General features: G+C 30.7%; 20 protein-coding genes across 27 annotated transcripts; 7 read left to right on the forward strand and 13 right to left on the reverse strand.

Annotated features, from left to right (window-relative positions):
• Positions 1-4,685: 4,685 nt before the first annotated feature.
• On the reverse strand, positions 4,686-6,902 carry LOC114169613 (exocyst complex component EXO70H1-like). The gene has a single exon (XM_028054851.1). It carries the CDS (start codon positions 6,727-6,729, stop codon positions 4,876-4,878), a length of 1,854 nt encoding a protein of 617 aa, XP_027910652.1. The 5' UTR covers positions 6,730-6,902; the 3' UTR covers positions 4,686-4,875.
• Positions 6,903-22,115: 15,213 nt separating this feature from the next.
• Positions 22,116-23,507, forward strand: LOC114169629 (protein SODIUM POTASSIUM ROOT DEFECTIVE 3-like). Its single transcript, XM_028054868.1, has 3 exons — positions 22,116-22,673; positions 22,795-22,870; positions 23,034-23,507. The coding sequence occupies exons 1-3, from the start codon at positions 22,251-22,253 to the stop codon at positions 23,156-23,158; spliced, it is 624 nt and encodes a 207-aa protein (XP_027910669.1). The 5' UTR covers positions 22,116-22,250; the 3' UTR covers positions 23,159-23,507.
• Positions 23,508-27,802: 4,295 nt separating this feature from the next.
• Positions 27,803-31,458, forward strand: LOC114169630 (dirigent protein 24-like). The gene is made up of 2 exons (XM_028054869.1): positions 27,803-28,201; positions 28,994-31,458. Exon 2 carries the CDS (start codon positions 30,310-30,312, stop codon positions 31,060-31,062), a length of 753 nt encoding a protein of 250 aa, XP_027910670.1. The 5' UTR covers positions 27,803-28,201; positions 28,994-30,309; the 3' UTR covers positions 31,063-31,458.
• A 370-nt stretch (positions 31,459-31,828) lies between these two features.
• On the reverse strand, positions 31,829-33,038 carry LOC114169633 (dirigent protein 25-like). The gene has a single exon (XM_028054873.1). It carries the CDS (start codon positions 32,998-33,000, stop codon positions 31,996-31,998), a length of 1,005 nt encoding a protein of 334 aa, XP_027910674.1. The 5' UTR covers positions 33,001-33,038; the 3' UTR covers positions 31,829-31,995.
• A 546-nt stretch (positions 33,039-33,584) lies between these two features.
• Positions 33,585-35,103, reverse strand: LOC114169632 (pentatricopeptide repeat-containing protein At1g07740, mitochondrial). Its single transcript, XM_028054872.1, has one exon. The coding sequence runs from the start codon at positions 35,018-35,020 to the stop codon at positions 33,674-33,676; it is 1,347 nt and encodes a 448-aa protein (XP_027910673.1). The 5' UTR covers positions 35,021-35,103; the 3' UTR covers positions 33,585-33,673.
• Positions 35,104-42,676: 7,573 nt separating this feature from the next.
• On the reverse strand, positions 42,677-45,948 carry LOC114169631 (licodione synthase-like). The gene is made up of 2 exons (XM_028054870.1): positions 45,013-45,948; positions 42,677-43,539 (listed from the first exon to the last, which is right to left on the reverse strand). Exons 1-2 carry the CDS (start codon positions 45,934-45,936, stop codon positions 42,883-42,885), a joined length of 1,581 nt encoding a protein of 526 aa, XP_027910671.1. The 5' UTR covers positions 45,937-45,948; the 3' UTR covers positions 42,677-42,882.
• Positions 45,949-49,975: 4,027 nt separating this feature from the next.
• LOC114169634 (dirigent protein 25-like) lies at positions 49,976-51,104 on the forward strand. Its single transcript, XM_028054874.1, has one exon. The coding sequence runs from the start codon at positions 50,056-50,058 to the stop codon at positions 51,001-51,003; it is 948 nt and encodes a 315-aa protein (XP_027910675.1). The 5' UTR covers positions 49,976-50,055; the 3' UTR covers positions 51,004-51,104.
• Positions 51,105-56,440: 5,336 nt separating this feature from the next.
• LOC114169636 (protein SODIUM POTASSIUM ROOT DEFECTIVE 3-like) lies at positions 56,441-57,658 on the forward strand. Its single transcript, XM_028054877.1, has 4 exons — positions 56,441-56,889; positions 57,011-57,086; positions 57,180-57,332; positions 57,423-57,658. Exons 1-3 carry the CDS (start codon positions 56,458-56,460, stop codon positions 57,302-57,304), a joined length of 633 nt encoding a protein of 210 aa, XP_027910678.1. The 5' UTR covers positions 56,441-56,457; the 3' UTR covers positions 57,305-57,332; positions 57,423-57,658.
• Positions 57,659-58,553: 895 nt separating this feature from the next.
• LOC114169635 (DNA repair protein RAD51 homolog 4) lies at positions 58,554-62,748 on the reverse strand. 2 transcript variants are annotated; one of them, XM_028054876.1, is made up of 10 exons: positions 62,591-62,748; positions 62,437-62,516; positions 62,220-62,335; positions 61,895-61,976; positions 60,935-61,069; positions 60,748-60,858; positions 60,565-60,655; positions 59,736-59,806; positions 59,047-59,196; positions 58,554-58,886 (listed from the first exon to the last, which is right to left on the reverse strand). In XM_028054876.1, exons 1-10 carry the CDS (start codon positions 62,676-62,678, stop codon positions 58,848-58,850), a joined length of 963 nt encoding a protein of 320 aa, XP_027910677.1. In that variant the 5' UTR covers positions 62,679-62,748; the 3' UTR covers positions 58,554-58,847. The 2 variants fall into 2 exon arrangements, with proteins under 2 accessions (XP_027910677.1, XP_027910676.1); XM_028054875.1 differs by lacking the exon at positions 58,554-58,886 and having other exon boundaries at positions 58,908-59,196.
• Positions 62,749-68,006: 5,258 nt separating this feature from the next.
• On the reverse strand, positions 68,007-70,321 carry LOC114168423 (glutelin type-D 1-like). Its single transcript, XM_028053219.1, has 3 exons — positions 69,982-70,321; positions 68,581-69,301; positions 68,007-68,389 (listed from the first exon to the last, which is right to left on the reverse strand). Exons 1-3 carry the CDS (start codon positions 70,175-70,177, stop codon positions 68,236-68,238), a joined length of 1,071 nt encoding a protein of 356 aa, XP_027909020.1. The 5' UTR covers positions 70,178-70,321; the 3' UTR covers positions 68,007-68,235.
• A 2,703-nt stretch (positions 70,322-73,024) lies between these two features.
• On the reverse strand, positions 73,025-78,256 carry LOC114170651 (UDP-galactose/UDP-glucose transporter 5B-like). Its single transcript, XM_028056175.1, has 11 exons — positions 77,954-78,256; positions 77,481-77,594; positions 77,054-77,146; positions 76,877-76,942; positions 75,692-75,790; positions 75,052-75,131; positions 74,453-74,565; positions 74,240-74,328; positions 73,971-74,057; positions 73,814-73,882; positions 73,025-73,646 (listed from the first exon to the last, which is right to left on the reverse strand). Exons 1-11 carry the CDS (start codon positions 78,083-78,085, stop codon positions 73,524-73,526), a joined length of 1,065 nt encoding a protein of 354 aa, XP_027911976.1. The 5' UTR covers positions 78,086-78,256; the 3' UTR covers positions 73,025-73,523.
• A 151-nt stretch (positions 78,257-78,407) lies between these two features.
• Positions 78,408-80,030, forward strand: LOC114170460 (60S ribosomal protein L23a). The gene is made up of 4 exons (XM_028055940.1): positions 78,408-78,480; positions 78,560-78,609; positions 78,829-79,192; positions 79,751-80,030. The coding sequence occupies exons 2-4, from the start codon at positions 78,594-78,596 to the stop codon at positions 79,833-79,835; spliced, it is 465 nt and encodes a 154-aa protein (XP_027911741.1). The 5' UTR covers positions 78,408-78,480; positions 78,560-78,593; the 3' UTR covers positions 79,836-80,030.
• On the reverse strand, positions 79,925-81,959 carry LOC114170459 (RING-H2 finger protein ATL66-like). The gene has a single exon (XM_028055938.1). It carries the CDS (start codon positions 81,656-81,658, stop codon positions 81,092-81,094), a length of 567 nt encoding a protein of 188 aa, XP_027911739.1. The 5' UTR covers positions 81,659-81,959; the 3' UTR covers positions 79,925-81,091.
• Positions 81,956-84,958, reverse strand: LOC114170458. Of its 4 annotated transcripts, none has more exons than XM_028055937.1 (3): positions 84,653-84,958; positions 82,664-83,141; positions 81,956-82,588 (listed from the first exon to the last, which is right to left on the reverse strand). In XM_028055937.1, exons 1-3 carry the CDS (start codon positions 84,686-84,688, stop codon positions 82,305-82,307), a joined length of 798 nt encoding a protein of 265 aa, XP_027911738.1. In that variant the 5' UTR covers positions 84,689-84,958; the 3' UTR covers positions 81,956-82,304. The 4 variants fall into 4 exon arrangements, with proteins under 4 accessions (XP_027911738.1, XP_027911736.1, XP_027911735.1 ...); XM_028055935.1 differs by adding an exon at positions 83,359-84,072 and having other exon boundaries at positions 81,956-83,141; XM_028055934.1 differs by having other exon boundaries at positions 81,956-83,141; positions 84,653-84,957.
• A 5,693-nt stretch (positions 84,959-90,651) lies between these two features.
• Positions 90,652-97,494, reverse strand: LOC114168497 (probable leucine-rich repeat receptor-like serine/threonine-protein kinase At3g14840). The gene is made up of 24 exons (XM_028053337.1): positions 97,276-97,494; positions 96,990-97,164; positions 96,836-96,907; positions 96,676-96,744; positions 96,426-96,497; positions 96,265-96,336; positions 96,027-96,098; positions 95,814-95,885; positions 95,635-95,706; positions 95,472-95,546; positions 95,302-95,373; positions 95,026-95,100; positions 94,771-94,833; positions 94,299-94,364; positions 94,182-94,217; positions 94,041-94,081; positions 93,558-93,934; positions 93,051-93,246; positions 92,800-92,946; positions 92,518-92,636; positions 92,184-92,394; positions 91,862-92,099; positions 91,480-91,630; positions 90,652-91,158 (listed from the first exon to the last, which is right to left on the reverse strand). Exons 1-24 carry the CDS (start codon positions 97,370-97,372, stop codon positions 90,763-90,765), a joined length of 3,036 nt encoding a protein of 1,011 aa, XP_027909138.1. The 5' UTR covers positions 97,373-97,494; the 3' UTR covers positions 90,652-90,762.
• Positions 97,495-98,565: 1,071 nt separating this feature from the next.
• Positions 98,566-100,406, forward strand: LOC114168613. Of its 2 annotated transcripts, XR_003600711.1 has the most exons (3): positions 98,578-98,820; positions 98,930-98,972; positions 100,167-100,406. XR_003600711.1 is itself a non-coding variant. In XM_028053498.1 (2 exons), exons 1-2 carry the CDS (start codon positions 98,700-98,702, stop codon positions 98,974-98,976), a joined length of 168 nt encoding a protein of 55 aa, XP_027909299.1. In that variant the 5' UTR covers positions 98,566-98,699. The 2 variants fall into 2 exon arrangements, 1 of the variants encoding a protein (XP_027909299.1); XM_028053498.1 differs by lacking the exon at positions 100,167-100,406 and having other exon boundaries at positions 98,566-98,820; positions 98,930-98,976.
• Positions 100,407-102,938: 2,532 nt separating this feature from the next.
• LOC114168881 (very-long-chain (3R)-3-hydroxyacyl-CoA dehydratase 2) lies at positions 102,939-106,725 on the reverse strand. 3 transcript variants are annotated; one of them, XM_028053850.1, is made up of 10 exons: positions 106,549-106,725; positions 106,391-106,476; positions 105,595-105,642; positions 105,410-105,498; positions 104,897-104,950; positions 104,332-104,399; positions 104,168-104,217; positions 103,908-104,005; positions 103,227-103,368; positions 102,939-103,059 (listed from the first exon to the last, which is right to left on the reverse strand). In XM_028053850.1, exons 1-9 carry the CDS (start codon positions 106,605-106,607, stop codon positions 103,264-103,266), a joined length of 657 nt encoding a protein of 218 aa, XP_027909651.1. In that variant the 5' UTR covers positions 106,608-106,725; the 3' UTR covers positions 102,939-103,059; positions 103,227-103,263. The 3 variants fall into 3 exon arrangements, with proteins under 3 accessions (XP_027909651.1, XP_027909650.1, XP_027909649.1); XM_028053849.1 differs by having other exon boundaries at positions 102,939-103,102; XM_028053848.1 differs by having other exon boundaries at positions 102,939-103,368.
• Positions 106,726-108,084: 1,359 nt separating this feature from the next.
• LOC114170581 (transcription factor MYB48-like) lies at positions 108,085-109,461 on the reverse strand. Its single transcript, XM_028056090.1, has 3 exons — positions 109,296-109,461; positions 109,084-109,213; positions 108,085-108,896 (listed from the first exon to the last, which is right to left on the reverse strand). Exons 1-3 carry the CDS (start codon positions 109,408-109,410, stop codon positions 108,359-108,361), a joined length of 783 nt encoding a protein of 260 aa, XP_027911891.1. The 5' UTR covers positions 109,411-109,461; the 3' UTR covers positions 108,085-108,358.
• A 10,379-nt stretch (positions 109,462-119,840) lies between these two features.
• On the forward strand, positions 119,841-123,743 carry LOC114170548 (protein UPSTREAM OF FLC). The gene is made up of 3 exons (XM_028056052.1): positions 119,841-120,413; positions 120,514-121,383; positions 123,247-123,743. The coding sequence occupies exons 1-3, from the start codon at positions 120,115-120,117 to the stop codon at positions 123,410-123,412; spliced, it is 1,335 nt and encodes a 444-aa protein (XP_027911853.1). The 5' UTR covers positions 119,841-120,114; the 3' UTR covers positions 123,413-123,743.
• A 6,340-nt stretch (positions 123,744-130,083) lies between these two features.
• LOC114168376 (ras-related protein RABE1c-like) lies at positions 130,084-134,099 on the reverse strand. Its single transcript, XM_028053161.1, has 8 exons — positions 133,787-134,099; positions 132,872-132,944; positions 132,678-132,778; positions 131,351-131,416; positions 131,142-131,239; positions 130,687-130,749; positions 130,514-130,606; positions 130,084-130,434 (listed from the first exon to the last, which is right to left on the reverse strand). Exons 1-8 carry the CDS (start codon positions 133,857-133,859, stop codon positions 130,357-130,359), a joined length of 645 nt encoding a protein of 214 aa, XP_027908962.1. The 5' UTR covers positions 133,860-134,099; the 3' UTR covers positions 130,084-130,356.
• Between the last annotated feature and the right edge of the window lie 7,477 nt (positions 134,100-141,576).

The following is a 141,576-nucleotide window of genomic DNA, read 5'->3' on the forward strand; positions in this document are numbered from 1 at the left end:
GGCACCTTTTCCTTTAATGCTAACTACTACAAAGAAAAATTAAAATTTACAAACTACATTTTCACTGATTATTTTTTAAAGCTCATGAAATCAATTATTTTTTGCCTTTCTTAGAAAATATTACACTGATATCTCTCCCTCGTATTAATAATGATTTGAAAAATATTGCATTGTATATAGTTATGAGAAAGATTAATGTAAGAATTATGCTACTGAGATTACTATTCCGGAAACTCCTTATTATTAGTTGAAACTTATTAGAATCACTTAGTGATTCTTATATTATAGTAGATTAGAGCCAAGAAAAGCACTTTTTTGGTAAGTTCATTATTAGATTCTGGCTTGAATGGTAGAGCCGAATTATTGGATGAAAGTTTGTAGATACTTTCAACTAATTCTCAAATTGGTTTCACGTTCTTTCAGTGATTCAAATTTATGATTATGAATTGGCAAGAAATAAAAATAAAAAATCTATTTCCACCCTCTATAAGATCATAAAGTCATGAAAATAATGCAATTAATAGAAACAATGAAGAATGAACAAGTTAATTTCAAAGTTTTGAAAAGTACGTCGGAAGTCCCACATCGACTAGAAATAAGATCAATTCACAAAATATAAATAGATACAATCCTTATTTTATAAGTCGGAGTAAGTGTGTTGGAAATTCTACATCAACTAAAAGATAAGACCAATTCACAATATATAAGTGGATGAAATTCTCAGAATAAACTATGAGAAAAATTGTTTAAAAATATTAAAAGATTTTTCCGACATATTAATATAAAGAATTTGAGTGAATATAAGAAGTGGTGACAGCTGTGGGATGAAGAAGAAAGAAAAATAGAGCTTTTGAGTTTTAATAAGAAAGGAACGTGACGACTATTAAAGAAGAGGTGTCCGTGAATTGCATTAAATACCTTTTGCAGAAAAAGATCCACCAAATCACAAAAAATGTCCAATATTACTTTAAACATTATTAATTTGGATTTATTTTTTAAATAATGTAAATAATTAACTATAGTGTTTTGCAAGAAAGACTTGTAAAGTAGAATTGTGTAGTATGATTTTTTCTTCTTTAAAAAGGGAAATTATGTTTATATTTATAAGTAAAAGTTTAAGATTTTTTAATTTACATTAATCTCATTTTTTATAAGCACTATTTTTTCTATTAATTTTCACTAAAATTATGTTCGCAAACAAGAGATCACATTTTTTTAATTCATAATTATTCCAGTAAATACGACTTCTAAATAAATTCAAATAAAAATATTAAAATTGTAATTTAATATGAAACTAAAATAATCACATTTGAAAATATAACTTCTTTATACAGTCGTAACCAATTATTTTAGTCAATTTTCAAGAAAATAATTATTTTTAGGTATGAAAATAAAATAAAAAAAATTAAAATTGAAAAAGTGAGACCGACAAGTTGTTGATCCAAGTTTTTTATTATTTTCTTTTTCTTAAATAATGTCTTAATTTCAGTATTATAGATAAAAATGGGAGTATGAATATTTTGCTATGCTCAACTTGTCAAAATTGTTTACGAAAATTGAAGAATAACTCCATAGCGCTCGTCTTATTATTTCTAATTGGTTAAAATTAATGAAACTACAGAATATAATTATGTATTGGGTTGTTTATTATATTATTTTATATTGACCACATAAATTTCATACCAAAAAATTCATCGGATAAAATAGGTTGTAACTCATTAGTGAATCCATTCTTCGTAAGTTTGATTTGGATAAAGAAAAAATCAATTTTTTAAAATGTAGGTCAAACAAAATTTAGTCTATTTAATTAGCAAGTTAAGTGAATTTGAGTCTCATTACCAGTGAATGGATCATAATTCACCATCAATAACACTTTATTAGTTTTTAATTATTTTTTTATAAAATTTGTATTATAATTATTTATTAAGCCTAATTATTAGATAAATAATATAATTTTTTTAAATAATAAAATATTATTTAATGATGTTCGAATTGATTAGAAGTTTAATTTATTTGTTTGGTGTAAATTGAAATTTGGATTTTTAATTAATATATTTATAATAAAATTTAAATAAATAAGTGAACACTTTAATTATATTGTTATAAAAATGTAAATTAAGTTAATTAAATTAACTGGATTATATTACAATAAATATATAAAATAAATTAAAAGAATAAAATATTTTTAAACTACCGATTCATGATAATCGAGTCCAAATAAAATTTTTAACTTGTAAAACAATAAACCAAATTAAAGTAATTCACTTTTAACTCAACAGGCCAACCTATTGACACCATATATAAAAGATAAACCCATTAATTTAGTTTAGCCGTTGATTTTTTTTTTTTTGTTTTACTTTGAATATAAATCAAAATAATTTTAACTAATTGCCAGAATTAATTTTTTTGACCCAAATAATCTTATGACCAGTCAATTGTTTTAAAAATTTTTGAATCAATAAATTTGAAGTTAGAGCTTCGACTTTTATATTTTCTTTCGTGTACATTCATTTTATTCTTTCATTATCTCATTTAATGTTACCAGATATTTTTTTATCAGGTATTATTTATTGTATTTCAAATAAAGAAATTCAATTAAAATTAAGGTGATAATTACAAAAAGAATATTTTAAATATGTTCTGTCACAATTTTATCTTTAAAAAGTATCTCAAAAAGTGGAAGGAGATAAAAATATTTAAACTGCATTTGACTTCGACTCCTAACCTGATATAAGACTTATCAGGTGTACCGAAACAAAATAAAATAATTAAACTAGATATTTAAAAATGAACCCATTATCTCTTAAAAATAAGAAATATTTTAATCCTGCAATATAAAATTAAATATCGTATATATATTTTCTAAATATCTTAACCAGTACAATCGAACATAATTTATTTATTTGAATTTTATTTTCTCCTGACTTCAAACTAATATACTTTCTAAACACTTCTACAAAATATATTTATGAAATAAGATAGAACACGCAAAATGATTTTTTGCGATCAATTGTGAGTACAGAATATATTCAAAAGAAAAGAGTGTGTTTAATTTTTTCTCTTAATACATACCACACTACGCCTAGATTATTTGCAACATTTTCTTTTTCTTTTCAAAATTTTACACAACTAATATATTTAGTTAGTCTCTTTTAGAATAATATCTTGATAAAAAATAAAACATTAGTATAGGGAACCAAGATTTACGTACTAATAAGACATACTATAGTCTATCATATAATTCGATTGATATAAAAATGAATATATGTATTATCAATACGTGAAATGTTTGCATAATGAATTATTTCATCACTGTCGAAATTCGATCTTGATATTTTATTATTATTATTATTATTATTATTATTATTATTATTATTATTATTATTATACAAAAGTTATACAAAGGAAGGGATCAATCTAATTGTTGACATTTTTACGTTTTTAGTAAATAACTATTTTTTTTTTTTGCACTGTTAGCTTATGATGTAATTTTAACAAAGGTATTCGTATTCCGATATATTAAATAGGTTATATGTGAAGTATTTAAACCATGGCCATTAATTTGTGGGGTAATATTTTATAGAACGAAACAATTTTGATTAACTATAATCGTTTTTGCATAACCATTATATTGTACGTTCCTTCATTGTTCAATAAAAATATTATCATAATAACAAATTAAAATTTTAAAAGAATGAAAATATGAAACTATCAATGAAATAAAGTTAAATCCATTCCAACATTCAAAATGTAGGAGGAAGCTAAAAACGAGTCCTGGTCCAATTTTATGGTTGTCATGGGCCGAATACTTGAGAAAACAGTATGAAAGCGCAAATCTGCATTTTAAATGGGCACGAAAAATCTACTCCGGCCAGGGTCCATCATACTGAATAAATATGGGCCAGCCCGTTTAGTAACGTTTTCTGCTTAAAGTCCAATTTTCGTTCAATACGGTATTTTTTTTTGTCTTGACATACTATTTTATGCATTTTTATAAAGCTAAAAGAAAATTTGGAACTTATTTAGTTTAATGAAATGTTTTAAATTGCTCCATTGGGACTAGAAATGATTGTGATTCAGCCCAATGCTTCATGTATATTCATCGTCCAACCACAAAGCCCACTGGTTAATCTGAATCTAGTAGCCTTGAAGAGATTGGAACCTTGAGCAACGTAAAATAAACCAGATACGAATTTTATATGGCCCTTTACGTAATAGTATGAAATTGTTCTAGCCAAAACTATTTCCTTATAATTTGCAGTTTTTTAATTAGTTGTTTTGTTATCTTAACATATTAATTAATAAGTAACTAACAAAACAAGTCATGTAATCGACCTTTTAAATAAGTTTATTCCTTTTTAAAAAATTGATACCTCATCCTATGACTGATACATACTACCAACGACGAAGTACATATATTTTATTGCGAGTTGTGTAATTAGGGTTCATTTTCTTTTTTTATATTATAAGATCGAGATGTTTTAACATCTATTTAACCACCTTAAAATAATATCTTAATATATTTTTTAATTAATCAATAGTGTTGGTTGCTTTTAACATCTATTATTCCTTTCAGACTAACAATGGATTACAGAAAATTCCTTGGACGTTACGCCTCTAAGGTATTCCTTGAATCTTTATAAAGTTTAATTAAAATAAATTAAAAATAATATACAGTAAAGCAATTGAAGACAAAAAGGTGTAGTATTAATGTACCATCATCAAAAGAAAAAGAAGAAAAAAAAGTGTAACGTCCATAGACACTATCTTGTCCTCATTCTATTTTCTCTCTCAGGACAGTTTTCATGACGTTTAATTTAAATTACAAATTAGAAAAATAAAAAATGTTGGAATATGACGTCGTCAATTTCAAGTTCACCGCCGATTAGAGCGATGGGAAGACGACGACGTCGTTGAGGAAGAATGTGAGGAGACACTACCCGAATCTCCATTCCCGCACAAAATGTTGGACAAGTTTTTCCCAATATCTTCAGGCGAAATAAACCGAACGGACTTTGACCCGACCCGATTCTTCTCGTAAAATTCGCTGTACATTTGCATCAGCTTCGAACCTATCGACCCTTTGATTTCGTCTCTCAATTTCGGGTCGGATACCACCCACGACGACTGTTTTTTACACGTTTCATGAAACGCAGCGTCGAACTTCACGAAGTGGTTCCTTGCCTTCTCCGCCGTCACCTCCGTCGCTGGATTTTCCGGTAACGACGCGAACACCTTGCTCCACCCGACGCGCTCGTACTTAGACGCGTACTCAGTAACCTTCGATTCGTGCGTCGCCAACCACTCCTCTCCGAGAAGGAACCCTAGGTTCGATCTGCGCACCTTACTCACGACGTATTGCATGTTGTTAGCCAGAAACAGGTATGAAAGCTCTACGTTCTTGTAGAATTCCGCTTTGCCGTCGAGCTTGCACAGCACGACGAGAATGAGCCAAGCGATTTTCTCGGATAACTCCGACGCCGGCGGGTTTTCGTCGCGCATCGGGCTACGGTAGTAAGACTCCGGCAACGGCGATTGCGGCAAGTCAGGGATTATATCAATCAACACGCCGCTGTAATCGGCGAGGAAAGTGAGGTAGTTCATCACGTAGCGCGTGAGAGGGTGGACCCCACCGCCAGGGACCGTTGTCTTGGAGGAGTCCTTCTGAATCGCGGTTTCGAAGTCCGTTAGCATGGTTCTAACGGCTTCCCCGAGTTTCACCATGGACGTAATGGCCTGTAAGCGGATGGCAGACGTGGATTCGAAAGAGAATATGGATTCGATCCGACTCCACCGGTCGGAGATCGCTTCGTACAAATCCAACGTCCTGAACATTTTCTCCGGCGATTTCTTGCACTTCGCCACCATTTCGGGGAAACCGAAGAGCGAAACGGCGCCGTCTTTGGTGACTTCAGCGAAACACGATTCCGCGATCCTCTTTTCGGGATTCGAGGAGAAGACGTGGTCCGCGAGAATTCTCTCGCCGTGGAAGAGAGTTCCAACCGCGACTTTAACAGCGTTCAACCATTTCTTGATCTTCAACTCGAGAACCTCCCAGTCCAGTTTCTGAACGCGAGCGAGGGTCAGTTTTTCCACTCCGAGATGGTACAGTGCTTCGTCGACGATCGATTTTCTCATAACGATGTAAACGTTAACGCACTCTTTCCCGTAGCCCGAGGAAATCATGCAATCCGCGATGGCTTTCAAATCCTCCATGGCGAGCATTGACACGCGCTCGGTCTCGGAGATGCGGAAGTCATCCTCGGAGGCAGTGATTTCGTCGTCGTAATCGGAAACGTACTCGGAGACGCTGCTGCGGAGATCAATGGAGGAGCGCGCGGAGACGGTTTCAGGATCCAGGTGTTCTCTGTTGGAGGAAAGAATCTGGTAGAACTCTCTCTGGAGCGTCTTCATAGCGAGTTGCATGAGGAACTGAGCGCGCACAAGAGTGGCGGAGGTGGAATCCTGTGCGACGAAGTACTGCATAGCGGATTGTAGTCCCCTCACCGCGTCAAGGTACTTTCTGGCTTCCTGGCGCGTGCCGCTGAAAAGCGGCGTTCCGAGTTTGGAATCGTCCCATTTGTTTATGAGCGCCTCTGCGATGTGTATGTTCTGTTCCATTATGGAGTCCGAAAATGTCCGGAGAGGGGAGGGAGGTGGTTGCGATGACGTGGAAGGTGAAGATGATGATGGCTTGAAGAAAATGCTTCTCATTCCTTTTCTCGGCATTTTGTTGTGTGTGAGCAAAGGAAACTGATGAATTGATGACGATTAATGGCTTTAAGTTCAGTTAACGTGTGTGGGTTTCTTCACAGGGTCAGTGTTGAGCTGAGTTGTTGCAGAGGAGAATAAGAGAGAGAGAGATTGTTGGAGGAGTTTAGTTTGTGGGTGTGAGAAGCGTGAGGGGTTTAAATAGACGGGCGTTTGACTAAGCGGGGTTGACTTTTCTGTGGATGGGACTGAAAGCGTAATAGCTTGCGTTGGGTGGATTTTTCATACGCGGTAAGGTAAAATGTTGCGATGGGTTTTTGTGATGTGCTGCACCTGTGTTCCACGAAGATGCCAACAAAATTCATCAATTAGCCACCAGAGGATTACCTCACTTCATTCATTAATTACTATTTTCAACCACAAATCAAATGGTCCTTTCTTGCTGCTCACAGAATCACAAGAAAAAATGAGCACTTATTTCCAAAACTAAATTCAAACCAAAATTATTTGCGCGTTCACCAACACGTAAAAACTTTCAGTTTTGCACTCAAATATTCTATTTTCGTTTTTCAAATTCGTTAAACTTTAAAAAACGGGTGACAGTTTTTTATAGAAAATAAATTATTCCTTTCATATAATTGTTTTTACACGCCAAACTTCATCACTCTTTGGAAAAGTTTCTAAAATATGTCACGTTGCTAAATAAAAGTTCACTTTACATAATAAGAACTTAAATAATAATAATAATTTTACTTACTGGTTTTGATTGAGGTGCCTGCAAGCTAAATTATAAAACTTTCAAAGTCAAGATGTTGTCTTTTGATGAAAATTGAGTATTGTAAGAAGATTTAGTATGAAAATTGAATGATTACTCCTCTAATAGAATATTACATTTATAGACTCATAGATGAAAAGATATAAATATGTTAAATAAACTTTGTTACTTGAATGATTAAATCATAAAATATTATTTTGTATTTTGGATATATTAGATAATCAATTGTATACTATGATATGTTATTTATATTTTGAATATATTAAATAATCAATTATTATATAATAAATTTTATCTCTAAATATTTTTTGAAATATAATAAAATTTGGTAATTAACTATTTATCTATAAATATTTTAAAATTTATTAATAGAATATAATGAGAATAACAGGCTGCCAAAAGTATTATAATTTTAAGTGATGATATATGGCTTCCTATCCTCTTTAAAAGAATTAAGATGAAAGAAAATCATTCAAATTATATTTCGTTATAAATATATTATTATGTTCCATTATATTTATAACATAATCATGAATTATTGATAATATGTATAGCATTTTTTTTTATAAGTGATTTATTTATTGGAATCTAAGTACATGTTTAATTTCACATTGGAAATACCTAAAATCAGTTTATAAAATTAATTTATGCTAATAAATTATTTGGAACCATTTAAAATCAAATTCTAAAATTAATTGTAAATGGAACATTCACATCAAAGAAAAGCAACTCTTTCTAATTTTTTCATCAACCAAAATTGATTATTTCACATTAAATAAAATCAATTTTCTCAAAGTGTTTTCAAAATCACCCTAAGTATATATAAAATATTTAAATACAATGTATCATTACTCGGAAGTAATTATTTTTCTTAATGTGCGTCAGAAAAACTACAAATTAAATTAATTTTAATACATTCAAAGTGATGTTTTAACGAAGTTTTTTGAGATATTGTTATTTAATAATATTGTTTTAAGAGTTTTTCTTCTAAAAAGGGTAGTGATATCTTTTGAAAAATTTTAAATATTTTATCTTTTTATCACTTATAACTATATATCTATAGTTGTATATAAAAGGATATATTGTATTTGGTGTCCTCTTTTATTTTTATTTTTTATTTTTTATTTTTTAATTATTATTTTTAAAATTTAAATAATTATTCATAATAAAAAATACATATTTTAATTTTACCACTATTTTTTTAATTTTAAATAATTACTCATAATATTGTTTACACAACATTACTTATAATATTTTTTTATTTTAATAACTAAAATTTATTTTATTTATAACTATATTATAATTATATGCACCATTTATGTTTTTCAATTTTACTTTTTTACTTACTACTTTTAAAGTTTAAATAATTTATAAACATTTAAAAAATTGTATACACACGTACGTGATACATGATACACTAACATAAATTACTTTTTTTCTAATTTAAAATATAGTTAACTGATATAAATTTCTGTATAATTTCACATTCGAAACAATTTATAAATACCAGTCATATAAAATAAACGTTTAAAATGTGAATAAACGTGTTTAAAATGTGAGCTTAGAAAAGTACAACAATGATGCACGTATCTTCAACTAGAAGAAATATCTCTTATTTTGCTTTGATTTATCTTTCTCGTCTTTTTTGTTATCCCTTTTCTCCCATTATTTTTCTATGTTCATTTTTATGATGAAAAACTAATTATCCTATTCAAACAAAACAAAAAACATAATGATTTTAAATCGTCTATGTAATAAATTATCTGGAAAGAACAACTAATGGAAAGTAATTCAAATACAAAATCTTCAAAATTTTCATACAGCCATGTTTTTATATTTTTCCAACAAATTAGAAAAATATAAAAACTAAACAATATTTTGACCGTTTCAAAACTGCCATATTTTAGTGTTTTTTTTTTATTTTAAAAGTAATAGTAATATTCAAAAAAAATCAAGTTTTACTAATTAATATTTCCACAATTTCTCCTTATTAAAATATCCATATTTAATCTTTACATATCTTACCTTAAAAGAAAGGCTATTAGGCTAAATATATAATTTCATCCATTCCAAAATATTAAATTTTTAAGTAATAAGCCTTTCAACTTGTATAAACAATTTTCTCAATAAAAACTCTATTTATACATAAGAGTAATCAATACAGAGAAAAAATTATTATAAAATTAGGAAAATTGTAATTAAATCTCAATAGATTTTTTTAATCGGTGTTTCATAAGTTTAAAAAACTTATCATTTTAAAATAATGAATGTAAAATTAAATATTTACTAAATGGTTCTCAATGACGCGTAACATTCTTAAACCTCAACGGCTAGAATGGAGTAGGTGACATTTATTAAAAGTTAATTTTACTAAGTGTAATTAAATATTGTAATATAATAGTATTTATAAGGACAGAGTTAAGAGAGAAATTCAAATATTTCACAAATCTCAAATAGGCTAATCAATGTAGGCTTTTAATAGAAAAATGTCGATTAATTAAAAATTTAAGATTATGTTAGGCTAAAATAGGATTTTTTTTTTTACTGTAAAATTCTATTAAATTTGTTTTCATCTTTAATAAAACATGAATTTGTTTTTTATAAAGGCTATTTAGTTACTTTCTTTCACAGTTTAAATTATTTTGGAAAAATAAAATAAAATTTTTGTTAAAGACGAAAAAAACGTTAAATGAATTTTGTCAGAGACAGAAACAAAAAATCAAGAAAAAAGGAATATGCTTAACTATTGATTTTATACTTGCGAATCAAGCTTGGAGTCTATAGGAGTTTAATTTTTTATATTATTTTACTATAAACTGGTAAATTATCGTTGATATGTATTTTAAATAATAAAATATCAAAGCAAAACAACACTCTCTCCTTGAAAGAATCATGTTCAAATAATACCATGTGTGGTTATGTGTATAATTAAGGGATCGGTATTTATGTAATTGTGAGGAATGAGACGAATTACATTTATAATGTATTTAAATTTAACTTAATTTTATAAAATTGATTCGTAAGATAAAATTTGATAAAATTTGTATTTTATTTATGTTATCAATTTTATTTTTAATGGATGTGAATTTTTTAACAAAAAAAATTATATGTTTATTTTTATTTAATTTATTATTTTTAGACAAATTTTTGTAGCTTATTTTTTTTTATAAAATGTCACTGTAACCATACTTCTTCAATATTTAATAAATAAATGACAAAATATTAATCGTTCCCACCAATTTTTTTTAACGCGAGTATGACTAATCAATGAAAAAGGCTGGCATGAGATTGATGCCCAACTGAACACCCAAAAAGGTGCCATGTCTGAGAAAAGGTCGCAATTTAATTTCTACGTAAATTAATAAGAATAATGAATATACACTATTTTTATACGTTGTAAATATTAATATTGATTCATTTGTTAAAAATAAAAATAAAAATTAAAAAATATCAGTTTTTTTTTTTTTTCACAACGCTTTATAATTCACACAAGATTAAAATACAGTGAGCAATATTTTTGTCTAGAATGCATCTTAGAAAAAATTACCCCTAACTGCCAAAAGAGAAGTCCAAATTTGATTCAAATTATAGTTTTAATATAAGAGTTTGTTCTAAAATAGACAAAAATGTTATCATATCAAATATATGATTTCACTCTAAGAATCTTCTTTTAATATAACAAAGCATTTGTTAAGGAAAAAAAAAATGCAAAATTTGACTGACATCACCTCTGATTTGAACCATTTGACTGTATCAATGCTTGGAGAAATAGAATGATTCCTTTTTCTTAGATACTTAAACTTGATATTATCTTAATCAAAATTAATCTTAGATTAAAGGAATTAAGAGAGTAAAATAAAAATAAAAATTTCTCGTGTGTTTGTGAGTGAGTCAATGGGCGTAGAGGTCAGAGAGAACAGTTGCACTAAATAAATACACAGCGGTCAGAAATAAAGTTGTTTTATGACTCCGTCTTCTCTACACTCAACAATAATTATAGTACTTCTCTGCTGTGATTAAATTACTGCTACGTTTTTAATATACAATAATTATTGTCAGTTAAGATGTGATAGAGACTATACTATATAGTTTGAGAAAACTTCTCCTCTCACCAACCTAGATAGCATTAAAAAACTCCATTCGTGATTCTTGCTGCAAACGGAATAGTTTGAATGAATCAGGGTATCTTTCATTTTTGTTTTTAGGTTTAAATATGATTTTGGTGTATTTAATTTTAGAATTAATTTATTTTAAAATTTTAGATTAAGTTAGTTTTTTATTTTTTGAAATACGTGAATTTAGTCTATTTAATCAAAATTTGTTAAATTTATTTGATATTTCAAGCACGTTTCATAATAATAGTTGATTTATCATTAAAGTAAAAATGTGTCAAACAATATAAAAAATTTAAATACAATCCTAAAATGCGTACGAAATATCAAATAAACTTAACAAAATTTGATTAAAATAATTAAATACACGTATTTTAAAAAATAAAAAATTAAATTGGTTCAAAATTTTAAAATAGACTAATTCCAAATTCCACTAGGGACGAAAATATGTTAAACCTTTGTTTTTAAATACAGTTTTTAGCTCTAAAACGCGATTAAAATAAGTTACTTTGAAACCGTGAGTTATCGGTGGAGCATATGATAGGTTAATTTGATGGATCGAAGAAAAAGGGTGAAAATAATAATGGGTCACCTCGCATAAAAATTAGTGTATTGAAGTTTTCTGGTATATTGATACTCCTTTAGCACTAAAATTACTTAATCAAACTGCTAATAGTTTATTAATTATTATTATTATTACTTAACTAAGATATAAGTTCTTAATAAATTTAGCTATTTTTAATGAGTATTACAAATTTGTATATTTGTTCATTAAGTCACTGTCGTTAAATTTTTTATTAATTTAGTATTTTAATTTTAATTTTAATTTTATTTTATCATCTTAAAAATTTACATGTAATGTAAAATTTTATGATTAATATAAAAAATATCGAATTTAATATAAAATATCAAACAATTTTTATTATTTTAATTAAAAATATGTTGAATAATAAAAAAAATAATTATATGAAAGAATGAAAAACATACGAAGACTCCATTACCTAACATATTTTCAATTAAAGCAATAAATTATTCATCATTTTATATTAATTATGATATCATTTCATATTTATAATTTTTAATATGTACAAACAAATAAATAAGACAAATAAAATAATTAAACAAAATAATAACTATGTCATTCCTCCAACTGAAAAAAAAAGTAAATAATTATAAGTCAATTCAAAATTATTAAATATTAAATATATTTTTAGTCTCATAATTTTTAATATGAAAATTGAAATTATTCATTTTTTAAATCTTGATACAATTTAGTTTCTCATATTTAAAATTGTGTGAATTTAGTTTTTTTAATCAAATATTAATAAATTTATTTGATGCTTTTAAAATGATAGCATTTGAATTGTTGACAAAGTTTGGTACATTTAACACGTTAAATAAACTTAATAAAATTTAATTAAAAAAAACTAAATCCATGTAGTTATAAAATTGATGGATTAAATTGGATCAAAGTTTCAAAAGATGATTAATTTAAATTTTCACAAAAAATAAAGACCAAAAACATATTTAATGTAATTTTAAATGTGAAATAATATATATATAAACAACTCAATAAGAAACACTTAAATTTATCAAGTTCTTGAAATTTAATTAGATTTATTATTGTCAATTAAGACTTTGATAATCAAATTAAAGTTAATGAAGATCAAATCTTAACTCAAAATATGAACATTTTGTAACCCATTATAATGATGGAAGGTACTAATAACGCGTGCAGGTGCATCATGGCTGAGTCAACAACTGAACTTTGTTGTGTTTTTTTCTTCTTTCTGGACGGCAACTAAACACATTCTCAGTTCCCAACTTTTTTCACCCAAATACACCAATTTAATTCTTAGCTTCTTTTTGGTCTTTGCCTTTCGACTTTCGACCTTCTTTGCCAAACAGAGAAAAAAAAAAAACACTTTTTATTCTTTCCTTTATTGAATACATATAACACCTTTAGAAACCAAACAGAGAAAAAGAAAACCACTTTTAATTCTTTCATTCATTGAATACATATAATAATTTTAGAAATAAGTATTAGCTTTTCAATTTATTTGTCAACTTTGGTTAAATTGGTACAGCTGAATAAATAGCCAACATTAATTAATAATGTTTTAATTTTAAAAATGATAATTTGATAGAAAATAATATAAGAAAGAAATAGAGAAAATAATTTCTAACGTGCCCATTAAATCTTCCAACTATCGCAATTTTCAATCATTCAATTCTAATTTATATCACATTTTATACTTATTACAATTGCATTTAGTTATGCAACTCTAATTATTATTTTTCTCTTTAATTCTCATGTTACAAATTCAATTTAGCTATATATGTAAAACTTGCAAATACTTTTACACCTTTTATATCTATTTATATAACTCACTTTTATCATATTTGTTGTAATAATATTTTCTACTAAATTTCAAAATCTTGAAGTCAGTATATTTAATATTTTAATTGTTTTAATGAAATTGTATCATGCCATTCACATGTAATATATTAGAAATATTATAAATCGTAGGCCATGTGATTAACATATATCCTTTATTAGTTTATTCACACTAGATAATTGAAAAAAAAAAATACAAGTAGAGTTTTCCTAAAAAAGGTTATTAATATTTAATCACATTGATATTTTCAATGTATCTTTAATGTTATTTTTATTAGTAAAAATGTTTAATTTATTAATTAGTTGAATTTTGCTATAGTTATTTATAGAGTGTTGACTTAACAATGCACAAGATAAGTTTGAATCTCATGATCAAAGAAATACGTGTAAGCTAATCAATACGCGATTAGATCGTATAAGAAAAAGAGTGATAATGGGATCAATTTCAAGACTTATCTATAAGAATACTTAACTTTGATAGGTCAACTACTTCCAAGGTGAATGTGTAAATTAGGGAAATAATATAGTATTAGCAATTTATACACACAATTGGTGAATGTGTAAAGTAGCGAAATGATATAGTATTAGCAATTTATACACCCAATTAATAAAAATAAATAAATAAATTTTAGTTCTTAAATTTAGATGCAAAATTAAAATTTATTTTAAGTTTTAAAAATGAATTAATATAAATTTTGCATTTATTATTTTAAGTGTTAAACAATATTTTTCAGATTGACTTTGAGTTAAATATGTGAAATGACATAAATAACTTAATTGGAATAGAAGAATTATACATTTATTTATTTACAAAGTTTAAAAATTAAATTGTATCAAAATTTGTAACATAGACAAATTTTAATTTAGCGTTTAAGTTTAACAATTAAAAATATATTTAACAGAAAAAAACTATACTTAGGTTACACTGTAAATCCTAAATATTGTTATGTTCTCTAAGCATTATTTGTAATTCAAATAAGAGTGACAAAATATTTGTTAAAGTCTATTTTTATTGAAGATAGATGCAAGTATCCTTTAAATTTATCCTAGTATTAAAAAAAAATATAGATTAACTAGGTAATATATTATTTAATTTTAAATTGATATAAAAATGAAGATAAATATAAAAATATTTGTCTTGTTTTCGTAATACCTTTTAAATTACTAAAATATTTATAATTTCTTTGACATATTATTTTAAACTTTATTTTATTATCATCGATAAAAACATAAAATTCATAAAATATGTATTTTCTTATTACTAGATTTTTTATAATATTATTTTTTTTATTTAAAATCTGATTTTGTTAAAATTATTTAATAAGTATTTAAGTGAATGTCAAGATAAAAAAGAGATGATATTTTATACATGTCATGTATCAAATTCATACTATATATCTTGGTTCAGAACTTTACTCTGAAATCATCTTAATCAATCCTACACAAAATTTTGGTATTTTCACTCAGTATTTACACCTACACCTAACTAAGGAAAGTGTGTATTAAGATCAATGTATTTGCAAATTAATTCTTGCAATTTTTTTTAACAAAACATGTACGTATTTAACTCTATTTAAATATTAACAGGAATAATATTTTAACTTCATAATGAATATCCGATTAAGAATTAAAATATAAGTTTAAATTATATATGAAAAAAAAGTTAAAGACTATATAAAAAATTTCATAAACTTATAAAATTTTAAGTGTTAAAATATGAAATTTCATAAACTTTCTGGAGTAAAGATTTAAGGATTAAAAAATAAATTTTAAGTTTAATTCAATCGTATAAAACTAATTTATCAAATATGGTTTCCATCAAATTATATATTTTCTTAATGAAAATTCATCGATCCTCAATAAATTTGTAATGAAATTAGTTCCCAACCGATTTTTGTTGAATAATGGGGACAGAATAAAACGTTCCTAACATCCCTATTGACTAAACCAAGTTGCCTGAAACAAAAGTACTCCATATTGGATTCATAATTAGTGATGTGTTTGACTTTCTTTAAGTAATTTATTTATTCTTTTTTCTAAAAATTTGATTAGAATCTCTAAACATATTATATAATTATTTGCATAAACGCACGTTTATTCAAAGATTTCCGAGCTTACACCAAATAACCCGGGGTAAAACATATTACCAACTTCATCGGAAAGTGAAAGAAAGAACCATACGTGGGCAATTAACATTAAAAAATTCATATGAAATTGACTGCAAAACTATATCATAATTCATATATAAAACGATGATATCATCTCTCGTTGTCTTTAGTGTTTTTCGACATGTCTTTGCTTAAAGTGTGGAAGAAAAAACAGAACGAAAGAGAAACACATCCAAATTAACAATAACATATACTCATGATTATGGTTCCTATGACTCGATCAAAGAAACAAGAAAACCAACCCATGTGCACTCAACATAGATTAATATTGTAATATAAATTAAAAAAATGAAGATGATAAAGACGTAAATGAAAAAAGACGAAACAGAATATAGCCATAAGAACACAGTGAAATGTGTAGAATAGAGTGCAGAAGCGAAATTGGTGACTTCAACCAAAAGGAGAGTTTACTAAATACAAATTTCAGTTGTGGAGGACCAAAATTTTCGTTCAATATTAAGGAATAGGTAAACATGGTTTACCGTAAACATTAAATAATTATGAATCAATTGAAGAGGAACAACAAATTCTAAACAAAAAACAAACAGAAGTAACGAAAAAGATGTTCGGTAAATTCAACCAAACTTTTTTAGCCGGATTTCATGTGGTTGTTCAATTCAAAATGTTTCAAAAAATACAATATTTTGCAGTTCAATCTGTGTGAATTCCAACTGTTATAATGTTTTCAGCTTATAATTGTTTTTTTATTCGTCCTAGTGAAAGCTTGTGTCTCTAGAAGGGAAATATTTCTTGTTAAGTTTTAAATTTATAATTTTATGAGGTTTAATTTTTAATTAATAAAAGTATGAATAAAGGAAGGCTTATGCTATGCTGCTAATTTCGTCAAAATTATCGATGGACTGGCTGTAGAGCCAACTTTGAAATTCACAAAATATAAAATAAATTAAAATTTTGCAGATTTATGTGATTTTATTTAAAAAATAAATTCTTTTCAGTCTGACACTTATAGAAATTACTACTAAAAAAACTTATATTTTTTACCAATTTTGTTTTGATTTTTTTTTGTAAAAAGTATTTAAAAATTCTGTTGTGAAAAAGAATTTGCTGGAAGTTGTTACCAATTTTCTTGCAAAATATTTTGTATAAACATTTTTCGCAATAAATTTTGTAAAAAATACTTACAAATCTTATAATTTTGTAAGAAATGATTATCTACGATGAAATTACATGTCAATTAAAATTCTTAAAAAAATGGTAGAAAAAAGTTTTTTTTTTTTGTAAATCTTTTTAATAAATTTACAAGAAAAATTTCAATATGAAAATTTTTAATGGTAAATTTTTATGGCACATTTCTTTATAAACAAGTATATTCATATTTATAAAATTTGAATTTCTTAAATTTGTTTGAAAAGACTAATCTAAATTCGTGGTCAAAGCTTAAAACTTTAAAGTGAAATTTGTACAAATATACATAAACCGATATAAAAAGATTACTGAAATTCGAAATTGTTCTGGACCACCCCATAACCAAATTCAATTAAATGAATTAGGTTTAGGAGGTGAGTGCATGAAATTAAGCTACACCTTTTAGTTCAACAAGAATCATAATGATTATGGTTAAACCTGATTTATATCATTACTAAAACAAAGTTTGACTATAGTGTTGGATGCTTGTGAAAGTATTTATAATCGCACTGTATTGGGTCTATTCCTTGGAATGACCGAAGATCAAAACCACAACTGTTTGCAATAATTCCAACTATAACTTTTGAGGATCCAGAACAAGCACACAGCAATGATGTTCATAACATAAGTGTTTTCAAAGGAAAATTATTAGAGACAGAAAACCTTGGAACCAAGAGAAAACCTTGGAACAAAGAAAACCAGGTACTCCGAATTGGAAACCTAAAACGTGTTGAATGATAAATACGATGAAAAAAAAAAATGGAAACAGAAGAGAACAAAATGTTGCACGCCTTCTAGTGCTAAAGAATTTTGAGCATAGGGATATTGATTTTCCCATTCTAGAATGCTATTTCTCACTACACATTTCACCTAACTTGGTTAAACCCTAAACCTCCAATGGAATATCAGCCACTCAAAAATCTCTTCTAGAGTACAACTTAGTTACTTTAATAATTGTCACGAAAGCTTCTATTATTTCATGCATTAACTACCACAATAACATGAAAACAAATAATCATTTAGAGGGTGAACTTATTTAAAATTAAATCAAACCTTAATATAAATTATTTATAGGTTTAATTATATATTTATATCTTTAATTTGCTTTGTAAAAGACTCAATGTAATTCTTTTCATTAAATATACATTAACATCGGTTGAGAGTATGGTGTGTTAAAATATAGTTTTGGTATACTTGTCAAAATCTGAATCATCTTTCATATTCGAATCTCTTTTATTTTGACACGTGACATTTTATAAATAAAAGATGATTCAAATTTTGACAGGTGACAAGTTTATATTTTGACATGTGACACTTTTAGATTGTGTTAACTCCAGTTTAATGAAAGAGACTACATTAATAATTTTTTTTACAAAAATAAAAACTTATTTTTTTTTAAAATAGAGACTCAATTAAAAATATATATATATATATATATATATATATATATATATATATATATATATATATATATATAAACCAAAACTAATAAAAAACTTTAATTGCGGAGTCAATCTGCTTATTAAATATTATTTTGTATTATGATGTCCACCAAAATCATCTATCCCATAACAAACAAATAGTTTCTCTTTTATTTTTAATGCACTTAAAAGTTTACAATGAGTATAAGCACAAATGAACATTACATATACCACAAATATGTTTTATCATATTAACCTCGAACCGATATAAGTTTATGAAAAGCATACCTTATACTAATTCAACAAAATACATCATTTAAATGTATTTATGTATGTTAATTATCATTACTCAACAACATATTTACATATATGTGTGTGAATATACATATATTACAAAGAAAAAAAATACATAAATTTAATATGCATAAAAATTCATCATAAAGTTGTTACAATTTGTTTTAACGAAAATCGTACAAATAACAATGGTTTATTCTATCTCTTTCTTACTTAAGCAAGAAAGTTTAAATATATAGACTTCTTATACTTCAATACTTATTAGATTCTTATATCCTAAAAAAAGTTTAAACAATTAGAACTTTAACAATAAAAACACATGCAAAGTATTTGTTATTTTGTGAGAAGAAAGAGAGAAGAGAAAGGGAAAGAAATGGGCCTGGGCCCAAGGTTTCACATAAGTTAGTTGAATCTTGTTTAGTTTTTAAGAGTTTGAAAAGTATGTTCTTAATTGTTTTGGGTCTTGTTTTTGTCAATACAGGCCTTGCTCCAGTGGCAACCTTCATCATTGAATGGGACAAATTTAAGGATTGGAAAAATCTCAAACCCTTAATTAATCATTTCAACGGAACAGAGACCCACAACTTTATACGCGTATTATATACAGGATATATATTTTAAATTAACATTATATAGAATAAATTTTTTCATTAAATGTCTTATTTTTTAATTTAAACTTAAACTGAGATCGATATATTATTGAAATGATTATTTTTTTATTGATATTAATATTTTTTTTTCTTTAAATTTTTAAGGTTATTATTTTTGTTGTAAATTAATATTATTTCTCAAAGTTCTTTTTATCAATGTTGACTAGTATTTTTGTGTAATTGTGGACAATTTTTTTTACTGTTTGTTGTAATTATTTTGTGTTGTTAATATTTGTAGCGAGTTTTGTATCATTAAAATTAATGTTATTTTTTGTTAATAGTTTGTTTTTTTTTTTCAAAATTATCTGGGAAATTTTTAGTTAACATTAGTTATGACATGGTTCTTTTTGTTGATGTTAATTGGGGGAGTTTTTTAATTGACATCAGTTGAAAAGTTGGTGGAAAAAATTCAAAATGATAATATTATAAAAATAAACCTGATCAATATCATTTTAAATAATTGTGCTCCATATCTACTAAAAATAATCTCAATTAATGTTTATTGAGAAAATGTTTTGTCAATAACAATTGAAAAAATATTAATAAACCTTAAGTGAAAAATAATTTAAATAGTTTGAAAATATATTAATTATTATTTAATATATAAATGTAAGCATAACAATAATTTACATTTAAAATTTAATAAATTTAAATTACCTTATTCAAAACCTTTAACTTCTAGTCGAGTATGTTATACGTACACAATGTATTTTTTTCTTAACACAATATTTTGTTTCTAAACATTATCGTATTTACTTTACAAAAGTGACCTACTTGCGTAGTATAAATGAAAAAAAAAAAACAATTTCTTACTCTTCTTCACTACCAACAAAATTTGCAAACCTTTCTGATTCACAGAAAGCATCATAACAATAGTCATAAAGCGTTTTGTTTTTCATAAACTAAGACTTTTATTTTATTTCATGAAATTTGGAACAAATACGCTTTTATTTTTTAAAAAATCATTTCAATCTGTCAAATTTAAAAAGTATAGAATTTTAGCCACACTTACTGTTGAATGATTAAACACAGTTTTAAAAATTATTCTAGTATAGATTTATACACACTTTTTTTTTTTCTAAAATTTGTGGTATTAGATTGGATTGATGTTAACTTTTAGAATCTGCAAAGATAAACTTTTAGAGGTGGACTTACATCATCGAAGTAGAAAATTTACATTATGGACGATTAAAAATTTCGTCATAAATTATTTTTTAATTAATGATAAAAAACGTGAACAATCTTATTTACAAGATAGTGTATTATGAGATGGATAAATTATTAAGACGCCTTTAAAGTGTGGTTTATTTGAATTAAATTGATGTATTGATGTAATATTCAGAGTAGTTTTTGGATAGTCATATGAATTTGGATTCTCTGTAAATTTATTTTATGTTATTCCTCTACTGTATCTTTATAATATATTAATTATTACTAATTTTAATATTTTAAAATATATTTAAAATATCAATACAGTGTATTTTTAATATTTGGAGGGTACCAAAAAATTTAGTAAAAAATCTTGACTCGTAGTAAACATGTATGGCAAATAGATAATTTAATGATTAATTACTTTATACTAGTAATAATTTTGCATTTACTAATTAAAGTAGTCTAATTCACAATTTTCCATATACCTTTTTTTTTTCTTTTTGTTTCTTTCCATTTGTTTGAAACTTTCTAGTGCACCATAGCCGACCTTTGACCTATTATTTGTCCTTTCTTCACAAGTAATCCCCAAAATCTTGCACAAGATTTGTGTAGTGGCCAAGTTCAATCGGATAATATTTTTATTTCAAACCCTAACAAAGGGTTTAACTTAGATTAAATGTTATGTTTCTGTCAAGTGAGCTTTGTTTCTTTCAGACATAAACACAAACACTTTGGTGGCAGTTTTTCAAGTTGTGTGATTCATAGCATAGTTGGATTTAAGGCCACAACATATGCATTATTCGTCACAGCTATGTGATTATCACAATTATGATATTCCCAAAGTTGAAGAAAAGAACACGTAACCATTTGAATGAGATTAAGTGCTAGATGACAAGAAGTAACAACATGACAGACATTAATAATTGGGGCGAAAATGCAGCAACCAATGTGATTGATTTGCAGCCATTCATCCACTACCAGTGTTTGAAAAGCACCAGAAAAGGGCTAATAAAAAGAAAACGAAAGAAGGAGCCCACTGTGGAACAATGATGCGTCAATAATACAACGTCCTCGTCACCCTCTAAACTTTCTTAGTTCCACAACCACTGGTAGTAATCATATCGCACCACTTTTCTTATTATCTTATTATAATTTGTAATGATGGTTAACAAAAAGAAATGGTAGTAATAATCTAGATTAATCTTGTGTCTAATCTAAGGCATCATTACCCGAGTGGGACCAAGTGCATTATTTTCCTTTTCCCCTACCTAGTTAAGATTTTTATGTTGCTCTCTTTGCTTCTGTTCTGACTTCAGCTACTACCTACTACACCAAAGTTCATTGCTTCCATCTTATTCTCTCTTCTCTATAATAACCTTATAACTGTTTGCAAGAAAAGAAATTAACAACTGGGACAAAAACCATGAAAGGAATTGATTTGTTATGTTCTTCCTCAGCTTCCACAGCTGTAACTTCTAGCATGCACCATCGTTCTACGGCGCGTGGAAGAACCAAAACCTACGACCATGACGGAAGGAAAACCCAAATCTGTGTACCTTGTTCATCCCAATTGCCCATAACTCCTAAGCCTTACTTGGAGAAGCCCAGAAAGAGCTCAGCTGATAAGGGTAGAAAAAGTTCTGTTGATGTCAGCGAACTATATACTCATCATCATGCTACTGCTGAGGGTTCATCCAGAAGATATCTCCTTGCTGACGCGCCATTCATTGGGTGGGTATCAGAGTCTAACAAATTCACACAAATGGTTCCTTCTCAACATGATGTCCAAGACAAGGCTGTGGTTATCAAAACAAACCACGCTCCTACTGTTCGCTCAAAGGACCAGGTTTTTCTTTTCTTTTCTTTTCAACCTTTGTGTCTTACTAGTTAGTTACCACTTTTTGTGAATGAAAATTTGGGGTTTGTTTTACGATGACATTAGGGTTGTCTTCTGAAACCTTGATCAGGTTGTGGTTTTGAGGGTGTCATTGCACTGCAGGGCCTGCGAAGGAAAACTTAGAAAACATATTTCAAAAATGGAAGGTGAGTCTGCTTAATCCATACTTAGTTTTCGAGTTTACATGGCACTATTATTACTACTCCAGTATAGTTGAGTTTTATGTTCTTTCTAAACATAAAAGTTTGATGTTTATGTTAATGCAACTAAATGTGTGTGTTTTGGAATATTATATATATGGGTTTGTAGGAGTGACATCATTCAGCATAGAAATGGAGACGAAGAAAGTGACGATAATCGGAGACGTGACACCACTGGGGGTACTGGAGAGTGTATCCAAGGTCAAGAATGCACAGTTGTGGCCATCTCTCTGAACTTCCATATCTGATACACCTTTCGGGTGTGCGTGTTTGTATCATTAGAATTTGGATAACTTGTGAAGCACTCTTAATGTGTGTCGTGTAAATGAACATTTCTCCTTAGTTGTTTGGTTACTTAATTGTTCATTTGGTGTGTTTCACGACCAAATGTTCACTCTTCCTCACTGCAGCCTAAATCAAAACACACACCTGCTTAGGAGACAACGTGTGGCAAACTTTTGAAACAAGAAAAGGGTACCGTGTATTATTAGCTTTAAAATGTAACCGTGCACCTAAGACCTACATTATTTTGTTCCTGCTCGTGAGGTTTATTTACTAATATATGAAAATGAAGTAACTAGTATATGCGTTGGTAGAAAGTAATGAAATTGAAAATAATGGATACCGTTTATAAATTGTCCAAGCACTTTGAATGCACTTTGTTGGGGTGAGAAGTGAGAAGGTAATGCATGGCAGACAGTGGTAGCAGAGAGCACCGAAGAGTCGCTTTTGGAAGCAATCTCTTAAAAAAACTAATGCTTATAATGTTTTGTTTTTGAGGTTCTGAAAGCAGTGAGAGTTGGTTATAATGTGACATGATGCAGGTCCCATTGTTGGAGGGTTGGGTTTGGTTTTGTTGTTGTTGTGAACATTGTACATTCTATATATTCCCTACAAGTAACCTAATCATGACAGCATAGTCCACTTTTATGGTTGCCTAGTCCTGCTCAAATTTGACGTGGTCGGGTGTTTTTATCTTCCTTTTGCTTTATCCACTTTCTCTAACCAATTCCTGAGACAAAAGGGACCTTGTAGAAGCCACTAGATTTCTATTTATCGCTACTTTTACTTTCCTCTTCGTGTTCTTTCTTTGCTTCAATTTTCATCGCTGTAAATAGATTGTGTATCTAACTAACCATGTGGTTTTCGCAGAATACGTAATAGTAATTTGTTTGAATTTCAAGGCTGACAAAAACATTTATGTATATATACAGCAGAACGGTTTCAACGAAAGAAAAAGTTTACAGCGAAACGATTTGGTGATAAGTTTTTTATCCGATATGATTGAAATGAATAATCTTAGAAAGTTTATGATAATAAGTTAGTTGTTTAATTTGTTACGGAAAAAGTTGTGTTGTATATTCAAAAGCTTAAGTTGGTCGTGTTTGACGACAATTACTTCCGTATTCATGGAAAAATCGTGTGATGTAATTCTAAGATAATATTTTTAATTGATTTTTTTTTTCTTTAGGGCATGACAGTAACAACTTTAGCTTAGTGTCTGAGTTGGATTGGTCCCGTCCATTATATCTTTTACCAGCAACACATGGCCACTCTCCACCATCGCAATAAACTTCCTTGTTCCTGTGGAGCATTTTGCTGCACTTCCTAGTGGATTTTTCAAAGAGAGAATTCATTGGATATACTAATGAGACTACTTTTATTCAAATGTGTGTTAGTTTGAGGCAATGAGACTATTTTTAAATTTTCAAAAGGGCAAAGTCACCATTATAATGATGATTTTAATGTAATGACTTTTAATTAAAATAACTGAAGTCGATAAGAATGAGAACGATTTTAGTTAAAAGTCATCATTATACATTACGATTTTATCATTTTGAAGATTTGTAAACAAACCGTTCACATATTTTTGACAAATTCACTATAGAAGTCGTCATGAGTCAACACAAATTCATCCATTTCATTACCATCAACCAACGATTTTGTGTAATTTAAACCTTAAACTACCCAACATTTGAAAAAAAGTTCTAATGAGACATATAAGGGATTTTCACAATTAAGTTTTAATCCAAAATCATAAAGAATGAATTTATAAATCTTTGAAGTTTTAAGAAGTTCAATTTTACCCAATTGTGAGTACTTGAATGGTGATTTTATCATACTACAACGGGACACGACTAAAACAAACTTTAGATAAAGAATTTTCATATCTAGAATTCATCACTAATATGTGTCTTTTAGAAAGGTGAATTCATAGGAAAGACAAATCGCTGATAAAACACAGACAAGAAACATGGAACTGTAATAGATGCAAGATTTCACCTTCAAATGTGACTTTTTTCATGGATATATCTATTTTGGTTAGGTAAACTATTGCACCAAATTTATAATGTTTTTCCATTTTTTGGTCAGGTAATCTAGGGAATTGATTTCCTTTTTGGTTTGAGATGAGTATTAATTTTTAAAAGAAAAAAAAAAGTAAAAACATCGGTACTTTGATACTATTCTATTTTTTATTATTATTTGACACTATTCATCATTATTATTTAATTTCCCTTTTTTTAATTATAAAAGTTAAATTTTATAAAGATTATTTTATTCTTAGAAAAGTTGTGAAATGGTGTTTAAAAAAGAACTTTTTCCAAAAATTAAATAGGAAGAAATATGCGTGCGCCAAGCAGAAAGTACAAAAAAAGGCGTGCAGCAGGATTCCAATGAAAAGGGTTGTAATTGGGTTATATATGCAGTGAAATGAGAAAGAACGAAAGTGGAAAGGAATGGATCCAAGAAAAGAATAAGACTCACTAAAATGGATATTTTTGTTCTCGCCGAATAAAGAATAAGACGTTTAAGAAAGTGGGGGTGAACTTAGCCAAACAAGGATTCAGATTAATCTCCAAGACCTCAAAATAGAAAAGGCCCAATTACCCATACTTGCATTTTTTTTATATAATTTTATTAATATACATAATATTTGAGAAAGGGATGATGATGGTACAAAACACGTGTGGGGCATGCTTAAAACATTTCTTAAAAAAAAAAAAATGGGATTATCTAAACATATTGTATAAAAACAGACAAGTTTTATAACATTAAATTGATGATATAGAATTATTTACACTCTAAAAAATCAAATATAAAAAAATATGTTATCATGGGTAGCATTTTGTGAGGAGCTGGGGAGAGACAACGTTTAATCATTCAATTATTGAAGAATGCTAATTCTACAATAACAAATTCTTTTATCTTTATTTTCTTTTTCTTTTTCTTTTTTTGAAGAGAACTCTATGTTCAGAGAGTTATCTCGTTATACCATATACGTATGTTTTCCTAAAAAATAAATACTAGACCTATTTACCTTAAAAACAAAATAAATTAACTGAGTTATTTTAATTTATATTACTAATATAATATTTTTAATTTTAGTAAATTATAAAAAAGTCTAGAAGAAACATTTACAGAAATATACAGTAAACTTCAATTAACAGAATTCAAAGACAAACATTTTTATTTTTAAACTAAAAAAGAAAATACACAAATTTTAAAATGGTCTAATTTTATGCAATCCAACTAATTTCATAAAATTCTTGAATTTCAATCTCTTTAAATTTCTTATCAAGACATCATAACATATTATAAAATATTTCAAATTCTCTATGCTGATAAATTACTCTCTTAAAAGTTTTCGTCAAAAATAGGATTAAAGAAAATTAGAAAAGATAAAATATTTTAAATGTAAGGAAAATTTTCGAAAGAAACTGAATGCATGAAACACAAATAACTAAAAAGGTTAAGATAATTCTACATATGGAAAGAACAAGTATCAATAACTAACTAATTATCAATTATGTTTGAAGAAATTGTATAAATTACGATCACTCTTTTTTTTACAGTGTACAATGTTTAAGTGTTCATCCCTACAAATAAAAATAGACATATGATATCAGAATATACATCAATGAATGAATGAGAATACAAATGTCTGCCGGTAATTATAATTTTTCATATATAACTATTTTTGAATATGAAAATGATGAAAGGGCATTGATGATGGATCATTGATTATGAATTAATTAGTAGAGTATTGTCGTCCACATGCACTGCACCCTACCATTTTGCCCTAAACGTGAATGCAGACACACAAGTACTCTTTCTGAGAAGAAGAAGGTTGAAGAATATAACACTACCAGATCTGGAAAGTGCTTCTTTGTGAACGGTCAGATTTAATTTGCTGAGGGAAATTAATACATCAACACGTATTCCTGTGCCGTACAGTAGGGTATCTGCTCCGACACGCCTCATAAATGGTTTTCTGTGTCCGACACGTATCAGACATCGACACTCGTACGATACTTGTAAGACACACTATGTCCAGTCTGAAAGATATTTTTTTATCTTTGACATGGTTTTGATGACTAAAATAAGGAACAAATCTTATTCTATTACTACTTTTCGCATATTAAATATTAGATAAATAGATTGAATTCATTTTTGTATTAGTTGATAATATGTTAGGTGAAAGTTTCAAACTTAACATGTATATACACAACGTGTCCCGTGTCCTATGTTTTTTCAATTTAGCCACATCTCCTTATCCGTATCGTTTCCGTACCTGTATCTGTATCTGGACAACATAGACTACATCAAGTTTGGACCACGTAACACCATCATCATATCACATACCCATTGTCCCATACCAAAAACACATCTCCTAATGGTTACATCAATAGAGTTCATCCAACCACGCTCAAATAGTCACACATTGCTTAAAAGTCGAGATATAAGAGAGAGATATAAGACGATTTAAATACTAATTTCTCTTTCACCATAAAACTTAATGAGATGATGATGCAACTTTCAACACTCTTTTCTTCCATGCAAAAACAAAGAAAAAATCACATCAATACAGCTAGCTAGCACTTCTCACAACATCGTTTGAAGTTTCATTCTTTATGTGGTTCAATTTGTACACACACTCACCATAAATACAGCTACCTACTGTGATTATCTTTATCATCACACCATTACTTATATACCCTTATCGTTTTTGCAGAAACCTTCTGAAATCACAGAGGCATGTGTCTGATATGAACTAGCCTTGGGAGAGCGTGAAAATGAAGAAAGAGCGTAGAAAAGGTGAAGCTTTAAGAATGTTCAGTTATCGGAGATCCAGGAGCATGTCCGGGTCAAGATCCGGCAATGAGAAGGCCTTCGTTGATTCCGAAATCTATTACGTACGTGGACTCTCCCGGCGGTGGCAAAAGCTTCTGAAATTGTCTGGTTGGCGGTGAAGTGCGCCGATTTTATCAAAATACGGTTTGCAACACATTCATCCAAAATCTGTAACTTAATTATTTGCATTTCTTTCTATTCTCTAACTTCTTTACGTGTCACCAAATTTAGCAGAGCATAGGGTATGTTGATGAATCCATATGCATAGATATTAGATTTGATTGTTAGTATTTTGTATTTTTGTATATGTAAACCGATTAATATAGTTATTTCTTTTATGCTGATAAAAGGAAAAGAAAGTGTAGACAGCAGAGTCTCACAAGATATTAATCTCTCCTATGTTTTTGGTATTTTTTTTTTCTTCCAAACCTTTAAAATGATTAACTTTATAATATTATTTCAACGGATTTTAATGATTTCAAAAGTTGGAATTGTCTTCTTCGTATGGCATTTGAATAACTAAATTATTCTTCATTGCATCTAACTTTATAATACCAAGTGTTCAAACTCTCATTTCGAGCACAAAAATGTGGAAAAAAATATTAATCTATTCAGCTATGAACTCATCTTATTTTCACAAAAAAAAGGGTAGTTTATTGTATAAATAAAAATAAAAAAAATATATGATAATATAAGTAATTACAATACTTATCCATGATTACTGTAAATAAAATGTCAAATTCTAAAAATGAAATTTGCATTTTAAAAATAGTCTTCATTGAAATAAAAAAAAAATTTAAAGAAGGAGGTTAAAGAAAAGGAACAATTACATTACCCATAAATTAGACTGTGAATAAAGTGAATTGAACCAATTAAAAGTAGATTGATAAGCCTGCGCATGGCTTTTCAACTTCTTATGGTATTTTCTTTTTCCAGAGGTCCGAGGTTCATCAAAGAAATTAAAGCAAAGAAACAACTCGAAGAGGAAAGTAAAACTAGTGATAAATAGAATTCTGATGCCATCTTTTTGTCTCATGAATTGGTTAGACAAAGCAAAAAGAAGATAAAAACACCCCACCACGTCAAATTTGAGCAGCATTAGGCAACATAGAAGTGGACTTCGTTCACTTGATTTGGTTAGGTTTAGGGAATATAGAATGTTCACAAAAAACAACAAAAGCAAACCGAACCCACCAACAATGGGACCTCCACCATGTCACGTTAAGGCTCCCATGATAAAAAGAGTGTTGGTTCAAGAGATGGCTCACCAAGCTTATTGGCCCGGAGGTGCAGCAGCCTGTGATCCCTCCACTGTCAAGAGCCGGAGGTTGTCGCTGCTCTGTGAAACCAGCCTCACGCGGTGCCCTCCCGTCTAGGAACCAGGAGACTCTTGCCTTCGCAAGGGACCCATGGCTCAACACTCAACTTGGAGTGGGCAAGCCAGCAAGATGCAACCATCAGGCCAGCTAGGTGAAGACCAAACCTTGTTCCAACACCCTGGTGCCCCCACTTGGGTCACAAGCTGACGTAACACAGCTCGGCGAACAACCATGTCTGTCAGAGGGTTTATAAAGAGTAGTTTGTCTGGTACTCTAGACGATGTGGGACTTGAAGACGGAAATATTAAGTGTTGAGTTGGAAAGAGAGGCTTCTTCCTCATCGTCTATTCTCTCCATGTCTATGATGCCTCTTAATACATTATAACCTTATAAATATCTGAGTTGTTGGATTTTGAATCTTTTATATCAGTCAGAGTGGTACATATTGACGGATTTCCAAAAGAACCAATATATACATTCCTCTTAAATCATAAGTTATATTGATCATTTGGTGTGTATTTTGTTTTAAACATTTTTGTCTTTAACTACTACAAATTACTTTACCATTTTAATAAATTGTAGTCAAAGAAGGCTTCACGCTGTCTCACGCCACAACCAAGTTGTTTATTCTAAAAATGGTTTCATCAACTATTGGGAATCACTACCACTTGGTCAAAAGATGAAACTGTAGTAGGATAGAGCTACTGAGCTACTCCACTTCCCACATCTCATTCAGTAAGACCAACAACTCCAATACTTCAATTGTTTAAGCTCACTCTGCATGCAATCTTTTTATCTCCCCTTTATGCAATCCAAATCTTCCTATAAAACTACTACCATAATCTTATTACGACTTCATCCATCTTCAAAGCAACCACACCATTATTCAACTTCAAGATATATATATGAATCGCAGTATCCAGAAAAGGGAAAATGGCCAAAAATATCACCTTCATATATCTTTCCCCGAGAACCATAGTAGTACTTCATCTCTTCGTCTTTGCCATCACCCTCAGGCATGCCAAAACAGATGTGGTCACTGAGGTGCATGCTCCAGCCCCTACAATAACTTTCTTTATGCATGACATCATTGGTGGATCAGCCCCTTCAGAAAGAATCGTTGCTGGCACCATTGTAGACACTCAAACAGCTAAACTTCCTTTCTCAAAACCCAACAACAGGATCTTCCCCTTTAAAGGTGCCATACCATTAGTTGATACAAACACTGTCACTAATCCTACACACTCAAGCACCACCATGGTCATAAAAAACATTGACAAAAACAAGGTTGTTATCGATAGTAATCCACTGGGAGCATTACTAGACAAGTTTTTGTTCGGAAGAATAACGGTTATTGACGATGAAATTACGCAGGGGCATGAGTTTGGGTCAGAGGTTATTGGTAAAGCACAGGGATTTCATTTGACTAGCTCATTGGATGGAAGTAGCCGAACCATGGCATTTACGGTTGTGTTTGGTGGTGAAGGTGATGAGGAGGAGGATGGTGTTAGTTTCTTCGGTGTGCACAGGACAGCTACAAAGGAGTCTCATATTGCTGTTGTTGGAGGAACTGGGAAATATGATAATGCAAAAGGGTATGCCAAAATTCAAACAGTGCCTTCACCTGAACAGCATATCACAAATGGCTTCGAAACACTTCTTCAAATTACTGTATACATAGCTTAGATAATAGTTATAGCAATTAGCAAGGCAGATTACATATTCTTTGTAGTTAAAGAAGCAAAATTTTTTTCTATGCATGAATGGAAATATATTATCAAACAGTTGGATATCCAGATTTTCAAGTGTTCTCAAATAGTTGCATACTTAAAATTCTACCTTTTAAAATCATTCACAACAAATATTCTAAGCTCTACCCTGCATGTTCGATGCAGGTAATTTTGATGCTTTGTGTGATGACTAAATGCGATTCCAAATGTGTAGAATTTGTGGAACACTTTTAGCTTTTAATCTCTTAACCATCAGATGAACTTAAGGAAATTTATTGATTTATTCTCTTTTGACTGTTGTGTTAAAGACGTGTGTTTTTTGGACTGTTGTAATTGCAAGGTTACAGTCGATAGGAATATTTATTGCTTGGGAACTGGAGAGAGAAGAAATGGTGCCAGAGAACTGCATTTTCAATCGAACACTTTAGGCTAATTCTTCTTTTCCAACTTCTTACATGAACATTTATTGAGTGTTAAATTTTACTCATAATTTTTACAACACCTTTTGTAAGCTTTTTCTTCTTTCTGTATTGGACCACTCAGTTTATGTCACACACCTGTTCTGTTCCTTTCGTTATCCATTAAATAATAAAATATAACATATTAAACAAATTGAACTGTTGCATAGTGATTGTAGTGTTCTGCATATACTTGTGAAATGCAAGAAGAAATCATGATCCTGAGAGGAGTTATCTCATTGAAAAAAGAAGAAGAAAGTATTATGATAGAGAACAATAGAAATTGTGAAGGGAAAATAACATTTAACACTGTAATTCGTCAACATTGGTTTTTGAAAAGCACAATATGTTCTCACACAGCGAATTGATTACAGGAAATAAGACATGGTTGCAATGATTGTAAGTGAAAAAGAAGAATGAGTGAGAGGAGGCTAATAAGCAAGATATGCAGTGAGCTGCAACAGAGTCTCAACTCCATCGGTATTGTGTTGCTGAGCGCTAACCGGAAAAGTCTTAATGATGGCATAGCCCTCTGCGTTGAGATACTTTCCGGTTCCTCCAATGATGGCGATGTGGGACTCAGAGACTTGGGTTCGATGGACACCAAAGAAGCTGAGACTGTCGACGTAACCACTCTCTTCAAACTTAGCAGTGAAAGCCATTGTCTGGCTGGTTCCATCGACAGAGCTGGCTATATAAAAGCCTTGTGCCTTCCCAACCAAACCTGAACCCAACTCATGTCCCTCCGTGAGTTCATCGTCAAACACAATCATTGTTCCAAACATTATCTTTTGCAGAGTCATTCCTTCTGGGAGCTGATTGGTGTTGGTCACCGGGAAACCAATCCCTCCGTTGCCAAAGTTGTTGCCATTGTTGTTGAAGACGTTCGCTGTGGTACCGCCCAGTCCGGTGAGGAAGGGGAGGTTGTTGTTGTTAAGAATCCCGCCATTGTTGTTGTTCTGGGGAAGCCCACCGTTGAGAGGAAGGTTTGCACCGTTTGGCTTGGCGAATGCCACTTGAGCGTTCAGAGCAGGATTCGTGACAACGCCCGTTACGGCTCGAGCTGAGGGGTTGGAACCTCCCAGAATGTCGTGCATGAAAAATGAGAGTGTGTGGTGTTGGTCAACGCCGTTTATTGGTGCCGCAACAGAGGTTGCAGGTAGAAGTGGAGGGAGAGTGGATGAAACGGGGGATTGAGCAGTGTTTGGTTGTTGTGGTGCTTCTTCTACTTCATCCAGGATTCGAGTTGAAGTACTGGAACTGATTGCAAGGAATGTAAGTGCTACTACCAAAAGCATTGCTTTGAGGGGCATTGTCATGTTTATGCTTGTGGAAAGAGATTTTAGAAAAATGGTTAATTTGATGATGTGATGATTAGAGCTACGACGAGAGACAGGTATAAATAGGCAATTTAGAGAAGCAAGTTCAAACACCATAATTATATGTATGTGGTGGAGTTGATGTGTGCGGAGTAGTTGATGAGAGCAGCTAGCTAAGCTCATTGATCCCGTTGAAATTCTCAATGTAGTAGTTAAAACAAGACAGTGTGCATTATAAATAAACCATTAAAGAATCTTCCTCGTAGGAAATTTGAAGCAAAGAATTTCTGAAGCATTACGAAAAATTGAAGTCTTCATTTAATAATAAAGGAGTAAAACTCTAGCTTCTATTACATATTAGAATTGAAAGCCTCCATAAAACTGCATTTGAGTTTTATGCTTGTTAGGATTATAAATAAATATAATAATTTATCACTAATTAATTACAAACGGAAGCAAATGCATTAAAGACAGAACATGTCCATCTTTGAGATAGAGACATCAAGCAGTTTTTTTATCCTTAAATGTTATAAACAGATAATTTGTCTGTAATGAGAGAGATTATAAATTTCATATTTAAATATTTAGAAGCACAATTTTTGTAGACGAAATTGCTTCTCTAAATCAATTATAAAGAGAAGACTTGCTAAAGATGGAAATAAACCTGGGACATCATTGACTATGAGACAGAGAAGATAAATGAGACAGAAGCAGTAGAATTCAAATGATATAATGTAAAAAATTGCAAAGATACAGACAATTCGCCCATACAAAATGCATTATATTAGATTTACGAAGATGTAAGTACAGTCATAAGCTCATCGACACCCTTATCCTCAATGCAGGCAAACTTTATTATGGTTTCCCAGCTCCCCAAATCAAATTCTACCTTTCTCTTCTCCATCTGTTCCAAGACAAAGCATGCACCATCAATATTCCCAGATTTCAAAAGGCCAACAACCAGACAGTTAAATGTTTCCGATCGTGGACAGTGTCTACTTGTTAGCATTGCATTCAAAACATTCAGACCTATCTCAAAATCCCCTATCCGGCACAAACCATCAACCACCATCCTGTATGTAGCTGCATTAGGCTCACATCCACCAATCTGCATCTCAAATAAAACTTTGTATGCTTCCACTGCCTTGCCTTCCTTGCAAAGATAATTTATCAATATGTTGAAAGTTACAACATCTGGCTTAAGCCGCCTTTTCTTCATCTCATGGAGCAAAGACTTGACCTCTTCAACCTTTCCTCTCTTCCCAAGATCATTCATCAGCACACCAAAATTCACCGGCTGGGGTTTACACCCGTGATACGCCATATCAAACATTAGCTTCTTAGCTTCATCATACTTCTCCACGGAACACAACCCCTCCATCAACAGAGCATAAGTTACTTCATTTGCGCGTCTACCTTTCTGACCCATGTCCTCAAGCAAGGCCATTGCTTTATCCAAATCACCTTTCCTACACAAAAACCCAATGAGACTATTGTAAGTGACGACGCTCGGTTGCACTCTCTTCTGAAGCATTTCATCAAACACCTCACATGCTTTCCCCCACTCGCCCTTTCTCAACCATCCTTTGGTCATTATATTGAAAGTGACAGTGTTTGGACGAAAACCCATTTCATAAGATCGACCAAAAACATCATTGGCCTCATCGAACCTATCATTGTCTACAAGAACATTGAGAAGAGCGTTGAAGGACTGTATGGTGCGGACACAGTTGAACTGCGGCATTCTGTTAAAGAGTTCAACGGCCTTTTGGGGGCCGTAATATTGAAAGAGAGCTATGAAGACGCTTTCTCTGCATTGCATATCGGTGTCTTTCATGTGAGCGAGAATGGTTTCCACGGCTTCGAACATTCTAGAACGAGCTAATTTGTAGAGCAATGCAGCATAGGAAGGGTAATAGTGGCGAAAACCCTGTTCCTTGTAACGGTGAAAGAGAGACAAGGCTTCTTCTGGGTCTTCCACTGTTTTGACTTCGGTGACGAACGGAATGCGCCTGCGAAGTTTTGGCGGAGTTGGTCTTTCGTTGGGTCGAGGTTTATGCGTGTGGAATTGGGATCCATTGTTAGCATAATGAAGCAATGGATTTGGATTAATCGTTTTTCTTCTCCCACAGATCATTCAAGCAGAAAGAAAAGAGTCACAGTGAAGAAATGGAGAATGGAAAGAAGAAGAATAACATTGTTCTAATAATTTCTTCCCAAATTTACTTTATAACAAGAATGTATGTGAAGAAGCATTATGATTGTATAGTCTTATATAATCATATATTTTTAAATAAAATAGATTTTTACACATTTTCATATTATACACTTCTATAGTCTAATTGAACCAATTTATGTTTTCATGAACATGATTTAGTCAGGAAAGTCAAACTTATAAAATTGATTGGTTAAAAATTCAATTTCCTCTTAGTACATGTTTGGTTTATGTCAGAAACACCTTGAATCAATTTTTAACATTAATTTGTGTTAATAAATGGTTTGGAGACACATAAAATAATTTTTAAAATCAATTGAAAAGATGACAAATTTATATTAAATAAAATTAACTATTTAAATTTTTTTATCGACTAAAATTAATTTTCTCAAAAACATAACACTTCTGGTTTAAGGTTTTATCATTAATATATATATATATATATATATATATTATTTTTTATATTTCTATTCATTTATTTATTTATGTATTTATTATTCATTTTGGGAGGTGTAAAAAAAGAGTTGAGTCATGGGACTACAAGTTCTTCACAAATGCATAGATCAAGTTAATGAACTTGTTTAAATTTAATTAATACTTCTTCGGTTAACAATGGCTACAGTTTCGATTGTTTAAGAACAAAATTTCTTTTCAATTTGTCTTAAAAGTAATTACTCTATCAAATAATTAATTTCTTGGAACATTGAAGTAATTTCAACAAAAACTATTTTAAGAATCGATATAAATAATCTTACTAAGACTATTTTATTCCTATAAAAATTATCAAATAGTAATTAATCGGTATCAAACAATATTTTTCCTAACACTAAATATATAAGATTGGATAAGATCTTGCAATTCCTATCTACATCCTAAGAGAAATTATACTTACCTCTATATAAAAAGCACCTAAATTGTAATAGTTTGGTGATACCAATATATATATATATATATATATATATATATATATATATATATATTATAAGATTTATGTTTTTTAGTCTTCTCTTATTTTCATGTTACAAATAGTTTTAAACTCATGTCTTCGCATGAATTGGTGTTTATTTATGTGTTTATTAAAAGAGATTTAGAGGTTGAAAAAACATTATAATTAAGTTTTGAATATAATTAATGTGAAAATTAATATATAGGTTTAGAAAATCAATATGTATGAAAAAAATATAAATAATAGACTTAGTAAAAGTACAAAGGATAAAACATGTGCAAAAATATAGAATAGACTTTCTAAAAATATAAAGGACATGCAAAAATATGTAGAGTAGACTCGCTAAAAATACAAACCAGTGTATGAATATATTGGACTAATGTGTATTGTTAGATTTGTTTAGTCCATGCATTGACAAACTCGTCTAACATCCGTTATTAGATTTCTCTAATTAGTATATGGACACACTTGTCTAATGTGTATTATTAAATTTGTTTAATCAGTATATAGACATTCTCATCTAATGTATATTGCAAAACTCCTCTAATAAGAGAATGAATAGAGTCGTTTAATGTGTATTGATAACTCATCTAATATATGTATGAATAGACTTGTCTAATGTATATTGCTAGACTCATGTAATTAATGTATGGAAAAAAAGTTATCTAAAGTAGGTTGAAGACTCGTCTGATTGGTGTATGAATATACTCGTCTTATGTGTATTAATATACTCATGAAATTTATCTATGAAAAGACTTATATAATGATATTGCTAAAGTCATCTAATCAATATATGAACGACTCCTAATGTGTATTGCTAAATGCATCTAATCAATACATCGATAGATTCAACTAATATGTATTGGTAAACTATGAATATACTTGTATAACATTTGTCATACTTATTTAATTAGTTTATTGTCAAACACGTATAATGTGTATTGCAAGATTTATCTAATCAATGAGTGGATAGACTCGTCTAATGTATAGTAATAATAGTTTTATCTGATTTGTGTAATGAGTGACTTGTGTAATGTATATTATTAGACTTGTCTAACCAATGTATTAACATACCCGTATAGTGTTTGTTGCTAGATTTGTTTAACTAGTGTATGGACATAGTCGTCTAATCAATGTATGTGCATACGCGTTAGATGTGTATTACAAAACTAATTTAATTAGTGAATGGATAGACTCATCTTATTTTCTTATACCATAATATATATATATATATATATATATATATATATATATATATATATATATATATATAATATTTTCTAAAATAATATTATTTAAAGAAATAAAAAATAAAAGATATTTTTCTAAACTTAATTTTATGAATGATCAAGTAATTGTAAATCATAGAAAGATAAATAATTTTTATATAATATATATTAGATTTCGTAAATTATCATATTTATTTAACAATTTTATATATAATAACAAAATATTGAATTGAATTATTTAATTCAAATATAAATTAAGTTATTAAATAAAAGAATAAATAAAATGATTATCCGATGTATGTGAATGTGTCAACATTACTAGAAAAATACAATTTATCTACCAATATTAGCTACCGAAATAATTTAGTCGCAAATTGTGACTGAAATAGTCACTGCTTCATAGTAGTCGCAAATAGCCACCGATTTAAAGACCGAATAAATGTATAGTAATATTCATTACTATAGTGACTAAAATAGATACAAAAATTTTTTAGTCTCTAAATATTATGTTTTAGCCACCGATTTAGTGACCAAAATAAATCTTATTTTGTAAAATGTATTTAATATGCTAATTAGCCACCAAATATTTTCAGTCGCTAAACATTATTTAGGGTTAAATATATATTTGGTCCCTATTTTCGTTGTTTTTATTCAATTTGGTCATCATTTTCGTTTTGTATTCGATTAGATCCTCATTTTCGTTAAATTTTAGTCAATTTGGTCCTTTTTGCTAACGGTGTTTAAATAATTAACGTTTTTTAACCATACAAGCCATGTGTCAACTCTTGGATTTTTTGATTTTTTTTTTAAATTTTTTAAATTTTAAAAAAATTGTCCACTTGTCAAGTCATAATTGTGCCACGTGTCAATGTTAGTGTCACATGTCAGTTTGTGGTTGTGTTATTTTTTTTTGTTCAATTTAGTTCCTAAATTCGTTATTTTTTTTTTCATTTTCATTCCAATTTTGGTTAAATTTGTTTTTTTTCCTAATATTTATATTCTAAAATAATGATACTTCTAAAATTGATATTTAAAAATATTTTAAATATTAGAATTCTTTTAGAAAAGTAAACTAATATTTATAAATTTAAATATAAAAAAAATTAGATTTTAATTTAATATCTAAAATGAAATACAAAATTTAAATGTTAATTTTACAAATGTTAATATATATTTGTAAAACATTAAATAATTATATTTTAATAATATTTTAAATAATTATATTCTATTTAATAATTGAATATAAGAATTACATTCAATTTATAATTAAATATAATAATTTATAATTAATTTTCAAAAATAATTTATAATAATGTCAATTATATATATATATATATATATATATATATATATGATATTTATAAAAAATTAAATTTGGTCTCAACTTTAAAGAGAAAAAATTGTTTCATTGTAACAAAAATTGAGATTAAATTAAAGAAAAATAATAAATATCAAAACTAAAGTGAACAAAAATAACTGAGTATTAGAACTAAATTGAACAAAAATAAATAATACAACCACAAGCTAACACGTGGCACAATTGTAAATTAACACGTGGACAATTATTTTGAAATTAAAAAAAATAAAAAATACCATAAATTTACACGTGGCATGTACTATTCAAAAACGTTAACTATTTAAACATCGTTAGTAAAAAGGACTAAATTGACTAAAATTTGACGAAAATGAAGACCTAATTGAACATAAAACGAACATGAGAATCAAATTAAATAAAAATAACGAAAATAGGGACCAAATGTATATTTAAGCCCATTATTTAATATGTAATGTTTTAGTCACCGATCTAGCGACCAAAATAAATTTTATTTTGTAAAATATATTTAATATGGTAATTAGCCACCGAATATTTTCAGTCGTTAAAATATTATTTAATATGTAATAATTTAGCCACTGATTTAGAGACCAAAATAAAATTTATTTTGTAAAATATATTTAATATGCTAATTAGCCATTAAATATTTTTTGACGCTAAAACAATATTTAATATGTAATGTTAGTCCCTGATTTAGCAACCGAAAAAAATATTATTTTATAAAATATGTTAAATATGTTAGTTAGCCACTAAATATTTTTCGGTCACTAAAACATTATTTAGTATCTAATACTTTAGCCACCGATTTAACGATAAAAGAAGGTATTATATTATAAAATATATTTAATATAATAAATAATCATTTCATATTTTTTATAGTTAAAATACTATTTATTTATTTAATGTAAATTATAATTAATTAAATTATGTTTTTTTACTTTGTGGACGCTTAAAGAAAAATACTCCAAATTTTGTGGACTTCATTAGTTTCTATTTTCTAATTTTTTGGTTGAAAAATTCATAAAGCCCCAAATTTAAAAATTCAAGGTTCCTTTGTCTCCAAATTTAAATATAGTTCTAAAAATTTAAAATTATATTTGTAGTAATTAATATCATACAAAATATATTTATTTGTAAATAATTTTGGTACTATTTAATTCTTAACTACTATTAATTTATTCTCATAACTAAATTTTGGTCGGTAAAAAGAATAAAATTAGAAACTATTTATTTGATTTCTAATTAGAAATAAATATTATATCAGTTATCTAAAATTTGATAATATCTATATTTTTAGTAATTAATGATCATAAAAAAAATGTGTTTATTTAGATGTATATTCCAAATCAAAATTATTCATATTTATGTTTGTATGTCAAATAAAATGTTATCAAATTATTCATGTACAATTTAACATCTAATATTATTATATATTTTAATATATTTCAAATGTTTAAAAATAATTATATTATTTCAAATTATTAATAGATAATTATTTATTTTTACTAAATTTATAATGTTCTAATATAATTGCTTCCAAAATTCTTTACTTTCTTTAAAATTAAAAATATTGTTTAAGTAAAGTTGAAAAAATCAATTCCTCGCAAATTTTCTAATTCCCTCCTTGAGACTAAAATAAATTTGAATCAAAAATACTTTCCTCCTTCTTCACATCGTGTAGAATGAAAAAAAAAAAAGAAGAAATAACTCAGTTGAAAGTCTTAACCTCTCATCTTCTCTCTAACGACCAGTTTCTTTCTCACTACACCACACCGTCATCTTCTTCATCACACCACATCATCGTCTTTGTCTTCTTTCTCACTCTCGGATTCCTCCTCACTTCAATCGTTGGCACACTTTGTCTTTCCCTTTTTCACTGGTTCCACCCTTTGACCGTCGTTGAGCTTATGTTTCGTAATTTTATTGCTCATATCCTCTCGCTCTATCACTATCGGTTGTTTATTGTTCTTCATTTACATCTACTTGGTTATGGTTTGCCTTAACACGTATTTAAATTTAAACGTCGAACATGGATTGTCGTGTTGAACAAATTTAAATTGGATCTGCTTTGTTTTGTGGTTTTGAACGAAATTGAAACCCTAATTTTCGTGTTTGGTTTAGAGGAGGAAGTGGATTTATTGTGACACTAGGGAGGAGAAATAGGTTTAGTGGTGCTATGAATGGGATTTGAAAACCCAAGTTCAAGCTCCAATTGTTCCTCAAAGAGGTAAGAGTTTTTAATGGGAATTCCCACATGTCTTGATGAAACTCTTTGGAGTAGAAATGGAAGGAGATCCATAGCAATACAACGGAAATGGAGGAGGAGGTGTGCTGAACTCCCGGCCATGGAAGATTGGTGAAGATGAAGAGTAGAAATGGAACTATGGAATGGAAGGTGGGTAGAGGAAATGTTGGAGAAGGTTGGTCATGTGTGCTCTCAAATTAATAGAAGGGTGAAGTGATCTCAACACTAGTATCTATTAGCAATTCAAGAATCACCTTTACATGTGCATAGGAAACTCTCATTTATAGTAGATTAGCTTCCTTAATACAATTCAAATTAAGCACAAATGAAACATAGATGTAGCTTGAAAAGCAAGCTCTCGGCCATATGATGTAGGAGATGATATGACGCCTAGTGTCCTTGTCACACACTCCTTTGCCACCTTCACACTCTCCTGGCCTTGGTCATGCTTAGCTTGCTTGTCTCCATGTGTAGCACATGCCAAAGCATTCTTGGCCAACAAGGAAATTGGGCTTGGTCCAATTTTATATATGCATCATGTAATCACACATGTTCTAGCTTATTTATTGAAAGCAAAGCCTAAACAATGACCCAATTTAAATCTAAATTATAGCTTTCCATGCATCAACTCATATTTTGTAGATTTTTTTAGCCTATGTGAAGTTAAAAGTCCATGATTGACTTGATTATCTTATGAGAGGTTCAAGTGAATCTTCTTCATCATACTTCTAGTAACTGGACCTCGAGATGGGTTCGGACTTATTGATAAATTTCGACTTAGGCTCGTCGAAGTCATGTCTGCTGCAATCTATCATCATAAAGAAGTTGCGATTATTTGTGAACTTCCTTTGTTCCGGTAACTATTTCTTGGATCTACTTTAGCCCCATATCGTCATTGTATATTCATCTTTCCTTGTTCTGACCTTGCACCCATCCCATATCAGTGGAATACTCTGAAACTTGTATTGTTTATATTTCTTTTATCTCTTTAATGGATTTTAGAAATAAATGTGTTTGCATCCCCCACTCGGTCATTAAAATGCAAGATTTGATAGCTGCGTGCATGCACATTTTTCATTTGACAAGTTTTTCAGTTTGTTATATGTCCCATCGTAATTAAAAACTTCCACGAACACACCAACTAAAACTTACTTTTTTTTTCTTCAAATTTCAGGTGTTAGAAGTCCAAATTTAATACCTACACGGAAACAAGCATTGTTCGTTGGCATGCTGTAAATGTCACAATTAAAGCCAAATCATGCTATAGGAATTTAAAGCCAAAACATAGGTCACGAATTTAAAGTCAAAATATAGGATGAAAATTTAAGATATTAAAAGTTAATATGAAGAATATATAAATAAAATTTTCTATATATTTAAAGTTTTAAATTGAAAAAAATATCTCAATATTATATAAATATTTTCTTTTTCTAAAAAAAAATGTTTGTAATTCTAATACGAAATTTAAATTTGTTCTTATATTTTAATTTTACAATTTTAAAAATAAATTGATATAATCATCTTAATTGTGTTAAATTTTTTAAATGTTAAACAATGTTTAATAATAGAATTTGACCTGGAACATGTCAAATTATAATTCAAACCCATCCATCATGTTACAAAAATTTAACACAATTAAACTATAAAAATTATTTTTTATGTATTTTTAAAATTTAAAAACCAAACTATATAAAAATCAAAAACAAAACGAATTATAATTTCACATACGCACAACAAACATATTTAAACTTGAATATATATATATATATATATATATATATATAAGAAAATAAACATATGGTTCTATAAATTCTTTTTCGTCTGTATTATATATGAAAATATTACATATTCCATGCTCATGCCTTCATCATAATAATCTCACGTAAATTACAGTCCAAACTACAGTTTCAAAGAGCATTTTCCAACTCATACACACCATAATCTCAGACGCAGAAAGAAGAAATACAAACTGTGATGCATGTATATATATATATATATAACTTGGGTGTCACAATTTGCATGGATAATTAACTAGAGTTGATGAAAAAGTGTAGGATCTAATCGTGCAACAGGGATGCATATAAGATCATTGGCCCTTGGAGCAGTCAACCCTGGACGTTCATCCATATTGATTCTGCTTCTTCCATGCTCCAGGATTTCACCTTCAGGACCAAACATCTTCCACTCAAAACACTGCACCAGTGTTCCAATGATCGTAGGCAATTCACGCATGGCCAAAGGCATACCAGGGCACCCTCTTCTTCCACTCCCAAATGGCAACAACTCAAAATGGTGACCTTTCAGATCCAAATCCTTTCCTTCACCTTCTACAAACCTTTCTGGTCTAAACTCCAAAGGCTTCTCCCAGACACTGTGATCCCTCCCCATAGCCCAAATGTTTAGGCACACTGTTGAACCCTTTGGAATCATGTTTCCATCAACCACACAGTCTTTGGTTCCCTTTCTCATAATCATTGGTATTGGTGGATGAAGCCTCAGTGTTTCTTTTATGATGCCATGGATATAAGGAAGCTTTGCACTGTCTGCTTCACACAGTAATCTCTTGTTTGCAGTGACTTTGTCCACCTCCTCTTGTGCTTTCTGCAACACTTTTGGATTGTTCAACAGTTCTGCTATTGCCCACTCTACTGATATAGCAGTTGTGTCTGTAGCTGCTGTGAAATAATCCTGAAAATAATAGTCATAATTAATAAATTAAAACTTCCATTTTATTTGTTCATGTGGCATATGATTTTCTTAACAATTTATTTATGTACTCGTGTCTTAAAACATGTATATACACGGGCTTTTAATTCTTTTTAATATTTTTATCCGACTTTTATCAATCACATTTTATAATCTTTAAGAATAATTAATATAAAACCATTAACTATATATATATATATATATATATATATATATATATTTGAAAAATTAGAAATACTTTTACTGAACTAAATGCCTTTGCCTTTGTGGTTATGATAATAAATAGGTTTGATTTTTTTTTTTGACATTTTAAATGTTGCTTACCTATTCATGGTCTTTATTTAAAGTATGACGACTTTGAAGGATAGATGATAATTTACACTCCTTAAAAAATACAATCATTTTAAAATTCAATATATTAATATTTTAAATTTTAATATTAATTTATATATATATATATATATATAAATATATAAATATATATATATATATATATAAAGTTTGTTAATATATTTAAAATAAATATATTAATATGTTAATATATTTATATGTTTATTTTTAATATTTTAAACCTCATATATATTAAATTTTTTAATATATTTAAAAATTGATATTTTAATATATTGAAGATAAATGTAATACAATTGAAAAACTAAAAATATTTTAAATAAACTAAATATCTATTAATGAGTGTGGTTATGATAATAATTAATAGGTTTGATTTTCTAACATTTGGTTACCTATTACCTCTTCTTTCATACGAGCACTCCTTAAAGTATGAAGACTTTGAATTGGAGATACTATGTTATCACTTCACAACTCAATATATTAACATTTTAATCATATTTTTTTATATTTTAATATATAATAATTATTTAGTTTCAGATTATATAAAACAAAATAAAAAATTTGACACTTCTACATTCATTTGATATATTATTTTTCACTTTTTCATTAAAAAAACATGTTAAAGTAGTGTAAATATGTCAACCTATTATTACGAGTTTAGATTTTTTATTAAATTTTTTGTTTAATATTAACAATACATTGATATTCATACTTTAAAAATCATTTTAATTTATTTTAAAATATTAAAATCAGTGTTTATCAAGATATTTTGAAGGCACACTATAAAAAGTTGAGTAGAGAATCTAAATTCATACCATAAAATAAAATAGATTTACATTTTTGGATAATATTATTTTGTTATTAAAAAGTTTTTTATAATCATTTGACACTACTACTCACTTTTTTTTTCTTCACAAATACAAAATTTATTTTTTATTATTATTTTACTTTTATATGAATGTCAAATAATAGTGTGAAATAACTTTTTTTCTTAGTTTTTAATATTTTAAACTTTAAACTCATAAGAAGAAGATGTTAGGGTTAATTGACACAGAACTTCATGCATCCTGACAAACAACAATCTATGTATGAAGAACCCACACGTACCAAGATCAAGGATTTGACATGGTTCCGAGTTAACTCAACCTCCAAGTCTTTCTGTTCAACAATATCCAGCAAAATATCGAGAAAGTCCTTCACTTTCTCTTCTCCATCTTCACAACGCTCAACCTTCGATTCCCTTCGCAGTTCTTCACGATCAGAGATGATCTTCTCCAGCAGAGAATCGTACCTCTTGTGTATATCCAATGCCCTCTTCTTGAAACCTTGCAAGTCCAAGTTCCTGCAGAAACCTATGAAATCCGAAACGTTAAACTCTCCGAAAATCTGCGTCACCTCACGAACCAACGCACGTGCCTGCTCTGCCTGGCTGTCTGTTCCGGAGCTCGTGATGCTGAGCATCATCTGCGATATCACGTTGTTGGAAAGCCTCATGAGTGACTCCGTGAGGTTCACGCTTTCTTTGGCCTGCGATTTTCGGAACAGAGTTTGAACGAATTCGCGAACGAGCCTTGTCCGAAGCGGTAGGAACTGATGAAGGCTTCGGTTTCCCAAGAGCTCGGTGGTGCTGAGCTTTTTCATGAACTTCCAGTAAGTGTCGTAAGGCGCAAACGCGAACGTGGCGTTGTGGTAGGTAACCATGTCGATGGCCATGTTCATTTTGCGAGAAGAGTATGTGAGCTCATTGGTTTTGAGAAATTCTTTGGCGAGTGAAGGGGTGTTTGCAACAATGAACTTCTCAGAACCTATTCGAAGGTAGATAAGAGGCCCATATCGGAGAGAAAGTTCTTGGAAGGCGTGGTGGATTAGGGGTTTAAGCAGATGGAGGTGACCGATGATGGGTAATGCCGGTGGGCTTGGAGGGGGCTTCAAGTGGGCCTTGGGCTTTTTTCTTCTCTCAAACAAGACTTTGAAAAGGCAAGCACAGAGGAAGAAACTCAGAACTGACAAGAGGGACTCAGAAATCATCATGGTTGTTGTTTAACTAAGATTTATGAATTGAAGATGCTTTTCAAGTTACTAGCAATGGCTTTTATACACATGCACTCTGAAAATCATTAAAGTCAATTGTTATGAAAATTGTTGTCAACTTAAGCTATCTGATATACCTGCAATGAATCCCTGAATTAATTGTAATGTTGAAGTTAACACCAAAAAGTACATTTATTTTTTGATTTTTACATAATGGAGATAAAGACATATAGCAAACTTTTTCTATATTGATCATATTTATAGAAAATCATGTTAATATAAAATTATTTGATAAATATAATTATTGTCTATATTTTGTACTTTAAAGTTTGAAATTTTAAAAACATATTTAAATTGTTATTGAGTCTTATATAATGTAACTATATTAGATGTATCTGAAAATTTGTTAAATTTTAATAAATAATCCTTTTACGAAGATGTTATTATATAAGCATTACAAACTCTCGTTTTTAATATATAAAAAATGCAGAATTATAACTTAAGTATTTTTTTCGAATAGGTTGTTGTACAATTGAATTCGATCATAGTGGCGTAAGTCCTAACGCATATTGTGAAGTTTTTTTTTTTTTTTTTTGTGTTAAAAAAACAGCATTAAAATTATTGGAGAATATTTCTTCTACTATAATGAATGTTGACAAACCTTAGCTTTGAACTTTATACTCACTTTCAAGCCATACCAAACTCGTTCCGGAAAGTACCTTTACCTAATAATTTGGGAGACTTTGTAGTTAACCATATTATATTCTTTTTATTAAAATGAAATTAAGATTTTCAGTTCATTTATAAAACATTATGTCCTTTGAAAATATAACCAAACCACTAATTTCAGAAAATAGGGTAAAAGAACGTTTAAACAAATAAAAAACATTATTTAAATAATGATTTTATGGTTAAAAACGTAATTTATGCTCGTCAAGAAGACATAATAAAAGGTGTATATTTGCATAATTAATTAATTATGTTACCCATCTGACATAATGAATTACATAGTTGAATGTGTAAACAATGGTTCTATTTTAAAAAAATTAAAATAATATCTCAAAATTAAGTTTTTTTTTTTATATCTAAAAAGAGATCATGGATCGCTTGTATATTTGAAAATGAATAGAGTGCACATTAAAGATTTAGTTGGTGTGAATGAGACTATGATAACTTCATGGAAGTTTAAATGTTGAAAATTTGGATTCTTGTAGCCGTGAGCCTCTGAATTAATGAAAAATGTTTTCTCGTGAGAAGAATAAAATGTAGTCGTTGCAAATTTTGCAATCATACCAATATAATTTTTCTTTCTTCCGTCGCCATTAAAGCAAAGTGAGAAGAAAAAAAAACTTAACTTACTTTTTTTGGGTTAGAGTTAATATTTTTGTATTTAAATTTAGACATTAAATTAAAAATCATTTTTATTTAAAATTTTGATATATTTTAATTTTTAAACTTTAAAAATAAATTAATATCATCTTTTTATTCAATAATATTAAGTTTTTCTTGTTAAATAATGTTTTAGACTTAAATTCTGTAACCAATTTAAACGTTATCTGACAAATCTAACAATATTAATTATGTTAGATTATAAAGATTATATCTGTTTATTTTTAAATTTGAGACATAAATAAATTAATCAAATAAAAGCTAAAGACATTTTTTCTAATGCTGATGAAACAAATATGTTTGACATCTTTTTCTAAGATGTCTTTGTGAAATGCTTATCAATAATGGTTGTACCTACCCCAATTCAATGTAAAGGAGATAATTTAACATTATAATATTTCTATAACATTCTAATAATTTGGATTGAAAAGCATATTCAAGTACTAAATAACTAATTTGATCTTTTCACTTATCAAGGCCTTATTAGTAGACGTTTAAAAATTTATAATTTATAAATATGAATTGATTCATATTACTTAATTCTTTGTGTAATTATAATGCATTTGTGATGGATAATAATTTTTCATTTCTATTTTATATTTGAATAATTAATTTATATATTATTTTTATTTTTTCTGAAAGTCAAATCACAATGAAATAAAGGAGAATTACATAAATCATAAGGATACCGGTATTTTTGACACCACTTTTTTTTACTATCATTTGACATTACCCCTTATTATTATCTATTTTTTTTTAGAAATATAAAAGTTAACTTTTGTTAAAACTATTTTATTCTCATATAAATTATCAAATGGTCGTCAAATGGTGTCAAACAACATTTTTTAAAATCATAATAACCGTATCAAAATTGTCCACGTTGTATCATTGTTATGAATCTTTACTCGTTGTTTGTTTGCACCATTATTTCAATATCTCTTATCAACACCCTTTATCTCAATATTCCTTTCATCATCCTCTTTACATTTTTCTTTCACCTCGATGTTCTTTTTCAATATCTCGATCTTGGTACCTTCAACAAAATACTAAAATGGTATGTCTAGAGTCTTATAAGTGACACCAGTGCAATAAGGACTTTTGACAGCGATTGTTTTTTATGTTTTGCACCGGTTCTCGAACTGAAGCATATTGGGGCAAAGCCAAAAGGTGAAGGCTTTTGGCCTCGGGTGTGACCCGAACCCATAGATCCACGTTTATGCTTCGATTATCCTGGAAACTGAGGCCATATAGTCTCTAAATTTTTAAAGATTCACTGCAGCGAACCTCATCACCGTTCGTTGCAGCGAACCTCACCACCATTGATTCATCGCGAACTCCACCGCAACGAACCTCACCATCGTTCGAAACCCTAATCGCGAGAGATCATTGCGTTGCCTCCATCTTCAATGCAAGAGCGATCCAAATCGCGCCTGAACCACCTCTGCACCACAAACAAAAGAACGCGAGTCATCTGCCGCCAACATGAAACCCCAAAGCACGAGTGAGGTGCTGGAACGAACCAGAGTTCCTCCACAACATCACCTTCGAATTGCGACAGCAACCCCTAAATTGCGTAGGACCTCATTCTTCTCCGCCACGAACACGAACTCGCTTAAACGAATCCACCTTCCTGCACCGTTGACGTATAGCAACAACGCCGCAGCAAAGTGGCACAGAGCAGTGACAACCTTCGTCAGAGCATAGTGTTGGTTGTGGTGGACGGTGGCGTAATGGTGCGATGGAGTGTGGTGGAGTTTGCGTAGAGAGGAACAACAACTTCGAGTTTGGGACGAAGATGAACAGTGTTGGGTTTACGAATTTGGAACCCTAAATAAGGGATATGGCCTCAGTTCAATTAATAACCGAGGCATAAAGTAGAATAGGCCTCGGTCCTATTCCACCCAAGGCCAAAGCCTCTGCTGTCAGTGGCATTTTTAAAAATTTAAGGAGATATAATGTGTTATAGACCTCGGTTGAGTGATAACCGAAGCATAAATGAAAACAAGAAAAGAAAACTAATCTTAACAACTAATAAAGTTACGATATAAAAGAAGTTGTATAATGATATAAAAGAATAGAAAATAAGTTAAAAAACATAAAAAGTTACGAGAATTTATTAAATACTTTTTTATTTTATTTTTATTTTATGTTCATATAAGCAATAAAATATTGGTTATATTGGTTATAAAATATACATTTACATATATATATATATATATATATATATATATATATAAATGTATATTAATTAGTCAAATCAAAATCATTTAATATTAATTAGATTTTTTTTAATTTTATAAAATTAAATATATTTTTAGTTCTGTGAAATTAGATTTTACCTTTGTACTAATTATTAAATTATTTTCGTTCTCAAATTTTATTACACACATGATAATATTGTTCGATACATCATGAGGTCTTTTCATAATGAAAATAATTCAAACCATGAAACAAAATCTAATTTTGCATAAAAAAATTAAAAATATATTTAACTTATTTTTATGAAAAACCATATTTACCTTATTTTTCCCATAGTAATTCAGCAATTCGTTGCATCAAATTCCTTATGAAAAAGATTCTTTAACGTCTTATTTATTTATAGATCGTACTATTTAGTTTTAACTACTACACGAAGAACTAGAAGGATTTCTAATGAGCTAGCTGCTCTCATCAACTACTCCGCACAAATTCCATCATAGACACACGCATATGTGTGTATAATATACACATATGGTGAACCTGAACTTGCTTTTCTTCGTTACATATTTATGCATTTCTATGAGCATGAGAATGGCAATGCCTTTCAATGCAGTGCTTTTGGTAGTAGCACTTACATTCCTTGCAATCAGTTCCAGTACTTCGACTCGAATCCTGGATGAAGTAGAAGAAACACCACAACAACCAAACACTGCGGAATCCCCCGTTTCATCCATTCTCACTCCACTTGTAGCTGCAATCCCTGTTGCGGCACCAATAAACGGCGTTGACCAACACCACACACTCTCATTTTTCATGCACGACATTCTGGGAGGTTCCAACCCCTCAGCTCGAGCCGTAACGGGCGTTGTCACGAATCCTGCTCTGAACGCTCAAGTGGCATTCGCCAAGCCAAACGGTGCGAACCTTCCTCTCAACGGTGGGCTTCCCCAGAACAACAACAATGGCGGGATTCTTAACAACAACAACCTTCCCTTCCTCACCGGACTGGGCGGTACCACAGCGAACGTCTTCAACAACAATGGCAACAACTTTGGCAACGGAGGTATTGGTTTCCCGGTGACCAACACCAATCAGCTCCCAGAAGGAATGACTCTGCAAAAGATAATGTTTGGAACAATGATTGTGTTTGACGATGAACTCACGGAGGGACATGAGTTGGGTTCAGGTTTGGTGGGGAAGGCGCAAGGCTTTTATATAGCCAGCTCTGTCGATGGAACCAGCCAGACAATGGCTTTCACTGCTAAGTTTGAAGAGAGTGGTTACGTCGACAGTCTCAGCTTCTTTGGTGTCCATCGAACCCAAGTCTCTGAGTCCCACATCGCCATCATTGGAGGAACCGGAAAGTATCTCAACGCGGAGGGCTATGCCATCATTAAGACTTTTCCGGTTAGCGCTCAGCAACACAATACCGACGGAGTTGAGACTCTGTTGCAGCTCACTGCATATCTTGCTTATTAGCCTCCTCTCACTCATTCTTCTTTTTCACTTACAATCATTGCAACCATGTCTTATTTCCTGTCATGAATTCGCTGTGTGAGAACATATTGTGCTTTTCAAAAACCAATGTTGACGAATTACAGTGTTAAATGTTATTTTCCCTTCACAATTTCTATTATTCTCTATCATAAGAACCGTTATTCTTCCGAACAAAAACTTGTCTAGTGATGCTTCCGGTGGATTTCTATCGATAACAACCTTGTTTTTGTCAATGTTTTTTATGACCATGGTGGTGCTTGATGTTAGGTAAACTTAAATGTGTGTAGTTGGTAGTTGTGTAGTTGGTAGTTGGAAGGTGGGTAGTTAGAAGTTGTTGTATTAATTGTGAGTTAGGTAGTAGTTATATTTAATGAATGTAGTTGAAGGGTCATGTCCAAAGGCCTATAAAAGGACCATGTAGTGCTTCATTTCAATACACAACAAATCTGAATACAAAGAGTGTTTATCTAGAGAGACTTGTTTGTCAACAAATTGGTATCAGAGCTAAGTCCGAGCTGTTCTGACAACTCAGTTTGGTACCTTGATACAGGAGCAAGCAACCACATGTGTGGGGATGAGAATCTTTTTAAGGAGCTCACCAAAGTTGACGCTGGACACGTATCATTTGGAGATGCATCAAAGGTGGCAGTAAAAGGCCGGGGTACAATCTGGTACCTGCAGAAGAACAACCGAGTTGGAGAAATCAGAGATGTGTACTATGTACCCGATCTCAAGAGCAACATATTGAGCATGGGCCAGCTGATGGAGAAAGGCTACTCGGTTCTGATGAAAGACCGAGTACTATACTTGAAAGATAAGTCAGATCGATTGATTGCTCGAGTAGAGATGAAGAAGAACAGGATGTACAAGCTGGACCTAAAAATAGTCCAAGAAAGGTGCTTGAAACTTGACGTGAAGGATGAAGCTATGATGTGGCACTTCCGGTTTGGCCACTTGCATTTTGGTGGACTAGCCGAGTTGGTGAAAAAGGAGATGGTGCGAGGACTCCCGACGGTGGAGTTTGAAAAGAAATTTTGTGAAGAGTGCGTACTCGGGAAGCATCCAAGGACCTCATTTCCGAGGACTGCCGAGTACCGAGCAAAGGAACAACTCGGATTAATTCACACAGACATTTGTGGACCAATTACCCCTGAATCTTTCAGTGGGAAAAGGTATTTCATTTCTTTCATAGATGATTTTTCAAGAAAAACATGGGTGTATTTTTGAAGGAGAAATCCGAGGTGTTCCAAGTGTTTAAAATGTTCAAAGCAATGGTTGAAAAGGAGACCGGCATGCCTATCAAATCTGTTAGGTCTGACCGAGGAGGCGAGTTCATCTCATCCGAGCTCATGAAGTATTGTGAGGAGCAAGGAATAAGGAGATTTCTGACAGCACCATATTCACCCCAACAGAATGGAGTAGCTGAGAGGAAAAATCGAACCATACTTGACATGGTTCGTACAATGTTGAAAAGCAAGAACGTGCCTAAGGAGTTCTGGGCAGAAGCAGTGCAATGTGCCATCTATGTGCAAAATAGATGTCCACATGCTAAGCTGAACGAGAAAACACCGCAAGAAGTCTGGAGCGGAAGAAAGCCGAGTGTGTCTCACCTCAAAGTGTTTGGTAGCATTGCTTATGGTCATGTTTCTGCTCAACAAAGGACCAAACTTGAAGATCGGAGCAAGAAGTACGTGTTTATTGGGTACGATGAAAAAACCAAGGCGTATAGGTTGTTCAACCCAATAACAAAGAAGGTGATTATGAGCCGAGATGTTCAAGTTGATGAAGAGAGCGAGTGGAAGTGGAACAACTCAGAGAAGGAGTCTAGAAGCTTGGAAGTAGATACACCACCAGCTGTGAGAGATCATGAGACTTCTGATGAAGAAGATGAACCTCTACAGCCTAGAGCACGAAGCTTGCAAGACATATACAACTCGACTGACGAGGTACATGTTGTATGTTTCTTGGCAGATTCGGAAGACTTGAACTTTGAAGAGGCCGTGCAGGAGGAGAAGTGGCAAATTGCAATGAATGAAGAGATCGGAGCAATCGAACGCAACAACACGTGGGAGCTAACCGATTTGCCCAAAGGAGCTCGGCCTATTGGCGTAAAGTGGGTGTACAAGAAGAAAACAAACGCTGAAGGAGAAGTTGAGCGATACAAAGCTCGACTCGTAGTGAAGGGGTACAAGCAGAAGGAAGGAATAGACTATGATGAAGTATTCGCTCCAGTGACGAGGATGGAAACAATCAGATTGTTGATTTCCTTAGCAGCTCAACAAAGATGGACAATCTTGCAGATGGATGTGAAGTCAGCATTTCTGAATGGAGTCTTGGAGGAGGAAGTATATGTTGAACAGCCACTTGGATACATGCGAAGAGGCGAAGAGAAGAAAGTCCTGAGATTGAAGAAGGCACTTTATGGCCTGAAGCAAGCTCCACGAGCATGGAATGAAAGAATCGACACTTACTTCAAGAAGAATGGGTATGAGCAGTGCCCTTATGAACATGCTCTCTACATAAAGAAGAAAGGAGAAGATGTGATGTTCATTGCCCTCTATGTTGATGATCTTATCTTCACAGGGAATAATGCTGAGCTAATTGAAGCATTTAAGGAAGTGATGAAGAAGGAGTTCGAGATGACCGACTTAGGTCTTATGAAGTATTTCCTTGGTTTGGAAGTCATTCAAAGGAAGGACGGTATCTTTGTGTCGCAGGAAAGGTATGCTGAGGAGGTCTTAAAGAAGTTCAAGATGACGAGTTGCAACCCGGTTTCCACCCCTATGGAACCAGGCACAAAACTTTCTAAGTATGCAGATGGAGATAGAGTTGATGCAAGCAAATACCGAAGTCTGATTGGAAGTCTCAGGTATCTTACAAATACCAGACCAGATTTAATGCTGAGTGTTGGAATAGCAAGTCGGTATATGGAGGAACCAAGGTATACTCATTGGAAGGCCCTAAAGAGAATTTTAAGGTATGTGAGAGGAACTGTGTCACTTGGTCTGATGTATACTAGGACGGATGATTACCGACTAGTTGGCTACTCAGACAGTGATTGGTGTGGAGATGTTGATGATCGGAAAAGCACGTCTGGATATGTATTCTTCATGGGGAGCACAGCGTTCACCTGGCTTTCAAAGAAACAGCCCATTGTAACATTGTCAACATGTGAAGCAGAGTACGTTGCAGCATCCTGGAGTGTCTGCCATGCAGTTTGGCTTAGAAACCTTCTAAGTAAACTGGAATTGAAGCAAGAAAAGGGGACTGTGATCCGAGTTGATAACAAGTCGGCCATTGAATTGGCAAAGAACCCAGTCAATCATGAGAGAAGCAAGCACATTGATGTTCGATTTCACTTCATCCGAGAACAAGTGAAAGAAGGAAATGTAGAGTTGGAGCACGTTGAAAGTCGTGCACAAGCTGCAGATATGTTTACAAAGCCGCTGCCATCCTCTCTGTTTGAGAACAACAAGATGATACTTGGAATGAAGGACAAGAAGAGCATTTAAGTTTATGGGGGGATTTTGTTAGGTAAACTTAAATGTGTGTAGTTGGTAGTTGTGTAGTTGGTAGTTGGAAGGTGGGTAGTTAGAAGTTGTTGTATTAATTGTGAGTTAGGTAGTAGTTATATTTAATGAATGTAGTTGAAGGGTCATGTCCAAAGGCCTATAAAAGGACCATGTAGTGCTTCATTTCAATACACAACAAATCTGAATACAAAGAGTGTTTATCTAGAGAGACTTGTTTGTCAACACTTGAGTGTGCAGGATTAGTGGCAGTGTTTGTAGCAACTAATGGTATGGCACCTTTAAAGGGGAAGATCCTGTTTGTTGGGTTTTGAGAAAGGAAATTTAGCTGTTTGAGTGTCTACAATGGTGCCAGCAACGATTCTTTCTGAAGGGGCTGATCCACCAATGATGTCATGCATGAAGAAAGTAATTGTAGGAGCTGGAGCATCCCCCTCAGTGACCACATCTGTTTTGGCAAAGACGAAGAGATGAAGTACTATTATGGTTTTCAGGGAAAGATATATGAAGGTGATCCTTTTTGCCATTTTCCCTTTTCTGGAAAATGTGATTCATATATATCTTGGTGATGAATAATGGCGCGGTTGGTTGCTTTGAAGAAGGATGAAGTTGTAATATTATTGGTAATAGTTGATAAAACCATTTTTAGACCAGTAGCTCAGTTTCATCTTTTGACCAAGTGGTAGTGATTCCCAACTAAGAGTTGATAAAACCATTTTTAGAATAAACAACTTGGTTATGGCGTGAGACAGTATGAAGCCTTCTTTAACTATAATTTAAGAGGAATGTATTTATTGGTTCTTTTGGAAATCCGTTAATATGTACCACTCTGACTGATATAAAAGATTCAAAATCCAACAACTCACATATTTATAAGGTTATCATAGACATGGAGAGAATAGACGATGAGGAAGAAGCCTCACTTTCCAACTCAAGACTTAATATTTCCGTCTGTAAGTCCCACATCGTCTAGAGTATTAGACAAACTACTCTTTATAAACTCTCTGACAGATGCGTTCGTTCGCCGAGCTGGGTTGCGTCAGCTTGTGACCCGAGAGGGGGCACCAGGGTGTTGGAACAAGGTTTGGTCTTCATCGAGCTGGCCTGATGGTTGCATCTTGCTGGCTTGCCCACTCCAAGTTGAGAGTTGAGCCATGGGTCCTCTGCGCAAGGGTCTCCTGGTTCCTAAACTGGAGGGCACCCTGATGGTTGCATCTTGCTGGCTTGCCCACTTGCTGGCTTGCCCACTCCAAGTTGAGAGTTGAGCCATGGGTCCTCTGCGAAGGCAAGGGTCTCCTAGTTCCTCTCCTGGAGGGCACCCTGATGGTTGCATTTGCTGGCTTGCCCACTCCAAGTTGAGAGTTGAGCCATGGGTCCTGGTTCCTCTCCTGGTTCCTATACTGGAGGGCACCGCGTGAGGCTGTTTCACGGAGCAGCGACAACCTCTGGCTCTCGACAGTGGAGGGATCACAGGCTGCAGGCTGCTGCACCTTCGGGCCATTGAGTTTGGTGAGCCATCTCTTGAACCAACACTTTTTTATCATGGGAGCCTGTAGATCCACACTCAAAAAGGCACCAGGCCATGCTTGTCTTCTTCTCCCCAAACTTTATAATTTGACAGCCATTCATATCCCACCAAAGATCACCACACACTTCTTATACCAAAGTAATTAATAGGAGAAAGTAAAATAGAGTTTTGAAAATGTAGATTAATCTCATAATGTCTTGGTGGGACCAAATGCATCATCTATATTTTCCTTTCCTTACAGTCTTCGCCTTTTCTAAGCTTCAGCTACTAGTACTACCTACTGCTTATCCTTTGTTTCCAACTTGTTCTCTCTAGTTCTTATTCTTTGACCTCGCCACTGGCTAAGAAATTAAGCACCATACTCGATCCTCAAAAACCATGAAAATGATGAAGGGAACTGATGTGTTCTGTTCTTCCTCTGCTTCCACAGCAATAACTTGTGGCATGCACCATCGTTCTACAGCGCGTGGAAGGATCAAAAGCTACAACCATGACGGAAGGAAAAGCCAACTCTGTGTACCTTGTTCATCCCAATTGCCCATAACTCCTAAGCCTTACTTGGAGAAGCCCAGAAAGAGGTCAGCTGATAAGGGTAGAAAAAGTTCTGTTGATGTCAGCGAACTATATACTCATCATCATGCTACTGCTGAGGGTTCATCCAGAAGATATCTCCTTGCTGACGCGCCATTCATTGGGTGGGTATCAGAGTCTAACAAATTCACACAAATGGTTCCTTCTAAACATGATGTCCAAGACAAGGCTGTGGTTATCAAAACAAACCACGCTCCTACTGTTCGCTCAAAGGACCAGGTTTTTCTTTTCTTTTCTTTTCAACCTTTGTGTCTTACTAGTTAGTTACCACTTTTTGTGAATGAAAATCTGGGGTTTGTTTTACGATGACATTAGGGTTGTCTTCTGAAACCTTGATCAGGTTGTGGTTTTGAGGGTGTCATTGCACTGCAGGGCCTGCGAAGGAAAACTTAGAAAACATATTTCAAAAATGGAAGGTGCGTCTGCTTAATCCATACTTAGTTTTCGAGTTTACATGGAACAGTGATTAAATGTGTGTGTTTTGGAATATTATATATATGGGTTTGTAGGAGTGACATCATTCAGCATAGAAATGGAGAGAAAGAAAGTGACGATAATCGGAGACGTGACACCACTGGGGGTACTGGAGAGTGTATCCAAGGTCAAGAATGCACAGTTGTGGCCATCTCTCTGAACTTCAATATCTGATACACCTTTCGGGTGTGCGTGTTTGTATTATTAGAATTTGGATAACTTGTGAAGCACTCTTAAATGAACATTTTCCCTTAGTTGTTTGTATACTTATTGTGTAGTGGCGAGTGAAGTGGTACAACTGACAACTCTGTAATTGCACGTGTATGTTGAATGCACTTTGTTGGTGTGAGAAGCGAGAAGGTAATGCATGCCAGACAGTGGTAGCAGAGAGCACTCAAGAGTCTCTTTGGAAGCATTCTCTTCACAAAACTATTGCTTCTAACATTTTTCTTTTTCATCTTCTGAAAGCAGTGAGAGATAGTTAATGTGACATGATGCAGGTCCCATTGTTGAAGTGTTCGGTTTGCTTTTGTTGTTTTTGTGAACATTCTACATTCTACATTCCCTACAAGTAACCTAATCTTGACAGCATAGTCCACTTTTATTTACTGTTGCTTTATCTACTTTTTCTAACCAATTCATGAGACAAAAGGTGGCACCACAATTCTATTTATCGCTAGTTTTACTTTCCTCTTCGAGTTGTTTCTTTGCTTTAATTTCTTTGACTGAACCTCGGACTTCTGGAAAAAGAAAATACCATAAGAAGTTGAAAAGCCACGTGCAGGCACACATGTAGTTATTGATTTACTCTTTTTACAACATTTTTGAAAAAACAAAAACGTTTAGGGACTAATACACACAGTTTCTTCAATCTTACTTCTTCTGAACATTTTATTTCGCTATAAACCAGAAAATGGATATACAGTTATGATGCTTTGTGGCTATTGAATTGTCGAGAACTCTTTTTTTCAATACTATTTTGAGTTAGATTTAGAAAAAAAATGGATTGACTAGCCGGTGTAATTGGCAGTTTGTGAAAAATTAGGTTGAACTCGATCTATTTTTAATGGGTTGAATTCACTTTGTTGGATGCTAAGCAAGTGTACCAAGTAGACTTCTAACTTCAAATTTTTCATTTTTTTTCTCACTTTTTGAATCAAATGTCTTAACTAATTTCTCATTTACTTAGGTTAGATGTGATTGTGATTATGTATAGCTTTTTTTTTTGGGTATTTGAACATATTCGCATGCTCTTACGTTTCAATAAACTGAAATATTTTGAAAGCTAAACATAATACTGATGGAGTAGAGACTGTGCTGCAGCTTACTGCATATCTTGCTTACTAGCTTACTAGCTTCCTTTCAGTCTCTCCTATATGCACACTGGATTTCTTGTTTTAAACTTGCAATCATTGCAAACTTTCTTGAATTTCATGTAATGAATTAACTTTGGAGCATATTGTGCTTTCAAACCAACGTTTACAAACTACAGTGTTGAATGTTAAAACCAATGGCTACGTGTACGACAACTAAAATGTCAAGGACTACAGACATCAATCCTTCAAGACATAAAATGTTTGATGTATTTCTATTTATCAGAATTGATTCTAATCTAAATGGTTGCAGTAGTTTATCTTCGAATATCACGAGGGAATCAGAGTTATAATGAAGCATATCTAATTTTGAATCGACCGTACTAACAGTCATAAAAACATAGTAGAACTTGCAGCTCTACCAGAAGCCTGAAACAGAACAACAAATTCAGACTGGTTAATTTTCCAGTGATTCAGCTCCAAATAATGATAATAATAACAGATCATCCCATAAATAACACAGCACACTAACATGACATTAACTAACACATACGACACTATAAAGACATTTTCTGATTGAATGGCATACCATGGATGGATGTTTTAGCATTGAAATATTGCACACATTGCTTCCACAATCTTGGGAAAACAAAAGCCGTACATGTGGGACACTCTTCCAACTCTCTCCAAGAGCTGGTTTGGAAATACCATCTTCCCCACGCACCACATGATTCGTTACCTTCAAAATTTGTTCCACTAGAAGTGTTACTTGAAGATATATAGGCTCCCTGCCTCGTTAATGAAAATCACAGAAACTATGTTTGAAATATTCTAAATATAAAATCAGCAAGCATGACTCAACCGTTATCTGGTCTTTTCAGAGGCTCTGTGTCTCTCGCTGCATTATTTTGAGCCTATATTTCTTTACCACAGTCTTGTTCGTTCTTTTAATCAGCAACAGATCTTTTTAAGGGTCAAAGAGGGTCAGGGCTCCCAAAACTTTTCTCTAAGCATTTTTAAATATATAGTTTTTCAAAGCTATATTAGTACCTTATAAGTAGTGATGGAGCTTAATTGAAAATTTTGGGGAACCAAAAGCCTGAAATTTTGGGGGAGCTAACAACTTAACTTCAAATAGAATTTTGAAGAGCGAAAATATAATTTAATGAGTGTGTATATTAGAAAAAAAATAAATATATATATATATATATATTTAAAAATCCCTTTCAATTAGTAGGCTTTACTTAGAATTATAAGAAAAAAGAAACCAAAACATACCAAAACAGCAATATTATGCTCATGAGCTAACTTCTTCAGTAAATACCCAGCAGATATCATTAAAGCATGCCCTGAAATCACCCATTGCATGAAACAGTTAGTATCTATATTCTGTCCAACATCTTATAGTGGAAAATAAGACTCTGATAACCTAGAAAGGAAAAGGAATTGTAAAGTTTGATTAATATTTAATCATGTTGTAAAAGTAGCAATAACAACATAAAAGAAGAACATAACTACATTGTAGAAAGACATGAAAAATGACTTGACCTCTAATCAATTTGCAGAATGGCTTAAGATTCATATAACTGGACTCCTCATTTCAAGAGTCCAATCAATTTATATACCTCTATGAAAAAATATATACTCTTTCCTGGGAGATATCTAATCTTTTGCCTTTTTGTCTCTGAGAAGAACAAAATAGTGACTTAGTGGTTAAACTTTGAAATCAGAGACTTGAGACATAGTTCTCAGATAATTAGAGAAATATGGTTGGAAAAGTATTAATAAAACAAGAAGCCAGCTCTTTAAAATTAATTGATGGAAATTAATGTTTACACAAGATGCATACCATATTCCTCTACATCCTTCTTTAGAAGTAGAGTAGCAAGCACTCTCATTCTCTTAACTCAGGTAGTTAAAAGCTTGTGTTTCAAAGAAAGTATAAATAAAGCAGGTAAATTGGGTAAAAGGGATAGAATTAGAATAGGAAGTTCCTGAAGCATGAAATAGACAGCAACTTCCATAACTCATTAAACTGAAATGGTACGCAATGACATCATCTAAGGTAAACATAGCAAACAGTTTTGTGTGAAAAAGTGAACTATACCCTGAGGACCACGGCCCCCAAGGATGGGGGTAATCAGTGAAGAGATTGAATCAACAATAAGCAATCGAACGTGCTGATTTGATTTCACAGTCTGGGCCAGTATAAAGTAGTCGTTTATTTTTTAGAAATAAATAAAAAATCGAGTTAGTTGCATCAGCTACAAACATTCCAGTCAATGAGAACCTCAGATCTTAAATTAATCTTCAGTTGACGTAGCACATCAAGCATCTGATAGATGTCAAACACTGAGTGACAAATTATCCTGTCCAATACCTTTTTGAGTATATGCTCAGCCTAAAAGAGAAATCATTTAAAAACAGTTAAGGCCAGTAAATTCATGAATGAGTTAAAAGTCTCAAATCAAAATAACCTGATTGTCCGAATCATAACCAGAAGACTGGCCAACAAAACGTGCAATACGCTGAGGTGAAAAGGAGTTTCCTGTATCTAAGTATATAACGGAACCCTTATGTTTTGCAACAGTTGAAGCAGACAGTAGGCATGCCTAAAATAAAAATAATTGAATAAAAGAAAAAGGTAAGTTATATTTTAATTGAACATAATAAACAAAGGAACAGGAGATAAAAATTTATATTATATCAACCAAATAAGAGATGACACATTAGCAATTGCATCATGTGTATATCAATGTATGTATATATCTGTGTGGTGTGTGTTTCTGAGAACCTAAGGCAGCAGAAAGATCGTCTACAGGACCAAATTAGACCATTTTACTTCTATAATTTTAGTTTTAATAATACAACAAGGATGAAGCATGGCTGAAATTCACATTTCTAAAGAACTCCACAGGGATGTCCTGCAATGGGGATGACAGGTACCCCCGTTTGATAAACAGCGCAGGAGTAGAGATCAAAATACTTAAAAACAAAGAACTCAATATATTTTTAATTTAACATCTATACATTATATTTTTTTCTCTTAGATGAGAAAATAATGTAATTTCTTTTATCCTTTGCAATGACTTTTCCGACAAATGAATTTACAATGATAATAAATGTCAAAAGAAATTATTCCCTTCAAATTGCAGGACAAAATTGAACAAAGCTTGCTATGTGTAATATTCTTTGAAAATTTAATTATAAGGCCACATTGTAACATGGAAAAATTTTAGACATTTATATTCTTTTGTGACTTCTTAAGAATCATTTTAAGTACTCATATACCAGTAAATCCATGGGTAAACATCTCAAGGTGGAGATTAGATATGAGAATTCCCATCAGAGATGCGCAGAGGAATAGTGTCAATCCCTGCCCCACCCTGTTAACACTCCTACTCAAGCTATGATTTTGTTATGGAGTGAGTTATTACCTGTGTCTTTCCTGATGCGGATGGCCCAACAAGTTCAGTTAATTGTCCTTCTCGTAATCCACCTCCGAGCAATGCATCAATCCTGAGTTATATAGACTCGCTCAAAAACCAATTAATAAGTAGTGCTACTTACTTTTAACAGACAATCACGCCTTACTAAACCAAATCTAACATGTATCAAGGACTCAACGTTATAATCCATAAAAGTTGAGGACAAAATGTGAGCATGAAAATGGAGTGCAAACACAGTTATTAAATTAACAAAGTAAAAATGCTGCCCTAGACATTAACATAACATTCACACGATACGTCAAACTGAAAGTACCCTTCACATCCAGTAGACAAAACATGTTTATTCCGCTGAGCCTCTTCCAAGAGCTGCAAACCATTTAGCAACGGTGGATGACGAGCATCTATTATTGAGAGAAGCTGGTCGATTCCCTGAATAACACATGCTCAAAATTATTATTGATTAACCTAATAACAGAATTAGCAGAGTATAAAATTAAAATAATTAAAAAAAATAATTAGGTAACCCTGACTTGCTTGAGTGTCTGTGAAGCACAGTGATTATCCGCCAAGGCAATTAATGCGTCGATATCATGAAGAAGGAAATCTTGAACTGAGAAAGATAGTGGAATCATAAGCAAGTTTTAAAAGAAAAAAAATGAAATCTATAGGGGAAGAGCATAGAACCAGAGAAAATGGCGTGTGAGGCACAGAAGCTTTGAAAATTGGAATCAATGAGAGGGTACTCTTTCTCCAGCGATTTCAAGGGTGCCATTTTCTCTGCACCATGCTACTATTCTCTTCTGTATTAGCAAAAACTCTCGCACTGTGTCTCATGTGCAATGTCCCAGAAGTTCAGTTATAATTACTATCTTACGTCCTATGTATAATAATTATTTTTACATAATTAAATTAAAAAATTATAATAAATAAATATTTTGAAATTTATTTCATAATGTACTTAAAAATCATTATAAGTAAATGTTTTTTTAATACTTAAATTTTATTTAAGATTTATATATAGAGAGAGGGGGGAAGAGAGGGAGAGAGAGAAAATTAAAAATATAACTCAACGAAAATCATTGAGAGAGATATTTTTATTAGTGTCTTTTAAAAGAAATAAATAAAAGAAATAAACTATAAGTAATATGATTAAGTTATTTACTTAAATGCTATCTTCATTTATGGGGATAATTTTATTGTCAATGTCCAGATTAATATATTATAAATAATTATACTCTTTTTTATTGAGCTGAACTGTTAAAGACGGAAGATAAATTAATTTTGAGAAAAATATATATTAGAGAGAAGAAATATCATTATCAATGTGTTTGGTAATTGTTTTAACAATTATAAGTTATTTCTTATTTTTCTATTTTATAGACTTATTTTATCAATATAAAAATATTTAATAAATAATTTTATCATTTTAACATATTCTCTAGTTTTAAAATATATATTCATTATCTTTTATTTTTGATGAATAATATTCATTTTTCTGATGTTTTCAATAAAACAATACTTCCTTCAATCATTTTAGTTAAAAAATATTGCATTAATTAAAATTTAAATGAAAGTTGAAAATTAAGTTTAAAGAAAAAAAATAAGTAGATTTAATTACTAAAATACCACACAAGTAATGTGCATTTAAGAACTTTAGATAAAGTAATTATTATTTTATTGTAAACATAAGAATGATAAATGTCTATTTCAAAGCTAAAAAAATAATGTGATTTAAAACAATATCACGGAAGATATGTGGAATTTTTTCTTTTATTAAAGTGATGTTTTTTTTTTAATTTATCCCTAATATTTTATAAAAGAAATTATTTATTGAGCTTTGTAATGTTAAATTAATATTTTTAATTATTTTTCCGTGTAGGACAATTATTCTTTTCCAAAATAAATAATTAAAATTAATTAAAATTTCATAGTTATTTAAAATGTGTTTTAGTCTATAAACAAAAACTGTATATTTTTTAAACTAAAATGACATTCAAATACTAACATATTTAGTAATAATGTCTAAACAATATTATTACTGCATATCAAACAACCTCATTAAATAACATACTAACAAACAATATTTAGTAACTATTATGAATTAATGATTGTTCATTGATGTGATACATTTACTCATATGATTCATTACTCTTTGTGGTAAATATTTGTATTAACTAAGATGATTTGTTTCCTTTATGGATTACACATTGTATCTATAAATAGGACTCTTCCTATCAATAATAACACATAGATGAGTTGTTCCCTATTCTCTATTCTCTATTCTCTCTCTCTTATCTATTCTCTCTGTTATTCGCTTTATTTCATAACACGTTATCAGCACGATGCTCCAACCAATTGAGGACTAGTGGAAGCTTTCTCTCTATAACGACAGTGTTATGCGTGTCTCAATCCAGGCTCTTTCTAATCCTTTCTCAAATTATAATTTTACCTTATATTCTTCCTCTTGTGATAAGAATTATTTAACTTTATCAATTTTCATCTTCGTCTTATTATTTTTATTTTTATTTTGACGGTGATTATTATTATTAATATAATTATTTTATGTGTTAGTTCTAAACACACGAAATGTTACAAAATTTGGATTTGTGACCCTTGATATTACAAGGAAGAATTCCTTATATTGGATTTTAAATGTTGAAATATATTTAGATGCAATGGATATTGGGATACCATTAAATATAGAAATAAACCATCTAAGCAACATGACAAAAATATTGTGAAAAGAGATTTCACAAATATTGTGAATTTATTTCATGCCTATGTATGGCTGGCTGGACAAAGCAATAAAGCTTTTGATGAAAAATCACGAGATCCGCCTAATATGCTCCATTCCCAGAAGTGAATGCAGCAATCAATATTATGAATTTATTTCATGCCTTTGTATGGCTGAACAAAGCAATGAGCTTTTGACCTCAAGAAAATCATGAAACCTGTCCAAATTGATTCTGCTTCATTCCCAGAAGTGAATGCAGTAACATTTTATTTATATTTTCATGATCGTGATCATGATCTTGATTTTGGACATGGTTATAAAGAAAATTTCAAAGACACATTTTGTCACCAGAAGTGGCATAATAATGTGAAAAAAAAGGAAAAGGAAAATGTGAAAATATTGACAAAAAGATGAAAGTATATATTATCATTACGGTGGTAAAGGCCATTTGAGTTGTACTTATTGTACACGAAAGCATCTTACAAATAATGAGAAGAACATAGAAACACAATTTGCTTATGAAGATGGTGATTCTGATTATGGCCATATGGATGCTACTCATCTTGATATTGTTATTTTCTTTGCTAAAGCAAATGGAAGCATTGATCACCTCATTGATTATGAGAGTGTTAAAAAAAAAATCTCATATTGATATTTACGTTTATATGAAAAACGAATGTTTGCACTAGTACCAAAAGAATATGCCTTATTGATAGTGCAACAACTTATACAATTCTCAAGAGTAATAAAATTTTCTCTTGTTTGATAATGTGAGACATCGATGTTAGTATTATTTATAGTACCACAAATATATTTGAAGACTCTAAAAGAGCTACTATACTTCTACCAAGAAGTTGAATAGAAACTTATTAAGTTTCAATGATATTTGTCTAAATGGATATTATATTGAGACAAACAATGAAAAAGTTATGAAATATCTTTATATCTCTATGATTAAGTTGAAAAAGAAAGTGTATTGGAGAAATTATCAACATTCTCTTATAGTTTGTACTACAAGTTTATTAGTACAATTTAAATGCATGTCATGGTAAACCAGAAGTTTACAAATCAAAATGATTGCCTTGTTTGACATGATCAGTTATTATGATGCGAAAAAAAAGGGTTGAAAAACTCATGTGAACACGTTTGAAGTGTGGTAGACCTATTGGTACCAAAGATAAAAACTCTTGAATGAGAAAGGGGGCTAATATGCAAAATAACCTAATCGAAAAGGTTGAAATCCCAAAAGATTCATTTGACATAATTAATGGTTCGGTTCCAGAAGAACCTCAGGTACCTGAAATGGTTGAAAATGATGATATCTCAATAAATTATGTCATGAATCATATAATATGAAACCAAAATGAAGTTAACATTGACGAAACTTTTACTTATAACATAGCGATGAATGCTATGAATGACAATGAGGATCAATAAGCAATGATTATTGAAGATTGTCGACAAAGAAAAGATTGGCCAAAATGAAAATATGCAAAGAAGCATAATTATATTTGTTTGCTAAACGAAAGGTTTTTGGATGTATAGTTCGCACTCCTGAAGTTGTGAAACCCATTAGGTACATATGGATTTTTGCGCAAAAATCAAATTAAAAATGATGAAATTGTTAGATACAAAGCATAATTGATTGCTCAAGGTTGTTCACAAAACCTTGTATTGATTAGTGAAAAAAAAACATGTTCACTAGTATTGGATGCAACAACATTGCAATATTCGATTATTCTAGTTGCACAACAAGGTTTGCATTTACATCTAATGAATGATGTTACAACCTATTCGTACGGTTCTTTTGAGAATCATATTTATATGAAAATCCCTGAAGGATTTTATTTGCCCAACGAGACAAATTCTAAAGAGGGTTATTCAATAAAATTGAACATGCTCTTTTATTGATTAAAGAGATCAAGACGTGTGTGGCATAACCGTCTTTTTGAATACTTATTAAAAGAAGAATATAAAAATGATCCTATTTGTTCTTGTATTTATATGAAAAGATCCAAATAATGAATTTGCCATAATTATTGTTTGAATTTGCCATAATTATTGTTTATGTAGATGACATAAACATCGTTGGAATTCCTAATGAGCTCACAAAGGCAATTGATTACTCAAAGAAATCATTTGAGATGAATGATCTTTGAAGGGAAAAGTCTTGTTTGAAATTAGAAATTGAGTATTTAAATAAAAGTATTTTTATACATCAAGAGGCTTATATGATTAAGGTGCTTAAAATGTTCTAAATGGACAAGTCATGTCCATTATGCACTCCAATAGTTGTGAGGTCGTTAGATGTTGATAAATTAGACCTCAAGAAAATGATGAAGATCTTCTTGGTCTAGAAGCACCATATCTTAGTGTCATAAAAACACTAATGTATCTTGCGAATTATACTCGATCTAATATTGCATTTGCTATAAATTTGTTAAGCAAGATATAGTTCTTCAACTACAAGAAGAAAATGGTTTGGAGTAAAACATATACTTCGTTACTTTAAGGGTACTACGAATATGAGCTTATTCCATCCAAATGATTCAGATTCAGACCAATGGGTTATGGATATGCATGTTATTTTACATATTCTTACAATGTCACAATAGTTGATCACAAACAAGATGTTTGTTCACGTGGTAGCACAATGGTTTCATGAAGGTATATGAAACAAACCATAGTAGCAACATCGTCTAATCATACAAAATTACGAGGAAAGTTGTGAATATGTTTGGTTAAGGTTTATAATTCAACATCTGCAAGAAACTTGTGACTATCCCCGAGAAAGATGGAATCAACAACCATATATGAAGACAATAATGTATTATTCAATTGAAAAGATGATATAGATATCCAAAAATTCATTCATCTGAAAATATGACAAGTCTATTTGTAAAGTTTTTGGCAAGAAAAACTTTTGAGCAAATGACTCACAAATTCGGACTCTGTCACCTTAATGATGTAAGTTTACATGAGGGGGAGAAATAGAATATGTGATGAACAATATTGTATTAAAGAATACAGAATGTATGTTGTACTCTTTTTTCTTCACTAGGTTTTTTATCCCAAAGGGTTTTTCCTAGTAAGGTTTTAACGAGGCACATTCTTTATCAATGGACACTCAAGGGGGAGTATTATGAATTAATGATTGTCCATTGATTTGATACATCATTTACTCATATGATTCATTACTCTTTATGGTAAATATTTGTATTAACTAAGTTGATTTGTTTCCTTTATGGATTACATATTGTATCTATAGATAGGACTCTTCCTATCAATAATAACACATAGATGAGTTGCTCCCTATTCTCTATTCTCTATTCTCTCTCTTATCTATTCTCTCTGTTATTCGCTTTATTTCATAAGCGTAACATATTTTTCTTCGCATCACTTCATATTAAACAACCTCAGTTATTAACAAGATTCACCAAACATGTATCTTATACTACACACACCCAACACCAAAGGTAAACCGAAAAACAGATGTATATAGTAAAAAACAAAAAGTAGGCAATTAAAATGCTAAAACTAAATCAAACAGTTTCAACGATACAAATATATAATATAATGCTAGTTTTATGCTACTTCAATTTGGAGGAGGGAAGAAAATGGCATCTGCATTCCTCTTTGAACGAAAGACTTTCTCAACTTCTGCATCCACATTGAAAGCAGCCTGCAGAACCGTTGGTGAAAGAGCTTTCCATGCCCCAATACTTCCAGCCAGATGAGTAAATACAGGACTGTCATAACAACAATCACAGCCATTTTTTCAGTTAATATGCATCATAGATAGCTTCAAAACTAGTCACAACCAGAGAGATATGATCAAATAAGTAACACTTCAAACATAAACACTGACATAAGAAGTGTCAAACAACTATGTGTTAAGAAGTGAATTTTGACAATTGTTTGTTAAAAAAGAAAAACTCACTTGGGGGTAGTGATGATAGAGAACCACTCGAGGCCATCATTGTCAGCAATCTTGGACACAACAAAAAACCTTGGCACAATGAACAAATTTCCAGCTTTCACAGTTGTCTCCAAAACCCTACGACCATCAACACCAACAACCTGAGCACGACCACTTCCCCTCACAATGTAGGTAACCTGATATGCAGAATCACAAGAGAATCCTGGAGAACACATGGCTTTTCCATCCAACCTCACAAGGTCTGCTCCTAGACCAACCTCACCCACCAAGGGAAGGTTCTTGGTGTTCAACACCACAACCCTTCCACCATTCTTTATGTCAACATCCAATGGAGCCTCTTCACAGTTCAATGCCATGCCCTTCCTATGTTCCTCTTTAGGCTCTGGAAGCTTGATGTTTCCTTCAAGCTTCACAATACCCTTACCTGATTGATTCCCAACAAGGGCTTTCACAACCTTTTCTTCCAAGTCCCAGGCCCTCCCCACAAACTCAGTTGAAAATCCAGTGAAGATTCCATTAGCACCAGTCAGAAAAAAATCAGTGAATTCACCAGTCTTGTGGGCTTTTGAAGTTTCACCCAGGAACAGAATTACCAACTCAGTATCCTCCTTGTTGTACCACCATGTCACCACACCAAAAGGGAGTGCCAAAGCATCACCCTTCTTAATTGCAACAACCTTCTCTTGTGATTCGGGGAGAACAATTCCTGCAACTCCACTTCCTGTTTCCCACAAGTTCACATTTAAAATCAACCAATAATCACAATACTGAATCACTACAATAACAAAATGAGTCCTTTCACTCAATCATTTTTACGAACACCCTTACTGTATAATAGTATTATTATTCATTTGCAATTTTTGAAACGATGTAAAAATTTGTGAAAAGACTGCATCTCAGTTTTAAAACCTTGATCTTGATAATGTTCTTTAACTGTAGCATGAAACAGAAAGAAAGATGGCTATAATTTCAGAACTTTTTCTTAAATGTCACAAATCTTGTCTTCTCAAAAGTGTGAATGTCCGTTTTGCAGCATTTTCAATAGTTTACCAAACATGCTCTTGAGAATCTCAATAATTACAGTCTTACAATATTGTCAATACGGCGTAGCAGAGACACCACAATTCTTAATCAGTTTCTGATCATTAAAAAGTATTGCAGGGAAAATGAGAAAATGATTGATGGATCTTCCAACAAAAAGTAATGAATTTTTTAGCAAGGTGGTATTGGTATATGCAGAAAGTGGTGAGATATCATTATTGAAAAAGAAAGGATCTTTAAAAAGAACTTTTTGTTATTTCAAAAGATCATTGGGTGAATTAAGCAAATCATAATCAGAGAAGTGAAATACTGAAAAACTGATATGAAAAAAAAAAGAGAGACAAGGTAGTGTGAGTTTACCTTGTAGAACGTATGCAACCTTGGAAGAGTCAGAGTACTGAGGAAGGGCAAAACCATTCTTCAGAAGAGCTAGCTTGGCAGCAGCAATGTTTCCTTCACGCAACATGGGAAGCTCAGAAGGGGACCATGCATAGTATGATCCACCATTGCTCTCGTACACCTTCTTGGCCAATTGAGGAGAAAGGTTAACCTCCATCTCAACAGAACACGACACAACTAAGGGAGGAAGAGAAAACAGAAAGATATATGACAGCAGAGGAACAAGAGAAAATTAAGCAGTGATCACTGATTTTTTTAGTCCCACCATGTGGTGTTGTGTATTTATAGCAATCTAAACATTTGACTGAATCCCCTTATGTTTTGTTCTGTTTTATCAATTATCGATTTCTGTTTCTTTCACCAGAAATTAAGTGGTACCTGCGCAAACAATTATACAGTTGTTCGGTAAAATTGTCGTAAAGATACGTGTGAAATGGACATAGAATTACTTTTAAATCAAATAATAACCCATTTTAATACCCATTTACCAAAAAGTTGGGTACAATATCATATTATCCCATAAATTCATTTTTAGTAAAAAATTAAAATTTAATTTATATTTTATTAAGGTAAATTTAATTAAAATTAAATTTTAATTAATATGTTATTATTTTAAATTTATTTAAAGTTAAAAATTAATTTATATTTTATTAAGATAAATTTAATTAAAATTAAATTTTAATTAATATGTTATTAAATTAAATTTAATTAAAGTTAAAAATTAATTTATTTGTTTTTTTTGTAAATTTATTTAAATTTTATTTCAAATTTTTTTTAAAATTTGCAAATAACAAAACAAATAATAAGTAAATTTTTGTTGTCGCAGATCAGTGGATAGACATTATCTATGTGCCACCTGACACATTATCATCTATAATAAGATATATCAGGTCAATATAGATTGAGATTTAAAAAATAAAAATAAACCAATATATATATATATATATATATATATATATATATATATATATATATATTTATAAAATGCACGTGTTTAATAATAATATCACTTAAAGTCATTTAAAAATATTTTTAATTAATTGATAGACAAAATATTTTACACTAATAAGACATATTTATTAAATTATCATAAAAACCATTATTTAAAAAATTGTTTGGCTGTGAAATATAGCAAATAAAGTGAGCAAGTTTTGCTAGAAAAAATATTAATCAGAACCAACATGTGAATTAATTAACATAATGCTGTTCCAGTTAACAAAATGTCTCGAATTTAAACTCTAATTATAAAGCTCATTAAATGTTTAGAAGGAAAATACCATTATACCTAGTAGTTCTTCAAGGAATTTTTTTTGTTCACTATTTGCAAACAGATCTATGAGCACTGTTTTTCTTCGTTAATCATTAACACTTCTGTTGAAGACATCATTGCGAATTGAAAAAAAGTACAATTTGGATTTTTTTTTTTTAAAGAAATCTCATATTATAATTAGTGGGAAGAACGCAAAATTACCGAAGCTAAAAATGTTACACATGGCAAACCACTTAGATTGTGGTGACAAATGGTTTTAGCTTTATGTGTGTTCTAGATAAACCAAATATCAAGTTAGTAATTATAGTTGCACAAATCATTATTATGATTGAACCAAATTTAATTCTTTTTTATATCTGATTATGTTGTTCCACGATCCTCTCCAGCTGGAAAAATAATTAAAGTAAAATTTTATTGGTTTAGAAAAGATGATTTTAAAAAATATTAAAGTAAAATTTTAAGTTAGGTTTTAGATATGAATTTTTGAAGTTCTATTTTTAATTTTTTTATTAAATCTTGTTTATAGGAGTGAATGCATACATCAAAATTAAATTTAAAGTAAATGTGTTTTCTAGTCAGGAGTATTTCACATGTTTAATCAATTAAGATTGTTATTTTTTTTTTTATAGTTTTTAATTTGTGTTCTGATTAGTTAAGCCGTGTAAACTATAATTTTTCAATGTTTTGAGTCACTTTTAGTTATTCCTTCCAATTTGGGGTTATTATTGCTTAGCTTAGTAATGAAAATTTTGTACTACTTTTTTTTTACAGGATTTAACATTCAAATACTAGTTTAGATAAGAGAAAGCATATCAATTTTATATTTCCTTTGAAGATAAAGTTTAGAGACCGAAATTCAGTAATTTTGAGGAAAGAAAAAAAAGGTGAAACTCATGTTATTTGGTTTAAGTGAAAAATAGTGAAAAAATGAAGAAAAAAGAAATAAAAATATGCAAAAGTTTATAAATGATGTAATTAGTATGATATTTTTTTTAAAAATTAACTAATAAAATTGTAAGATCGTAAATTTACCTTTTTTGTTTAAAAAATAATTCAAAATAAGTTGTTAGTATAAATAATGATAAAATCAAATTATTATTTAAAATAAAAAATTATAATTGATGAAACTATATTAAAATTAATGAGATTATTATTATTATTAAATCCAAGACAAAGAAAAAGAGGAAGACCTCAAACTTTTTTACAAGTACAGTCTATTTTGTCAATGAGTTAATTTGGATCGTGGTCAAGTTTAAAGTAGTCGTGCTCACAAGTGTGACCCTTCTCAAATCATACAAGATTTAAATATTTGCATTAAACTATTTGATTTATATTATATTTTATATTTATAAATAAGATTTTGAATAAAACACACGAGTAATAAAACATATTGAAAAATTATTTTCAAATTTTTTCTTATATTCTCTCCTCTCTGATATATTTATTATTAGCTTTATTTTATAATAATATATTTATTTATTTATCTGCAGATAATTATAAAGATTGTCTTCAATTGTGTATAATAGGACTAATCTCTTTCAGAAGATCCAAAAGTATTTAAAAATATGTTGCCTCCACTCGACAATATTTTGTTCATTCACAAAAGTCAAGACTCTGGCAAATTGCTTCAGAAACTTGAGTAATATCATTTAATTATACTAATCACATTTTAATACAAGTGTTCTTTCTTAGAATTTGCTATCAGAGTTAAGAGACTTGCAAATGTGCTTAGGGTTTACATTGGCAATAATGTGTCAATTATAATAATGCTCACAGTAAGGATATATCTGAATTAGCTAATTATTTGTATCAACCAAAATCGTCCCACCCTGGTTAAAATCAAAAGGACAAATCTCCTTACATATGGAGACGGTCCTGACAATAAATTAGCATAAATCTTCTGTCTTAACAAAACAAACACCTCAAACTAACCAATAAACAACCTTGCTTAATCGAACATATTGGAAATGTTTCAATTGATAAACATTCTTTTGGCTTTGATCAGTAATATTGATCTCCCCTATCAAAAAGTGAGGGGCTAAGCTCCTGTCAACTCTTCCATTGTTATGATTGGGACACCAAATTATCTGTTGTCTGCATGTCAAACCACCATCATATATGCATTAGCCACGACCTGAAATATTGAATCTGCAGCTGTGAATTCAAAACTGAAGCTGCTCCCACACTAGTACAGGTAGAACCACGCCATGTCAGCAAAAGGAGTCAGTCTCTATCATGGGTTGTCCTTCAAATTATTTGAATTTCCATTTTGTACATGTTCTACAGAAGAGGTTGTTGTCTTTTCGGGTGCTTTCCTCAAGAAGCTTTTTGAATAAATTGCACCGAAGACAATAACCTGAAAGTTTTACTGGTGTTAATAGGTTTCTCATCAATTCATCAAGAATATGGTGTCACATTTAGTGTGTGAACTATATCATTGTGGTCCGAAATAAGTGTAAGTGGGGACCAGTTGTGATGGCTGATAAAGAAACAGTGTGGCACACAAAAGAAAGTAAGTCTTACAGCTCCAATCCATTGTTCCCAGCTAAGAGGATGGACAAACCACACACATGATATCATGATGCTTACCAACTGCAAGAGTTAGAATAAAGTATTATAAACACAGAAAATAATAATAGAAAGGATAATGTAAAATTGGACTTTTCTCTGCAATAGTTACCTGTCTAGTTGTCATTATTGTAGCAAATGTTAGAGCACCAAATGTGCGAATTGTGTAGGAAATAAAAAATTGACTAGCTGTTGCAACCTGTGGAAGTTGATATTATAACAAACTTCTTGAGTGAAATGGAAGATGTAGAAGGAATGTTTTTACAATTCTTTTATGGAACAAAGGGGTGTAAAAGCATAAAACATTTCAAAAGTCGGAAAGGAGAGCAAATTATTAACAGTGTATTGTAAAATTTAAAACAGAAGGGAAAATTTTCTTACTGTTGAAAGCAATGCAATGTCAAAGAAACAATCCTTATGGAGATACACAAACTCTACTGCTGGTAATAGTTGTCCTTGTATGATAAGACCTAAACAAATATCAGATGTCAAATCCAACCATGAAGCTAGAAAATAAACAAAAACTGAGAGAATAAAAATGGAGATTATCAGAAATATAAAGTTCAGAATGAAATTTTACAGTCTGTGACTCACCTGTCAGGCTAAGAACACAAGAACACAAAGTAGTATAGAATATCTGATTATGTATCTCCATGTTATAGCCTTTAAACATCTTATCTTGGAAAGTGCTTGTAAAACCATCACACCTATTAGACCAGACAGAAAAACAAAAACAAGTATGTGAATTAAAGGAAGACTAACACATGAATTAATATTAATATGTATGACAAATTAAAGACTTAAAACATATTGGTAAGAGGAGCATAAAATTAGTAATGCTAGCCCCAACTAAACAATGAAGAGCACTAACTATATAATGTTACAAAATGAGATTTGAACCATATATCATGGCTTCGAATAACCATTGCCGTACAAATGAACAAAAAGGAAACACAATTGAAATAATATGACGGTTCATGAAAATCTATGGACATCGAAAGTGGGGAAAGAAAAATTATATGCAGGAAAGTACTGAACAGTTAGGTTGGCAAGGTGATTTATCCCTAACATGAGAATAATCTGAAAGATTAAAACCTTGCATGTCAGAATGGGTGAAGGTAAGTAGTATTTTTTTTGGGACAACACCTAAACTCACTTATCATAGAAAGTGGGATTAAGTTTTGTAGTGATACCCAAGATAACCAAGCATTAGCAAAACTCCCCAAACAGTATTTTCCCTTCCCCTACCGTATGGACTTATGTCGGTCCCTGCCTACAATAACAACACAAAAGATTACATCAGTTCATCACAGAATGCTTCCAGATTATCAAGAATGTTTGTTTTGTATCTTTAGCAGCATGATCAATGCAGAGTAAAAAAAGCAATATCAGTGACAATGCTTATTCAATGGAAGATAAATGCAACATTTGTTATAGAAATTATCCAATCAGTTGATATAACTCATACAAGAATTTATACAGGTCAGACTAGCAAGTAAAATGACAATAGCAAGACTACAATATTTAAATGTGTATCTGTTGTGTGAGTGGAATTTTGGATCCCATGTTAGGTATCTATGTATCAAAGGAATATGCGGATTTGTAACTGTCATATGAGACTCAGCAACTCTGTCCCATGCTTTATTTTGCTTTAGTATGTTTAAACGTAGAAGAATATGAAAACTTTTTCAAAGGTTAGTTAAGAACTTCCTGTACTTGGGAATAAAATATTGCATAATGTATGTATATTCATTGTTGGTTCTAAGTAGTAAAGAATAGCATACAAAGACAATGATGAAAAAGACACAAAAACTAGGCTCAAAAGACCATTACAGGATATAGGATGAACACTGAGCAGCCAAGGGTTACTATAAAGGCCAGCAAATAGTCAGTTCCTCGATATTTCTTCTGCATTATGACTGTGCCCCAGACCTAAATAATACACACAGGCAAGAATCAAGATTCATAACATGGCAGGAATAAACCATAGGCATAAAGATTGTACATAAGATGTGTCATAAAAAAAAAAGGAACATGATTGGTTTGGTTGTCTAGAACACATGCATGATAAAAGAAATTAAAAATAACGGCTAGCAGGGTAGGACAACCTATTATAGTACCTAGAACCCACCAAGGATAAATTGTACACTCACTTTAATAGAACACAAAATAAGTCCGTAGAATAATATTAAAACGTAAAATAGAAGTTGCATCTCATTTCACACATAAGATGCGCTTTTACATGCATAAATGATAATCAACTTATAATAAAAAAATCCTTCAGAACTTTCCAAAACTATATTTAGTATCAAGCCTTCATCTACTTAACTATTATGACTTATATCTAAATCAAAATATAAAAAGAAACAAAAAAGAGAACAAGCCTCAACTTCACCAAAATAGGCAACTAAAATATTATAAAGTCTACCTCTAAAAGACATCTTGTCATTCATAAAAAAATGACATGTTTATAACTTCACACCACATTCTCCACTCTATTTTGAGGATAGACTGCAGAAACTTTAAAATCACCAACTTAATCATTATAAAAAGCAAAGTATAGAGGATATACAATTTTGCTCATCATGGTAAATTTGTTAGTAACTACAAAGACAGAATTTCCTTCCTGCTCTAACTTTCTTTTAAAGAAAAAAAAAAGTATTTGAAAGTATGACATCTCGGAAGCATAAAAAAGAAATTCAAAATGTGTCTACCCTGAGTAGAATAAAATTTGAAGGGGAGAAGTATTCATTTTCAAGGGAGAGAGAGAGACTACCAAGCCAATAATTTGATCAATTCGAAAAGAATGTTCAACCAAATTTTAAGACCGAGGATCAGGATTCTACCTCTAAGTTGCATATTTTCCTTTCATGCACTTGTTAGGCTAAAAAATGAAGTGGCTGGCTACTAATGATGCCAACCACAAATGATTGTAAGAAGATGAGAGACAGACAAAGAGTGCATGAAAGATTTAGTGTTAAGGAACAACGCATTATACAGTATTAGTGTTTCCCTTACCATAACCGGTATCATTTTAGCACACTTTGCAAGAGTCTGAACAGGGAAACTAACATATTTGAGGGCCTGGAATAGGAAACACGACACAAAAAAGGGTATTAACCAACGGTAAATACATAACAACAACTTATAATGAACATACAATCTATAGATACATATAGAAGGTATGCAGCTTACCTCATACTGACAACTTGTGGTAAGAATGTTCGATACTGACACAAGGCAGTACTTATAAATGGGGGCAACAGGATCCAAAACTTTGTTACGTGCCTATGAGAAAGATTGAAAACCATAAATTCAAGGAAAATTCTGGCTAAGTAAATGCAGTTACACGAAAGTGCAGGCTGCAGTTTGGATTCTCGTTTGGGATGCCCCAAACTCAGTTTGGATATAAAACTCAATTTCTTAACCTGTTTGATTACCGGTAAAATACAGGTATATACTGTCTGAAACCAAGTTTCCATAAAGCAAAACCGGGGTTCCTTTTGCAAACTTAGTTTGAAAAGTGAAAAGTGCTCCAAAATTATGTTTGCCAACCTTAATCCAAATACGCATCAAATGTTCGGTAACCATAGTATTTCCCACATAAGAAGCACTCACTCACCACTAGAGCCCCAGCCGAAACAGCAGACGTCGTGATGCGGTTGCAGAAAACAAGAAAAAGAGAATATTTGAAGTAGTCCTTGTTCACCCCATAAGGAACTCTCATGATCTTTTCCTGAAAGAAACAAACACACTCACACATCACAGGACATAGTAGGATTATCAAACGAAGAGGGTTTTGTCATTATCCAACTTCACAAGACAAGAAGGTCCACGTTAGCTTTAGCCCACATGCCTTAATAGATGCCAGTTTAGTTAATCCATAAGCACCAAATCACAAATTGATAAATAAGCAAAAAGTGAAATTTAAGACAGAGAAATTAAGAACACTTCAACCTAGAGGATTGATAACAAACTCAAGAGGGGAACGATTACAAAACCCACAAATACGTAATTGGAATTAGTATTAAGCAAGACAAGAAGATCTTGAGGTTCGGCCAAAATCAACAGAAACGAAAAGTTTGACTTATAGACCTGCAAGATGCCATAGGTAACGAGGGTGAGCATGATTCCGGAGACCGCAAATGATCCTTTCACCAACTTGTTCTCTCTCCAATTCGAATCATCCGCGGAAGAAGAAACCGAAGCAGAGGTTGTTTCCGCCATGTCCGAAACACAAGCACCGCACTGACATAGAACACGACCAAAAACGACGTCGGATTCGAGTTAGCTCGCCTCTGACTCGGAGCTCAGGTTGCTCTGCCGCACTCTTTTCTGTCGTTTCATTTCATGGGAGAAAAAGGAATTGGTCCGCCACGTCAGCTTTCACCATTCTCGGAAGACAGCAACGGTACTCGCATTTTCACTCTTGACTGAACATGGGCCAGTCAACACCTCCGAATGGATTTTAAAAACTCGGCCCAATAGCATTCTAAATGGGCCTGCCCAAACATGGCCCATTTTAATACAGGATAAGGATACTTTGGTCATTTTCTTACATTTCTATATAAACTCCATAAACCAAATCGTAAACCCTAGAGCCGGTTTGTTCCTCTGCGCAGGTTTGTGACTGTGCATCGTTACTCTTCGCTAGCTTGCTTAATTTCATGCTGTTTACGATTTGAGGTTTTGAAATTTCAGGAATTCGGAATATTTGACAGGTAGAGTTTCTTCAATGGCTCCCGCTAAAGGTATGTTTGTGTTCCTCACTTCGCGTTTCTCAATTTTCATTTTAACTATTCGTTGAACGAAATTTAAGTTAATTGGTTGAGTTTTTTTTTTTTTTTCTTTCAATAGTATTGGAATCAAGCATTTATTAGGAAGAAGATTTTGGAGTATGAAGAATTAGTTTGGTTTTGCTTTTGTTGTGTGTGGTATTAATGTGTTTTTTCATTTTTGTGTGTATATAGTTGATAGTTCTAAGAAGGGTGATCCAAAGGCACAGGCCTTGAAAACTGCTAAGGCAGTTAAGTCTGGACCTACCTTTAAGAAAAAGGCGAAGAAGATCCGAACTTCTGTGACTTTCCACAGGCCAAAGACATTGAAGAAGGACAGGAACCCTAAGTACCCTCGCATTAGTGCGCCACCAAGGAACAAGCTTGATCATTATCAGATCCTGAAGTTCCCTCTTACTACTGAGTCTGCTATGAAGAAGATTGAGGACAACAACACCTTGGTTTTCATTGTTGACCTACGTGCAGACAAGAAGAAGATCAAGGATGCAGTGAAGAAAATGTATGACATCCAGGCCAAGAAAGTTAACACCTTGATCAGGTAAGAATCTATGCAATAATTAATTGGTTTTGATAGTAATGGTTTGATGACTTGCTATTGCTAATGGATTTGGTAGTGTGGTGAATTTCCTATTTAACTAGTGGCATAGCATGCTGCGTACTACCCTTTTAAAAACACTTTCATGACAAATATAATTTCTAGTCCTGTCTGTAGGCTTCTTTTCTGTCTTTAAGCACCCATTATGGGTCGTTCCTGTTCACTGTTTTATGTTTTAATTACAGGGGTGGGCATTGTTACCTGTTTGCTGCACTGTTAAAATTAATGAATTAATAATCTGGAGGACTAACTATAGGATTAATAATTTCATTTGTGGAATGTGGAAGAATATCTGTACTTTTTCAATTTGTATCACTAGTAAAATTAATAAATTAGGGAATTCGCTGAATGTTTCCACTTGAGAATTGAGAATGTAGGAGTGTGTATTATTTGGATGTGTTTGAGATGGCCATTTACAGTGAACTTGTGGAAAAGTGTTTAGCTTTAGTTCAATATATAAGGAATTTCTGCTGCAGTCTCTGATTTTCAACTCTGTTGCAGGCCTGATGGCACCAAGAAGGCTTATGTCAGGTTGACCCCTGATTACGATGCTTTGGACGTGGCAAACAAGATCGGCATCATCTAAGATAGTACATGGGTTTTATTAAATGTTAGGCAGTTCTATGGTGATTCTTGACGGTAACTTTTCAAAAAAGGATAGGTTCTATATTTCGGGTTTTTTTATTTTGTATCTTTTGGTTCAGTTGACACTAAGCAAACACCGTGTTTCAATTTTGACTCTTAAATTGATGCTTGAAATGAGCATGTTAAAATTTTATAATTTTTAGTGCTTGGGCGACTCGTTGAATGTGAGGTTAATGAGTGTACTAAAGCTGGTGGCAATAACGAAATTGTGGCATGACAGAATTTTTTCACTTCGCTAGTCAACCGACAAAGTTTAGGTGATTAGCAAATTCGAAAACTAACAGTCAACAAGGAAATAACTCAACTTAGTTTTTATGCTAATTGAGTTTACCTTTAGTGATAAGGTTTGAGTTCATAGGTGCTGAGCATGTGAATGAATTACAGGTGAAATTCGATATTAGAAGAACACCGGTCATGAAATAGGTCTTTGGAATAATGGAAAGAGATATGATAGAATGAGGAAGTTTGTATCTTCCATTTCATGAAATACTTCTCTAGGCTCATGAGTTCAAATCCTTCAATGCACGATTCATTTAAATGAAAGAAAAGGTGAATAGAAAATTTAAAGCAGAGCAAGTGAAATAGAGTTGGGCATGTTTTGTAGTTGAACAGAACGGTTGGTCTGAGCAGTGATTAGCCAAAAATTATTTGAAGTAGGTGCAAGTTATTGTTTTGACTGTTTTTCCACCTTGTAATGAAATCAAATTTTCTACCCAAAATTTAGTAAGTATTTGAAGAACCTCATTTCTTTAAAGCTGAACACGTATAAAAGTAGTGAAATTTAAGCCATCATATGAAAGAGGCTTAATATTATAGGAGTTTTGAATACTATTTTTTTAATCAAAACAAGAGTCATGTTTAATTTTCTGCATTAAAGGTTGACGTGAGATATTGGAAAATAAATTTTAGCTTTTATTATAGAACCAACTTAAAAACTATACTGCACTACAAGTTTCAACACCTATGTTGATCATGGACCTGCGAATTTCAAATTCAGCTCTCTTAAGCATTCGTGCATATCATGCTACGTACGCTCTCTGATACACGTATAACCATCCAAACGGAGGCTTCTTAAGCTGTTAGCTTTCCCTCCAAATTCTATTTACCAGGTATCATGGTATCATTCATTCTCCTCTTCCTCAAAGTCTCCAAGGGTTCACACCTCAGAAATGATCGAAACTGAAAGCAAAGAGTAAATCAAGGGGGAAGGAACTGTTGTTGTGTGTTAGACAGATTTTCCCTTTCAAAGTCTTCCCTGCTCAAAGGCTGTAGCAATGTGTGAGAAGAATCTACGGAACAGTGCAGCAAGTGATGATGCACAAATGCTCTACACAGAGGACAATTTGAATGAGACTGAAACCACTTATCAATGCATGGAACATGGAAGCTATGCCTGCATTCTGGAAGATGTTTCAGCAACACCCCTTCCTCAAACTCTCCGAGACAAATGGCACATTCCACATTACTTCCCTTGTCTTGTTCTACCTCGTTTTTCTTGAACTCAATCGTTGGAAGAGATTGAACCACACAAAACTCCAATCCTCGGCTTTGAACCTGCATGGAAGGATCATCGTCGAGAACGGTCACATCTAGAAACCGCCTTGGAACCTGGTTTCTGCCTCGGAAAATTCCACACAACAGACGCTTCAATACGCCGAAGCAATCACTCACTGTAAGAAAGATAATGCACACTATAATAATTGAAACAACCTCTTCCAGCTTCCATGGCGCAGGGGTATTGTTTTCAGCAGAATCAGAAGACATTTTAATGAAAATCAAGTTTTTACATAAGAGTTTGCTTAAAATAGCAGTAAACTAAGTTTGAAAACTATGCCAACATAGAGACACATAACGTTCAAACCGAAGTAGTACAGTTGGAGATGAAACTAAGGATTCTCCGTTGTGATGATTGCTGACGACTCTTGTCTTAGATACTATCAAAGGTTAAAAAAAATGATATTTTTCTTTGACATGCAATAGGGTAAACTTAAAATCTCTTCTTGAGCAAATAAAACATAAACCAGTTTAATTTTATTGAATTGGGTAAATACTTTTATCCTATCAAAGAATCTCAAACGTTATTTTTAAAGTAAATGTTACAAAAAGCTGACATATTTAACATAATATGAGAAGGGGAGATGGACAAAGTTTTGACATTCTAGTTGAATTCGACAAACAAAACTATCCGATGGGTATGGGCAGAAAAAAAATATCAGATCACAGAGATGTAACATACATTTGATAATACGAAAATTCAAATTTTCCTTTTTTGTCAAATGCAGAGCTCTCAACAATTTAGTTAAAACAAAAAAAAAGGCTATCTGTGCTGCTTCACTCAAAAGCTGAGTGTGCCATATACATATTTTGAAAAAAGTAGAGTAAGGGGTAAAAAATTTGATGCCTTTGTCGCTCATTGACGAGACTTGGAAGTGACACCAGAAGTTGAATTCAACTGCCATGTGCTGTTCCATGAACCAGTGGTTTGACCAGCTAAGTTGAGCATGGAAGCAGAACACGTGGATAGAGCATTTGAAGAATGGTGTAAAGTTGGAATCTTGGATTTTAGAAGTGAATTTCCACTTTCTCCAAAAGTGTTAGGCTTGATGATGCTAGTGACATCACACTTTTTTATGGCTACAGGTGGCACTTTGATCTCTTCAATAGGAGGAGGATTTACCCATGTAGGAAGTTGCCCTGCAAGGAGCAAAGTATTAAGCAATGGACCAGCATCTTTCACAGCCTGAAGGAGTTGACCCATTTGAGGCAAACCTCTTTCATTGGCAAGACGATCTATAACTGCAGCAGCAGGATCACACACCGGCTTTACAGAAGGAATCATCGATACATGGGGTGCTGAAAAATTGAAGTCTTGAATCAGATTCTGGTTGAGATAAGTCATTTTGTCAAATGGGTTAACTGCATTGATGTTTGTAACCTCTGTGGAAGAGTCAAATAAGAATTCCACTTGTGAGGAACCGTGTGAGAGACTATTATCAGATTCTGTTATGCCTGAGCTTGCTCTCATAGCAGAAGGGAAGGTGAAATGATTTTGCATATCAAACACGTTTTGCAAATTGTTTGAACTAGAGGGCATGAACTGGTTCATCAGTTTAACTAGCTGACACCTTGCTTCATCCCTCTCTTGGTAAGCCACTTTCAACTGATTGAACAGTTCTGTCTTGAGATGCTTTGTGGTTTCAAGTTCAATTCTGGCATCCATAAGCTTTTGCCTTAACTCTTGTTCTCCCTGAAAAACCAATCAAGAAAAAAAATTACTGTTCATATAGAAGTCAAAGAGCCATTTCTAAGGTCTAAGTTGAGTTTTTTACGAGCATCTGAATATTCGGTACCGATGAGTTATGAATAAACTCATAGAAAACTAAAATACTACTCCTAACTAAAAACCTTAAAACAATAGGATTATGAGTTTTTCTACTTATATAAACCATCTTACTCATTTTTACCTTATATGAACTTCAACCCACTTGAATTCCTAACATGAATGAGGTCACTGGTTGTTACCTTAATTACTGGTATTAGTTACGGAATGAAGTTTAGCTGAATAATAAGCAGCCTCGACAATGTTTGGTAAATGAACATCAGAGAAAGCGACCTGGTCATGATTTATGCTTTTTGCCTTAAATTATCAGAGGTTATTGACATGAGTTAGGTCTATGTAGTCACATAGTGCATGCATCAGGTTCAAGCACTGTTCCAAAGTAAGATCCACGTAATCTCAACCAACCCTAGGAAAAAATTAGACTATGATTTATCTATTTTCCTATGCTCAAATTAATGGAAGACACGCTATTTATGGAAACAGCAACAGTAAGGGGATTTGGTATATAACGGAAAGAATAAATTGGGGGAAAGGGGTTAATTATAAAACTATATACAAGGAAACACATTAATTTCTTTTATAAATAAAGCAAGTACCAATAATTGACAATAATTGTCCAAGATTTAATGTGAAGGAGGACAAGTTGGCAGAAAGGGGTCAAGGATTAAGTTTTGAAACATGTTGCATAAAAATAAGAAAGGATCCTGGCAATTAATGCACCATTGCAGAAGGCAAAACCAAGAAAGAGGAAAACATGAAAACAGAGATGCGTCCAGAATAAAACATCCTAGATTCAAGAATGTAGTTTTCTCCTGTGGAAAATTTTGCAGCCTTAGACCTGAAAAACATTAAAGCCTGTGTATTTAGTTACTGACAAAACTTAGATGAAGTACTTAAGTGACAAAGGTGCTGTTTTCTATTTGAAATAAGAATCAATTCTTTCCCAGTAAAAGTTTTCCTCCAATTCATAAGATACACACACAGTGGCCACTTACCAAGATTAAAAATGCAAAACTTTCTTGTGTAACTTTCAAAGACTTCACCTTTGTCCTTCCACCCACAATTCATTCAAAAAGAATCAATAAATAAAGAAAAATGAATGGAGCAGAGGGCAATGAATCAGTTGAATGGATAAAGTTGATCCACATAAAGAATATCTATCATGGAAGTGAGTAACAAATGAAAGAATAGATGAATGCAAATGTCATTTAAAAGGAAAAAGGATCTTCCAAGACAGAAACTCTAGTCAAGGATGCAGCAGAAGAAAAGAACAAAAATTATCAAAGACTGACAGAAGCATACACACAAACATATAGTACACACATATAATAATATAATATATATATATATATATATATATATATATATATATATATATGTATGAATGAATGATATGATATGATTATGCAATAACAAACCTCAGGGTAGATGATCAGAGAATCCAGGTCTTCCATTTTTGCGGCTGCTATTTGGCTATTTGAGAGCAGAAAGGGAGAGAAATTTGGAAAACCAAATATTGGTGTAGAAATAGAAATAGAAAATAGAAAATTAAGTACATATGTAAATGTCCCCTCTTATTTATAGAGAACGTATTTGGATATTTGTAAGATTTATAAGACTAAAGGGTGGTTGAAAGTCAAGGTTTAATCACAAAAATGGTGAGGAGCAAGTCCCTGTCATTGAATGCCAAAATCTTCCTCAGAGGATAAATTGGAGTTCCCATTTTTTGTGATATACATGATTTGAGAATCCCTGAAATCCTCCCATTCTTTCAGGAATTGTGTCATTTCTAATATTTATGTCTTTCTGATAAATTATTTAATTCAGTTAAACTTTCTATGTATAAATTCTTCAAATTGAAACATTAAATTTTTCCATCCATTATATATAGATAAGTTCAAACAAAATTACCAGATGATTAATGTGTTGGTAAGATACTGATATATATATATATATATATATATATATATATATATATATATATATATATATATATATATATATATATATATATATATATATATATATATATATATATATATATATATATATATCAGTATTAATTTTAGGGTTAAATATGTTCTTGGTCCCTCAAGTTTGAGCGAAATTTGGGTTTAGTCCCTCATCAAAACTTTTGACCAATTTAGTCCTTCATCCTTCAAAATGCGTGAATTTAGTCCTTTTAACCAAATTTTGTTAAGTTTATCTGATATTTCAAGCGCATTTCATGATAGTATTTAAATTATTTATACTGTTTGACATATTTTTGTTTCAATGTTAACTTAAATACTATCATGAAATGCACTTGAAACGTCAGATAAACTTAAAAAAATTTGGTTAAAAGGACTAAATTCACGCATTTTGAAAGATGAAGGACTAAATTGGTCAAAAGTTTTGATGAGGGACTAATTCCAAATTTCGCTGAAACTTGAGGGACCAAAAACATATTTAACCCTTAATTTTATGCTTACTATCATTAGATTGCCCCTTACCTACGATGTTATATATCGAACTTTTAATCATTATTCTGCCTAATATGACCCTAAAGGATATCTTAGTCATGCAGTTATTTGCAAAAGGTCAATGAACCAATTAAAAGTTTGCAATCATCTTTGGCTGCAGTACTATGTATATAATAATCAACAATTCTTATTTTAGTTTGAGATTTTTGTTTCACACAAAACCTCAATATTAAAGGACAAAACTTTTTAAGTTAACTAAATTAAAATTAAACTAAGTCATGTCTCCTTAATACTATGTATCCTGAAAACATGCATATATAGGGTGAGATTATTATTCTTGCAAGCAACGTTTGGTTTGTCTAGTGCACCTCTGAAGGTTGACCATTATGCAATTCTAATAAACATATAAAATTCTTAAGTTATAACGGACAAATCTAGTGTCTGTTGTCCAGTTTTAAGACAAAAGGTTGAATCTGAGAATCAAATTGATATTTTTTAGGTTGTTTTGTAACTATAACTCATAATTATAGATAAGCCTTGTCTTATTTTACGTTTAGGTAATAGTGATGTATTTATAAACAAATTTAGTGTTGTAGACAAAAAATGTTTTAATGAGGTTTAATTTAATAGGTATATGATATACATGGTTGTCGTAACTTACAAGTTATTTATCTTAATTTTTTTTCTTTTAATTTATATTATCTTTTTTTTGTTATTTTATTATTTTAAGGATGGATATCTTTTTAGTCTTTTTTATATATAAATGTCAATATTTGAATGTGTGTGTGTGCTAAAAAGTTAATTATGAAAATTAAACTTCCTGTCTCTTTCTATTCAAGTATATAATGTAGTTTTTATATGTGGACTACATTGTATTTAATACAATATATATAAATTTAACACTAATTTTTTTGATGATAATGAGGAACTACGTAAAATGAAGACGAAGTTGGGAGTTGAAAATTTAAGGAGTTTATTTTCATAAATTATAAGATTATATTAAAATATCCATGTAGTGACCATTCTACCAAATTTAAGGATTCATATAGTACTTTGGTATTAATACTAATTTATAGTATTTTCTATATAGTATTTACTGATGATCATAAGTTTTGTTTTATTTATTTTTTATACAAATATACAATTTTTATAATATTTATTGTGGGATTTTTTTATTTTTAGATAAAATATTTAAGTATTTTTAATTTCTATTTTTAATAGTCTTCCTTTTATATCTTATTATTTTCCTTTTAAATGTTATAAATGATTACATTAAAGAACTTTCTATAATTATATGAAATATACATATTTGAAATTTGAAATACAATAAAGAACATTTCATATTATGCGTTTTTTATTATCTCTCTTATTTAATTTTCTTGGGTTTATCTTTAACCATTAAAATAGATTTGGTTGGATGGATAACCTGAATAACTCATCAATGAGATTGGATTAGACTGCAAAAATTTGTTGTCTAATCTGTTTCTGAAAAAAAAATTCATACATTTAAAAAAAAAAAAATATATATATATATATATATATATATATATATATATATATATGTCTATTCAAATATCTTTGAATTATATGATCATATGACTAATTTTTTTTATGTGCCTTAAATTTAAAAGATACATGTTTTTTTTCTTAAATTTATATCTATGTTCTATTTATTTTTATTTTTAAATAATTAATATGATTTGTTAGGTTATAAGACAAGAGTATATATATATATATATATATATATATATATATATATATATATATATATATATATATATATATATATATATATATATATATAAATAGATATTGAGTCTAGTCTTTCCTAAGTAATAGTAATTCTGAAATATCTATGATTTTAGATATGAATTTTTGTTTTCTTATCACAAAATTCCTGTTTTATTCAAAAAGAGACATTAAATAAAACAAACTTCTCTTCCTATATATATATACATATAAATAGATATTGAGTCTAGTCTTTCCTAAGTAATAGTAATTCTGAAATATCTATGATTTTAGATATGAATTTTTGTTTTCTTATCACAAAATTCCTGTTTTATTCAAAAAAAGACATTAAATAAAACAAACTTCTCTTCCTAACCGGTACGAACTCCAACAGTTCAATCACGTAAAATCATATTCATTGTGTTTCATTTTCAACCTAGTGTTTTTAGCCTATTAAAATATATTTTAAAACAAAAGATTGTTATTAAAAAAATATTGATATATTATGTCATCAATAACGTTTTCATTTACTTTTCAAGATATAATTTAAATTTAATTCAATCTTATAAAAGATAATTCATTACGTTTATGAGATAATATTTATATTTATTGATGTTTTGTTTTATCCTTATAGTTGTATATAATATAATATCTCTAGTACATATCTCTTAATACTAAAAACTCTGAGATGAGATTAAATATCTATGAATAAAATAATAAATCCAATAAATTTTTCAAGATAATTTTTAATAAATAAATCTATATGAATCTCACAAAAAATGAATTTATAAATTAGAATTTGTATTTACTTACATATTTTATTTTAATTATATATGTTAACGAAGTTATATCATATTTCTTCAAATGTATGATAATTATATCATTAATTGGGTTATCTTTGTCTTTACCAAGTTATGGAAAATTCTTAAAGTTGGGTATGGAATATTGTCTAATTTTTGATTTTACGTTTTGGGTTTTATGGGAAAAAAATAGAGAGTGTAGGGTGTGACGACAAACCAATGAGATTTTTTGTTTGTGGAAGAGAACATGAGAATTTAGGTTAAAGTCATGTGGGGGAGGCCAAGCTGAAGAAGACACATTGTGGAATCACACTCACCAAGTAAACCTATCACATAGGTCAAACATTGGTAAGACATGCAAAGCCACACATAAATTTACTTTAATAATGTAATTAGTGACATTTATAATTAGAATCCAAATTCTAACTGAGTTCATATTTTTTACCGTTTTTTTTGTTGTTCTCTACTCATCATTAAAATATATTGTATTAGTATTTTAAATATTCTTTTAATATATTTTAAAATATCAAAATTAGTGGTAATCATTATATTATGAAGATACAGTAGAAGAACATCAAAAAAATATTCAGCAAAGAATCCAAATTCTAACTTCATTTCAGTTTTTTTTTATATATATATATAAAAAATGGTATTTTTCTTTTGTACTACTAATTAAGTGACCAAGTTGATGTTACTTTTATAATCACATAAAAAAATAATTTTAATGATTAAAGTAATCTTTTATATATATATATATATATATATATATATATATATATATATATATATATATATATAACTTTATTCAATAATTCCTTTATGCATTTCAAATTAAAAATATTTAACATTACAAATTGAAGCAACAAATGTTTAATTAGATGATGTTATATGAAAATTGTACATGAATAAAAGTTGTAAAATAGAAATTCAACATAACAGGATTTTTATTTATATTTTAAAAAATAAAAATTATTTTTTTACCAAAAAGATCAAAATTAAATTTGTTTAACACTCATTGTATCAATTTTCTATATAAAAACCCAAAATTATATTTATATCAATTTTGGATATGAATATATATAATTGGTTTTTATTAAACATGGACAAATATATTCTTAACCTCATCCTTGATTTTTATTAAACCATGTTTATAAATTGAAATATATCATTAAGGTTCTCTATGTTGAAAAATGTAGATAATCTCAATATATTATATGTAATCAAATGAATGACATGTTAAACTTTAAGGTTAACAGTATCAGTCTAAGCAACATAACTAGGGTTACACATTTCTATAAGGCTCTGCCATGTACAATTTCCACATAAAGCTTAATAATAAGCCACCATGCATGAACCATGGTTTCTTAAAATCTTAACCCTAACTTAGCTTCTAAGTGGAGCAGTCCACAAACGGCACTGCTACTACTACCATTGATATATTCAATGCTTTTGTTTGTAGTATCATTATTTTCTTTTCTTCCACATTGGCAACTATTATTGACTTCAGTCTATGCAGGTTTAATCCATAAAATCTTCTAGTTCTAGATTTTTTGTCACCATTGAAGTTATTTCACACTGACCCTTTCAACACTAATTTTCTGTCATAACATTCTTCTGCCTCGTGCTTCTATCTATTATGGCGTTCTACACAAATGGACGCAAAATTAGCGCATAATTGTAGAGTTATATATACTCGCAGACTCAAACAAAATCCATGGTTGAAATTTGAAAACCTAGGTTCTTGTAGTTTGTCACAATAAATATTGAATCAAATTTGTAGTTGCGGTCTGAAACTCTGAGTTGTACTTGCATTTAACTCATGGATAAGGACGTGGCAATCAAAGAACATACGCTTCTCCTGAATTATTCTCTATTCAACACACACTTTCATTGCAGTCTTTAATTAAAAAAAAAAAGTATTAATTCTCTGCCGTACATGAACGGTAATCCAAGATTCTTATGCAGAGAATGGAAAGTATAGGTCAAATTCATAGTTCAATATCCATCAATGTGATGTGACAGGATCCATGAATCTTTTTGGAGAGTTTTTGTTACGAAAAGGTTACTACTAGGAAACAAAATTCCTTAACAGTTTTACACAAACCCTACTTGTGTATATTTGTTTTCCTTACAGACTGTTGTTATCATGCATTTTGCTATTTATTGCATCTTCATGTATTACCTTTTCATGTACTTTCATGATGCCATCGACCATTTTGAGGGCTCAACTTACTCAAAAAATTTACTGACAGTTTTCTCATTATCTGGTTCAATCAAGTGAGGTTGGCTTCATGGGTTTAATAACTCAGGAAATTTACTTAGAATTAATTCAACTTTTGGTATGATGATTCAAGAAAATTTTGAAATGGATTACTGAGTTCCCGAATTTAATGGATGGTTAATTCAGGCAAATCATGCTTCAGGATCTATAGGAGAAAAATTGAAGAACATTCCAACTCATGACAAAGTCACCCAGATTTGAAAAAAAGCCTAAAGTAATTCATACAAGTTCAAAGCAATATCTGTTTTGAAGGTTTCTCACCAACCCCTTTTCTCCCAGTATGAAGAATTCATGTTTACAGGGTATAGATCTGTTGCAGATATAGATGAAGTGGCCAATGTGTCATCCACTGAGAGACTCTGATTGTTGCTCTCACTTAGATTATTTTCTTCTATCTCTTGGTAATGCTGTCGCATTACTTCCAACTTCTTCTCATCCAGTGTCTCACTTGACTCTGAAATCAACTCCTGAACCACAGATCTACCTTCAAGCATGCTTACTACTGAGGACATTGTAGGCCTGAGGGATGCTGTTGCATTGGTGCATAAAAGAGCCACATTGATCATTGTGATAACCTCCTTTTTGTTGAAGTCCAAACCCAATCTACCATCAATTAACTCCATTAGATTGCCACTCTCTTTTAGCATGTGTGCCTGGTAAACAAAAGCCATATAATCTTATCTATGTTATAATGTTATAACCTGATTTCATACTTCAAACCTAACTCAATCTTACAAAATCAGCTTGTAAGATAAGATTTGTTTCATTTATATATTTTAAATTGACTTTATTTCTAGTCGATATAAGACTTCCAACATAACTTAAGCAGGACTCTGATAAAATTGCAGTCCAAATAACTTAAGTAGTCACAAGTAAGATTCTACTGCCAAATTTGATATTATGTGGAACTGTGAAAGTTGTGGTTCTCAAAGGAAAATAACATTTTTTTGAATACTCTAAGGAAGCACACTTACCCAATCAAGAAGATGCAATGATGCTTCTTTATGTCGTTGGATTATATTGCTCCTCCCACTTATAATTTCCAAGGCAACAATTCCAAAACTATAAACATCTGCTTTGTCAGTCAAATAACCATGCATGGCATACTCAGGAGCCATGTATCCACTGCACAAAACAAGTTCTATGAGCTACATTGATTTAAGAAACGTGTTAATTGCTCAAACTTTTGCATCCTCAATTGCTTTTTAATCATTAACTATACTTGGCTAAATCTGATTCAACAAGGTATGCAATTTGATAATCTCTCTGGTTTATTGCTTCATAGTCTAATCATATCATGCATAGAAAACATTTCCTCATAAAATCTGTATAGAAAATCAAAATACAGAAACTCACTAAGTTCCAGCAATTCGGGTGCTTATGTGGGTATTGTCCTCTTCATCGAGCTTGGCTAAACCAAAGTCAGATATCTTTGGTTTGAGATCTTTATCAAGCAACACGTTAGTGGTCTTGATGTCCCTATGAACGATTTTCAATCTTGATTCTTCATGCAGGTATGCCAAACCTTTGGCAATACCAACACAGATGTTTTGCCTTGTAGGCCAATCCAATTTAATTTGGTGTTCTTCTGGACCTTCATCAGTGAATAAAAATGAATTACACAAACTGAAATATCATAGAAGGGACAACTGAAATCGACCACATTAGAAAGAATTACCGAACAAAGCACGAGCAAGGCTATTGTTTTCCATATATTCATAGACCAACAACAATTGATCTCCCTCAACACAGCATCCATAAAGTTTAACAAGACAAGGATGTTGCAAAGCTGAAATCATGCCAAGCTCATTTATAAACTCACGATTCCCCTGCCTTGATTTGGAAGAAAGCTGCTTCACTGCTATTATTGTCCCATCTGATAAATTTCCCTGCATATGGAGCAATGCAACATAGTTGTTGGGTTGGAATGCTGATTTTTCCCTCAAAAGTAACATCTTCAGTTAAAATAGACTCATAATAATTGAGGGGATATGCCATACTATCTAAATTACCTTGTACACAGGACCAAACCCTCCTTCTCCAATTTTGTTGGCTTTGTTGAAGTTATTTGTTGCTGCTTTGATTTGTCGTAAGGTAAATATACCCATTTGCAGTTTTAACCCCTTTAGCTCTGTCAATTAAACAAAAAAAGACTGTAGATTTAACTGCATACCCTAAATTTAGGCTCATAAGAAAATTCATGCTACATGCAAGAGTTCTTTTTTGTACATTGAAAGTCCTTAAGGTGAAGCACAAAGGTTATCATCATGACAGAATAAGTTATTTGCAATTACCTTTTGCTAAAGAACTTTTCTGTCCTAGAAAGCCTCTCCACCAAAGTATACCAAACACCAGGACTAGAAAGACTACTGCACCAGCCACAATTGCAACCACAGCACCTGCAGATATTCTACTTCCATTTTCTGAGGGAGGGATGAAGTCTGCTTGATTATAATAGAAAACATTGTTATTCAAGAACTTATATTGCATGGTAACATCCATGTGCTATATGAATATTAAGTACCGAATGAGAAGCACAACTCACTGGGATTTACAGAAATAGCTGATATAAGAGGACCATATACTGATTTAAATGGAATACCAATTGTGCCTTTCCCAGTCCAATATAGGCGAATTTCCAATGTGTTGCTACTAATCACAATGGTAAATGATTTTGTGACTGCTTTATTAACTCCTCCTGCTTCTTCTGCAATATTGAAATTCTTGAGCACCATGTTTCCCTGCAAGAAATCTTAACCAACCTTAATAATGCCTCATAATGGCTACATTTTTAAGCATGCAATATTCAAATATCTTTTAATCAATTGAAGAAATCAAATTCATAAGGTACCAAGGTGGGGAAATTTCTCCAGTTGATATGTGAGATTCTGGGTATTCTAAGGCTTCACATGGATTATAAAAGAACACATCTATCTCTAATCAAATTTCTTTTCAAAAATTGAAGATATAGAATTTGAATATGGCATATATACAATTTTATAAAGTACTCATAACAGACAAGATAAAACTACAAAAGTTTGTGATAATTTACCTGAATGTAGACATCAAATATGCGTCTTCCTAGGCTGTTAAATGTTTGATCTTCAGTAAACATGACCTCTGCAAAGTGTAGATTCACCGTGTAGTTTCCATTTCCCAGGCAAAACCCATAATAAGTGAGAGAAATGGGAGAAACACGTGCATCCATGTATATTTCAGCATCAGCCAAGAAAAGCTGAGATTGATTTAGCCAAGTATAATATTCTGCACGGTCATTATCCATGAAGTGACCAGTGCTGCTAAATCCCCAGTTTTTTCCACTTAGGTGGAACCTAGCTGGTCCTGCATTATCTGTATCCTCATCATATGTTTCATTTCCATCCACTGTTACTTGCTTTCCACCACAATTTATATGAAGAGAGTGTGATTCTGGGACAAGCAGATTAGTGAGTACAAGGTATTCTGGGACAAGTAAAGGTTAGTGAAAATTTAGATGTGTATAAAATCGTTATCAAAAAAGAAAAGTAAAACTTACTTTTAGGACAGGCAACACTTCTTAAACATGAAACGGATTCTCTGAAGGAATGACCAAAGTGAAAAAGCTATTTAGCATGATCCATCTAAAATTTAAAATGACCATATGAAAGGGAAATGTCAAAAGATATATCAAACTTACGAGCTATTGTCCACCGAGTAGCTTGCAAACAAGTTCCTATGGGATACAACAGAAGATTATGACTCAGATAGGTTCTTTAAGTTGCAAACAAATGTTCTCATATGCAAGCATTCTTACACATTTCCCCGTTGACATGGCTGCTGTCCTGAGTTTTCCATGGTAAAGTTATTGTACGAAAGATCTCTGGTTCAGATTATAAAATTTGATTCAGAAAATCTAACAAGATGCAAAACAGATATAGACTTCATGAAACTGAGGACTAGAAAGAAACCTATGACGACTAGTATAGTAACTCAAAGGTGCCTTTCAGGTAAACAATTTAATCAAGCACTTGTCTAATAAGCTCTTTAGTTATGGCATAACTTTGAGCATGAAGCATGATGGAATAAACTAAAAGAGTGCTATAATTGCAACTGCATAGGTGGCGATCAAGTACTGATACAAACAGAAACCTTACAACCAAGACTAGACTTTTCACATAGAAAGACACCAAATGATATGCTTATAAAGTCTCTTTCCCCTCAGAACTCATTAACTATTCAATTTAAGGAATCATAACATAAAATAAAACCATTGAAATAAAACTTACACATTTTTTTCTTTCTCTGCCCATGCAGGTACAGGTCCCGTGAGGATGTTTCCAGTTAAATATCTACAATTGAAGAATTTAAAGAAATTATCATGTATAAAACTTGTGATTTATCCAGTCCTAGAATCATGGTGAAAACTCTAGTAATATTGAATCATGCTATTGCTCCTAAATGAAAATTAACAACACTAATTGGTTACCGGAAAATGCCAGCCCAGTTTGGAGGAAGAGAAAAGAAGTTAACAAAATTCTTACATATAATCTGTCTTTCTTAAGCCATACTCAAAGCTGCTTGGAATCTGTCCACTTAATCTGTTAAAGCTGAGGTCTCTGAAAAAAATTTCAACCAGATTAAGCTGAAGGAAAATAGCTTAGAAAACATTCTATAGTGTTGTAAACTCGAGGAGAATTGAAGTTGTGTTTTTTGATGCATTGGTATGAAAGAAAAATACTATTGAAATTTAAATGCAATGCAAGAACATTGTTAGAAGTAGTTGCACTTAAGCACATTGGGAGAGTAACAGAAGTTACAAGGTTTGTAAATTAGACATATTCCCCAGATATTCAGGTATTGTTCCATTGATATTGCAACTCCTCAGAATTCTGCGAAACAGTAAGATAGACAGCAAAATAAATCAGTATTGTAATTTCCTTGTTCTGAACTCAATATGACAGAGTATTCATTGATGAAATCAACTCACAGAATTTCCAAATTTGCCAGATTGTCAAGTTGGGGAAAAGGAAAATAGTCTGATCCCTCTATATCACTAATTCTCCTGCACATCACATTTTAAGCACGGATAAACGCATCTAAAATGAAAGTAAATTGAAAACCTCGTTTACTACATAAGATACCAGACATACAAGTCTGTTAAACTTTCAAGTAGTGAAATTCCAGAAGGAATTGGCCCACTTAATCCAGTTCCTTGAATCACTCTGTCATAACAAAAGAAAATTTCTTTGAGATCAAGGGTTTCTGTTCCTCAATAATCATGAACAGTTATCATGGTACCAATATAAATGAACAAAACATAGATTCTCACAGTTTCTGGACACTTGTCCAGCTTTGAATAAAATCGGGTATCCTTCCAGAGAACTTGTTATCCCCTAGTCGACTGCATAATGTGATGACATGAAACAAAAAAGAAAAACTTTAGCTAAAGATGGAACTTAAAATAGCAATATATATATATATATATATACTGATTTAATAGTCACTAATCAGTGTATTAAAATTAAGAAAATAGGAAGCTTACACTTCCTGCAAAGTAGTGAGTCTTGCAAATGTTGCAGGCAACTCTCCAGTAAAATTGTTGGAGGTAAGTAGCCTAAACGTATTAAAAGCAACAATAAATCATCAAGAGAAACCAAGGTATTCTAATTAAACTAAACTGTTACTCAACGAGCATTGACATTTGATGTTTTGGAACAAAAATCAAGGAAAGCAAACAACCTAAACATAGTACTAAAGTTGAAACAAAATAAACGTCATACAGTCTTTGAATATTTGGAAGATTCCCAAGCTCACTAGGAAGATTTCCAGAGAGTTGGTTGAATTCGAGGGTCCTATTCACATAAAGCCAAAGTTAAACCCAGATGAGATTATAAATGCTTGAAAACAATGCATGGTGGATAACCAGAAAAAGAAAACTCACAAACTTTGGAGAGTGGAGATGTTTGCAAGCTCTGGGGGGATTGAACCCGTGAGTCGATTAGCACTCAGAGAACTACCATAAATATGTATTACTCTTAGTGTTTCAATCACAGTAATATTTGTGAAACTGAAGGAATAGAAAATAATCTTAAACTGCAGGTTTTATGAAACAGAGGGAGTAGTAGCATTGTTCGTGTATGCATTTATAGATTGGTGAAAGAAAATTGACAGAGAAACTAAAGAAAGTGTACATGTGGACAAGATTCAATAAGCCCCACTCCGGAGGAATTGTCCCATTCAGGTAATTGCGACTAAGATCACTGTAACAGAGAGACAGTGTCATGCAAAATACGAATTTAGAAAACACATTGTTGTTGAATGAAAGTGAGCAAAAGTGAAAGAATATCATACATTTCTTGAAGGTACGGCAATCTAACCATTGCTACTGGGAGAGTTCCTCGGAGATTTTGTACTTTCAAAAGTCTGCATGCTCATTTTACCAATTAAATGTGTTCAAGTTTGAAGTTAGCTCAAGAAAATGAAATAAAGGGAGTGAGAGAAGTACATGTTAGTAACATGGCAGATTGTGGCATTCTCAAAGGAACAATCACAGGTGACATTATTTTCTGTCCCTCTCACTTTAGTTTGCGATGTCCAATTGTGTTCTCCACTGCATGGATCAACACTGAAATCCCAATCCTTCTTCCCAAGACTCTCACCTATGTCTTTCAAAGCTTCCACTATATGCATTATGATTATTAAACAACTCAAACAATGTTTATGGGTAGAAAAAAAGTCAATAATCTTATTTTTGTTATCCAATGGATCCTGCTTTGGTTATCTTTACATACCTTCATCTTCTGGCAGAGTGGCTCCAAAAGCTAAAGAGAGAAAGAAAAAAGCTAGTAGGAGCTGAAGGAGGAAGAAATGATGAGAATCCATGTTCATGTGGTTGTTGATTTCATGATGAAGAATATAGTTTCATGAAAAAAGACATCATCAGTGGTAGGAACAGTACTTGTCCGTATGGCTTCAGTTTGGGTGAGAATGAGAAGCAAATTCAACTAAGACAAAATATTTGTATGGATATTAACACAAAGTCAACTCTTGAAGAATTTCCCACTTGCTACTTTTGTAAGTACTTCAAAATGAGATTTCCATTTTAAATCAACGAAAAGAGAAAAAAAAGGATAGTGATCAGTGTAATACTTGCTGACACGGTAAAAGATGGAGAATTAAGTTTCTTGTTGCTTGTATATTTGAATGGTAGGTAGTTGTATAAGTCAAAAAAAAAAAATAATAATAAATAAATAAATAAATAAAAGCTTTGTTTTTGTTTGGTTGTTGTTAATTATGTCATTCTTGAGTTATTTGACATAGTCATGTTGTAGCTTGTTTGTCTTAGCAGGTTTACCATAAAGTTTACAACCATATTTTATATACAATAGTTGCAATATTTTAGAGGTAAGTTGGTTTCTTGTTCACGATAAACGGTGGAATAAATAAAATATGTTATAGTATGTTATAAGTTACAATAATAAATGGGAAGGTTCAAGTTCATTTGACAAGGTAAAACCTAAAACAGTAAAACAATAGGAAAAAAAATGGGGTAAATATGTTTTTAATATCTGAACTTTGATCTAAAATTGGAATTCATCCATGTTTAAAAATTTTATATATTTTGATCCTAAACTTTAAAAATGAATGAATATAGTCTTTTTAATTTAATTATGTTAACTTTTTTTTTTACATGTCGAATGTGTTTCATACTAGTATTGGTTGTTTACACTATTTGACATATTTCCGTTCAATATCTGTTGGAAAATATATTCACACCTCAAAAAAAAATTAAGGTAATTGGATTAAAAAGATCATATTATTCATTTTTAAAATTTAAAAATTAAAATATATCAATATTTTGAACAAAAATAAATTTCAATGTTGGGTCAAATTTCAGTAACTAAAAATATATAATATAACTATGAGCATGTTGACGTGTGCTTTTGAAAGTTTTAGTTTTGGTTTTGAAACTTTAAATATAATTGATTTCTTGTTTGGATTCAGAAGCCAGAGTAGCCCAACGAGGATGCCTTCTCTCTGGGCCTTTTTTGAAGCCCAATTATATTTGGAATGGATCCACGTGGATTCCAAAAGGTATAACCTGGGAACCCTTTTAGATCTCCGATTTGGTAGCAGACTACGATAAGAAAGCATCGTAAGCAAGCTGAGAAAATAGCATTGCATTAGCAGCAGCGTTGATAAAAAGAGTTAGAAAATGCGAAAGTTCGATCCATGGCCCGTTTTCTTCAAGCGCGAATGGAAACGGAACTGGCCTTTCCTCGTTGGATTCGCAGTCACCGGAGCCGTAATCACAAAGTTTTCCCTCGGCCTTACCGGTAAATCACCACATCAATCACTCTCTGTCTCTCTTTTTGATGAATTTAACTGTGTTTTCTCTTTTATCGAATCGTAATTCAGTAATTCACTGTTTTGTTTTCTTTGCAGAGGAAGACGCGAAGAATTCCAAGTTCGTTCAGGCGCACAAAAGGTAACCCTATCTGCTAGGCGTTTTCATTTGTGTTTTGGTTCTTTAATATTTGGTGCGATACGAGCGTGTTTCTTTTGTTTCCGATTGTTGAAAATTTAAGCGATTGAGGCTGTTAATTTGTTGTGTAGTTTTTGAATTTGTTCTATCTTTCCAATTGTCGAAAATTTTAAGCGGTTGAGGTTGTTTATTTGTTGTGTAGTTTCTGAATTTTGTCTATCGGAAAATGATGATTCCTCTTTGAAACATAGCTTTACGTATAAGTGATGAGTCGTTTTGTACAGTGTTAGCAATTCAAAGTGGCGAATAGAGACCGTTGAATGATATGGAAATTCACTGATTTTTTTCTGACAATCCATTTATTTGTACTGCTTACACTCGACTTCGTAACAGAATTCTGATATCGTTATATATCACAAGCTCTAATAGAATTGGTAACCAGCAATTGTAATAGAGTTTATCCCTTTTTCTATAATAGCAAAACAATAAGCATTACCTACTTATTTTTTTCTACACTTTGCAGCAAAGATGTAAAAACTGATCATGAACTGGCCCAACCAATTAAAAGATTTGTAAATGCAGTTTTGTTTAGTTCCATGCTTTCTTTGGTGTGTTTGACTTCTTTATATAAATGCGTGAGCAATTTTCTCATTTAATATTGTGTTCGTAATTCTAATAAAGGTTGATAATGTAATCTTTGAAAATCATCGTCCAGAATTACTTGAATTATCTTACTGCATTACTCCTCTCATAGAAGGGTGCATTTCCTTTCTGAGCTAGATGTGTATAAATCTAGCTTGTTGTTGACCCCAACTGTTAGCCTGATCACAGCTATGTTAGCATCTTTGTCAGTGGTCATATCAGGCTTAATTTTCAGTTGCCTTTTTGTCTGTAGATAAACTGTGACAATGAATGTGCTTGTTTTGCTCTCAAACCTGATATGCTGAACAGGAAAATTATCTTTCAAGAGTTGATGGAAGCAAATTTTTTAACACTTGACTGACCCCTTTGGTTTAATACACTGAAGTAATGATCCTTTGGCTATAATTGAGGAATTATTAGAGATATAACTCATTATTGTCAACGATTTTACTACTATACCTGATTGTTTTATGCTCTATCTGTTATGTTATTAGGCATGCTTTTAAATGCATGGATTTTAATAATAGGACATTGTGGTGTTCATATGTATTTCAGGTGACTTCTAAATAGTGAGATATGCACTGGCTTTGCACTGTGTTAGATTTGTCAAGATTACTTTGTTTGTCTTGATTTTATGGATTGTAATAACATAAGAGAGATATGCTCTGGATAATCTCTCTAAGTCTGTATCTCATGTTTTTACATTCAGTTATGGTTGTGTACCTAAATCTGGTTGAAGAAAACCCACAATGGTTATTAATTTCTGATTCAAGTTATTTCCTTCATTAAAATTCTTATCCCACGTGTAGTTTTGCCTGTGACCTCCATAATCTTGCGGGAAATAGACGTCTTTAATAGTGTACGTTCTGTGCCTTGCTAATATGTTTTGTTACTTTTCAGTATTGACTTATTAAGTACCTTGAGAGCGGGGCTAGTTATAGTTCACATTTTCAAAATTTGAAGCATAAGACTTCTAAATACTTAGGATTAGAAATTAGTATTCTTGGATAACCATTTTAAAAAGTTTTATATACCTTTTAATCTTAGCATTCAAATAAGCTTTCAATAATCTAAATTTTAATTACAAATATCAAAGTTTACCCTGTCGTTTTTCTTTTCTCTTTTACAAATATTGTTTTTGGCAAGAAAATACTTCAATTGATTATAGCATGTTTGTTTAACTCTTGTTGACATCAAAACTTATAAAGGCCATAGAAATGGTAACAAACGGAGAACTGTGTTTGAGTTATTTCGTTCCCCACTTATAAGTATCTTCGTTTATCACTTTTTATTTTAGAATGAAGAAAATGTATATATATATTGTATTATAGATGTTGACATTTGTCCTCAATTAAAGTTTTATCCGGATAATTTATGTAATAAAATGTTATTAAATGACATTATGTACCATCGAAGTTAAATTTTAAATGTGACTGAAAAAGAGTATCAACATGTATGGTATTTTATGTAAGTTTTTTTCTTTGGAATATTTGGTTTCATATCTGATAAAAAATTATATTTCAAAATTTGGTTTGGATTAAAAATTGGTATTTTAAATGAAATTTAATTATTTAATATATAATAAATATCTGAATTTGTTCCTAGTAGTTGTTTTATTATTCTTAAATTAATGCTATTAGTAGGTTAATTTTGAGAGTAACACTTAACACTACAATAATTATCAATTGCATCCAAAACCCGTAGGTTTATTCTTTGTTGTCTTTAATCATATATATACATAATGTCTTGTATAGAAATTCCTCTATTTTTTTAACTTTCAGACTTAAAAAGAGATTTTTGACTTTGAAAGAAATATGTACATGAATCTAGATTCTCAATTGAATTTTTATATTGTCATCGGTTAAATATTAAAAATATATTATATTGATATTTCTTTTTTCAATATATTTTAAAATTTTAAAATAGTAACCATCAATATATTTTAAAGACATAATAAAGAAAAAACATAAAATACATCAGAGTAAAGACATAGAAAAACTTGGCATAAAATCCAAATTCATATTTATACAATAAATATTTAAAAATGTCCTACTCAAACAACAAATTGGCAGGGTGTGTACAAGTTAGATTCAATTACTTTGAGCACATTCATTATTCAATCTAATAAAAAAATGTCAAGTTAAATTTTTATGTTTTTAGTTAAACTTAATCTAACATAATTTACATTTAATCGAGTTGGGTCATTGGATTAAAGGTTACGGTTCCAAAAGAAAATTATTTGACCTTTAGAAGATTTAAAAAATATATTATACTATTTAATATTTAAATAATTTAAAATTTTAAAAATACATATCTACTTAATACCATAATTATGAAATTAAATAATAGTTATATTATTATCAATAACATTGATATTATTCAATAATTTTGATTACATTGAAATGAGTTTGAAGTTCAAAGAACACAGTATACATGCAACGAAACATTGAGTCAGGTTAAGTTGTGTTTGATTTAAATCAGTCATAGACAAAATTAAACTCAATTTTGTTTAAATTAAATGGATGGGTTATCCAACTTCATAAATATCCTAGATCTAAGTTTTAAACTTAAACAATATATTAGACTTATTACCTAAAAACACCTAACCTGTATATATTTGCAATTCATATGAAAAAAAATAAAAAATGTCAAAGAAATCGATAATTTCAAAAAATTGATACATTATATTTAAATTACTTATAATTTTTTTTTTCTAAATATTTTATATGAATAGAATAATTAAAATATCTTACATTTCAATTTTTTATATAAATAAAGTAATTAAATATCTCTTTTAAAATAAAATTTTATTTTAAAATATGTATTTTAAATTTTAAATTTACAAAAATATTAGTCAAATTTAAATATTCAAATAAAATTTAATAATTTAATTCTTTTTCGATATAATGTATATAAAAAGAGGGTGACTAGGTGTGAAATTTTAATTTTTTTTAATGAATTTAAAATTCTATTAATTTATTTATTTGAAATATTTCTTAAAATTTTAATTTTTTTTTCAAAAATAAAATCATTTAAACCATGTATTTTACTTTAAAAAATATTAAATAAATAAATTTCTATCTTAAATTGTCTCAAAAGTATTATCTGATGCAGTGAAGGCTGCTCTTGCTGAGTTCATCTCAATGCTGATATTTGTCTTTACATGAGGGTTGTCTTGTCTTTGTTGTTTCAATTTCCTTATTTTGCTTTTGGTTCATACTTGTCCTGTTCTATAAGATCATTTACCAAGTAATTGTCACATATAATGCTTACTTTCAAGAAATAAACTCGAAATGCAATATTTCAGAATAAGAATAAACTAACTCATTTCATGAACAAGCTATCATTGTTAATCGACACTAAACATCAATATAAATTTACCAGGAAGAAAGCTGTAGACACATTACTGAAGGCAAAACATTGCAAATCGTTTTCTCTCTTCCAACTCCTACCATAACCATTATTACAGAGAACAAATCCATTCTTTGACACTAGAAAAAAATTGGAAAGGAAATAAATAAATTTCGGAATGAGTGCCACACAGAAAGTCATTAATTTTTTTTAACAAAATACATAGTGTATCAGAAGTTTAATCATCAATCCAATATCACTAACCAAGAAGAATGGTGTCTATAAAGTTTTGTAAAGCTCCTCAAGTCGTTTTCTTGTCATGGCGTTTATAAAGTTTCGCACGTCGTTGCTTGAACATGTGCAGGTAAAGTTTGAACCAGAGGAATGGATAAGCTACAAGTACAACCTGAATGAGAGAAATGAAGCATAAATTAAAGGGATAAACAATTCATGGACCTACATAAGCTACAATTAGAGAAAAATTGAATTGAAAGGGACACAAAAAGACATTTGATATGCAGCAAAAACCAGTTTCAGTCAGCTCCCAACACTTGAGTGCTCTTGGAGGAGCTTATATACAGTTAATCTGGACTTATCTTTTGCATCACCACTTCAATAATTGTTTGTTAAAAATTACGAAAATAACTTATGACGTGTTTATAAGTTGCTTTTAGTTACTTCAATAAGCTCTCCCGAATAGTTTATTAAACAGATTACAGCAGACATGCAGAACAGTCTAATTTATACACAAGCTAATCTTAGTTTATAAAGAAATTGAATTCATTTTTTTTCTTACTTTTATCTTGTTGATGTGTTTATGAAAAAGTTTGTTCAAACCACAAGTCTTTCATGCAAAATGCATTCACACAATAGTTTTGAAGCATTTTTTTCTCTCATCTCTAGTTTGAGGCTGTGGATTATTTGTTACTTATAAGAACTCATTACCTTAAGGAAATCATAATAACTAAATGGGAGGCCTGAAAAGGAATCTGCATAGAGATTCTTCTTCTTTATAAATGGAAGCGCCTGGTACATTGTCCATACTGCAATATAATACATATATCAGTTACTTTATGCAGGGGGTGATGATGGCATTTGATTAGGAAAGGAATAGGTAAGAAGTCAAGACTATAGTAAAATCGATTAAAAATTCATTCAAAAACGGAATTCCGAGATAGAAGGGAGGTATTGATTTATGAACTCACTTTCACCAGGACCCACTCCCAAAGGATACAGCACAATAAACGCAGTGTACCTAATTAAAGGATAAAGCAACAAGCACATGCTTTGAAAAGGGTACTCTATAAAAATAATCGAAGATATTAACCTTGTTCAAGTTTAAAGTATGTAGCATATGATAGAAAAATACCTGAGATAGGTCATCCAAGAAGGACAATTTCCCGAACAACTGAAAGCATAATGTGAATACCTAATGACCTGCATCTCCAAAGATTGCTGTCCCAGTCATCTTTCTTACTTGGAAAATCATCATGATATATTTCTTTATTACCAGTGTTCATGGATCAGACATAACAAACCATTGGTGCCGTAGAAATAAATATCAGGCTACAGTTCACACTACACGCCATGAAAAGTCACCCTATATTCTCTTAAAAAGAAAAACATTATAGGAAACCTATAGGGATGACATAAACTAGGGGTTAAAAGAAGTTTGGGAACATTAAAGGTGAATTCAAATCCATAATATCCTAAAAATTTGTAAAAAGTGAACTTTTCATGTGTTATGAGGAAATTTTCCCTGTTATTGCTCTACTGAAAACATCAGACATGATCAACAGTGACTCTTTTTTCCAGTGATACGTACATGAATTGTTGCTTTAAATGGTTATGTAACAACTATTTTAAAGCTTAAACCAAAAGGTAATGCTAGAAAATTCAATGAACTACATCCAATAAAAAAATAAGCAAATTACCTCACCCATGCTCCATGCAAGAAAAGTGATAAAAACTGAAGGGAGTTCCTGGAGCTACAGAAAGCATGCAACAAATAGCCAAAGTTAGCTTCTGTGTCTGATTGTCAACCATTGCATACGCCAGTAAACATTCAGATTACTCCTCAGGAATTTAAGGGTCATACATTTCATTATGGTTTTACATAAAAAATTAATAATGATATTAATAAAGTAACAAAGCATTTTCAAAATGTAGGCTAAGTATTCGGTGTAAACAATTTCAAACACTTAATGTAGTGGTTCGTTCCATGAACAAGAGCATATGGAAACGAAAGTGGAAAGAAATGGAACTATAACACTCAATATGAGTCTTGCCAACACATGTTGCACTTGTGAAAGAATAGAAAAAATTTAAAAAGCATTTAGCCAAAAAAGGTCAAACATTAATAAATTGGGATAACATTTTCTATTTCGGTGGTATACTGATTTTTGGCAAAACAAAAAGACAAGAGAACTGAAAGTGAGCCATAAAACCTCATCAAGTTTCCGAACAATGGCAAGCACAAAGTGGGTCCTTCCTCCCCATTGCATAAGAGGAAGCAAAACTCCGCTGGGCACAATACCTGAAATTGACTCGTTAAAATTGCTTCTTAAAATTTAAACTAAAATTGTGTTCTACCAACAAAGCAATCCAATTTCATTCACAGTGGCACACGCACCTATGGCTCCGTGTATAACTTCCAAGAATGCAGCACATTGCAGAAAACCTTGCATCATGTACCAAGCAAGAGCAAATATTAGGCTTAATTAAACAAATCTACAATCCTCGTGTTTTAATCTCTACTCTTCTTAAACATTACAGTTTTAGTCTTCACCGCTACACTTATTAATTTATTTTGTCCCGTAACACAGTAAATACTAAAACAAATTTAAAAAATATATATAAAAACTAAAATAGTTAAAAGTGATTGAAAGATAATAAAACAAATTTTAAGAAAATAAATGATCAATCTAATCACTGAAACTGTGTCTCATTTTCATATTAATCTGAGTAAATTACACTAGCTTTCCTTTTTTTTTTTTTTTACATAATATTTTTCAAACTTTTAAAGGGACTACCATAATTTATAAGGATATAAATATAATATAATGTTCTCAAAATAATTAAAGGATTTTCTGCGAAAAAGAAATATATCGAACTAAATTATAAAAAAAAAGCGTAATCTACTCTGTTAGGATTTAAAAATTCAAATAAATTTCTAAAATTAACATATTTTTTATCCCTAAACATATATTACTATTATTATAATCGCGTATTATCACTTTAATGTCTAAATTTGAACATTACCTCGTTTAATAAATGTATGAGTAGTAATTAGAATGCAGACATTTCATGCATAAATAAAAAAAAAATGAGTAATTAAACTGAAAGAAGTTAAAACAAAATAAGCTGTGTTTTTTTTCAGTATATTGAATAACAGAATTGCGAGAAGGGTATTTTGGGAATGAACTGACAAATTAAGTTGCCGGCGGAAGCATAGGTTCCGTTGATGGAGGCAGTGGCGAGAAGATTGTACAAAATCTTAATTAACGAAAGCGTCCTGCGAGTGAGAAATTAGAGAGTCAGAAGAGAAATTGAAGAAAGAGATGAGATGAAGAATTGTTATTTGTACCATCCAACGGTCTGAAAGGAGTTGTAAGCGAGAAGATAGAATGTGGAGATACGAGACATTCTCCGTCTCTCGATTTCTCGTTTCGTTTCCCTCTTCTCCTTCCCTAGTTCGCCGGAGATTTGTATAATAAACTCTCAGCAACAACCAATCGCAAGGGTTCACTTTTATATATTTTTCTCATATATTATATATTTATTCTTTTACAAATATCTATTATATTTTTTCTATCGTCTTCTCTATTATTTATGAGTTAAAATAAAATAAATTAAAAGGCAATCATTTCTCAAGTTTTGTAATGGTGAAAACCCTGTTCGATGAAATGTATTTCTAAATTACATTATTTAATAATTTTTTTATTCAATAAATAAACTCGTATCTTATTATAAATCCAAAGGTATAGCATTGGTTCCATAAATTAGTATTTAATTTAAGTAAAGCGCACTTAAAACAAGATAATTTAGACTTGAAGTGGTTCAATGAATCAAATTTCATTGTAATTAGTTGAAACACTCTTTTACTTAATTTAGGTTTGATTCGTATTAGTTGTTTTTTTATGAATGCATGATACGTAAGTGCTCCTATTTGCAAAGTTAATTAAAAAAATGTTACTGTTAATTAGGTCAATGTTAAGAAAATATCTATATAAGTGGTGTCCAATTCAGCTCAGCGTGCGTCTTCATTAATCTAATTTTCTTGTAAAATCAAAGCAGAATATTTAAGTCAGGACTAGATAATTTAAAAAACTTACTTTCTAAATAATTCATGCAGTTAAACTTCAAATATGTAATGTAAAATTTATCGTACGAATAGTTTATACTTTATTTTTAAAATTTCTGCCACCTGTTGTTTTATGAAAAAAATTCTGGAATTGCAGTTATGATTATTTATAGTAAATTATACTTCAAAATTGTGTGTAAAATTTACTTTTTTATTTGATTTTAAATTGAAGTGCTCATGATATACACTTCTATTTAAACACAAAATTTACCTTTACCCAATATCAGTTAACTTAAGTTTGAAATGGGTGAATTCACGTAATCTCTTTTCATTAACTTAAAAAAAAATTAAAATAATTTTTTCATTAACAAATACTATTAAGTAACGTTACATAAAAAAACACAAAAATCTCTTTAGACCCTTAAATTTTTTCTTATTTTTTTAGAAGTATTCCTCCGAAACAATTTGAATTGTACCCAGACCCGTAAAGTTCGTCCCCTTTTAACCGGGTGACCCGAAGTTGGCACGCCAAATTTTAGCGCCAACAATTTCTGTTACGAAAAGCAGAAACAAAAGCATACACTTGAAATTCATAACAATTTTAACCCACGAAGTTAATAACTCTGGAAAATGTTTTTTTCGTAATAAAGCTGAACCATAAGTTCACTAATGCGCCACGTTGACTTGCTCGAAAGGTGTGTCGGGTGCATCTGATACTGTTCTTCTGCTTCGAAAGGTACACATAAATTATTCACGCATTAGCAGTTAGTGGCTGATATCAATTTAATATGTCTGAAATGAAAGTGGCATAATAATGGATAGGTTTCAGACCAGATATTGAAACTTCATTTTAAACAAAGTGCTGATGTGTATTTTACATTCAGAACATTCAACCTCCCCTATTGGATGTTGGTTAAAGCAAAATCACAAACACATAGACTACACTTTCCATTACAGCTGTGTCACACTATGAAAAACCATGCCGAAAGCTCAAAGATACTGTGCTGTACATGTTAAGCCTTCTTCTTATTGTTGCAGATGGCACAGACAGCGTTACAACATGATAACGATTAAAAAAATTAGGAATCCCTAGTTAGCCAGTTAGAAATGCATTCCCTTGTTCATACCAGGAATAGTATTGGTCACTTGATGCAGGAAACAACATCTTGTTGCTTTCTTCTTCATCATCCATCACCCATAAAGGGTGAGAACAATTGTACTCCCATGATGATGGGGAATAAATCTTTGAACCCTCTTCACTGTGCAATTCGTACACAGGTTGTTGCAGAATATTGATATTGTTATTGTTATTGTTATTGTTATCTTCTGACAAAACAATATCTTTCCATATATCATCCAAAGAACACTCTTCTCCAGCACCGATCAACCCCATTATGTCATCATATCCACCTGTGTCGTAAAAACTCTCCTCTCCAACCTCTTTGGAAGCATGTGAATCATCAGCATCAACAGCATGGTTGTTTGAGGAGAGTGAAGATAGAGAACCGGAAGATGATGATGGTGATGCTCGTTTTTTCTCTAGAGCCTTCTTTTTCCTCATGAAAGTCCTCCAGAAATTCTTAATCTCATTGTCAGTGCGCCCTGGTAGCTTCCGAGCAATTCTTGACCATCTGCAAGGAACCATCAAAGTGAGAAACACAATTCAAGTAACGAATTAACAAAATAAGGTGAAAAGTGAAAAAAATTTGACATAATATGAAAGACACGAGTGGTGGGTGGTGTTGTATTGAGTAGGAAAGATCATAAGATCATAAGCAGAGGTAGCTTATAGTTTTAATGTCTGCATGGTTCTCAAACCTATTTCCCCATTTGGAATGAAGCTCCATGACGAGGTGTTCTTCTTGGGATGTCAGCTTCCCTCGTTTGAGATCAGGGTGGAGGTAATTAACCCACCGTAACCTGCAACTCTTACCTGTTCTATTCAAACCTACAACAAAGTGACGTGGTTAAAGGGTGCTTAGATTGAAATATTCATACCTATTATTCACTGTCTCCCTCCACCTTCAAACCTGATACCTTTGCTATAAAGTCCCACCTACGATCTCCAAACATGTTTACAAAATACACCAGTTTCAGATCCTCCTGTTCTGTCCATGGACCCCTTCTCATTTCTTCTTGAACCATTTTTTTCTCCTCTTCTATAACTCTTCACTTGATAACTTACGGATTCTATGAGACTACTACCACTATTTATACGTGGTTTTCCCACTGTTCATAATTCTCTCGGTTCATTTTTATAATAAGCAAGTCTGCATATCCACCGTTCATGTGGTGCACGCATTAACTTTTCTATGGCCAATTCAGGATGGTGACGTCACCAGTGACAAGAACATAATAAAGGAAGTGAGTGCATCAATCTTTCATTCTAACTTTCTCAATTACTTTTTATCTGCACCATTGACACCAATCATGTTCACTGTTACAGTTTTGCATAAGTTAGTTACTGTTTTGGATGATGAGTTTTACTGTTGTGATTAACAAGTTGCAGCAAAACTGTTAACTGGTTAAGTTTTTTTAAGTTGGAAATATTTGTGACCATTTGAATGGAAAAAAGAAGAGTTAGTGAGGTATAGAAATTTTAGAAGAACTGTGATAACATGAATGGGTGGAGGGAAATGACTTTAGGAAGCAAGTTGGTGTTTTCTTATTCAAAATGATGAATTGATGCGCTCCTTGACTTTAGAAAAGAGGAGGAGGCCCTGGTTTTCCAATAAGAGAAAGAGGAATTGGACAAATCAAACTTTAGAAGTGGAGAATGGGAAGAAATCATTGAGATGTTTTATGCGCGAGATCTTTACTCTCTCATAGTACAAAGTGAAAATCTGAGAGGCTTTTGTTAATAATTCAGATGAAAAATTATTGTCTCTGGTATTGTACTAAATAAATACCGAATGTTGGGTTGGTGTCCCTGCAGCCAACATGATTTAGGATTTCGGCTGGAACCATGTCGGTCCACTTTAGGTTGTTCAATATTCCATTTTGGGAAAATAAAAAGTCTCAACATGGATATATAAAATGAATGAAACATTTTTTTTTTTTTTATTTCTATGTTGTTCTTTTACCCACTCCTGGTCTACCTCAGGAAGAGGAAAACATCTGGTTTCACTTGATTCATGGGTTAAATTGGTCGAGAATTGCTTTTGTGGATAAAAGTTTACCTGAATTTATAGATGATAAAAAAATGTTATTTGATCATTGGCGACCAATTTACAACATTAAGACAAAATCACGATATGGTATATATACTTTTGAGCTTATAATGTGATTAGGCCAAACATGATTCGGAGTTGATAATTCTCTAGAAAGATCCGAAATTGGTCGCATTCGGAAACTGAGTGGAGGTGAAGATTAGATTAAATTAAGGACACTCAAATGATTCTAATTGGACACTGGTTTTCTGTGTGATTCGAGAATTTAACACATTTCTAGTCGATGAGTGCTATCCATGAGCTTCATGATAAATAGACATGGAAAGTGGAATATGGCATCACTTGAAAGAATCATTACCACAAAAATATAAGAATAATCATTAAAAGAAAATAATAGAATACTTTTTCTTACAACTAAACAATAAATATACTATTCATATGTTCACATAATAAAACGAATTTTTAGTATACAAGTGTCTGTAGATCTCATTTCTTAAGTCATTTTTAGTGAGGTTAAATTAGAAAATTTATTTTTTTAAGATATTACCGGAATTATTTCAAATCTATTATAATAAAATATTTATTATTTTTTGAATTCATTGTATTATCTGTTATCTAACTATTTATTAATATTTAGTGTTACGTTTGAAATATATATCAATTGTTGTACCATTCGTTATTTATTAATATTTAATCTTTTGTTTGAAATATATGTATTAGGACATAAGAATATGTTAAAAATTTCAAATTAATGAAAGATAAGATAAATTTACAGAATATAAATAATACAAACCTTATCTAAGTTGATGGATTAAGTTAAACCTTGTTAAAATTTAGTAACATATTTTTAATTTTAAAAATGAATATAAAAATGTTTCGAAATTGAATAAAAATATAATTTTAACGCCCTCTTCACTAAACTTTTCTTTTTACAAAATGTATTTAAAAACCAAAAATAAAAAATCCACAGCCACTACGAATAAAGCCTTATATATTCTGTAAAAAAAAAATATTATGCTAAAAGAAGGTCTTATATGTTAATTATTAAATTTCTAGGTCATGACTTCTCCAATTTGTGAAAATAAAGCAAAAGCTTAAATTGTAGAGAGAGAAAAACTATTTATTCAAATCTCCTAGTAATCCAGCTGAAGTTGGACATATATATATATATATATATATATATATATTGATTTTATAATTGAATAATAAAATTTTAAATTTAAATTGAGGTATATATGTTTTATAATATACTACAGTTTATTTATACTGATATATATAATGTGTATAAGACTAATCTAGACTTTAGAATTTAATGAATATAGTGTTTATATCATTGATAACTATTACTATTCAATCATAGATGATTATTGGTGTTTTCTTTAAGTGGTGAGGATCAACAAATTTACACCACCATATATAGCATAACTTATTTTCTCCAAATTTGAATTAAATTCCATTTTAATAATATTGCAAAAATGGTAACATGATATTACTTTAGAGAAGTTTGTTTGTTTGTTTGTGGAGAAATAGAGTGAGAGAATAGCCAGAAAAAAGATTGGGTAGTGAGGTGGATGCCACCAATTTGTGGGTACACCACTTCCTTATATCCTCTTCTTTCTCTCTCTCAAGGCCTTTTGACCCTTTTAATTTCAAGATAATGAAAGGGTCCCACGTGTCCCTTTTCGATTAAATTAACAAATATATATCTGATATTATTTTTCTTTAGTTAAAGTTTTAAATTAAAATATACTCATTTAGCTGTATTTTATGTAAACAATGTAAAATATTTTTTCAATAAACATTACATAAATGTCATGTTATAGTCTATATATGTTATATAATTTTTAACAATAATTTCAAGATCAAAATATATATTTAGTCTCTTTTTAAAAAGAATATTTAATAAAAAAATTTATCTTTATAAATTGTGAATTTGTAATCCTATGATAAACTATTGAAAAGAAAAAAGGGAAACTGTATAGTTTTATAAAATAAAAGTACACAAAAGAAGTAGAAGTTAATTCAGATGACCAAGAAAGAACAGTGTGCAAGAAATCTATCATTCACTGCTATCTCAATCCTTTATAATTTTCTTCAACAAATGCTAACTTTTGACTTCCCTTTTGTTTTGTTTTTTTTTTACAAGTATAAATTAAAGTTATTTTTTTTACATATATAATTAAATAGTTTTCATCGGTTCATTTTATTTCATAATTTGTTATTAAAGTAAAATGATTGTTATTAGAATAATATAATTTTTTTTAGCACTCAGCTAACAAATATTAAACTTATCATAATATATAATTGAAAAAAAAAAAAATATATATATATATATAAAATAAAAATTATCTGACTAATATCTTGTGTTGTTTTAGACAAATTCTAGGCCAGTGTAAACAAAAAAAGGGGTTATAAATTAAAATATTCAACATCAAATTCAAGTGTTTTTACTTTGAAAATAAAAAGCTATCGTGTAAACTTCAATCCAAAGTCCAACTATTCTAAGCAGTAGTAATTACTTAAAATGACTTAGTAATCAGTGATTTACAAAATTGATTCTTTAATTCATAACAAATCGAAAAATTATTCATGATATTGATATTAAAAAGGTACATCAAAACGTAATATATTTCCAGAGAAAAAAAAATTGAAAGATTTATATAATATATGATATGATAAGAAGAGCGAAATAAAAAATAAATGCAATAGGCCTAATTGTACCACTTAAGAGGTATTTGTTTGTTTATAAAAGATTTTTCAACTTTCACTTGTGCTTAAGCATTAGTTGAACTATACAAAATTATTCTGATCAGAGTATAATGATAAAGGTAACTTAAAGTAAGATTCCAAGTTTTAATATCATAAAAATAGCATAAAAGAAATATGTCTCTATTAATGGTCTATTTTTTTTACAAATTTATAATATATATATATATATATATCTATATATATATATATATATATATATATATATATATATTAAATACTAATGATTATAAAGTATATAACTCATGACAATCCTATAAATGTAAAAGTTATCTAATCTCTCAAAGTTTATGGCATCTCTAATTGAAACAAACATAAATATATCAATAACAACACATATTTTTAATAGATTTTTCTATTTTGTCATGCAAGAACTTATTAAATTTATTGTGACTTTTTCACTAATGTGATATGCATAGATCCAATTTTTCTTTCATAACTTCTTACATTTAAAACTCTATCATCATCAATATCATCAATGCCATATGTTAATTTAACAAGATATCAAAGTATTTTGCATAAGTATTCAAAATACATACAATGAAATTAGTGATTTATAACACACTACACTGTGCCAAGGAAAGGTTGTTCACCAGTTCTATATAATATCTGTTTTATATATTTGACATTCTACGTTAATCAGACATAAAATGAATTTATAGTAAATAAATATAGATATAATTTTCACTCTAATGGTTTAAGATTATTAAGTTAGAATTAAAAGATTCATCTTTTACTACTATATCATATTATTTTAAGTCTTATTTCACTTTTTTCTCTCATCATGATTATTGTTTCAGGTATAGGGATCAAGCAGCTATCTTCAACACTCAAATTGTCCTTAAGTCTTTTTGTACAACTTTCCTCCGTTCGATCTCTCGTTCTTTCTCCCGTTCGATTTCTTCTCACTTCCATCCGTTTAGTAGTTGTCCAAACGATTGGGGGTACATAAGGCTCTGATGCTTAAGTCAGTTCAAGTTCGTTCGGGTAAGTGCAATTAATGTTGTAATTTATAGTTTTTGACATGGGTCTGTGATTAGGGTTTTATTAATCATGGTTCAATTGCTTTCTAAACTTGATTATTGACTTGTATTACTTTAATTCACTTCTAACTTACTGATTTAGTTTTGGTGAAGCCGCCGACCGGAGGGTCGTGCGTCTTGTAAAGATGACTCTGTTATGGCAACAAAGTTCAATTGGAATGATCGGCGTGACCATTCGGTCACGAGCTCCCTTAAATCACTCCAGAGATATTGACACATCAACAACTCAAGGGATCATCCGCCTGTAGCGGATGGCCTTCGGCCGCTTATCTTTGGACCGCTTAACCAATGGTCTGGCTAGGAATGATGATAGGCCATAGAGTACAATTATGATTAAGTTTGATAGTTTTGTTGTTCGTAAGGTCATATTCGAATAAGGCATCGTTTGCGTGTATGTGTAGAGAGACACAAAAGAGAAATTAATGAATGTTCATGATTAGTTGTTGTTGTCGTGATGAACTTGGTTGCAATGGATGAAGTAACGTGTTTCAATTATTTAACAACACAACGTGCTTATTGAATCAGTAGTAATATTCTATTGATTTTCAAGTTGATGGAATTGATTGGTTGAGTGAAGAAGGAAAATAAACGTCAGCGATGCATTTGAAGATAAAGCTCATGTCAATTTGTTGCTTCTTTGTTGCCAAATGGTGATCTTATAGTGGAAACCACAAACGCATAAAAATAAACATATTCTATTCTTCTTAATTAGTGGATAGCGCACGCAACTTATCATGCACATATATGAGGTATCTACCTAAATTAATCACCCAAAAAACAAATCAAATCTTAATAGTTTAAAGGGGAACCAATTCATATTTTAAAAATATACTACAATGCATGCCAACTTTTCACAATGCAAAAAATCAAACATCATTAGTAAGTTTATCGATGATGATGTATGTAGTGTCATTAATTGAATGATTTTGCATTCATAGATAATATTATGATAGAATAATAGATGAAATATTTCTTAACTTAATTATAGAAGATACCGATGTATTTTCTTGAGAATTAAGTATTGGACTGGTGTATATAAATGATTCATATATCACTTAATAATACATAATAAAACACAATATTTCTTTATATATGTTGCATATTTTTTAACTTTGATATTTTCATATAAGAAATTGATAGTATTTTAAATTTAAAATTTTAGAATAAATCTACAAGTTTTTTTTCTAATTTAACTCTCATTTTCATTTGATACGTAACTCATACTTATACTTTAATTTCTAACAATTTAAAAAGAAAAAAATCAAGAATAAAACTCTAAGCATGTATTTGTTTCCAAAGATGAGAAACATAGTCAAGAAAAAATGTGTGGAAACCACATTCTTCAAAGTTGCGATGCAAAAAAAATAAAAGATATATATAATTATCTCTTCGGATGTGCTTGAAGAAAGCAAGAGGAGTGTGTGAAAAACATAAAATATTAACATAATTAAAATAATAAAAATATATTTTTTTTATTTAAATTTTAATAATTTATTTCAGTTATTTTTTTAGTTATGAATCATATTTTTTATCATTCATTAACTTTTACAAGTTTTCTTCTTATTTCTCTTCATTTTTCATTATATTTTTTTTTGGATGAATGGGTAATAAGAAGGGATAATGATCCAATTTTGATGAATGGTTGAACATTGATATTAGTTATTTCTTGGATGAGAAGAATAGAGAAGCAGATTATTGGTAGGTTTTATGGGCCCAATTTGTAGTGATTTATACCTGAGAAGCACTTCCACTCGGCCCACAAACGCAAAAGCAGATTTCATCTTCTTAGATTTTTAAAGCAACAAAAAGTCATTCAAATCATTATTCTTTACAATTCCACCACAATGACACAACAATGCTTCCACTTCCATAGCAAATAACATCCAAATTTTTAATTCTTTCTTTACTTTAAATACTATTTTTCTATATCACAATCTTTACATATATTTTATTTTTACTTTTACTTTTAATTACGTTGCTCTTTACATTTATTACTCTCTTTTTTTTCTTTCACTTTTTACAAACAAAAAATTTATACAATCCGAGAGCGTAACAAAATCGTTTCTTATGCTATTCCTATTCATTGGAGCCTCAAAAAAAAAGTAGTGAATTTTTATTTTAAATGTATAATCTCTTTCCTATTTACTTTACAAATGTGCATCTGATATACAGTATTAGTTAGTGATGCACCTTTAAAAAAAATCAGTCATGACTGAATATATATATATATATATATATATATATATATATATATATATATATATATATATATATATATATATATATATATATTTTGTTGTTTAAAAAAAGTTGGATTTATCACTAATAATTGATATTTTGTAGTTAAAGTCTAAAATTTATAATCCACCTTCCCTAAACCATTCTAATTGTATTGGAAAAGAAACAAAACTATTTTCTCTCCAAATTTTACTTAAACAAGATAAAATTAAAATAAGACTTAAATGCTTTTAAATTTTGACGAATATGTCACTTTATTTTCTTTAAAAAAAATAATATTATTTTTCACTCTTATTATATTTTTTTGTTTGTTTAGTATTGAAGCCACTAACAAAATGAAGATATTCCAAATCAATGTAATTACATTATTCTTGGGTGTAACTTAATTTATCACTACAATTATTATTTCATGTAAATAAATTACTTATTTAAAATTTATTTTGAATTTTAATTAGTTTTTCTGCATTTTTAATTTACTGTATAAAATACTAAAGGTGAAAAATGAACCCATCTTTTTTTTAGTGCACACTTTTTCTCTCTTCTAATTGTTTGACTTGTATATTCATAAAACTTTTTTACATCTTTAAGGTATTTTTTTCTCTTATTGTGCTATTCAAATTATTTATTATCAATTATTGTAAATGAAATAGTTTTGATGTCTTACATTTTGAATATTTTTACTCCTTTTAAATATCTTTATTTATTATTTTTTTCTTATAAAATTATTTGTTTCTCAATTTTAAGTGTTCAATCACATAAGTTCTTCATTTAATATATAATATAAAAACTTATCACTTTTAGTTTACTTGATCTTTAATTTTTATCACATTTTAAGAATTTTTGTTTTGTTATAAAGATGAAAATGAAGTATTATGAGACATACTTGGACGAGAACATGGGCCACTGGGCATAGTACGTTCAGCTTTTTTTCTTCTTTTTTTTATCTTCATACATTTTTTTTCTACAATCCATGTAAAGAAAAATCTCATTTTATCCCATTCAATTATACAATGTTAAGGTAATTATTTTCTCTAAAAAGGCCTTCAAATGGTGAATCTAGAAGTTGAAAGTTATTTTTTCAGATTATACAATATAAAGGTTAAATAACTTTTATATTTTTATTCTTAATCCTCTCTATCTTCTGGAAGTTATTTTTGACTTTCAGGCTATATAATTCAAAGATATTTTTTTGCTTTTGAATTGCACAATAAATAAAAAAAAGATAAAATGAGAAGTATTTTATATAGGATGCAGGATCAACATTCGGAGGTGCAGGAAGAAACTTTCCATATTTTGTTTTAAGCAGCCCAAAGTGTGAGTAAGCTTTGATCCAATTACTTTAGCATTTGTTTCTGAGAAAAAAAAAACATTCAAAAGTCTAATAGAATATTAAATTCTCGACAAAAATATAGAGAAATGTTCTCTCTCTCTTCACATGATTTTTTTTTGGTAGATCTCATACGACATGATCTATTGTAATATAAAATAACGAATTTCATACAAACTCTTTTTTTAAAATAAAAAACACCCTTTTAAGTATGTTGACTCTCTTTTAAAAACACCATCGTGTAAAATACGTTTATTATATTCTATAAAATATTATTCGCCTACATTTTATCTCACCAACCGATGAAGTCCATTTTTTTTCCCAAAACATTATTATTTATATACCAATAAAATCCTCACATACACACTGCATAATCTTGTCTTTTTCTCTAAACGATTATAAACATTCTTAAATAATAGACCTTATAATTGATATGTTAAACAAGTTACATTGTCTTAAAATAAAATAAAAAAAAATAAAAAACAGTTCTTATATTGCAACGAATGGACCAACATATACACCAATACTTTATCACAAAAATTAGATTGTTGAGTATCTGAGAACCTCGAAAAGTCATTCTCATCATCACCCAATTCTCCTTTTTTCGAAACAATTGTCTCAGCTTCTTTCGATTTCCATCACACTCATTCTCTTCTCTCTACCCAAATCATTCATCATGGCATGTGCAATTCACGTGATCTCCATCCATGTTCTCTCACTATATCCTTCTTGTCCAATTATTATTTAAATGACAAGCCACAATCGTCACCGCAACATCACCATTTTTATAACACGAAAATCCATAGCATATCTGCGATACTATAACTGCGACCACATGCGGTAGCCATTTAGGTTCATTATTCTAAGATAATCAAAAGATGTTATATATAGTTGTGGCAGTGTAAAACCATATGAGAATGGGGCCAATACTGGGTTATGGCTATGGACTTTGAAACCCTCATCCAAGAGCAAATGCATGTGCTCTTCAATCACTATGTTCACACCATTGGACGCTTGTGCCGATATATTGGACCAACCGACCAATTCCCATTTATTCACACACTCTTCTGTTCATCAAATTCACACTCTTGTCTTCCTCCCAAATGAACCACCACCACCACCACCGTGGGGTCTTCGCATTTTCTTATACTTAAATCACAACATTGAATTGTCCAATGTTGGAGATTGGAGAGATCGCATTGGGAATCTGGGGACATGGTCAACGATCGCATTCATCCCATAAATAAACGCCACCTGGTATGGGACCCACTCTTGCAAACCCTAAATTAATTAATCCCAAAATTTTCTAGGTTTGAGTAAACCCCAATGATGCCGTGGGAGAACCGCGACATCATTACTCCATGGAGTCAAAGTTAGGTGAACATATAGTGTACGTGTCTCGGCGGTCAACCTAAAAACATTTGAATTTTTCAAATGAAAAGTTGTTGAAAATTCGTGGAAAAGAATAAGAAGAAAGAGTAAATGAACGTAGACTTTTGCCTATGGTTTTTTATAAAAGGTTTGGGACCACAAAAAGTTGATCTTTTTATTGACAACAAAACCTGCATGCAAGATATAGTGTGTAATAATAATGATAATAATAGAAGAGTGGCAGTACAAACATCATTCAACTCAAGCATTCAATGCAAAGAGTTGAAGTCGGAATTTTGAATTTTCAGATAAAAGTTGAATCGTCTGAATTTTCGTATCTTTTGGCTTCTATTACCTGCTGTGAAATAGATATTCCGTAAATTTACTTGGGTCAGAGTTTGGTAAAACGACAAAGAGGATGCATATGGAAGGAAGGTGTAAATTATAATTTCTGCAATGATAAAATGTAAAATTTCATTACAATTTATCCTTGAAAAGTGACTCAAAAAATATTTAAACTACTCGATTTCTAAAATTGTAATTAATTTGGAGTTGGTGGCAGTAAAAAGAGGGAAGGAACAAACAAAAAGCCGTTACGACGGCGTTCTGCTTTTTTCTGCGCGTTGAAGCAATAAACTAAAGAGAATTCTACTGTCACGGTCACAGGTCTGGCAGTACTGAATCCCAAACAGCCATTCCTTGTTTGGTAGCTGTTGTCTTTCGCATCCACATTTTGAATTCTCTCTCTCCCTCCCTCTTAAAAACCCACGCAATTTTCCCATCCTCTTCAAAATTAAAATTCTAACGCTGCTTTTGTGTTGTCCTTTTTTTCCCTCCTTCTCTCTGCTGCGCTCTTTCGCTTTCGTTCTCATTGCTCTCTGTTCCTGCACTCTGCAACAACTCGCCTTCCATCGAGGTTTTGCAGCGAAGAGAAATGTCGCTGAGTTCGAGTTCCAGGGGAAGGATAACGACGGAGCTTCAACTTCAGAAGAAATGGACTGACAGAGAAACCAGTCCAGAGAGAACCAAGGTTTGGGCCGAGCCCAAGCCCAAAACGCCCAGAAAAGTCTCCGTCGTCTACTACCTCTCCCGAAACGGCCAACTGGAACACCCTCATTTCATGGAGGTTCCTCTCTCTTCACCTCAAGGACTTTACCTCAAAGACGTCATCAACCGCTTGAACGTCCTCCGAGGGAAAGCCATGCCCGCTATGTACTCTTGGTCCTCCAAACGGTACCGTTTTTTTTTTTATAGTTTTCTTTAAACTAATTCAAATTTAGTTTTTATTCTTGTTTTATTTGGTTTAATTAACGGTGGTGTGGTGGTGATTCAGGAGCTACAAAAACGGCTTCGTTTGGCACGATTTGTCGGAGAACGATTTCATCTACCCGACGCAGGGGCAGGACTACATTCTCAAAGGATCGGAGATTGTTGAGAACAGTGTCGCCGGCGTTACGAGTGTTAACAAATCGGAGGAGGAGTCCGGTTCGCCTGTGGTGATCACGAGGCGGCGGAACCAGTCCTGGAGTTCTATCGATTTGAACGAGTACCGTGTTTATAAATCCGAATCGTTCGGTGACTCGGCTGGGAGAATCGGTGCTGACGCGGCCACTCAGACGGAGGAGAAGCGGAGGCGGAGGAGGGCGGCGAGGGAGGAAGAGGCGGAAGAGATTCATGAGAAGAATGATGGAATTGACGCGGGAATGGAAGGGGAGAGGGTTTCGCACGTGACTTGTGATAATAACAATAATCATTCTACGGAGCTAAGCAGGGACGAGATATCGCCTCCACCGTCGGATTCGAGCCCTGAGACGCTGGAGACGCTGATGAAGGCAGATGGACGGCTCGGATTGCGGTCTTCGGAATCGGAGAAGGAGAATCTGACGGTGGAGAGCTGTCCTAGTGGGAGGATGAGAGCGTCGTCGGTTTTGTTGCAGTTGTTATCGTGCGGCGCTGTGTCTTTTAAGGAGTGTGGGGTTAACGCAGTGAAAGATCAAGGGTTCTCGTTGGTTGGGCACTACAAGTCCAGGATGCCCCGTGAAGCAGGGAATCACGTGGGAAAGGAGACAGGGATATCGATGGAAATTCCGGATTTGAGCAGGTTAAGATTGGAAGATAAAGAATATTTTAGCGGAAGCTTGATCGAAACCAAGAAAGTGGAAACCCCTGCTTTGAAGAGGTCTTCTTCTTACAATGCAGATAGGTATGCTACGTTTTCCATTTCAAATAATCAAATCTCTTTTAGTAAACTTGTTGACTGAATTACACAGACAAAGTTTTTGCTAGTTTTGGTTGATTAATACTTAATAATTTCTATTAGAAGAATACTATTTATTATTTGGGGTTTAGTTTAGGGTACATGTTTTATTTTTTATTTTTCGATTCCTATATTTATTTATATAACCATTGTTTTAAGGTGACTTTTGTAAATTCCATGCCCCTGCGTGTGCCTTGTAATTAGCAACGTTGGAGAATGTGGGCATTGACATTCATACGGTTTCTGCTTCATAGGTTAAATAAAAAGTTGTGGTTAAGCATGTGTAATGTGCTCCTAGGACATAGAAAGCATCTTGAGATTGAAGACATTTAAAAAATTTGTTATTCGAGACAAGTAGGTCAGATTTTGTTATTCGAGTTGAAAACGTAAAATATTTTATTACACAATTGTGTTGGTCAGATTATTATAATAGAGACCTAACTTTTCTCCCATGTTGCTATTTATTTTATTCTATTTTTCTTTGTTTATTTCTTATTACATAATTTTCTGTCTGTATAGATTTCTCTTTTTTTATTATGTTTTTCAATTTGTGTTTTTCTTGGGTTCATACGCTCTAACTCTCTGCATAGAATGAGAAAAAGAGAATAGAGAAGAATAGAAAGTTTAAAATTTGAATTGTAAAAAGTGAAAACAAAAACTATTTTCTTTTGTAAAAGTTAACTTTTTTTTAACCTTTTTCGTTTCTCTTAGAAAACACCACATTATGGCTTTCTTTTTCTTTTCCCCCTAATAATAAATATTATTTTTTAATAACCTGAGATCTTGATTAAGAGATTAAGAAGCAATTTCTTGTTGGTTTGTCTTAATTTTTCATTATAATACTATAATTTCCGTTTACAGGGTTATTTTATGTCTGCAGTTTTCTTTAAAATTTTACTTGGTAAGCATTTAGATTATATGGCACGCGTCACGTAATCTTAATACTTAGTAAGCACACAACATTATTAGTTATTTAAGAAATTCTGAATTAAACTACATGTCTTACGATTTCAAATTTTTGTAGATCATATGTATTATTGTCAGAACAAGGTGGGGTTTTAACTTCCTCTGTCACCGGATGTTGTCCATTCTACTTCTTCATCATGTGGCCTGGGCACCCCTTCCTCCTACTTATTTATACCCGAAAATGAAAGCAAACGTAGTCATAGTCATGTCATGCTCAAAACTTTTTAAGATATTGTTCCAAGTGTCATATGATTTAACATTTGTTTGCGAAAAAAGTTCAATTTACACAAACGAGTAGCTAGTTTAATTGGTTCTGTACAGTCACATAAGATGTTGATGCTTGACAGTGGCGTGTCTGTCCTGTTCCATCTCGTACACAGTATGTACAATGAATTAATTGTACACCACTTAAATTTTAGTTAATGATGCAATTACTCATACTCCTTATTTTGTTTTGGTGTCACTCTATTTGTCAGCTTCTGCATGCATGTGGGGTCTAATTTTAAGCACCCAGAGAGCTGATCATTAGTTTTTCATTAATTAACTTACAAGTTTGTCAACTAAAACTATTCTAGTAGTACGAAATCAAAACAGAAGAATTATGCTCTGTTTTGATTAATTGCTGACTACTGCTTATACTATCATTAATCAACCATGTACTGGAAATTAGGTGTGTTATTGAAGAGCATAATAACTTTTTCTATCTTAAAAGCGATTAAAATTTTCTAACGATGTGACAACATGTTGGTAGATGCCATGATTAAAAGCTTCCTTTATGATCATGACAGTGACAAATGGTTTTATGAATAATGTGGTTTTGTCTGTGGCCTTTGTTCCTTGCAGCGGTTCCCGGTTAGAGATGGTGGAGCAGGAAGGAGAAGTGGTGCGGGCAAAGTGCATACCAAGGAAATCTAAGACACTACCAACAAAGAAAGAAGAGGGTAGTTCCATGCATATTGCTAGCGGTGGTGGCCAACACGGGAGCAAAAGATTTGACTCACACCAATAATTGATACTTTGAATGAATATAAAACGTAAGGAAATCTTGTGAATGGAGGTTTGTAGGGTATTAGGTGATAGTGGAGAAGAGAACAAAATTTTAGAGAAGTGAGGTTAATTTGGAAGAATGTATAAATATGGAAGCAGATAGGACGAGTTCTAATGAAGTAGGGAAGAGTATAGTGGTGTAGAGCTTGGCCCGTTTGATGTTTAGGTTTTGGCCTAAAGTGAGTACATGTAAGGAGTAGCCATGGTTTCATTCCTGGCGTTATATGGGGTCTCTGGTTGGCGGTGACAATTGTCTTTTCTTGGTAAATAATTGCCTCTCTTTTCTTATTTTACTTTTTGTGATACTTCATTATTGAAGTTAAAGATCTCACCAGGTCATTTCTTTTTGAAAAATGAAAGCACCTAATGTTTTGTCCATATAATTCGAGTGTCAAATTATTTATACCAATAGCTGTTGAAGACCAGTTATATCAGAGTTTAGTTTCCTCTCCTAAATAACGCATTCACATACATAAATGGCGCTTACCAAATGCCTGGATTTTGTGCTGTCCAATCATATAATATGTCGAATGAAGTTGAAAAATAAACTACCTTCAAAAACATTCACAACCATTTTAAAAATAAAAAAAATATTTCTAAAAACATTATAGCAACAAATACACTAAGTATGTAGCAGCCTTTGCTCATAAAATAAAAGTGACATGGCCATTAAATTTGTAGCAGCCTTTTTCACTGTTAATCCTTTGACTTCGAATGCTGCGAAATGTGAGTATATACCATACATACTTCAGCTTTCCCTGTTTCAACTCTAAAAGCACGCGTGTGTCACACTTTTTTTTTTTACTTGTGTGTGACACTTTTTGTCTTTTCTTTAATATTTTTTAAAGGATCTCTTTATTAATTACAACACCGATGCATTACCAGCACCCACCCTTGATCAAGTCAAGGCATAAACTGTTTCTATACATGAAAAGGAAAAAAAAAAAACTACATAAAATAATAAGAAAAGAAGAGTAAATATTAACACGTATTACAGAGTTTTTCATAGTTACCCCCTAATTACGTTTAGTGCAATTTTGAAACTTATTTAAGTTTAACGAAATGTTAATCCACTTACATCTTCCTAATCCAATTGTTGTTTTGGAAAGAGGAATTCTCTGTTTAGTCTAAATGGATATATAAACACAACATTAGTTATAGCTATATTCAAAATCTTGTATCCAAGGTTGTAAACATAATAGTTTTTTATAACCAGAAAAAACCAGATTGCAAAGCTGTCAATTTGCTAAACCAAGTTGTGAGTGAATGAAAAAAACAGAGAAAATATAACAACCAATCCAATATAGGGACTTTCCTTGAATGATAATGAACATGATTGCTCTGTTATCTGCAAAATATGTCAACTTTTTGTTAGTAGTTGGAAATTACAGATCAAATGGTAACAGTTCCTATTTCTTGGACTCGATAAAACCAAAACAACCTAAAAAGTGTTTGGTTTGACAAAAAAATATATACTTTTATTAAAAAAAATTGTAAAAAATACTCCAGAAAATGTTGTCAAATTTTATGCTGATTTATTGAGTCCCACCATAATTTTTCTTGAAAAAAATGAATCAATTTAGCTTCAATAATAACTTTAGTATTTTTTTTTTCCTTATTTGGCATCAAGACAGAGTTACTTCTCTCAAAACCCACAACTTATTTCACTAATTTTCAACACTTTAGTTCTTAACCAAACCATTTATAAGATGCATGCAGTAATGGATTCAAAAATAGAAGAAAAATACCTTTAGTGCTCTTCAAATAGAAAAACTAATTACTAACTTAAACATCTAAGTTAATTTTCATTTTAATAGTTAGTAGATTGTTCAAAAACACAAAATATTTTATTTGTTTTTAACATTTTATATTCTTATATTTAAAACAGATTAAAACTAATCAGAAGAAATAGTTGCTTAAAAAGTTAAATTCACTCCAGTTTTAAACAATCTATGGTCACAAAATAACATTTTATTGAATAATTTCTAAATTTTGACTAAAAAATAAATGTAGATGTTCTCATCAGCTTATTTTATTTAAACGGACTATTTAATAACATAATGATTTAAACAAATTATTTAATTAAAAAAGAATAAAAGTAAATTAAAATAGTATCATTAAAAGGAGACGAAGAAAAATCATAATAAAACTGTCCTTCGTAGAAGAGTACCGAAATTAATACTTTTAAAAATTTTGCATAAAAGAATTTTAAACATTATAAACTATCAAAATAAAAATTTATATGATCAACACAATTAATTGGATAAATCAAATGTGTCAATTACAAATTACTTGTCAAAACTACAAGGTTAACATAATTGCAAATTAATTAACAATCAAAGTTAGTGTGTTTAAGATTTTGTTGCAGTTTATTTCAATAAAATTGTTTTTTTAATCATAATATTTTGACTTGGGTTAAAAACAGGTCTTGAATGTGAAATCAATTGTTTTATAACAGTTTTTTCTTGTATCTCCATAAGTTTTTTTCCCGGATATTCAAATTAAAAAAAATCATTTTTTCCATTTTTTTTATAATGTATAATTCAGAAGTTAAAATGACTTTTAAATTATGAAATTTAGAAGTTAAAAAAGAACTTTTAGATTATAATCCAAAAATTAGTTTTTTAGAGAAAAAAAAAAACTTTAAAGTGCTCAAGGTAGAAATTATTTTTAATTTTTGAGATTGTATAATCTAAGAATCATTTCTTACTTTGAGGTTGTATAACTCAAGAAAAAAAAAAAAACAGAAGTCTATTTTATGAGTACAGAAAGAGGTGCAGAAAGAAACTGCCTTGCTTGATTGGTTGATGAAGAATGTATGGGCCTCTCTGCATCCACATGCCAAAAACCCGCTACGATATGGTGACGAATCTAAGCTTATGTTTTCTACACCCCATATTTTCTTTATGTACCTCTCTCATTACTCTCTCTCTTTCCAAACATATTCGTAATGAATTATTAAAATATGCATAAACACCTTTTTTTTTCACTATTTTGAAATGTGTAAACTGATTAATCACCAAATCAAACAATTTGTAAGCAACCTATTCCACCATTGAGAATCGGAAACAAACACAAACAAAGGTGGTGCTTCAAATTAAAAAGGAAAGGGGCAAGTTTGGTATTTTTAAAATTATGGAGGTGGAGGAAAAATAAAGAGGTGAAAAAAGTAAAACTGAGCAACAAAAATAAAGTGACCCATAGTACCTTGTTCAAAAAAAATGGTGGAAATTTTGGAATCAGCAGAGGGAAGAGACAACATAAAATGGTTTACATAAATTCCTCCACTTTTTTCCCCCATTTTCTCTCAATGCCAACTTTCTTGCATGTACTCATAACTTTCGAATTATAAATTACTTAATCTATTTATATTTTTATTAAGTAAATCAAATAAAGTAAGATTGAATATATGAACAGTATACTTTTTTTCCTTGGAAATGATGCTATAGAAAAACTGTGGAAATATATATATTTTTTATTTCATCTGATTCATAACTTTCCCTGTCTTTGACTAGGAGTTTCAGTTAAAACAAAAACAAAGTGCATGAATACGTGGTCACAATCTACAAAAATTCGTGTCACCTCGTGTTTCGACCAACACTCACGATTAACACACTATTGTCCATTTCCTTCAACACACTATATATACTGTGCAATGCCCTCAAAGTACAAAACATTTTCTCATTTAACAACGTTTTTTTTTTCTTAACCATGATGTTACAAGCCAAAGTTGGTGAGAGTGGTGAGTTTAAGTGCAAGACTTGTAACAAGCAATTTCTTTCGTTTCAAGCCCTTGGAGGCCACCGAGCTAGCCACAAGAAACTAAAACCAATGCTTTCAAACCTTTCGTGTTCGATGGTGGCGCCAAAATTGCACCGATGCTCAATTTGTGGACTTGTGTTTGGTATTGGACAAGCTTTGGGAGGACATATGAGAAAGCATAGGGTTTCCTCAAATGATTCTTTGCCGCCAACTATTCGTGACCAAGATTTGCCAGAATCTAATAAAAAGATTCGTTTGTTGTTGGACTTGAACTTGACACCGCACGAGAATGATCTCAACCTCAATTTAAGGACACCTGTCTTACATTTGTTCTTGTGATCGAAGCATTTTGGATGTAATTTTTTTGGGTTAAATATGTTTTTGTCTCTCAAGTTTAGTGAAATTTGGAATTGATTTCTCTTCAAAATTTTTGACCAATTTAATTATTTATCTTTAAAAATGTATAGATTTGATCTTTTAAACTAGATTTTGTTAAGTTCATATGACATTTCAAGCGCATTTCATGATAATATTGAATTGTTTACACCGTTTCATTCATTTTCTCTTAAATGCTAACTCAAATATTATCATTAAACGCGTTTGAAACTTCAGATAAATTTAACAAAATTTGATTAAGGACTAAATTCACGCATTTTTAAAGATTAATGACTAAATTGTTCAAAAATTTCGATGAGAGACTAATTCTAAATTTTACCAAAACTTGAGAGATAAAAACATATTTAATTCGATTTCTTTTACTAGGTTTTAGCATTTGTTTATGTTTGTTGCTTTACCAAATTCATTTTGTAGTAGCAATAAGCAATTACAAAGTTTAATATAGTGGGACAAAGTTTAATATAGTGGGAGAGAAACCTGAAAATGCATTTATGAGAAATTAAGATTTTTTATGCTTTAGTTTAAAGATAAAACACTTCTATTTTTTTATGTTCGAAGATAAAAACATATTTAATCATTCTTTTGTTACCCTAATACGTTTTTTTTTATATGTTATGACTCGAGTGATATTTGCGTCATCAATTTAATCAGGTCTATTAAAATTTTGTCATTTTTAGTTAAAAGACTAAATTATCATTCTTTAAATTTAAATTAAAGACTAAATTAAATGTAAAAAAATAAATTAAAAGATTAAAAAGTAAATTATACCTAAAACCATCATTGATAAGTGGAAGAGAAAGTGTAAATAAATCATTAAAAATTATTAGAAATAGTAAATTGCAATGAAATGTCTTTATTTATAATTTTGCAATGCATTTCAATTACACACTTTCACTTAGAAATGAGTAAGGAACCGTGTGAAACCAATTCCATCTCTGTTGTAATCCAATCTGATTTTCTTTTTTTTGTATCAATCCGTTTATTTAAATTTAATCCTGAATGCGAATAAAACCTGAAATGAGAATAATAAAGTTGGTCAACTTAACTTATAATACAACATATCAATCTAAAATTATATATAGTTAAATTATAAAATAATATAAAGTTTCATTAGTGTTTAATTTATAATTACAAATTTTGAAATAAAATTCTTCGTTATAACACAAAGTGACGTTATACACAATATCATTTAGTATATAAAAGTTGCTGTTAATATATAATTGTTGAGAACAAATATATCTTTTATAGAGAAAATTAACATTAAACTAGCTTGAAATTAGTCTAAAATACAACTCAAATTTATCTTAAAAGACATCAAATTAATTTTCAAAATTTACGAATTTATCCCAGTTAATATCACAAAGAGCATTAAGTTAGAACAGATTAGTTACTAAGACATAAAATTTTTGTATTGGATTTATATCGTTATCCATATCTTACCATCAGAATAATTATTATTATTATTATTATTTTCTCTCGTACTTTTGATGTTGAATGTTTTCTAAGACTTTATAAAATTCCTTTCAATCCTATAATTTCATAAGTGTCTCTCAAAATATTTTAAATTCTTACGACAATTCATTAAAATTCAAAAAATCCTCTTAAAATGCTTTCTCTGTCATAACATTAGCGCGCCCTTCTTTATTTAAGTGATATTTTTGCATATTACGACTTGTGGTATATGTATTAAGTATAAACACTTATTTGAAAGAAATATATTATTTTTATTAAAGGTTTAAACAACGTAGAATAAAACTTCAAGTTATGAGAAACTAAAAGAAGAGTTTATTGGATATTTATAATATGCAAAAATTTGGATAGGGACTGCTTTGAACGTATTTTTACTTATAAAAATCGAGTTAGAAACATTAAAAGTTTGAAATAGATTAGCTGTTAATTTCTAATATATCATACTTAATACATATTCAAAATATGTCAATAAATCTTTTTTATAGGATATATTTTACATATACAGATTCATATATTAATTTGAATAAATAAATGTTTTGAATTATATATTGAATACTTTATTTACAAGTCAAAATGTATAGATTATTGTGTACATTTTCATTAGTTTGAGCGAAGTGGAAATAAAAACTTGAACCTCAAAGAAAGTACTATAAAGTATTAGTGGTACAAATGTACATATATATCACTATTTTTGAAGTGCTGTTAGTTTGGTAAACAATAAACCTTCTGTTGAATATCATTTGTGTATAAAATTTATATTTGAATAAGGGTGTAATATTTTTTTCGTGAAATTTATAAAAAAAAAATCCAAATTAAAAACTGTTAGACATTAAAAACCAAATTAAATTCTTCCAATCGTATTTAACTTCTGCTAAAATATTTGATTATTATTTTCACTGAAAACAACCAGGCTTATATACTTTTCATAAGTAGTTAACACGAGGTTGAATTTATATTTCACTGCAGTGCCTGATGGCAGAGAACAAATTTTGAAAACATGTTCCAGCCCAACACAAGTCATTGCATCTATACATTGGGAAAAAAAAAATCAATATTGAATGAATCTCATGTCCACCATCACAGAGAGTTGGACATGCAATCTCCACAATGCATGGAGTTTTGGATTACTTGTTAAAAGGTTCAGACACTACTTATCACACACAAATTTATGAAGAATGAGAAGGCTTAAGTGCAAGTCAGCATCATGATCATTATACATGTAATTTTTCCTCCATGTTCTTGGAAAGTAATGTTGCCTCCAATTTGTAACATTTGACTTCAACCACAGCAAGCCGATTTTTGTGCAGCTTCGCCAACTCCTCCTGATTCGTCTTGGTTGATTTTGATTGTTGATGGCTGCAATGAAAATATGAACTTGAGAGAGGAAGAGGGAACTATTAAGACATTATAGTACTGAGAAAGGAAGTTCAAATACCTCTGTTTTAGAGTCCGTGTCAACCAACCTTTGTTTTATATCTCTTGCTATTGAGAAGAACACTTCCTCAACATTTAGATTTGTTTTTGCACTCTGCAATAGTATTTTTTTTTTATGAGCATAATGACAAAGAAGTTTAGGGGTTTCCACATTTTCTGGTACACGGCACTTACAGTTTCAAAGAATTTGATTCCATACTCATCGGCCAGTTCTTGACCCTTGGATGTAGGCACAACCTTAAAAGAAAAGGGAAGGTATATTCTGATCACAAACATTTCAAGTTTGACATGCATGCATGCACATATGGCATCAAATCAAAAACTCAACCCCTTTCTGACATCCACATCGCAGCAAAAATAGTTGAAAATTCACTTGCAGTAACAGGGTTCTTTCTAACATCATGAATGATGAAATTTAAACATAAGTTGTTTTAACTTGCATAACAATGATGGAAGAACATTTGATACCAGTATTGGTTATTTTTCCAAGCCCTTTTTCTCTTGGCTCTACAACCTTCTTGTTCAAATCAAATTGGTGTTCGAAGTATCTTTACTTTGCTCATGCAAGTTGTAAAAGATACAAGAAATGAAGAGAATTTCAGCAAACATGACCAACGAGGTTAACTTACCCTTTTGCTTTCATCCATATCAGCTTTGTTCCCCACCAGTATTTTGTTAACATTGTCCGAAGCATGTTGCTCAATATTGCGAATCCAATTCCTGATATCTGAAATAAGTAGAAGCAGAATGAATATTCCAAATGCAAAAGCATTTAAAGCTTGAAGATTTATTGATAGATTTGCAAATTTCAAGTTTAAATAACAATTGAGAACTTTACTGCTAAATGATGCTTCATCTGTAACATCGTAGACTAACAATATGCCCATTGCACCTCGATAGTAAGCTGCAAAAACAATTCAGGAAAAGATACTTAACACAAAAAACAAACTCCCACTTGTACTTTTTTTATATATAAAAAAGATAAAAAAATGAATAATACAAAAAATTTAAGGTTGCATGAATGAAAGAACAGTAATGGACGGTTTTTCTGAAGCTAAAGTCTTCGTAGTCGACAAATTAATACTAAGGTGAAGTTTACAAGTTGTTTCTTATAAGGGTAGACAAAATTTTCATCTTTAGTCAATACTCTATAATTTTATAAGTGAGTTTAAGTTTAATCCATCTTCACAAAACTTATTTGTAAGGTGAGGATTGCTTCCACTTGCCTTCACTTATATATTATAAATTGATCTTATCTCTAGTTAAAATATCCAAACTGTCCCCCTCACTCTGAGACAAGGATATCTCATTTATGGGTGGTTCGATAGAGTGACATGATCTACTCAACCAACCTCTATAAGATAGACTCTGATACTATATCAGGAAATGAAGGTAAGGATTGTCCACACTTGTCTCTACTTATATAATATGAATTGACCTTATCTCTTATCAATTTGGATCTCTAACAAATTTATTTATTTTTAAATGGAAGAAACAAAGCAATAGGTTAACATGAACTTAAAGTTTTAGTCTTTTGTATATTTAAATAAATATCTAAATTTAAAATAAAACATTTGTCCTTCCTTTCACTCCCCTAACCTAACTCACATATCCTAAATGAATCTCTGTAGTATTCATCTCATGTAAATTGAACAAACTCTCGTTGGCTCTACCCTCTGGTATCTTTAACATTCAATAATTAACTTGAGTAAAAAATATGCATGGAAGTTATATTACTCAGTTATGCAGTTGAAACAGTGGTGATAAAAAAGATATAGCAAGGGACCATTTTAAGGTTCAAAATAATACACATCCCGGGATCCATTTTCTGTCATATCCTAGGGATTTAGAAGTATCATCTCCAAACTATAACAGATAAGCTGCCTAACATATCATATCTGATACTCAATCAGAATTATGATGTTTTTCACTGGTTACTTCCCTTTCTTTTCCTCACTTTTTTTCTCTAATTTTTCTTCATGCTTATATTTTTTTTTTCTACACTATATGTCCTATTTTCCCTTTTTTCACCACCTTTAGAACCTACATCAGGAAGTGCCACAAATCATATGTCAACTGCTATGCAACGAATTTCCAAGTGCCACATACAAGGATATACTAAAATCAATATAATAATACCTGTACAAACAAACAATAAATCTTACCAGTTGTAATTGTCCGAAACCTCTCCTGCCCTGCAGTGTCCCAAATTTGGAGCTTGATTCGTTTGCCATCAAGCTCAATGGTTCTTATCTTAAAATCAATCCTACATTAGGAAGGTGGGGCTATTAATATTAGAGAGAGAATCTTCTGGCAAACAAAATTCTATAATTTTACTACTGAGCTGTAAAAAACATACCCTATAGTTGTGATGAAACTAGTAGTGAAAGAACCATCAGAAAAACGCAGAAGGAGACAACTCTTTCCAACACCTCCAAAAAAAAAAAAAAAAAAACATGAGATGTTAGCTTGCATATAGTTTCAAACAAAAGCTACACAATTATTCTCTTGTGATGACTGCAATGCCCACTAAAATACTTCCAATCCTTTGTGAAATATCAACAAATGCCATGATTTTTGGAACTTAATTTATATGCACGACTAGTGAAAGAAGCATTATACTATAACCCAATTAGAAATCATGTTAAGGTATTCGATCATTCTAATTACACATAGTCATTCTTGTCATACACGTTAGTTTGTGATTGGATGATAGAAATACTTCGCGGATACATTGATTACTCTAGCTTTTGTTGGGATAAAGAAAATTAAAGGTATCGTGAACACAAGAACACCTTGCAGATGCAATTAGACCGTTGAAGGCTTATTTTGGCGAACCGGTATTTTGACAATTAAACAAATTTAATGGATCCAAGAGAAGGCTAATTTCAAATGATAACCACACAAGTCAACATAAAATTTGCAATCCAACCTCTTTCACCCAAAATTTGTACCTTAATAACACAATAAATTAAAATGCTGGGTTGAACCAGAACATGAAAAGAACAATTTTTGCCACGGTTTAACGCCAATCCCATTTGAAAAAAGATAGATATGTATGCATTTGCCACGAACTCCAAACACAAAGGTTGAATATATAGAAAAGAAAAAAATAAAAAACAGAAAAACGGTGGAATGACAAAAAGGAACCCCCAGTGAAAGAAACATCATTATGATTATAAAGAAATCACATTTTACCCTTTCGTTTGTTTTTATAACATTTGTTTTGCCCACAAAATAATTTAAGAGAAGAAGAATAAGAAGAAGAGTTTACCGCTGTCACCAATCAAGAGAAGCTTTATGAGATAATCATAATCGGCACGAGCCCTTGCAGCTGGAGCAGCCATCAACTCTCAAGTTGTAATTTTGTTTTGAATGAAAGGAAGAATAGGTTTGAAGAGTTGGGAAAATGGTGTTGAGTGTCTGAAAATGGTGAGATCGAGAATGGGAGAGAGAAAGAGATAGATAGAGGGATCTCGTCCAAAACTCAGAAGCGAAGAAAGATGAAAATTTTAGAGAGAAAACACCGGTGCTTAATTTTTTCTCCTTTTCATTTTATTAAAATAAAAATGAAAATAAGAAGAGAAGAGTGAGAGAATACATGGTGCTTGCAAGCTTTCTCTTCGACCGTTGTATTTTAACATTCACTATTTTGTAATTTTTTCTATAGTTGACGTTGGACTGAAACCAAAGTTTCCAAACTTTTTTCGATTTTTCTAATGTGTTATTCTGTTGTATTTTATTTTCTAGTTAACTATATTTAAACTCGCGCATACGAATTAAATAATAATAATAATAATAATAATAATAATAATAATAGTAGGTTTAAATACTTTTTTCGTCCTCATTTTCGTAGTGTTTGTTGTAGATGGTTCTCATTTTTATCGAATGTTTGAAATGATTCTCATTTTTGCAATTCGTGTTTAATTTGGTCATGTTCTATGACGTCATTTAAGTCAGTAACGAAGCACAGATGGCCCTCTTTGTGTTACGTGTACAGTACATGTGGCTAATTAACATTAACTTTTCAATTTGTGAGAAATTTTGTAATTAGGTATTTCAAATTGTGCAATTAGGGCTTGACTTCGTTGGAGGCGATTTCTTCATCGTTGGAGGCGATTTCTTCATCTTCAACTTTCTTGAGCATCAATATTGTGCAATAAGGTATCTGTAAGCATCTATATTGAGTTCTTTAATTGTTAACATCACTCTTTCCCAAGCTACTGGGTGTTACGAAAACCTTAACATCACAACAACCTCGAAAACCCTAAACCCACGACCAAACCACTTACCTCGTTGATGATTATTGACTGAAAAATTGAAATCAACCGAACAAATCGCAAGTATTAGCTGCTTCCTCTGCAAATCCGAACTCAAGAAAGTCGAAAACGAAGAAATTGCCTTCAACGAATCAAGCCCTAATTACTAATACGAAATACCTAATTACAAAATTTCTCCCAAATTAAAAAGTTAATGTTGCTTAGCCACCTGTACAGTACACGTAACACACTCCAATGCAACGTAATACAAACAGTGTCACCTGTATAGTGTTCTGTTACTAAATTAAACGACGTTATTGAAAATGACCAAATTAAATACGAATTGCGAAAATGATGATCATTTTAAACATTCGGTAAAAATGAGGATCATCTGCAACAAACACTATGAAAATGAGGACGAAAAAGTATTTAAGCCATAATAATAAAATTTTTATTTATAATTAAATTTTGAATATAATTAATGTTATAATTATTCTTGAGTTTAGAAAGTTAATATATATATATATATATATATATATATATATATATGGAAAAAATATGTTTTTATCCTAAGAATTTGACCTAAATTTGTAAATGGTCCCTGGTTGAAATTTTGTTATTGTTTGATCTCTGCACATTCAAAATCAATATGTAGTGATCAAACAACGACAAAGTTTCGACCAAGGACCATTTCCAAATTAAGTTTAGAGACCAAAAACATTGACAAATTCATCTAACATTTAATGTGACACTCGTCTAATTAGTATATGGATACACTCATCTAATGTGTATTGCTACATTCATCTAATGTGTATGGACAAACTCGTGTAATGTATATTGATATACTCATTTAATTAATGTGCAGATAAACTCATATAATGTGTGTTGCAATACTTATTTAATCCATGTATGTACAAACTCACCTTATGTGATATTCTTATACTCATCTAATTAATGCATTAAATGACTTGTATTATGTTTAATGCACAAAATACTTATCTAATTAGTGCATGGATATACTCATCTAATTTGTATTACTAAACTCGTATATTTAGTGTATGAATAGACTTGTTTAGTGTATATTGCAATATTCATCTAATTAGTAAATGAATATACTCGTTTAATGTGTGTTAATAGACTCGTCAAATTTGTGCATGAAAAAATTTGTCTAATGTATATTGTTAGACTTGTCTAATGAATATATGAATGATTTGTCTAACGTGTATTGTTAGATTGGTCTGATCAATTCATCGACAACTTGTCTAATCAAAATATTCACAAACTCATTTAATCAATATATGGAATGACTCGTCAAATATTTTTTGTTGTACTCTTCTAATTAATATATCTACAGTCTTGTATGATGTGTATAGCTATACTCGTGCAATATTTTTTGCTATACTTATCTAATGAGTATATGGAAAGACTTGTTTGATGTGTATTCATAGACTCGTTTAATTAATGCATTGACAAACTCTTCTAATATGTATTGCTAGACTTGTCTAATGTACTTTTCTAAACTATTCTTATTAGTGTATGGACAAGTTGGTCTAGTGATTGTTGATAGACTTCTGTAATTAGTGTATGGACAGATTGAAATTAGGTCTCTTACCTTTTGTTTTGATCTTACTAAGATTAGCGTTAAATATTTTTTTTTAGTCCAAAAAAACTTTGACGCAAATTTCTGTCTAAAACTATTATACATTTTTGTCTTTAAACTTTGAACATAAATGCATATAATCATTTTAATCAAATTACGTTAATTATTTTTTACGTGTTAAATGAGTTTTACGTTCGCATTTCAGTTGTTTACATCATCTGACGCTTGAATATTATAAAATTAAGAATTTTTTATTTATTTATCTCAAATATATTTTTTAAACCTTTGAGATGAACTATTGAAAAACAAAAATTACAATATTTAGTAGTATAACTTTGTTTTGTTACACATATATTTTAAATTTTTGAAATGAATTATTAAATGCAATATTTTAATTTATTACGTTATAAATATAATTATTTAAAACCTTATACGAAGTTTTATGTACATATCATTAATGTTATTTTTTACATACTAAAAAGAAGAAGAATATTTAATAATAAAAATATTGATATTATTATTTTATATAAAAATGATAAATATAATTTTTTATTGATAAATTTTTGCAAGACAAAATTATTTCATGAAAATTAATTTCATAATTAATTACTAACAAACATATAATATTTTTTAAATACTATTATTTGAAGAAATAAAAATTAAATATATTTTGTTAATTTTAATTTTATAAATGACTAAGTAATTATATATCAAAAAGGATAAAAACAATATAGAAAATAATTAATAATTTAACTATAAGACATTCTTTAACCTAATAAACACATTAAAAATACATTAAAAAAACTTTTAATAATCGTTAAAATGTGTTCTTAAGAGAACTATTTATTTTTGAACAAGATATATTTAAAGACACAAATTAAAATAAAAGATTATTTTTTATGTTAAAAATCAACTAATTTTTAAAATAATTTGTAGGAATGTCTATCATGATTTAAGTTGATTAAGAAAAAAAATTCATATGGGAGAAATTTTTTTGTATGAATTATACGCAAATTAAAAATGAAAAAATAGTATAGATAAATTAATTTAAAAACAAAATAAATGGATAAAAAAGTAAAATAAATTTTATGTAGTTGTGACAAGAAAAATAAATATAAATAAATTAAATAAAAAATAAAGAAAATGTAAAATAATTTTCATACACATATGAAAACAAAATAAATACAAATAAAAAGTTAAAAACATCAAATGATTAAAAAATTAAGTTGTAGGACACTTATCTCAACAAAATAAAATGGATAATAAAATAAATTTCTTAGTATATTTTTTATATTATAATAGATAAAATAAAATTGATAATAAAGTAAACTTAGTATTTTTTTTCATAACTATAATAGATAATAGATGAAAAAATTAACTATTGCAAATTGCAATCAAAAATTAATATTACTATTATTATTAAGTTATTGAATTCATATTTGCAAAGAAATTTTAATTTGTGGTTTATACGTTATACACCTTATTTTTAATTAATTTTAGCGTTTATAAATATTAGATAATAAATATTAATGAATAATTAAATTAGTATTTATAAAGACAAAAGCATATTACTTCTTCAAACGTATGAACTAAAATGTAAAGTTTATAAACAATTCGGTGATTAAACATCACACATAGCAATATAATATGTTAAATTTAATTTGTTATGAGTGTTAATAAATATGATGTATACTTATTAGATGCATTATTTTTTAAAAGAATAATATATAGTTTTTTAAACTATGCTTCACAGAGAAATTTATTAAACAGTAATAAAGAAACTAAATTCAAGGTATATTATTATATAAATAAGTTTATATTCATCTATTTTGAATAACAAATAGTAAACAAATATAAAACTATACTTCTCTACTAATGAGAGTTTCTTTCATTTATCTTCTTATGTTATATTATATAACACTCACATCTCGTCCAATATTAAAATAGAAATTTATCTCTTTTACATATTTATTATAAATTTCCAATAGACGTTCAACTTTTTATTTTTTTAATAAACAACACACCGCTTATGTTTTTAATAAAAGATATTTATTTTTTATAATTTTTATCTAATAAACAACCCAAATCAAAATTCAAAGCATGAATGTGTGGTCTATTACTCGAGCTTTATTTGTTCTTTCCACGGGCAAATCAATAGATTCTTCATAATTGACTTAAAAAGGTGTGTTTCTCACTGTCACTAGCTTTTGATATATTCAATAAATTTGAAACTTGTTTCTATAAAAGAATTAAAAGAATAAATATGTTTTTTTTTCCACAAATTTTTAATTGAAATTTAGAATTAGTTCATCTTCAAAATTTTTAATTAATTTAGTCATTCATTTTTAAAAATACGTGAATTTAGTCTTTTTAACCAAATTTTATTAAGTTTATCTGACGTTTCAAACGCATCTCATGATAATATTTGAATTGTTTACACTGTTTGACATACTTTCGCTTCAATGTTAACTCAAATATTATCATAAATTGCGTTTAAAATATCAAATAAACTTAACAAAATTTGATAAAAATAACTAAATTCATGCAATTCTAAAGATGAATGACTAAATTGGTATAAAGTTTCAAAGATGGACTAATTCCAAAATTTACTGAAATTTGATGGACAAAAAATATATTTAACTCAAAAATTAATTGTAGTTTTTTTTTTTCTTTTCATAATGTTAGTCTATGCGAAAGTTTTAACATAAAGTTCTGCTTATTTTAATTTTGAAATTAGTTTTAGATTATGCATTAATTTTTGTAAATGCATGTAGCTAGTGTGTGCCATGTGCCATTAGGCACCAATCAATTGATCTATAAAGGAAAAAGGAGAGGACCCACTTTTGGTCTTTTTCGTTCTGTCATCTTTATGTTTTTCAAATTACAAATTAATAAGCAAAATTCAGTAATCAAGGAACTACACATCTCAAACCACATGACAAAAAAACAAATAAAAATTTCATATGGGAAAATCCAAGACAAGAGCATTTAGTTATTTTAAGAGGAAGAAATGTTGAGGTATTGTCCGTTTTGAAGTATTTAAGTTCTGTCACGGTTTTATTTTTAAAAGATAACTCAAAAAATAGAAAGAGATAAAATTATTTAAATTTTATTTAATTCGACTTCTAAATAATGTAAGACTCATTAAATATATCAGAACAGAAAAAATTAATTAAAATATTTAGTTACGTTACATGAAGCCACATCAAAGAATATAAGTATATAGTAATAAATTAGTGATAGAAAAGATGCTAAAAGCATATGTGAAAAAGAATGGGCCAGCAAGTTAATGCTCCAAGCATATGCTGGGAAGATCCTCTGTCTATACCTTCTCCTTTATACTTTATTAAACTCTTCTTCTCTTCTTCTCTTTCACCAATCATCGATTCAGAACCCAAATTTCCCTGACCGAGTTGTGCTCTGCTGCAACTTCAAGATGCTGATTCGGATAGAAACCGAGGCATGCAACAAGAGTGAGATTAACGACGACGGTGAAGACGAGGAAGATGATGACACAACGTTGTTGAATTCTTGATCAACCAATGACAATTTCAGGTCTTTGGACTTGTTTGATCATTTGGGCAACTGAAGATCCTTTGGCATAGGAACAGGATGTGAAGGATGCTCCTTGCTCCTCCTTTTTACCTTCTATTTTACCGACATAGTAAGAGGATGTGATTTTTCGAAATGTTTATTTCATCTATGTATGTTCCGTGACAGAACTCATACCAAGTTATATATGATTAAGTTGCTTTTCTTTTTTTGTGTTTGTTCTATTGCGTACCCTTTTGCAGTGCTGGTTATTACTGTTTTTTGGTGTGTTTTGTTTGGAGTATGATCTGTTATGGGATGAGAAATTAAGCTGCCAAGAATAATGTGATTAATTCGCGAGACATGCCATACATGTACTCTGTGTGTGGATAATTCCACACCGAAGATCGAAGTTGAAACGCTTAAAAATAATAGTTTGGGAATTAAATTTCTTCTCCAGTGGGTATAGAGATTTTGGTATGTATTGTAATGTATGTAGAGGAAAATTCAGCAAAAATAACGAGACTGAAACACGTTTTTGTTAGGTTGGGTCCTTTTTTTTTTTTTTTTTTTTTTTTTTTTTTTTTTATCTTGGGTTTGTAATAAGAACGAAGGCATTTCTTTCTGAAACATGTATATAAGAAGTGATTTATAATTTTATTTTATTTTTTTTTCCATCTTTTAGCCGACACCTCTCCCCACGCCTTCTTCTGCCCACTGTCTTTTTTATCACTTTTCATTTTTTTTCTTTTATTGATAATTTATTTCTATTTTATATTTTGAAATATATGATCATAAATATAAACTTTTTTCTAATGGTATAATATAGAATATATTTATATTTTATATTTTTAATTGTATAATTTGAAATATAAATTTTGAATTCTAAAATATATATGATTTTGTATTTTGAAATTCAAAATGAAAATCCAAAATTATATAACAGAATTAGAATTTTCAAATATATGTGAAGATGAAACATGAAATTATGAAGGTTCATAAAGAAATGGTCTAACAATGACGAAAGGAAGGTGAAATGGAAACGGTAACTACAACCTTTTTCAACTTTTATCTTGTGTGGACGAGAGATTTAACGATTTTAATAAGTTTAAATATTTAATAATTGAAAAAAAAATTAATTTTAATTTTTTGTTGTTCGATAAAACAGTTTAATTTCAATTTTACGGTGAATTCAACTTTACGTTTGAGTATAAATTAACTTAGTATCAACTTCAATTCGGTACGATTCGTATTGACTTTTGGTTTAAGTCGACATTTGACCCAACTCGACCTTTGGCCTAACCTGTCCCGACTAGATTTTCAGCTAAATTTTCGTCATGGGCGGCTTTGTTTGACCTTCGGTCTAGCCCGACCTGGCTCAATATTTGGCCTAGTTTGGCTCAATCTTCGACTTGGCTCGGTTTGGGTTGATCTTCAGCCCAATATGACCTAACTCGACCTTCAGTTTATCCCGAGCTGAGTCGACTCAACTTTTTAGACTCGTAGAGTTTTTCTGTCCTAACTAATGAATAATTTCACATCTTGGAGAATTCCACTTTTTTTAGTGTCTTTTAAAATGTACTATTTTAAATATTAGAAATACATTCTTAAAATTTTCAATTTTCAAATTTCTTTTAATTTTATCATTCAATCATATCATTTTTTTACAATAAT

This window comes from Vigna unguiculata, chromosome 11 (assembly GCF_004118075.2).
Source record: "Vigna unguiculata cultivar IT97K-499-35 chromosome 11, ASM411807v1, whole genome shotgun sequence".
NCBI lineage: Eukaryota > Viridiplantae > Streptophyta > Magnoliopsida > Fabales > Fabaceae > Vigna > Vigna unguiculata.

Bases quoted from the DNA above. Each gene is read 5' to 3' on its own strand.
- LOC114168881 (XM_028053850.1), bottom strand. From the start codon at position 106,607: ATGTCTCGTATCTCCACATTCTATCTTCTCGCTTACAACTCCTTTCAG. The intron at 105,643-106,390 runs GTCAGTTCATTC...ACATGATGCAAG, and splicing joins TTCCGCCGGCAACTTAATTT to GTTTTCTGCAATGTGCTGCA. The intron at 105,499-105,594 runs GTGCGTGTGCCA...AGTCAATTTCAG, and splicing joins AGTTATACACGGAGCCATAG to GTATTGTGCCCAGCGGAGTT.
- LOC114170460 (XM_028055940.1), top strand. The intron at 79,193-79,750 runs GTAAGAATCTAT...ACTCTGTTGCAG, and splicing joins AAAGTTAACACCTTGATCAG to GCCTGATGGCACCAAGAAGG.
- LOC114169613 (XM_028054851.1), bottom strand. From the start codon at position 6,729: ATGCCGAGAAAAGGAATGAGAAGCATTTTCTTCAAGCCATCATCATCT.
- LOC114169635 (XM_028054875.1), bottom strand. From the start codon at position 62,678: ATGGCACCCTTGAAATCGCTGGAGAAAGAGTACCCTCTCATTGATTCC. The intron at 62,517-62,590 runs GTTCTATGCTCT...TATCTTTCTCAG, and splicing joins CTCACACGCCATTTTCTCTG to TTCAAGATTTCCTTCTTCAT. The intron at 60,656-60,747 runs GTTCTCATTGAC...ATACTGGCCCAG, and splicing joins AGATTAATTTAAGATCTGAG to ACTGTGAAATCAAATCAGCA.
- LOC114169631 (XM_028054870.1), bottom strand. From the start codon at position 45,936: ATGATGATTTCTGAGTCCCTCTTGTCAGTTCTGAGTTTCTTCCTCTGT. The intron at 43,540-45,012 runs GTACGTGTGGGT...TATTATTTTCAG, and splicing joins ATGTCAAATCCTTGATCTTG to GATTATTTCACAGCAGCTAC.
- LOC114170459 (XM_028055938.1), bottom strand. From the start codon at position 81,658: ATGTCTTCTGATTCTGCTGAAAACAATACCCCTGCGCCATGGAAGCTG.
- LOC114169632 (XM_028054872.1), bottom strand. From the start codon at position 35,020: ATGATCTGTGGGAGAAGAAAAACGATTAATCCAAATCCATTGCTTCAT.
- LOC114170548 (XM_028056052.1), top strand. From the start codon at position 120,115: ATGTCGCTGAGTTCGAGTTCCAGGGGAAGGATAACGACGGAGCTTCAA. The intron at 120,414-120,513 runs GTACCGTTTTTT...GTGGTGATTCAG, and splicing joins TACTCTTGGTCCTCCAAACG to GAGCTACAAAAACGGCTTCG. The intron at 121,384-123,246 runs GTATGCTACGTT...TGTTCCTTGCAG, and splicing joins TCTTCTTACAATGCAGATAG to CGGTTCCCGGTTAGAGATGG.
- LOC114170651 (XM_028056175.1), bottom strand. From the start codon at position 78,085: ATGGCGGAAACAACCTCTGCTTCGGTTTCTTCTTCCGCGGATGATTCG. The intron at 74,329-74,452 runs GTGAGTCACAGA...ATATTTGTTTAG, and splicing joins TTGTGTTCTTAGCCTGACAG to GTCTTATCATACAAGGACAA. The intron at 74,058-74,239 runs GTAAGAAAATTT...CAACTTCCACAG, and splicing joins ACATTGCATTGCTTTCAACA to GTTGCAACAGCTAGTCAATT.
- LOC114169634 (XM_028054874.1), top strand. From the start codon at position 50,056: ATGGTGAACCTGAACTTGCTTTTCTTCGTTACATATTTATGCATTTCT.
- LOC114169633 (XM_028054873.1), bottom strand. From the start codon at position 33,000: ATGGTGTTTGAACTTGCTTCTCTAAATTGCCTATTTATACCTGTCTCT.
- LOC114168497 (XM_028053337.1), bottom strand. From the start codon at position 97,372: ATGAACATGGATTCTCATCATTTCTTCCTCCTTCAGCTCCTACTAGCT. The intron at 94,218-94,298 runs GTAAGAATGCTT...TGTATCCCATAG, and splicing joins CCATGTCAACGGGGAAATGT to GAACTTGTTTGCAAGCTACT. The intron at 93,935-94,040 runs GTAAGTTTTACT...TGCTTGTCCCAG, and splicing joins AAGTGTTGCCTGTCCTAAAA to AATCACACTCTCTTCATATA.
- LOC114168423 (XM_028053219.1), bottom strand. From the start codon at position 70,177: ATGGAGGTTAACCTTTCTCCTCAATTGGCCAAGAAGGTGTACGAGAGC. The intron at 69,302-69,981 runs GTAAACTCACAC...TGTGGGAAACAG, and splicing joins GGTTGCATACGTTCTACAAG to GAAGTGGAGTTGCAGGAATT. The intron at 68,390-68,580 runs GTGAGTTTTTCT...TTGTTATGACAG, and splicing joins TCTATCATCACTACCCCCAA to TCCTGTATTTACTCATCTGG.
- LOC114168613 (XM_028053498.1), top strand. From the start codon at position 98,700: ATGCGAAAGTTCGATCCATGGCCCGTTTTCTTCAAGCGCGAATGGAAA. The intron at 98,821-98,929 runs GTAAATCACCAC...TTTTCTTTGCAG, and splicing joins GTTTTCCCTCGGCCTTACCG to AGGAAGACGCGAAGAATTCC.
- LOC114170581 (XM_028056090.1), bottom strand. From the start codon at position 109,410: ATGGTTCAAGAAGAAATGAGAAGGGGTCCATGGACAGAACAGGAGGAT. The intron at 109,214-109,295 runs GTTTGAAGGTGG...ACTTTGTTGTAG, and splicing joins CTTTATAGCAAAGGTATCAG to GTTTGAATAGAACAGGTAAG. The intron at 108,897-109,083 runs GTTTGAGAACCA...GGTTCCTTGCAG, and splicing joins CATTCCAAATGGGGAAATAG to ATGGTCAAGAATTGCTCGGA.
- LOC114170458 (XM_028055934.1), bottom strand. From the start codon at position 84,688: ATGGAAGACCTGGATTCTCTGATCATCTACCCTGAG. The intron at 83,142-84,652 runs GTTTGTTATTGC...TTGGTTTTTCAG, and splicing joins CTCTGATCATCTACCCTGAG to GGAGAACAAGAGTTAAGGCA.
- LOC114169630 (XM_028054869.1), top strand. From the start codon at position 30,310: ATGGCCAAAAATATCACCTTCATATATCTTTCCCCGAGAACCATAGTA.
- LOC114169629 (XM_028054868.1), top strand. From the start codon at position 22,251: ATGAAAGGAATTGATTTGTTATGTTCTTCCTCAGCTTCCACAGCTGTA. The intron at 22,674-22,794 runs GTTTTTCTTTTC...AACCTTGATCAG, and splicing joins CTGTTCGCTCAAAGGACCAG to GTTGTGGTTTTGAGGGTGTC. The intron at 22,871-23,033 runs GTGAGTCTGCTT...ATGGGTTTGTAG, and splicing joins ACATATTTCAAAAATGGAAG to GAGTGACATCATTCAGCATA.
- LOC114168376 (XM_028053161.1), bottom strand. From the start codon at position 133,859: ATGGCTGCTCCAGCTGCAAGGGCTCGTGCCGATTATGATTATCTCATA. The intron at 131,417-132,677 runs GTAAGATTTATT...TTGTTTTTGCAG, and splicing joins GTTTCGGACAATTACAACTG to CTTACTATCGAGGTGCAATG. The intron at 131,240-131,350 runs GTAAAGTTCTCA...TACTTATTTCAG, and splicing joins AGATGAAGCATCATTTAGCA to ATATCAGGAATTGGATTCGC.
- LOC114169636 (XM_028054877.1), top strand. From the start codon at position 56,458: ATGAAAATGATGAAGGGAACTGATGTGTTCTGTTCTTCCTCTGCTTCC. The intron at 56,890-57,010 runs GTTTTTCTTTTC...AACCTTGATCAG, and splicing joins CTGTTCGCTCAAAGGACCAG to GTTGTGGTTTTGAGGGTGTC. The intron at 57,087-57,179 runs GTGCGTCTGCTT...ATGGGTTTGTAG, and splicing joins ACATATTTCAAAAATGGAAG to GAGTGACATCATTCAGCATA.